A 106,031-nucleotide genomic window follows, 5' to 3' on the forward strand; every position below is an offset into this window, starting at 1 on the left:
TCCAAAACCCGCATGCAGGAGATAACAGACTCAGAAAATTGGCCTTACCTCCATACATGTACATGTGCACGTAATAAAGATGAACACAATAAATAAACACGTAAGTGTAGTAAGTGATTTTTTGTTCCTAGCTTCCAGTTCTCTGTGAACCCCATGCATACAGACAGTCTAGTATAACCATCCTGGGCTGGTCAGAGACATATGACAGTTACTTAAAAAGATGTCTGCCTCTCCAGACTCCCAAGGGCTCAGGGTTGTCAACTCCTGAGGATGGCATGTATACCATGTCTGCCTAGCAACTCCCACCCTCCTGGTTCCTTTGTCCCCACTCACCCAAGGAGTTCAGGGCCTCCAGGGTCTCTCTCATGGCCACCAGGAGTGGCTCTCCTAGGTGATCAGGCCACAGACCCTAAAAAGACAGCTCTGCTCAGAATCGTCCTGTCAGCCTCCACCTAGGACTCAGCTGTCCCCAAGAGCACCAGAGTGATGTCTTAGGCACAGGTGAGGGAACTCGGGAAACCGCATTTGGAGCAGAGACTTCTGAGATTGGACCCAGGGACATGGAGCCTTCTGCAAACTCTGGCTGGCTATAGACATCAGCCCCTGTCCCACCTGTCAAGTCTCTAGAACCAGCCCCAAGGCCATCAGCAGGGACTCACTTTGCCTGGGGAAGTAGAGACCACTTAATTCTCTGGATAGAGGGTGGGAGACCAAGATGGAGAGTGGGAAACTTCTCGTTGGAACCTCCAGCCATCATGGCAGGAGCTAGAGAAACAGAAGCCAGCCTTGGGGGAGTAGAGTCCCTTTAGGGATACTGGGGGGGGGGAGTGTTGAACAGGGTCCTTGCAGAGGTAGTAAATGACTAACTTCTCCCTCAACCCCTACCTCAAAGCCACACAGCCCCCATAGGACTAACCAGGCTAGGACACCCCCACACCAGGCCAGGACACTCCCCGATTTTTGTACTTCCCTGCTCCTCCAACCAGTTCTCTGCCCCTCCTTTAGCAGACTCCCCTCCCCCCTCCCTGGCAGCCTTCCCTCTGCCCCTCCCCTCACCCTCAGTCTTCCGCCCTCTCTCCCCACCAAATCTGGCAGCCTTTTGGGGCTCCTCCTACTGCCCCGCCCCCTTGGCTCCTCCCCTGCGCGCACCCGCCGGGTCAACCCCTTGGGGCCCCCTTGGAATCGGCCCTCGGCAGCTACCGCCTTCCCTGACCCTCGGCTCCCAGCAGTCTTGGGCAGCGCTCCCCTCCCCCTTCCTCCCGTGCCCGCCCGCCTAGTTCTCCGCGCGCCACCCCCTTCCCTTCCCGGGCTGCATACTCTCTCCCTTCCTTCCCCCTCCTCTTTTCCTTCCTCCCCCCAACTCCCGCCCTCCCCGTCTCAGCTGCTCTCCCCCACCCGCTTGCCCCTCCCCTCTCCTCCCCCACTCGGGTTTCTTTTCCTTCTTTCCTCTCCTCGGTTCCCTCCCCCTCCCCCACACCATCCTCCCCTCTGCTTCCCTCCCTCCTGCAGCTCTCCTTCCCCCTCAGCGGCCCCCGCCTCCCTTCCCCCTCTGCCTACCCTGCAAGCTCCGGCTCCGCTTCCCTCCCCTCCCCGTCCCCAGCCTTGTTCTTCCCCTCCCCCTCCCGGTCTGCTCCCTAGCTTCTAGGGCTCACGCCCCCCACTCCAGGGGAATCCAAGCCAACCTCTCGGTCCCTGAACCTACTCCCTGGCTCTGCCCCTCCCCATCCCCCTTTCTTCCCAACACACCTCCCTCTCACTGGCCCGGGTGCCCATTTCTGCTCCCCATTGACTTCTCACCCTCTCTGGAGTTTTCCTCCTGACCAGACTCCCCCCTAATCCCCGCCCCCGTTAGACCTCCGGGAGTCACTCCGGGTCCCGGGCCCCTGCCCTGCTCTAGGCTCACCTGTCAGCGTCCTTCGCTCCCGAGCGGTCCCATCCCCTGGTTTCCTGCCCCTGCGCGCTGGACCCCTCCTACACTATCCCAAGGAACCCAACTCCTTCTTCTCGGGATCCTCCTCGCAGGCCCCTCCCTCCCCCTTCCCACCTGCTCCCACCGGGCCTCTCCCCGAGTCCTTGCCCTCCCCTCCAGTTCTCTAGTCTCTCCCTCTGCTCCTGGACCCTCCCTCCTCCCTCCCTTCCCTCCCTCCCTCCCTCCCTCCTCTGACCCCTGCCCCTCCCCCACACGCTCGCCTGCGCGCCCCTTCCCTCGGGGCTGTCACCTGCCGCGAGCCGGCAGCGTCGGCCAAGCTCCTTTCGGGTGGCAGGCGGAGACGCCTGCCCAGGAACCTCCCCTGTCCTTACCTGGCGGTCTCCTGCGGCTATGTGCCCCGGCCCGCTTCGGGGACCCAGGCGCTCGGGCCTCCGGTCCCGGGCGGCGCTGTGCACAATGGCGCCCGCTGCCTGCAGCTTGGGTGCGGGCTGCCCGAAAGACTCCGGGACTGACAGCCCTGAAACTTCGCGGGGAGGGGAAGGAAAGACGCGGAGGGAGAGGGTGTGGGGCAGCGTTGCGGGTGATGGGGGAGGAACCGGGGGGGGGGAGCTGGAGTACTGCCCCGGGGCACCAGGCAAAGGAGGCAGGGGCCAGGGGTCTTCGAGAGACCCGTCACGGAAGGGTGCACTAATAGGCTCGAGTGCAGGTGACGGTCTGAAGGCAAGATGCCCGGAGGGGTGAGATGGAAGGTGGGAGCTTAGGACTGGGGAAGGGAAGAGGGGAGAGAAGGGGAAGAGGAGGCTAGGGAGGAAGGGCACTCGGGCTAGGAGGGAGGGTGCTCTCAGCTTAGGAGGGAGGAGCTGGGGAAAGGTGGAGCGCGGAACCGGGTGGTGGTGGTGGTGGTGAAGAGTTGGGGGGAGCAGGGAGAGGAGGGGGCGTGTTTGGGGAGGAGAGCAGTGTGTGCACTGCTGTCTTCAAAATCGCCAGTGCCAGCCGAGTATGTAGTGTCGCCGCGGTCCCACGGGAGACTGTCTAGCCAGTGGAGAGTGGGAGAATCGGTTAGGGAAACTCTCCACCAGGATCCACCTAGACTCGAAGGACGAGATCCGACACCCGCTGCGGGGGTTGAGGACTAGGGACCAAGCTGAGAGAGCGAGGGATCACAGTGTTGAAAATGGGGAGAAGTTGAGCCAAGTTCCCTACAGCAAGGACTGGGCAGGCCTGGAGGCTGCAGGGGGTGAGGCTGGGCGGGGCTCGGCGGGGGCTCGGGAGGGGGTTCGGTCCGTGGGCAAGAAAACCTCATGGCCTTATGTATGGACCTCTCTCTCCCAGACTTCTCCCACCGTCTGTCTTTGCACGTACTCCTGGGCCTTACCCACCCACTCTGCTTCTGAGACCCCGTCCCCCTTCAGTCCTAAAGCTAAAATCCAGGAGGTTGGTTATTCCATGCCCGTGGGATCTTTCTGCAAACTCCCATGGGCTCCCACTTCCGCCTGCTTGTCCCTGTAGGGGAAAGGGCAGATCCAAGTTATATTTCTCTCCAGTCCAAGTTTCCCTTGTCAGCCAAGTTGCAGAACAGAGTTGGGAGAGAGTCTGAGAAGAGGGGGGGCAATAAATGGCCCTTGTGGACAGGACAAGGTCCCTGGCTATGGCACCTTGTCACAAGGATGGTGACACCTGTTGAATCAGGACACAGTGACCCAAGACTGATCTTAACAGGATGCAGCAAGGGTGTCCTCGACTTTTGCAGATGGTTGGAGTGAGGTCTGGAGCAATGGAGACAGGAAGGACCAGGAGGTCCTGTGACTCAGGATGCAAAAGGTTTTTCTAATACCTGCATGCTCACTGACTGCAGGTGGCTTAGGAGCAGAGTGAGTGTCCCTCTTGTGTGTTCAAGACTGGGCTTGGAGAACTGCAATCCACATGTATAGAAGTTAGAGGAACATTTTGCCATGACCGACCCTGACCCTTTCCCAGGACTCACCTCAACTCCCAGGCACCAACACTAGCTATCTGGAAGCAACTGGAGGGACTGAACTGGGCCCTCTTCTGGTTCCAGGCCCAATAGAAGAAGGAATACCCAGGCCAGCTGTGAAGTACCAGGCGGGGTGACCATGCAGGATGCCCAGTGGGACCTCATTTCATTATGAAATGAAAGGGTTCAGAGTTTCAGGTCCCGCTGCATTCCAGTCCCAGTGGCCTTGGAGGTCTACTGGTAACCAGGATGTAACCAGGATTTGCCTGTGGAGCCTGCAGGCGCCTCCTCTGAACCGGACACTGGGATTATTCCATCCGGCTCAGTTCAGCTCCAGCCTGGGACAGGGGAAGCAGGCTCTCAGACCTATCCCACCCCTCTCCCCTTCCCATCTTCCTAGATCCTTTCAGTCTTTTGGATGCCTTGGGACCCTCGGAAACCCCACAGGTGACCAAATGGCCCCAAATACCTTGTAGAAATACCCAAAAAACAAACAACAAAAAAACCAAACAAATAAAAACCAGAAACCTGACCCCACTGAGGAAAGGCTTTGCTTTGTCAGGTTGTCACCACACACTTGGGTGCTCCAGCCATTCAGCTCTTCTTCCTGTGCAGCTGGCCTGAGAGGGAACAGGGAAAGGAACAAGCATTGAGAAGGACACCATAATAAAGGCAGTGGTTTATGTATGTTTGCTACATGTGTGCCTGCTAATGCTGAGATCAGGAAGAGGCTTTGGATCCCCCTGGAACTGGAGCTGTGCATGGTTGTGAGCCACTGCGTGGGTGTTGGGAACCAAACCTGGGTCCTCTGAAAGAATAGCAAGTGTTCTAAACCACTGAGCCATCCCTCCAGCCCTGCCTGTAGTTTTTGAAGGCTGGGAAGACTATCCCTCAGAAAAATCTTCACACCTGTAAGTTCAAAGAGCTTATCAAGCCCCATCTCTGCATCCCTGGGAAGTCCCTAAAGTTTTCACTGGTAAGGACACAGACGCCCAGAAAGGGAACATGTCTTGACTACACTCACACATTCATCTGTGGTAGTGCTTGAAAGTGTAGGAAACCAGGGCTCAAAATGCCTGGCTGGAGTCCCACCACACACACACACACACACACACACACACACACACACACACACACACACACTGGGAGGGCTGTGATGGGGCCCGTTTCCAGGGAGAGTTGGCATTCGAAGGGATGCTGTAGGTAGGTCCAATCTGGTTCTGGGCAGCTGCTACCCAGGGGCAAGAAGCTGGGATAAAATCTCCCCTTGTGAAGAGCCCTGGACAGACCGACCTCCAGGTTGCATCAAACCTCAGTGTGGGCCAGGGGACCAGCGCTGCCCAAATCCAAGCCTCAGGTCCTCCCCAAAGTGGCCTGGGGTGGCGCAGCATGCTGCTCCCTGCCCTTCTCTTCGGGATGCTATGGGCTCTGACTAACGGGTAAGCAGCTCATGGGGCTCTCCCAATAAGATTCTCCTTCGTGCCTATGCCTAGGCACCCTCTGGGATGGCAGACTCTTCTTTCAGCACTTCAATCCACCCTTAACTTCCTCCTTGCTTCAAGAACCTCTCCCAGCTGGTAGTTGTACTCCCCTCTCCCTGGACAGGCGGTGGTGTGAGCAGACAGAGACCATCCATGTGGAAGAGGAAGTAACTCCCCGTCAGGAGGACCTGGTACCCTGCACCAGTCTGTACCATTATATCCGCCTAGGCTGGCAGCTGGACCTGCCCTGGAGTGGCCGTGTGGGGCTCACCAGGCCCCCAGCACTCGGGCTCTGTGCCATCTACAAGTGAGTGAGGGTCAGAACCTGGGCTGTCTGCCGGGCAGGAAAGGAAAAAGTGACGGACGGCAGCGGGATATCCTGAGAGTGGGGGAGGACCTGGGAGGACCTGGTGCGGCAGCCATTTGGGAAACGGGTTTTAGCTGGGTTCCAGAAAGGGTGGAGAGAGATGGTGTGGGTGGAGGAGAGGGCACCACGGTGGGCACCGTATGGCAGGGAGAGGTAGGACACGATTCCTTCTGCCCCAGGCTGCTTCCCAGCATTCATTCTTGCTTTACACTTGAAGAAATTAAGGTCAGGAGGGGAGAATTACTGGATAGTAAGGACCCCTTGGAGTAGTTGACCAGACCTAAGGTCTTAGGTCTTGCCTTGTGGCGGGACTTGGCTAAATATTAACCTCTCTCCCCGCTTCCCCCTGTATGGTGGGGTGCAGACCCCCAGAAACCCGGCCTGCTACTTGGAACCGCACAGTGAGGGCTTGCTGTCCAGGATGGGGGGGTCCTCACTGTACTGACGGTAAGTACCCAAGTAGGGTGGGTGAATGGTACCTTCTGGGGTAGTGACTGTGAAGGGGAGCCCATCTGTGACGCCGCAGAGCTGACAGACTGCCTGAGGACACAGCAGGTCTGGCTGGGCTCTCAGGGCCATCCATATAATGACAGGCTGGATGTGCCCCATTCTCCTCTACCACAGCCCTCGCTGAAGCCAACCCTGCAGGCCACTGCTTTGCCACATGGCAGTGCCAACCTCTAGCAGGCTCAGCTAATTCTTCGGCAGGGAGCCTGGAAGAATGCTGCGCCCAGCCCTGGGGACGCAGCTGGTGGGCCAGCAGCGCTGAGACGTGCCTCAGCTGTCTGGGTCAGCACCGCCCAGGTGGGTCTGCAGCTTCCGGTCCTGGAGACAGGCACATCCCGACCCTCACCCTCACCCTCACCCTTAGGAGTTCTGGGCCTTTCCGCCAGGCCCTGGCTACTCCTACGGTCCCTCCAGAGGGACCACACCCTGCCGTCATACCTCCCGCTGTGCCAGGAACTGTCCCTTCACCTCTGTCCCTGCATTTAGAGGCTCACACCTCTATCTTGTTCAGGCAATGCTTCCTCTGAAGCCCTCCTGCAGCCTCTGGCAGGGGCTGTGGGCCAGCTCTGGAGCCAGCGCCAGCGTCTCTCGGCTACCTGTTCCACCTGGTCCGGCTTCCACTACCAAACCTTTGACGGGCGTCACTACCACTTCCTGGGCCGGTGTACCTACTTGCTAGCTGGTGCTGTGGATTCCACCTGGGCTGTCCACCTCAGGCCTAGGGTCCACTGTCCCCAGCCTGGGCACTGTTGGCTGGTGAGGAAGGGAGAGAGATGACCCCAGGGAAGGTCTGGACATGGTGGAGTGAAGAGTTACACTCCTGATGCACTGCTTGCTCTCAGGTTCGAGTGATGATGGGCCCCGAGGAGGTGTTGATCCAAGATGGAGAGGTCTCCGTGAAGGGCCAGCCAGTGCCTGTTGGGGAGCCTCGGCTGCTCCACGGTGAGGGCTCCTTCCCTCCTCTGGGGTGGTCTGCCCTCTCCTAAGGGCAGGGTGGCGGGCTGGGGCAGAGCTGCTGCGTCCCCCTGAGTACTGTTGGGGAGCTTTTAAAAATTAAGGATCAGGAAGGCATAAGCCTGGCTCGCCCGCTCCCTGCTGCCTTCAACTATGACTTGGGCAAGTCACTCTGTTTAACTGTCTTGAGCCTCAGTTTCCCCACCTGCCTCATGAGAATGTCATCATGGCTGAGATAGGAGGTTGGGGTTAAGTGTGCATGTATCTGTGTGGTATGGGTGAGTGGGTGGAGTGTATGTGTAATGTCCATTGTCTGTATAGAGGTGTGGTATGTGTGTGTGTATGCTGTGAGGTATGTGATATATCTTGTGTGTTGTGGTGCATGTATGTGTACTGTATGTGTATATGTGCTGTGAGTGGAATGTGGATATAGTATATGTGTGGTGTGGATATAGTGTGTGTGTGTGTGTGTGTTGTAGTTTACTCTCTCAAGATAGCAGCCACAGCAGGAAAACCACAGCAGACAGAGCTTGTACATTTGTGTGAATTCTTTCCCTGGGTAGTTTAGGGTGTGCGTGCTGTGATGAGATGGGAGTGTGACCCTTAAGACTGGATGACCCTGTCCTCTTCCCAGGAATGAGCCTGCAGTGGCAGGGGGACTGGCTGGTGCTCTCTGGGGGCCTGGGGGTTGTTGTGAGACTGGACAGGTCCAGTTCCATCTCCATTTCCGTGGACCATGAGTTTTGGGGACGGACACAGGGCCTCTGTGGACTTTACAGTGGCCGACCAGAGGGTAGGTGAGATGTGACTTGGTGTGGCTGGTGGACGGGCAGAGGGAGAGAGGGGGGAGGGAGAGAGAGAGGGAGGGGGGAGGGAGGGAGGGAGGGAAAAGACATAGGACTCCAGGTCTAGCACTGGCCTCAAATGTCCTCAGATGACTTTGTGGAGCCAGAAGGGGGACTGGCCATGCTAGCAGCCACCTTTGGGAATTCGTGGAGGCTCCCTGACTATGAGGTGAGACTGCCTCCTGCCTGCCCACCGTTTTCCTGGGATCCTCAGAAAGAGCACACAGGTTCCAGGTCCCACAGGGAGGCTGGCGACTGCTGTGTAATGACTACCCCAGGGTCCTCCCTGATGTGGCTACTGACCAGCTCTGTCTGGGCTGACTGACCCTGGCCCCTCTTTCTCTGGGCTGGGCTGGTCACTTTACCTCCATCTGCAGCCCAGAATGAGGTCTGGTGGGCATGATAGTTGAGGCAACTATGAGGGCAGGAGTCACTTTCTTGTCTTCCTGGCTAATGCCCCTTGTCACTGCTTCCTGGCCTGGTTCTGTCCTCAGCCTGGGTGTCTGGATGCCGTGGAGGTGGCCCAGGGCTGTGACGGTGTCCTGCAAGGTCCACAAACAGGCTTGGAAGCTGGCAAGCTCCAAGCTCAAGCCCAGGATATATGCCACAAGCTGCTGGAGGATCCATTCTGGCAATGTCATGCCCAGGTATGGGTGGGATGGAGGGCAGGGTTCTGCAGGGGATAGTGGATGCTCGAGAGGTACTAGTTGGGTGATCTGATCCTGCCTTTAGGTTCATTGGGTCACCAGTTGAGACACCCCTTCCTTGTCTTTGGTTTTACCTCTGAGAACAAGATGGCTATTCTTGTGACTGTGGAGGCCTCTTCCAGCACTTATTATTCGTTTCAAGCTGGGATGCAAAGGAAGAGGAGGCCGATGTTGGTGAGGAGGGACGTTTGCTGGCTGAAGATCTCCCTTCCCTGCAGGTGCCCCCAGATGAGTACCACGAGACCTGCCTCTTTGCCTACTGTGTTGGAGCCAGAGCAGGCAGTGGCTCAGAGGGGCCGCGGGAAGCTGTGTGTGCCACCTTGGCCAACTATGCCCGGGCCTGTGCTAGACAGAACATCCACGTGCACTGGAGGAAGCCTGGCTTCTGTGGTATGCTGGGTCTGCCCACCTCAAACTGACCAAGATCTCTGAGTGGCCCATTTCCCGAGGGCCCCTTGGCTGTCTCCCAGGGCCTGCCGGACTTCCAAGGCCAGCCGCCCATCACAGAACATTTTTGTTCCCACAGAACGCCTGTGTCCAGGGGGGCAACTCTACTCCGATTGTGTCTCACCCTGCCCACCCAGCTGCTCAGCAGTAGCCCAGGGAGAGGAGGGGTCTTGTGGGAAAGAGTGTCTGAGTGGCTGTGAGTGCCCGGCTGGCCTCTTTTGGGACGGTGCCCGCTGTGTGCCTGCTGCCCGTTGCCCCTGCTACCACCGGCGCCAGCGCTATGCCCCTGGGGACACTGTGCACCAGCGGTGCAACCCTTGGTGGGTCTTTGGGCTCTCGTAGGCCACGTAGTTCTCCCGATACTTTCCGTTATGCTGTCTCTGAGATTCGATCCCCCAAATAACTAGTGCATTCTGGGGCTTCCCACCCAGTGACCTGTGGCATTCTCTGGCATGATTAATGACTATGGTGGTGGGTGTGCCAGGGGAGAGAAAGAACCAATGGGCTGGGCGTGGGTCGTGTCCAGCTCCTTGCTCTGGGAGGGTTCTGGTGTCACAGCACACTGTCCCACCCCCTCTGCCCTTAGTGTATGCCAGGATGGCCGCTGGCACTGTGCCCAGGCCCTGTGCCCTGCTGAATGTGCAGTGGGCGGTGACGGGCATTACTCCACGTTTGATGGGCGGAGCTTCTCCTTCCGGGGCAATCCAGGCTGCCACTACAGCTTGGTGCAGGTGAGCAGAGAGCCTATTTCAGAAAGAGGATTTTGTCAGAGCGGGGACCTCCCAGGGGAGCTCTGAGGGGACCTAACTGTAAACAAGCCACTAAAGCAAGAGGTGGAACATGGAACATACAGCCTCTTTCGAGGAGAGATGGACAGCAGTGGCGGCAGGAGAGTGTCTGCCTGCATACCCACACATACACTTGAGATGCATGTGCACAAACATGCATGCACACACACACACACACACACACACATGCATGCACAAACACGCATACACACACATGCATGCACAAACACGCATACACACACACGCATGCACAAACACGCATACACATACACACACGCATGCACAAACACGCATACACACACACATGCATGCACAAACACGCATACACACACACACACACACACACACACGCATGCACAAACACGCATACACACACACACACACACACACACTCCTTTCTAGTCCCCATCTCTCCTAACTGGCCACTCCAATCTAGGGCCACAGAACCAAACCCATCTTCATAGTTCCTTTTACAGATGTAAAACCCTGGGCTTGTCACAGGCAGGAGAGAGGAGACCCTCCCCAAGAAAGCTGGGGCTTCTCCAGTTCATCACACACCATGCTGTGTTTCAGTCCTTCCAAGGGCTGATCAGGGATCTCTCAACTTCAGTGTTGGACTACTGCAACCCCCTGACTTGTCCCTCCTTGCCTGGGTGACAGTGGGGTGAGGACATGGGGGAGGGCAGGGTCAACAAGCAGATCCAGGGAGCTGTTTCCCAATCACCTGGCCAAACATGTATGATGTATACACACAGAGATGGAGGCTGCATGCCAGCACACGGACCACACACATACACACAGTCATGTATGTGTATGTAGATTCAACAGATGGCTACACATATATGTATCCAAATAGGGAACACCTATGTGGAGGAAAGATGGGGATCTTCCCGTTCCAAAGTGTACACACACACACACACACACAAACACACATGCGGTCACACAAAATCTCCTCCCCACATGCACTCACATCTATTCACCCATGTCAGTCCCTGGTGAGGTTAAGTCCCTTGCCTCACAGAATCTGTCTGGCGAGAAGTTGGTTCGCACCTGTGTGGGGTGGTGGGAACTGAAGTCATCACACTACTGAGGCTTCCTCATGGCTTCTCTACACATCCCTGCCACCTTGTCTCTGCCAGGACTCTGTGAAAGGCCAGCTGCGGGTTGCATTGGAGCATGGGGCCTGTGACACGGGCAGCTGCCTCCATGCCCTCTCTGTCTTCCTGGGGAACACCCACCTTCAGCTCAGATACTCAGGTACTGTCAGCCCTGCCTCCTTGTCTAGTGTGGGGCCTTTGTTCTCAGGGGAGTCAACGGCTCTGCTGTCTACTTCTTCGGGGTGCCGACTGGGCCTGTTGTCCACTGCTCTGACTCTGCCAACTCAGGCCTGCCCCGTGCCTGCCCTCCACACGCCCTCCTTGGATTTCAATAACCATCCCTTCTAGATTCCTGCAGATGAACTTAATGCCTACATTGCCTCACGCTCCCCTTCCAGGGGCAGACACACTATCCCAAGGATATTTCCCAAGACATCGTCTGCTGGTTTTCAGTGGTAAACACAAGGCACACAGTTATATGAGTTGGAAAGGCCTTTGCGCATGAGCAGCTGAGGCTGGCCCGTCTCAGCCACTGTCCCTCCAGCTCTGCCATGCCTGGGCCTGCGGCTGGCTCTCCCACATACTGACCACACAAACAAAGGGATATGCAAAAAATACATGATGATATGGGTTCTTGAGCTACAGAAGGGTGGTCTCTGGTAGGACAGGTGGCCTCCAGGGGTCACTCTAGCTGCTCCCACATCCCACCCTGACACATACTCTCCCATCTTGCCAAGTCTTTCCCGTCTTGCAGCCCCATCCTCCCACAGGTTCCCTATCACATGGTCAGGCCTCTCTTCCAGGAGCTGTGCTGGTAGATGGGCAGGATGTAGGCTTGCCCTGGATTGGTGCTGAGGACGTCAATGTTTCCCGTGCCTCCTCCACTTTCTTGCTGCTGCGCTGGCCTGGGGCCTGGGTTCTCTGGGGAGTGGCTGACCCTGCAGTCTACATCACCCTGGACCCCCGTCACGCCTATCAGGTATGCTAGGAGGCTAGGGAGTGTCTGGGCTAGGCTAAGTTAAGACTGGATTTCACTTTTATGTCTTCCATGGCGCAGGTGCAGGGTCTATGTGGCACCTTTACCTGGAAACAGCAGGATGACTTCCTGACACCAGCTGGGGACATAGAGACCAGCGTCACTGCCTTTGCTAGCAAGTTCCAAGTGTCAGGTGATGGAAGGTGCCCTGTGATGGATAACACCCCACTGTCCTCCTGCAGCACTTACTCCCAGCGCCTCCCTTTCGCAGAGGCAGCCTGCACCATCCTGCATGGCCCCACCTTTCAGGTACTAGGGTGTCCCCATCCTCTGCCCATGAGATCAAGGATCCAAAATGCAAGAAAGAGTCGAGGGCACAGGGAGACGTCAGTGGGCTCCCAAGGAAAGGGACTCCATGAAGAAAGAACCGTCCCTTTTCTTTTTGCCCAAAGGAGTGTCATGGGCTAGTAGACAGAGAACCATTCCGATTGCGCTGCTTGGAGGCTGTGTGTGGCTGTGCCCCTGGCAGGAACTGTCTGTGCTCCGTGCTCTCTGCCTATGCACGCCGCTGTGCCCAGGAGGGTATCCTAATGCAATGGAGAAATGAGACGCTGTGCCGTGAGTCTCCCCACCAAGCCGACCCTACCCTGGGCTCCTCACCTCCCTTTCCTCGTGCCCTCCATTTGGGGGAGTCGGAGGGGCAGGAACTCGTTCCTTACCAGACTATTCCTAGGCACTTTCTCCTGTAGAGGCACAGGAACTTGAGGTCTAGACAGGGTGGCTAGGCTTCTGATTTGCATGTATCCCTGTGTCCAGCTGTCCTGTGTCCTGGTGGCCAGGAATACCAGGAGTGTGCCCCAGTGTGTGGTCATCACTGTGGGGAGCCTGAAGAGTGTAAAGAGCTTGGCAGCTGTGTGGCCGGTTGTAACTGTCCCCCCGGACTGCTGTGGGGCCTGGAGGGCCAATGTGTGCCTTCCAGCATGTGCCCCTGTCAGCTTGAAGGCCGCCACTACACCTTTGGCATGGCCACCACCACGAAAGACTGCAGCCACTGGTGAGAACTGCCACCCTTGGACAAAAAGAAGAAGGGCTTTCGAGAGAATGGCTGGTGCTGCTGCTGCACGGTCACCATGGATTGCCAGGGAGGGATGGCAGGGTGCTGGTACTTCCTCAGTGCCGGGGTGCTGTCAGCTTCAAGAGCTTCAGGTCCAGTACCTAGTGTATTGATTTGACTTCCTAACTATAGTCTAAGAAAGTGTTGAGAGGGGTATGAAAAAACGGTTCCTAATGGTCCATGAGGAAAGTGAGGCTCAGATACGTAGAGGTTGTTCCAGAAAAGGAAAGATGACGTCTATACCATAGAGGAAAGATGAGGTCTATACCACAGAGGAAAGATGAGGTCTATACCATAGAGGAAAGATGAGGTCTATACCATAGAGGAAAGATGAGGTCTATACCATAGAGGAAAGATGAGGTCTATACCATAGAGGAAAGATGAGGTCTATACCATAGAGGAAAGATGAGGTCTATACCATAGAGGAAAGATGAGGTCTATACCATAGAGGAAAGATGAGGTCTATACCATAGAGGAAAGATGAGGTCTATACCATAGAGGAAAGATGAGCTCTATACCTGAGGATGCAGAGGTAGGCTCCAGGGCACTTCCATGGATCCCCTCTGCTGCTTGGACAAATGGTAAATGTCTTAATTACTTTCCTTGTTTCTGTGGCCAAACACCAGACAAAAGGCAGCTTAAGGGGGCACGTGATTATCTCGGCTCACTGTGCAAAGAAATACAGTCCCCCATGGTGGGGAAGTCATGGCGGCAGGGGGTAACTGGTCACATTGCATCCTTAGTCAGGAAGCAGGGAGAGAGATGGGTGCTGGCGCTTGGCTCGCTTTCTCCTTTTTATTTAGCCCAGAACCTCAGCCTGTGGAATGGTGCTGCCCAGTCAGGGTGGGTCTTCACTCTTCAATGAACCCCATCTAGAAAATCCTTCATGGACAGGCCCAGGGGTTGTCTCCGGGTGATTCTCAATCTCATCAAATTGACAGTCAGGATTAGTCATCACATTAGACGAGTCAGTATCTCCGCCCCATTCAGGAGTTCCAAGACCAGCCCCATGGGAGCCAGACAGAAGCAGACTGGATCCCAGGCATGTGGGCTTCCTGAACAGTCTGTCTTCCTGTGCTGGAGGCTAGGGTGTTGGAAGTTGATCTGGTCTCTAGAATTTGGGGTTGGGTTCCAGGGGATCCAGATGCCTGCAGGGGTCTAGGTTCCTGAGATTCACTGTGGCAGCCTAGAGCCTAGGATAGCCAGATGAGCGCATGCTGGGCCTGGCCCTTCCACCTTTCCTCCTCTGCAGCGTCTGCCAGGAGAGGGGCCTCTGGAACTGCACAGCCCCCCACTGCCCCCCACAGCGGGCACTCTGCCCTCAGGAGCTCATCTATGCCCCTGGTGCCTGCCTTCTCACCTGTGACAGCCCCAGCGCCAACCATTCCTGCCTGGCTGGAAGCACTGATGGCTGTGTCTGTCCCCCTGGTACCGTGCTGCTGGTGAGACTGGGAAGGAGACCCATGGGGCACCAAGGTGTTCTCCCTATACAAGGATCCTGCCCTGCTCCCTAGCTGTCCGAAACCGTGTTTTTACCCTCCACCCAGGACAAGCGCTGCGTGACTCCTGATCTTTGTCCCTGTCGTCACAATGGGCAATGGTACCCACCCAATGCCACCATCCAGGAAGATTGCAACATTTGGTATGCACAGTCCCTGTCACCTGTTGCCATATGACCTTGTGACCCTTGACTCCCCAGCCATCGTGCCTCTTTTCACTAAAACAGTTTGGAGTAGTAGGTGGGACGGGATATTTAGAGTGGTCTGAACACTGGGAACCTTCTAGAATTCGTCACACTCGGGGTCTGTCTGGGCTGTCGCTGTTGTTAATGGCCCTGTCCTGTCTCTTGCCCACAGCGTGTGCCAGGGCCAGCGGTGGCACTGCACAGGTCAGCGGTGCAGTGGATGGTGCCAGGCGTCTGGTGCTCCCCACTACGTGACTTTCGATGGGCTGGTCCTTACCTTTCCTGGGGCCTGCGAGTACCTGCTCGTGAGAGAGGCTAGTGGCCGCTTCAGTGTCTCCATCCAGAACCTGCCTTGTGGGACCAGTGGCCTCACTTGTACCAAGGCACTGGCCGTGCGTCTGGACAGCACTGTTGTGCACATGCTTAGAGGTGGCTGTGGTTCTATCAGGGATGGATGGCCTATTGCCGGACGGTAGGGGGTATCACACTGTAGCATCGCAGCTCCTCAGCATGGCCAGGGCCCAGGTTCCCTCTCTACGCCTCCTTGGGTTTGGTTGTCCTTAGGATGGGGTTTGTTGGAGCCAGAACTCGGGAAAATCAAGGCCCAAAGAAGTCTTAGGACCCACCCAAGGTCACCTAGAGAAATAAGCAAAAGAAAGTTTGGAAGAGTGGCTGGGAGGACCTCTTGGTGTCCAGGCTACATTTAACACCCTTTCTTCTCCAGGCCGGGCAGTAACAGTGAATGGAGTGAGCATAAAGCTCCCCAAGGTCTATGCAGGCCCTGGACTGAGCCTGCACCGTGCCGGCCTCTTCCTGCTGTTGTCAACGCGTCTGGGCCTCACTCTGCTCTGGGATGGAGGTCAGGCTCGCCCTCTTGGCCTTAACCACACCAGGCCTCCACAGTGGGGGCTGGTTTCCCCAAACCCTTCTTCCCAGTGCCTGCCAAGCTCTGAGGTTGAGACTGACCCCTGACTGCCCACTTGGGGCAGATTTCCAGTATGGCAGCCAGGCCAAGATCTTTGCTGTGTCCCACCCTCTGCCCAGTGGCCACCCCTGACTCACAGCCCTTGGAAGTGGTTGGAGTTTCCATATTATATTTTCTTTAAAAAAAAAAACACTATTTTTATTTTATGTGCATTCATGTTTTGCCTGTGTGAATGTCTGTGTGAGGGCACTGGATCCCCTGGAACTGGAGTTACAGACAGCTGTGAATTGCCGTGTGGGTGCTTGGAATTGAACCCCGGTCCTCTGGAAGAGCAGCCAGTGCTCTTAACTACTGACCCATCTCTCCAGTTCCCATATTATATTTTCATAACTGTGTTTTTCTTCATTTTACGAACATGACAGCCCCACCGAAGAAACATTTATAAAACACCGAGTTTTAGGAAGAAATGAAAATAGACTGGCTGACATCTTACTACCCAAACATAAGCAGTTGGTGTTTTAGAAATATAACTGTTAGTGAGGCATTGAAGGAAACCAAAAGAATCCTGTGTGGACTTGGTCCTCTCAGCTGGGCTAGCCTGGAGCTTCTGGGCTAGCCTGGAGCTTCTCAGCCCATCCCGAAGCCCCCCGAATCTGGCCTGGTTGGGGAGTTTTGCTGTCTCTCACCTAGTATTAGTTAGGAAGCTAGGTTCCTAGTTGACTCCCAGGTGTTGATCTTTTCAGTTATCCGCAGGAGAGGGAAGCAGCACCCCCTGTCGGGTGGGGGCACCTGTGCAAGGAGGCTGTTATACCCATGTGTCTTTCTGCCCCAGCCCCGCTGAGGGTCACTTTTTATAATGCCACCAGGCACCCGGGTGCTGGTACAGCTGTCCCCCCACTTCCAAGGTCGTGTGGCTGGGCTGTGTGGAGACTTTGATGGTGATGCCAGTAATGACCTGCGGAGCCGCCAAGGAGTCCTGGAGCCCACCGCAGAGCTTGCCGCCCATTCCTGGCGTCTCAATCCCCTGTGCCCGGAGCCGGGAGACCTGCCACACCCCTGTGCTGTGAGCAGGGCAGGGCAGCCAGAGGGAGGTAGGGGTGTCATAGCTGGGAGAGAGGGGGAGGGGAGCTCACAGACGCACCCTGTGTTGCAGGTGAACACCCACCGGGTGAACTGGGCCCAGGCCCGCTGTGGGGTGATACTGCAGTCCATCTTTGCCCCGTGCCACCCAGAGGTGCCCCCGCAGCAGCACTATGAGTGGTGTGTGTATGATGCCTGCGGGTAAGGAGGGCTGAGGGCTGGGTGCAGTGGGCATGCGGAGGTGTGTGTAGGGAGTGGGGCGTATGACAGGATGATGGCTCCACCCCACAGCTGCGACACCGGGGGAGACTGTGAGTGCCTCTGCTCAGCCATTGCCGCTTACGCTGACGAGTGTGCCCGGCACGGACGCCATGTGCGTTGGCGCAGCCAGGAGCTCTGCCGTGAGTGTGCCCCTACTCTCTCAGTCCTGAGGGGCTTCTCCTGTCCCACCACCAGCTAGCCACTTAATCACGTAGGTTCAAAGGTGAGCTGGATGCTCACTCTGTTGCTAGATACTTTTCTTAATGGACCAAACATGAGAACGACTGATGCGCAGGGCGCATCCTTCATCTTGGTTTTTTTTTTTTTTTTTTTTTTTGGGGGGGGGGTACGTCTTGGTAAAGGTCTACGGTGTGCATCCCGTGCTTTCCTTGGGTGTCAGCTGAAGCTGGCTTGTCTGTGCCATTGCTTCCCGGTGCCCCTGGACCTCAGTGAGCAGGGCCTCTCTTCTCCCCACCCAGCCCTACAGTGTGAAGGAGGTCAGGTATATGAAGCCTGCGGCTCCGCCTGTCCCCCCACCTGCCACGATCGTCACCCCGAGACCGGATGGCACTGCCAGACCATCAGCTGTGTGGAGGGCTGCTTCTGCCCCGAGGGGACACTGCTGCATGGTGTGTTCCTGGGGAGAGGACACTAAGGCTGGGCAGTGGCCACAAGTGTGGGCTGGGCATCCTTGGTTCTGAATCCCATGCTCTGTGCTCTCAGGAGGAGCCTGTGTGCAGCCGGCTGCCTGTCCCTGTGAGTGGGGTGGCAGTTTCTTCCCACCAGGGACTGTTTTGCAAAAAGACTGCGGAAACTGGTGAGTGGGGAACCCACCTGTGCCCTTGGGCCGAACAAGCTGCCGTGTGGCTCATGCCAGGCCTCCATTGTGCTCAGCACCTGTCAGGAAAGTCAGTGGCATTGTGGAGGTGATGGTGTCCCCTGTGAGGAGATGGAACCTGGCTGTGCAGAAGGAGAGGCTCCGTGCAGAGAGAGTGGGCACTGTGTGCCACTTGAGTGGCTCTGTGACAACCAGGATGACTGTGGCGATGGCTCGGATGAGGAGGGTGAGTGTTTTGACCTGTGGGCCCTCACTGGGACAGATAACTGGGTTTTACTGAAGCTGCAGCATCTGCCCCCAGGGTGGTTCCCTCAGCTGCTGCTTCCCCTGCCAGGAGCTATGACTTAGGTGATAGGTGAGGACTGAGGGACGGGGTATGTGTGTGTGTGTGTGTTCTGATCCTCCTTAGGTCAGGAACTTTGGCAACACTGTACCCTGAACCTGCCTGCTTTCCCCGTGCTAGGCTGTGCCACCTCAGGCTGTGGGGAGGGGCAGATGTCTTGCCAATCTGGCCACTGCCTGCCCCTGGCTCTGCTCTGTGATGGGCAGGATGACTGTGGAGATGGCACCGACGAGCAGGGGTGCCCGTGTCCCCACGGCTCGCTGGCCTGTGCTGACGGTCGCTGCCTGCCCCCCGCCCTGCTGTGTAATGGTCATCCTGATTGTCTGGATGCTGCGGACGAAGAGTCCTGTCTGGGTGAGGAGTCTTTGCCCACTAGGCACCCCCGCCTCAGGGTCCAGATCCTGGAAGGCCCCTGTGTATTCATCCCCTTCTATGCCAAGTCTCCGCTCGTGAAGGTGGTACCTGTCGGTGACCAAATGGAGATACCCCAAAGAGACTGAAGAAGTGTCAGTCCTAGAGGCTGGGTCGCTCAGTGGTTAAGGTTATTTGTTGCTCTCCCAGAAGATCTGAAATCAGTTTCCAGCACCCACATGGCCACTCACAACCACCTGTAACTCCAGCTCCAGGGGTTCTGACATCCTCTTCTGGGCCCCACAGGCACCTGCACACATGTGGCTTACATTTACAGACACATAGACACGTACATTTTTACAAGTCTTAGAAGAGGCTAAGTCCCAGGATCACCTCCTCTCCTCTGGCTTCAGGACAGGTGAGCTGCACATCTGGAGAGGTATCTTGTGATGATGGCACTTGCATTGGGACCACGTGGCTGTGTGATGGAGTTTGGGACTGCCCAGATGGAGCTGACGAGGGGCCTGGCCACTGCCCTCTGCCTTCTCTGCCTACACCCCCTGCTGGCACCTGGCAGAGCCCTTCTACCAGCTCTCCGGTTACAGCATCAAGCCCTATGGGCAGTGCCAGCCCTGGTGAGTCTCTGGGAATAGATAGGGTGAGAAAGCTTGAAGCCTGAGCTGCCCAGGAAGGGCATGGGTGAGTATCCCAGAGGGAAGCATTGGGGCCAAACTCTAGGGCTGGAGGCTCTGGAATGATGTGTTCAGTGTTTGGGAGGGATGGGAGGTCCAAATTTATCTCCTGGTATTCAGAGCCTCCCTCTGAACAGTGAAGGAGAGCCAAGTGGGCATTTAGGGACTAGGGGAGGCCTGCAGAAAACAAAACAGCAGTCAAACGCGAGCGAGCCGGGGGGGGGGGGGGGGGACTAGACTGGGAAAGGGTATGCTCAGGTAAGAGTCAGGGATGCTGACATTCAAGGGCATCCCCAGAGGAGACGTGAGGGTGAGCTGGACCTGGAGAGCCCAGAGTCCACTCCTGCTGGTTTAACCCACACACACCCCTGCAGTGCCCCCCTGCGGCCTCCTCGAGTTCCAGTGCAGCAGTGGAGAATGCACTCCTCAGGGCTGGCGCTGTGACCAGGAGGACGACTGCACAGATGGAAGTGACGAGCTTGGCTGTGGTGGGCCCTGCATGCTGCACCAGGTGCCCTGTGCCCACAGCCCGCACTGTGTGTTCCTGGGACAGCTATGCGATGGTGTGCCCCAGTGCCCGGATGGTTCAGATGAGGATCCCGATGCCTGCGGTGAGAGTCACACTCCTCGCTCTCTACATCTCCCTTCTGTGGGTGGCCTCGTAGACCGGGGCCTGGAGCTTCCCAGTGCCACCCTTGCCCCTGGCTGTGGCAGATTGGTGCACAGCTGGAGAGAGGCTGCCTGATCGTCTCTGTTTCTTTGATCTTTACCTTGAAACCTTCCATAGAGGGGTTTTTGCTTTTCCCTGTAGGCCCGAGGGAGAGGAGAAAGGGGTCTTTTGTCTGCTCACATTTGGGGAAGAAGAAACAAGAGTGGGTGATGGCCGAGGGCATGGGGGGGGTAGGTCTGTTTGGAGGCTCCCTATCCATAGCTCCTCCCCACCTCACCTGAGTGGAACTCTTTGTGTCCTTACAAATCAGCCCTCCACGCCCTGGATACCTCACCAGAGAGGGTGTCAGGCTGTCCACAGGCCCTTACTTTTCTCCAGGACCATTCTTCAGCCCCTTCTAAAGGTTCCTCTGACCCAGGACAGGACTCTGCCTCCCACCATGTCCTCTTCTAATGCCCTGGCTTTCCCTGCTGGTCTCTGTGCAGGGATAGGATGGGGATGGGGGACAGCAGTATGGTAGACCACTTCTTATCCACAGGTTCCACCCAGCTGCCCCCATACCACGGCCTCTTATCCTCTGGTTTAGCTCTGTGGCTCTGCCTGGACCCCACGCAGCTCTGTGATGGCATCCCTAACTGTCTACAGGGCGGGGATGAGATGGATTGTGGTGTGGATACTGTTTTCTTGCTGGGGACCGTCCTGTAGTCTAGGAGATGATTTTTATTCCTAGCTAACTGCTCTTTCTTCCCCCAGAGGGGCTGTCAGTCCCAGGAGGCCTCAACAGGACAGGGGGTCCCTGCCCAGAATTCTCCTGCCCGAATGGCACCTGCATTGATTTCCTGCTGGTGAGTTGATTTCCCTCAAGCAGGGATAGGCAAGCTCAGATTTTATACACCTAGCCAGAAGCCTGAGCCTGTTGCTTCCCCAGGTCTGTGATGGGAACCCAGACTGTGAGTTGGCAAATGAAGCAGAGCCCTCCCTGGAAGAGCAGGGGTGTGGGGCCTGGAGCTCCTGGGGCCCATGGGAGCCATGCAGTCAGACCTGCGGGCCTGGCATACAGGCTCGGAGTCGACACTGCTTCCCATCCAGTCTCCCGGTGCTACAGAACTGCCCAGGCCCGCAGCACCAGTCACAGGCCTGCTTCACAGAGGCCTGCCCGGGTGAGGGAAGGGACATCCGGGAGGGGGAGCGGGAGGGGAGGGGGCAGCAGGTCCTGGAGACCGAGGGGAAAATAGAGGCTGTTGGTCCCTAGCTCTGCCCCAAAACCCTCTCCTCCCCAACACACACACACACACCGTCCTGGCCCTCCCTTGCAGTGGATGGCGAGTGGAGTTCTTGGTCTCCCTGGTCTCCGTGTTCTGAACCCTGTGGGGGCACCATGACACGCCATCGGCAGTGCCATCCACCCCGGAACGGGGGCCGGGACTGCGCCCTGCTGCCTGGGAGCCCCCATAGTGCCCACCAGGCCCGTGAGTAAAGGGGAAGAGGGTACAAGTAAGGGCGTGAGGAGGCTGGTGATGGGGTACTGAGGGGGCCCTCGGGGAGGAGGTCCTCTGTTTGGGTACTGGGGGATTGGGAGAACACAGCAGGAGTAGAGGGTTGCTGGGGGGTACCGTGGGCATTGGAGTCACCAGTTGAGACACTGAGGACTGTGACGGACGGTGGTAGACACTGGTCTCTGCTGCAGATGCCCCTCTATAAGCTCTGACCCTGTCCTTGCCTGCTTTCAGATCCCTGCCCTCAGGAGGGCTGCCCCAATGCCACTTGCTTCGGGGAGTTGGTGTTCCAGCCCTGTGCCCCCTGCCCTCTGACATGTGATGATGTTTCTGGTCAGACCACGTGCTCGCCTGATAGGCCCTGCAGCAGCCCAGGTGAGGGGTTACTGGACCGGGTCTGTGGAGGCCTTGCTTTGCATGATACCTAATGTTGGGCTTTACCTAGGTTGCTGGTGCCCAGAAGGGCAGGTGCTGGGCACCGAGGGGCAATGTGTGAAGCCCAGGCAGTGCCCCTGCCTGGTGGATGGTATCCGTTACTGGCCTGGGCAACGCATCAAAATGGACTGCCAGCTCTGCTTCTGCCAGGATGGGCGACCACATCACTGCCAGCCCAATCCAGAATGTTCTGGTAAGCCTCTGCCCAGGCCCATCCCTGGGGGGCCTTGTCCCTCCCCAGACCACCCAGCCTTGACTCCTGTCTTCTCTCAGTGGATTGTGGCTGGTCCTCCTGGTCCCCCTGGGCGGAGTGCCTGGGGCCCTGCAGCAGCCAGAGCCTCCAGTGGTCTTTCCGGAGCCCCAACAACCCGCGCCTCTCGGGTCGGGGTCGCCAGTGCCGTGGCATTCACCGCAAGGCCCGCAGGTACAGGATAGGGACCGGGTCTACCCTCTACCTCTGCTTAGGAGGTCAACTCTGAGACAGGCATTTCACATCTGACAGAGGCCCCACTAGCAAGCTGTTCTGTGACGCCCAATTGACACCTCAGCTGTCTTTTCCTACTTCTGTTTTGTACCTGCTAGATCCAAGAGCCAGCAGACAGGACCTACAGATAGAGCTTGACCATTCCAGTGGCAAGAACGGGTCTCTGTCTCTGCCGGGGTGGAGGGGGTTTGCCTCTGGTGAGGCTTGTAAAGGGACACAGTTATTCCAGCCCTTCTGGGGCCGGCTGTGTTAACCTGCAGTGTTGGCACTGATCGCTTCCTTTCCCCTTCCTGTGTGCCTGTGGTGGCTGTTCTCACAGGAGCCAGTGTAGAGTGGGATTACGGCGTGACCAGACATTTCCACAGGACTTTCCCGGTTTTCTTATCGGCAGTCTCAAGTCTAAGAATGCCCTTAGCCCGGCACGTTGGGGATGGCTTTGAGTGGGCCCCCTCCTCCAGGAGGCTGTAACCATGTCATCCTTTCCAGGTGCCAGACAGAGCCTTGTGAGGGCTGTGAGCAGTGGGGCCTCATGCACCACGTTGGGGAACGCTGGCGTGGAGGCCCCTGCACGGTGTGCGAGTGTCTGCACAGGGGTATCACACGCTGCTCCCCCTACTGCCCGCTGGACAGCTGCCCCCAGGTGAGGGGTCTGGGAATGTGGAGAGGGCTGAGCCTGGAAAGGTGATCTAGACCAGCCGGGCCTGGGGGAAACTGATGGGTTAGAGATGGGCAAGTGGCTTGACCTCTGTGTTCCCACAGGGCTGGGTCCTGGTGGAGGGGACGGGAGAATCGTGTTGCCACTGTACACTGCCTGGTGAGTGGGTCTGAGGGGCGGCGGCAGAACCTCAAGAGGAGGAGAACCCAGTGCAGACTATGGCAGGAAGCAATGGTTCAGCTTCCTCATCCTAAAAGTGTACCTATGAATTGGTGAAGTTAGAGCTCACCCAGCATGTGAACATTTAGGCTGTTCTAATTTAGGCTGCTTCTGATGCCTACAGAGGTTAGAGACTGTGCCTGTTATATGCTCATCTGTTTGGGCCTGGGGGTTTTATTCTCTTTTCTTTTCTTTTTCTTTTCCTTTTTTTTTTTTTTTTAGATGTATTTATTATGTATACAGTGTTCTGCCTGCTTATATCCCTGCAGGCCAGAAGAGGGCACCAGATCTCATTACAGATGGTTGTGAGCCACCATGTGGTTGCTGGGAATTGAACTCAGAACCTCTGTAAGAGCAGTCAGTGCTCTTAACCTCTGAGCCATTTCTCCAGCCCCTTATTCTCTTTTCTAAATAGTCAGTGGAGGTGAAAAGCCCCAGTTCACTCAAAGGGAAAGAGGGACCTTCCCAGCTGGAGTTTATTCTTGAGAAGTCATGGGAAGGAACGTGTTCCAGGAAGTGTGGAGGGGGCTGCGTGCTGGGTTGGTGGCTGGTGGCGGCCTCTCCCACTCTCTCTGCTGACCACTGGGTCTCTGCACAGGAAAGAACCAGACAGTGGTCCCCATGACCACTCCTGCCCCTACCTCCAGCCCTCCCATGGGAGCGCCCCTGCTCACCTATGTTCTGCCTCCTCTGGGGGGTAAGTCGTGTGGGGTTTGGATGCCAAAAGGGACTGCCCTAGCACTTCCCAGACCGCCGGGGAAACAAGACCTGGGGTGCAGTTCCCAGCCCTACACACTGCAGGTGGTGAAGTCACCCATCCCAAGTTGCTGCATTTTCCTGTCTTCCATACCCCAGCTCCCCTTGTTGCCCCCTAACTGCCCCTGCCACCCTCTGTTCTGCCCTGTGCCATCCACCTCTCTCTCTCCTGAACCCAGATGCCTGCTATTCTCCCCTGGGCCTGGCCCAACTGCCCATGTGGGCATCATCCCAGCACATGGAACACCCTACCTGGGCTGCCGCGGAGGCTCCCACCATAGGGCCTGGCCCTGGAGAGGGTGCTCATGCTGAGTGGCACGCCCAGCCACTCTACCTGCAGCTGGACCTGCTGCAGCCTCGGAACCTAACTGGTCAGTGAGGAGGAGGGCACGGGACAAGGGATGGGAGATGAGGTGGCTGCCGCAGCGCTGACCTTTGCCTTGCCCTGCTCCCTCCTCAGGGATCATGGTGCAGGGGGTTGGCTCTTCCGCTGCTTATGTCACCCGCTTGTCGCTCCAGTTCAGCAGCGATGGTCTACAGTGGCGTGACTCTGTCAACTCCCTGCCCCTGCCCACGGTACTGAGCACTCCAGTCCCCTGGGGCAGGTGGCCCAAGAAACCCATTTGTAGATACCACAGCCATTGTCCCCAAGGGACTTTCATCCCCCTGAGGGACAGTCCTTGCATTAGACATCTGTGGGACACCTGCTAACTAGCAGGGACTGTGCTCCGTGGAGCTGCGAGTCCAGGGACACTTGAAACCATGGAGGTGGCTTAGGAATCTGCACATATGACCTCCTAACAGCTTGTGAAGGAGCAGGATGGTAACACACCCAGTTCACAGAGGCCCTCGGAAGTGCAGGTCTCTACGGAGCACCCTGGGCACAGCACATTCCTTTAGGGGTTGGCATCCTGTCCAAGGGGACAGACCCTTGCAGCCATAGGACTCAGTTCACATAGGCGTTCACGCTTACCTTCTCAAAGAGCACCATAACATGTTATGGGGGGGGGGTTGGGGAAGCAGGAGGAGCACCAAAACAGGGGTACAGTGGCAGCTTGAAGCAAGAGGTGGGACTTGGGCACCAGATAATGTCTCCCACAGCTTTCCTCCGGGAGCCCGAGCCATACGGCCCCTGAGGTATGGACCTTCGACCAGATGGTACAGGCGCGATATGTCAGGGTGTGGCCACACGATGGCCACAGCAACAACATTCAGCGCGGTATCTTCCTGTGGGTGGAGCTGCTGGGCTGTAAGCCAGGTACAGGCCAGCTTGGGAGCCGGAGGGACAAGAGTGGGCAGTGTGACGTCAGGAGTCCTTAGTAACATGTCCTCCACAGTGTCCCCACTGGCACCCCCATGTCCAGGGACCAGGCACCGCTGTGCCAGTGGTGAATGTGTCCCCAAAGGAGGGTCGTGTGACGGTGCTGTGGACTGCAAGGAGAGCTCTGATGAGGAGGTCTGTGGGCCCCTTCCTGCAGGCACCACCAGCAGGTATGGCCTGGCTCTGGGTGGAACCTGGATGGGCGGAGTCCTGCCTTGCCTTCATAAACCTTGCATGCTGAGGAGTCACAGCTGGGTGCTCCAGAGCCCTTACCGCCCTGGGAGTCTTGGGTTCTGTGATTCTCCTGATACCTGGAGGTTAGTGACTCTCAAAAGGTGGCCCCTGAACTAAGAGGACCACCACCACCCCGCATGATAGTTGGGAGACTCTCAGTTTCTACCTGGTCCTGTAGGGTGGGCAACGGGAGAGCTTTACCTGCCCTCCAGGATCATGATGTGATCAAGCTGAGATCAAGCTATTAGAGCTCACCTTTGTCCAGCCTTAGCGGGCAGTGCCCCTCCTGAATGCCCTGACCTGATCTCTTCAGGGTGGTTGGGCTCCAGGGCTGGGAGATTCCCTGGAGCCCTCCTGGTGTTTTTTCTTCTCAGGGTCCATTCCACAGTCAGGACCCCAGTCCCCTCCTCCACCCAGCCTGGAAAGTTTCCAGCCCAGCCCAGGGAGGTGAGTGAGAATCTGGGCTTCACTGCCTCCCCGATGCATGGTCTGCATCTCTATTGTCCTCCTTCACACATTCAGTGGCTTTTCCCCCAACTCTGTTTCCTGATGCTACTCTGCCTTCATTTCTGAGTGATGTGAGATCTTGGTGCTAGGTGGGTGCCCAGTGCTAGAGAGACCGAGTGGTGCAGAGATGGACAGGGTAGGACACTGACATTGTACAGTCTGGGTGGCAAGAGCTCTGTGCCATGGGTGAAGAGGCACCAGAGCACCTGCTTTGGGAATCTATGCCTGGGGTCCCCAAAGGCATCTGGGACAGAGCTTGAAGGATGGGGGATATCTGTGATGTAAGAAGGGACAGGACACTTCCCATTGACAAGCAACCTGCTCAGGGTATTGAGGAGGCCTTGGACTTTGGGGAAAAGAGCTTAAGTGGTTGCCCAGGTGGGCCAGTGAGGGTATGGGCTAGTGCCCGAGTATGCCCAGCTCATCCACTTGGCAGGGGAGGGTAGCTTGGTCATGAGTTCTGTGGGCCAGTTCCTTGAGGTATCCAGCCTACTTACCTTTCGGAGAGACACCTCTGTCCTCAGCTCTAAGTTTATGTAAACATACAGAGGTGGGAAGGGGGCAGCTGTGGCTTGCTGGAAAAGGGATGGACCATGTGTAGCTGCCCTGGAGGCCTGAGCAGGGTCACTGAGCGCTCTCCTTCTATAGGGTCTGGCAGACACGGAGAACCAGCAGCCCAAGCAGGAATCATCCATGCCTACTGGAGGTGTGTGCACAGACTCCAATCCCCTCCCCCAAATCCCTGCCCTTGCCATTACCTGCCCTTCTAGAGCAAAGGGCAGTGGCATCCCAGAGGCTGAAACCCCCTGTCCTCTGACTTTCTATGGGGTCAAGAGATGCTGGTCACCAGGTGCATGGCCAGGTCCCAACCTTCTCAGCCCACTAGACTCAGGATATGAGGTCCAAGGGGACAAAGACAGCTCCTAGGGCCATGCAGTTGTCCTGCAAGGTGGCTGCAGCCCCCAGATCCTGGACAAGTCCTCTTGAGGGAGTTGAGAAACCACCTGGTCCTATCTTTGTCTCTCTGCTCACCTAGATATGAGGCTAGGCATTTTTCTAAAGTGTTGTTGGCAGCAGGTTCCCTAAGTGGACATGAAAGTGGGCAGGGTGCCCAGCTTAGGGTGCTCCTAAGCAGGAAAAGGGACTCCCCAACAGGCATGTACCAGCTTCCCCAAGATCAACCACCTATGCCATGGTCCCCAAGAGAGCTGTCTCAGTGTAGGGTGGGATGGGTGTGGTGCATTGGAGCAGCAGACCTGTACTGACTCTAACCTGGGAGATATTAGACACACCACAGCGGCCTGCCTCCGGTTCCTCACCTATGAACATAGGAAGGAGGCTGTTCTCTGTGAACTCCAGTGGAAGCCGTTCAGCAGTCTGGCTGAACCATGTCTTTGTGTCTTTTGTAAAAAAAAAAAAAAGCACATCTGCAACACGTGGGCTCATGGGATGAATCCTAGTCCTATTCTAAATCTGGTTCCAAAAACAGCTGTCTTTGAAGATGACTGTTTTGGCAGAAAGTGCGTGTCTGGTTCTCCTTTTCACAACAGCTGTCAAGAAGCTCAGAAATCAGTGTTCTGTCACATCGGTAGCAATGTCCTCATCCCGAGTCTCAGCCACGCTTGCTCCTTCTGCTGTTACGTTTAAACGACTCCAGTTCTCGCCTCTAAACACCTTGTTTTACAGTGACCTTGTGTGATAAAGTTGCTATGTCTTCTTGCAACTAGAGAACAGTATTAGATCAAACCAGATTTTGTCCTCCTTTCTCTTAACCCTCTTCTTGTGCTCCTTGGGGGTTAGAGACCAATCGTTTTTTCTTTAAATCTGAGGGTCCTTCCGAGGTGGGATGTTGTCTATGATGGCTGTCTACGGATATCCTGTACCACATGGGACCCGGGGATGCCCTCTTCAGGGTCTGTCTCACCACCTCTCACAGGCCAGTGAGCTTAGCCAGTGTCCTCTCACTCCCTCTTCCGTCCTCAGGGAAGACAGCAGGTCCCATTCGCACTCCCGAGACTCCTCTGCCTGCTTCAGAGCAGCCCATGCAGCCGCTGACCACCATCTCCACATTCCCTCCTGGCGCCAAGAGCCTGCACCCAGGAATGGCAGCTGTGACGGTGCTTCCCCCCGACTCCGTCACTCCTGTGGCTCCTACTGGTAAGACTCTTCTGCCTGAAAGGCCTGTGTGAGCCCAGCTTCTCCGTGAGGAGCAGCAGCCACAGGAGGCTCATCGCTTGGACACATGTGATATCTAGGTCACATGGTTCCATGTCATTTTTGGTAGAGTTGGCCTAGGCACCCAGCTTCCTCACCCAACTCACTCCTTTTTCATTACCTCAAGAGAGGCAGAAAGTGGGGTATCCTAGCTGCTAAGTAGAGGGAAGCTGGGGTCTAAGTGACCAAGGAAGAAGGGTAAGGGTGACTGGTTCCCAAGTCAGCTGGCTGTGGTGGTGTCCTGCCTGCAGGCCAAAGTGTCGCCCCCAGGCCCTTCCCACCCACATGGTGTGGCCCTGGGCAGATGCCCTGTGATGTGCTGGGCTGTGTGGAGCAGAAGCAGCTGTGTGACGGAAGGGAGGACTGTCTCGATGGCTCCGATGAGCAGCACTGCGGTGAGCGGGGGATTGCAGCATCTGGAGATGGCAAGATGGTTGCAGGGCTGGATAGCTCATATGGTAGGGACATGGGAGGGGCTGGGACAGCAGGGAACAGAGAGGAATTGTTAAAGCCACTGGAAGCTCCAGTGTCTTTGAAGGAGATGGAGAGAATGGGATAGACATTGGGTCCCAGCCTGCTTTATTAAACCTATCTGGCTGTTGAGGTTACTCATCTATCCACCAATCCATCTGCCCACTTATCTATTGATACATCCACTCATCCATCCAACCACATATCCAATGATCCATTCACCTCTTTATGTATCTGTCATCTACCTGCTCTTTTTAAGAATATTTATTTTTATTGTTTTTATTTACATATGTGTGCATGAATGTATGCCACATGAGTGTGCTCACAGAGATCATTGAGGACATTGGATCTCTTCAAATTGGAATTAGAGACAGTTGTAAACTACCATGTGGGTGCTGGGAATCAAACCTGGGTCCTCTGGTGCTCCAACCAGTGCTCTTAACCACTAAGGCATCTCTCTGTCCCCCACCCACCTACTCTTAAATCTACCCATCCATACGTACACCATCTTTTCATCCATCTTTCCATCCACATACCCATGCATCTGATAATTTACTCAATCTGTCCATCACTCTCTCAATTTGTATATCCATTAGTCTATTGACCCATCTATCAATCCATATACCTGCATATCCATTTACTATCTATCTATCTATCTATCTATCTATCTATCTATCTATCTATCCATCCATCCATCCATCCATCCATCCATTTATTTATCTTTCCACTTACCTACCCACCTACCTGTCTGCCTATTTACTCATCTATTTACCTATCCCATTCACACACTCATCTTTCTCTCTGTCCATCTATCCATGTAGCCCCCTACCCATCCATCTATCCATATAGTCTCTACCCATCTGTCCATCCACCCATCCGTGGTAGATCATTTTGATCAAAGCTTGGTTTGCCAATCAGAAGAGAAAGTGTTAGCCAGTTACAGAAACTGGGACCCCAGGGAGAACCCATTCAGAAAGAGGGTAACCAAGGGGAAGGACTGTTCTGCATGCACTGACTCTCTCTGGACACTCACAAGTAGAGAACTATGGGAACTGTGTAGAACAAAGGCTCTGTGCGGGCCTCATCCTGGGTGAAGGCTGCCAGGGGCACTGGGAGGGCGGAAAGGCCAGAGCTTCTGCTCAGCAAACTGTCCTGATCTTGGCCTAAAGTTCAAGGGACTCAGTTTCTCATCCAGCCAGAAATCATTTATGTGGCTGCCTCCTCTCTCCTCAAATTATGGATTGGCAGCCAGTGCTGGTCCCTTCACTGTGCCTACCACTGCCCTCCCTGGGATGCCAGCCTCAGTGGCCCTCTGCTCCCCAAGTCAGCTGACCTGTGGCAGTGGAGAGTGTCTCCCTCGTGAGCAGCGCTGTGACCTTCAGCTGAACTGCCAGGACGGCTCTGATGAGGACGGCTGTGGTAAGTGCTGGCCGGAAGCACAGTCCTGAGGGGCCTGTTCCTGCATGGGCCCCCTTCCAAGCTCTGATGTACTTCCCCTGCAGTGGACTGTGTGTTGGCACCGTGGTCTGGCTGGAGCCACTGCAGCCACAGCTGTGGCCTGGGCCTCATCTTCCAGCGCCGGGAGCTGCTGAGACCTCCCCTGCCTGGGGGCAGCTGTCTGTTGGACCAGCTCCGTAGCCAGCCCTGCTTCGTGCAAGCCTGCCCAGGTAGCCTAGCACCCCAGAAAGAAGTAGAGCTCAACCACTTGCTGTGGGAGACCTGGGTTGGCTCCCATCAGAGACCCTCGCCAAATGCCCTGCTCTCCTTGGAAACTCTTGTGTCCAGTCTTGTTGGGACTCCAGCACAATGATATCCATGCCATCAGAGCCTTCAAAGAGTAGACAGGATACTCACCTTCCTGGCCCTGGCCCTCCTTGCCTACCTAGGTAGCTCGGGGGTCCCTTTACGCAGGGTTCTCATACTGTAAACTGGCAGCAGTCATTCCTACCTCTTCCCACCCATGTCTCTGTGGGTGAGGATGAAGGAGACGACAGAAGAGGGTATTTTAAGGGGCAGCTGGCTCTACCATTTACTTGTCCCTGGCTCCATACCTGAAGGCCTTGTAGACCTTTTGTTCAGTGACTCCAATACAGTGGCTTTCCAGACTGCGCTGCGTGCTGCTGAGAGGGTACCCTCCCCCCACACACATGCACACGCACGTGCACGCGCACTTGCACACGCACACCCGCACACCCACGCACACCCGCACTTGCACACGCACACCCGCACACCCACGCACACATGCACACTCACACATGCACATGCGTGAGCGCATGCGCGCACACACACACGCACACGCACACACACATGCACGCACCAGCCTCCCCAACAGCTCCTACAGGTTCCCAGCCCTGGCTTTGGCATGTTCTTGTCTCACTGCTGTCCGTTGGGCCCCACTTCAGGGTTCTGCCATTGTAACCCTGCCAGGGGCTGGAACTCCGTCCTTGGAGTCCCCGGGTGTCTTTCCCTGGTTCACTCACCTATGGGCAGTTAGTTTTCCAGAATAAAGGGAGTTGTAGAACCACTAGGGTGCTGCTCCTGCCTGCCAGACCGCTGGCTCCCAAGGAGCTGGGAGAGGCTCCCTGGCTTGGCCTTCCCCCTTTCTACACAGCCTGTCTCCTGGAGTCTTTCTGGTGGACCCCCTTCTTCCTCCACAGTGGCTGGCGCGTGGTCAGAGTGGGGGCTCTGGGAGCCCTGCAGTGTCTCCTGTGGAGGCGGCCACCAGAGTCGCCAGAGGAGCTGTGTGGACCCCCCACCCAAGAATGGTGGTGCCCCCTGCCCCGGGCCTTCCCATGAGAGGGCACCCTGCGGCTTGCAGCTCTGCCCGGGTGACGCAGGTAAAGGGGAGCTGGCTGGGGGGGACCTCCAACAGTGGAGCCCCAGAGTTTGTCTCTGGGCCTCTGGCGCCCACCCTACTTGTGTTCTTCTCTCCCGAGACTGTGAGCCAGGCCGTGTTCACGTGAATGCTGAGCTGTGCCGGAAGGGGCTGGTACCCCCATGTCCACCCTCCTGCCTGGACCCCGAAGCCAACAGAAGCTGCAGCGGGCGTTGTATGGAAGGTGGGGCCGAGCCAGAAAGTGCAAGTGAGAGTTGCCCACCCAAGCCCAGCACTGCCCCTAAGTGACTTCCTCTCCTCGCACCCAGGATGCCGCTGCCCTCCTGGGCTTTTCCTCCAGGACTCTCACTGCCTGCCCCTCTCTGAATGCCCCTGCCTGGCGGGCCAAGACCTGAGACAGCCCGGGGTGGCCTTCTTGCTGGACAACTGCAGCCAATGGTGAACACGCTGGGCCGAGGGGTGGTGAGAGTCCAGAGGCCAGAACTGGCGTGAGAGAAGGAGCTGGGTCACAGGAGGGTCTGGATGAAGAAGGGCGGCATCGCGTGGAGGGCGGATACTGGCCAGAGCCTGCTGGTGCTGACGGGTCCTCTGCCCCTTCTGTCCTCTGCAGCACCTGTGAGAAGGGGTTACTGCTGTGTGAGCCAGGAGGCTGCTCCCAGTCCTGTGGCTGGTCTGCCTGGTCCCCCTGGACACCTTGTGATCGCTCCTGTGGCTCTGGAGTGAGGGCCAGGTTCAGGTGTGGAGCTGGGGCAAAAATGGAGGAGATGCGGAGAAGGGATGAGAACGGGTCACCCTGGCGGGGGGTGGGGGGGAGGAGGGCAGTGGACAGGTGACAGAAGGACAAGGAATGCGAGTCTCTCTTCAGGTCCCCCTCCAACCCTCCCGCGGCATTTGGAGGTGCCCCGTGTGAAGGTGACGGGCAGGAACGGCAGGCCTGCTACACAGAATGTGGGACAGGTACGGTATGGCGGGAGACTGCCTTCCTCTTCCCAATTCCCTGTCCCGGCTGGTACCTGGGATGGGTAGGGAATGAGGCTGTGCCAGAGGACGCTGGGTGTCCCCATGTCCCCTTTCCTGCCTGGACCCCAATGCCAACAGAAACTGCAGTGGGCCCCGTGGGGAGGCGAGGCAGAGCCAGAAAGTGGAAGTGAGAGGGTGAGAGTGACGCCCACCCATCCAATCATGGTCCTGGAACCAGATTAGGTCAGTGGGCTTCGGGCCGGGAGAGACAGGCTCTCTTGCAGACATCCTGGGTCCCTGGGCAGGCTGGCTAGGGTGGGACAGGTGTCTGCAGAGGCCAGAAGGAAGAGGCTGCTGCCCTGGCTGTGTGCTTCAGGTGACCAGGGTGGACAGAAACACCCAGAGACAAGATAAAGGCTCCAATTTGTCCCTTTGCCTCAGGCTATGCGGTGTCAAGGGAGGAGGTCACAGCAGGGCAGGCTAATCCCTGTTGGTGTGTGAGGCCGGAGGAGGGATGGGTGACAGGCAATGAGAGGAGGGGGTTGAGGAGGGGGTCCTGGAGGCAGGGGAGCGTGAATGGTGATCTCAGGCAGGTGGTCGCAGGTCACAGGAAACTCTGAGGCTGAGGGACTGTGAGGACAGGGAATATCTTGTGGGCTGTCGGCTGAACCGCGGGGATGCAGGGCATGGGCTTGGCCAGGTTCCATGGAGGGCTCTGCCTTAGGTAAGGGTGAGAAACAGCCGCAGAAGAGGGTCCTAACAACAGAGTGAGTCAGAGGAGCAACCCTTACCCTTCATGGCCTCTCGGCTTTTCAGACCTGCCCCGCCCCGCCCCGCCCCTCCTCCCCCGACCTTTGCCAGCCTGGCCAGACCCTCTATACAACAGGCTTTTCCTTCCAGAGGTGCCAGGTTGGACACCCTGGACGTCGTGGTCTTCCTGCTCCCAGAGCTGCCTTGTCCCTGGGGGGGACCCTGGCTGGCGGCAGCGTTCTCGGCTCTGCCCCAGCTCCAGGGACACATTCTGCCCCGGAGAGGCCACCCAGGAGGAGCCCTGCAGCCCCCCTGTGTGCCCAGGTATAGCCCCGCCTTCCTGGTGTGCCTGAGAACCTGAGTGGGAAAAGGAATAGGAGACAATGACCCCTTGACCTGAGCCGACCCCCAGGAAGGAGAGAAAGAGCCAACCTGACGGCGTCCTTAAGCCACCCCCAGTCTCCCTAAAAGTCTCCCTTAAAAAAAACCCAGCACATGGTTGACATTATTTGGGATCGTCCTAAATCCCTCCCTCCCTCTGCCCATGTCTTGCCACCAATGACCACAGCCTCTGTTCTTCCTGCCAGTGCCAAGTGCCTGGGGCCTGTGGGCTTCCTGGACCACCTGCTCAGCCTCCTGCAATGGTGGCATCCAGACTCGCGGGCGCAGCTGCTCCAGCTTGGCTCCTGGGAATCCTGTGTGCCCAGGACCCCACACTCAGACCCGAGACTGTAACATGCATCCCTGCACAGGTGCCAGAGCCCTCCCGCACTCTCCAGGTGGCCTTGTCCACCCCGGTTTTTTGCCTTCCCAGCCTTCTCTTCTCGCTTGGCTGACCTCTGACTTCAGAACAGGCCACACTTAGAGCTAGGGAACCTTCAGGATTTTCAGCGTCTCTCCAAGTCCCCTCCTCCTCCTCCTCCTCCTCCTCCTCCTCCTCCTCCTCCTCCTCCCACTTGCTGGGAACCAGATGCCGGGCCAGGCACTTTACTTGCCCTAGAAGGGTCATGTGACTTTGGAGGCAGAGCCCACTCACAGGCAAAATCAGGGGAGCAGGGCCAGCCGAGGGGAGTCTATTTCCTTAGCTCCTTGATCTGTTGGACATTCCTCCTGACCCAGACACTGGTGTCCTGTTCTCAAGAGCGTTCACATCCAGGGAGCCAAGCTAGGGGGCGAGGGGAGGGAACGGGAAAGGACTGGAGGGGAGGGGCTTCCTCGTCTCTGCCTTGTCAGTCACTCCATCCAGGCTTTCCTCCTTGTCAGCATCCCTTCTCTCCTTTCCTGACTCAGACCTTTCTGTCTTCCCATCTAGACCAGTGCCCAGGGAACATGGTGTTCCGCTCAGCAGAGCAGTGTCAGGAGGAGGGGGGTCCGTGCCCTCAGCTGTGCCTGGCACAGGACCCTGGGGTAGAGTGCACTGGCTCCTGTGCCCCTAGCTGCACCTGCCCCCCTGGCCTCTTCCTGCATAATGCCAGCTGTCTGCCCCGCAGCCAGTGCCCCTGTCAGCTGCACGGGCAGCTCTATGCACCGGGAGCAGCAGCTCGCCTGGACTGCAACAACTGGTAGGCTGCCAGTGAGGGTGGGGACAGAGGGAGGGACCATGCTCCGAGTCGGACACGAGTGGACTCACACATATTCAGTCATCGGTGTGTGTGGGGGGGGGGCGCAGAGGGTAGGGGGCCGAATATGCTGACACGCACCGGGCATGGCTCCTGAGAAGACTGCAGTGAGTGAATCACTGCCTGGCTACAACACAGGTGTCTACAAGAAATATTCACCCCATCTGACTGTGGGAAGCCTGAGTTTCAGATAGGTGGGGGTGCTATGCAGAATGGAACTATAGGCTGGAGAGAGGCTTCTTTTTAAAAATATTTTTCATCCTTTGACCAGTTCCTGCATGCACATAATATGTTTTGATGCTCTTCATCCTCACTCCTCCCTCTAACTCCTTCCGGATCCACCCCAGCCCCTTCCAACTTGATGTTGTTCTTGTTGTCTGGATGCTCATGGGTATGGGACCGTCCGCCGGAGAATGGTCCAGCCAGCAGGGGCTGTGTCCTTAAAGAAAATGGACTTTCCTTCTCCCAGAACCCATCAGTTATCATAGGTCCTCAACTCTGGAAGGAGTTTTCTCCTTCCTGAATGTAATTCTCTACACACGGGATCCCTTGGGTTCTGCTCTTTTGAAGTATCCAGTTCTCAAAGCTAACACGAGGTTTTGTCAGCAGAGGGCGCTCTAACATATTCCTCTCCGCCCCTCCACCCACCCACCCCCTTCCCTTTCCTCGGATTTCTTCATTCTTCATTCTCCTCTTCCTTTTTATCTCCTGGTACCTCCCCCAGTTCCCTTCTTTACTGTCTCCTCCCTTTCTCTGCTAGATTATTTTGTGTTTTGACCAATGAGCACGTACTGGAGAAAAATGGAAGGGCGCAAAATATAACCACTTCCTCTAGAATTCTAGCTTTTTCTAAATTGCCCCTGCCTAGCCCTGTCACTTAAAGTCATGCACAGATGTTGTTTAATAAGTGCACATGAAATAAAAAGTATAAAAAGGCACTCTTGATGAAATTGTGTGTCAAGGGATCAAGGGTGATCCGATGAAGGTGGATTTGGGAAGGAGGTACGAGGGTGAAAGTCCAAGTCACATCCCACACGTCACATTGTGTGTTTGGTGTCTTGGCTCCCTGCCCTTTGAGGCAGGTGTCCAGTGCTTCAGTGGCTAGGGCTGGGTGACTGGACTGGGGCTCACTGCACCCTCTCTTGGCAGCACCTGCATCTCTGGAGAAATGGTGTGCACCTCAGAACTCTGCCCAGGTACTCCCTCCATGTGGTGGTTGGTGCTCAGAGACTTGGGAGACCTCGGACCCTCCTGAGATAGCCTCCTGGGAGTGTTGGTGGTATCCCAAGAGAGTCAGGGTCCAGGACAACTTGGCCTGGTTTCAGACATCTGCCCTCCCTCACCCTGGCAGTTGCCTGTGGCTGGAGCCCCTGGACTCCATGGAGTCCCTGCAGCCAAAGCTGTAATGTGGGTATTCGACGGCGCTTCAGAGCAGGCACGGCACCACCAGCTGCCTTTGGGGGTGCCGAGTGCCAAGGTCCCAACATAGATGCTGAATTCTGCAGTCTGAGGCCATGCCGGGGTAAGAGTGGGAACCTAGGACCAGAGAGCTCCTTAAAGAACCTTCTAGAGAGAATCCAAGATACTGCCCCCAGGACCCCGTGAGAGACATAAGGGACTTCCCTAAGGGATGCCACTAAGAGATGGTCCCCAGAGGCCTTACTAGTCCGTTCCCCAAGAGAGACCCTCCCTAAAGGCCAGCCCACTTCCTTCTCTGAAAGCACCACATCTCCTAAGCTGGAGATAATTCTGCAGGCGAAGAGAGATAGCATGAGAAGGAAGGGGTGGTTTTGGATACCTGGATTGGGGAAAGAGGTGCTGGGTATGGAATGTGAGCTCTTTAGTGGCCTGGATGCTACCCACAGGTCCTGGTGCAGAGTGGGGTGCCTGGACTCCATGCTCGGTGCCGTGTGGTGGTGGCTACAGAAACCGCACTCAAGGCAGTGGCCCACACGGCCCCATTGAGTTCTCTGCCTGCAGCCTGCAGCCTTGTGCAGGTGAGGGATGCCTTGGGGGCACTGTAGTTCTATTTCCACCATGCCAGGACACCTGCAACACCCCACCCCCGCAGCCCTGTCCTTTAAAACGGTATAGCCTCCATGGCAGCCTCAGCCTCTCCCGTGTTGGGGAGAGTTGAGTAGGTAGGCACTGTGCTACCCCTTTGTCACGTGTGTCTACAGGACCAGTGCCAGGTGTGTGTCCCAAGGGCCAGCAATGGCTAGACTGTGCCCAGGGCCCGGCCTCCTGTGCCCATCTCAGCACCCCTAGAGAGGCCAATCAGACTTGCCAACCCGGCTGCTACTGCCTTTCTGGAATGCTCCTGCTGGTAAGATCCACTGCCTGGCCACAGCTGGGACTGCCTCATGGCTTGGGACCCTGGTTTGGCAGGGAAGAGACAGCCAGGGGCCTGGCCAAGGGCAACGCCAAAGGTTTGGGGCTGGAGACAAAAACTGCTGAGTGAAAGACACCTTAGATAGCTGTTCTCTTGCTTATGGAAGTGGTGGTGAGTCAAAGAGGTTTCACACATGGCACTCCTTCAAATGCATGTCCTCTAGTCTATCCATCACCAGCTATGTGCTGAGTACTACTGTGTGCTCAGTCTTAGACTGGGTCGTCAGGTGAGTGAGATGAATAAGGAAAACACACTCAGGTTGCCTACTGGTTCTGGCTAGAGACACAGCTTCATTCCTTAATGACAATGGTTGCCAGGCGAGGGGTCAGGGCTGGAGGGTGTTATGCTGTGGTTCATATGAAAGAGACGTATCGCACACAGTTGATTTCATCAAACAATTCAGCCTTGCAACGGAAGCAGGTCTTTTTCTTCCTGAAGGAGAGCGCCCATGTTCCCAGGTGACCCTCGGCTAAGGGTCTGCTCTTGCCACTGAGAGAGGGTCCAGAGTTAAGCCCTGTGGAAGGCTTCTGGGTGGCCCTTGAGATGGACTAGGAAATTGAGTGCTGGCTGTGACTGGAGCAGGCTGGAGCCAGGATGACAATGGGTTTTCTATTTCAGAACAATGTGTGTGTGCCTGCCCAGGACTGCCCCTGTACCCACAGGGGGCGCCTTCATCCCCCAGGCAGTGCAGTGGTTCATCCCTGTGAGAACTGGTGAGCTCCTCCCACCCCCGGTTCTAAGGACCCAGCTGTACCTCAGCGGAAGGAGAGATTGGCTCCAGTTAGTCAGAGAGATGCCTACCCGCTCCCCATCCTCAGCCACAACCAGCCAGCCCTGCCATCTAAACCTGTCTGCACCACCACCACCACCCCCAAGCCACCCATCCTTGTCTGTCTTCTCTCAGAGGCTGGGGTCATACTCAGTGGTAGAGGGTTTGCCTGGCAAGACCCTGAATTAAGTTTCCAGTGATGGAGAAAAAAGAATCACCTGCCTTTTTCTTCCTAACTTGAGTTCATTTTTATGATTGTTGTAATAAAGTATATAGTACCTGTACTCACACATACACACATCACACAAATACATGCACACACATATACATATGCATTCATACACGTGCACACAAACACACACATGTTCTGGAGGTAGGGGCCTTGAATAACAGCCGTCGGTGGCCACACATGTCCTAGATCAAGGTTGGCAAACCTGGTGCGCTGAGGCACTGAGGGGGCATTTCTCCCAACTCCCCCTTTTGGCACTAGTCTGACACTTTCTAGCTTGCCAATGGCTGTCTTCTCCCTCTGTCCATCATCCTCCCCCTGTGTATGTCAGCATCCAAATACCCCTTTCCTACAAGAACACACGTCAGTCACACCAGACTGGCCCCGCCCCCCTCCAACAGCCTTATTGACTTGGTTACCTCTGGAAGGATCCCATCTCCAAATAAGGTCACATTTGCAGGTCCTGGGGGCTAGAGTTTGAGCAAAGGCTCTGTGGGTACCTTGTAGCCTGGGGAGTACCCAAGCCCCTGTTTCCCCTCCAGCTCCTGTATCTCCGGGCTCATCACCAACTGCAGCTCCTGGCCTTGTGAGGAAGGTAAGAAAGGCTTCTCACTCCTCTGTCCTTGCTTCTCATCCCAGCAGCCACGGGCCTGCACTGGGGTAGGAAACAGGCTCCAGGAGAGCCGAGGCGTAAGGTGTTATGGTGCCTCATTGGCTCATTCTCTTCTCCCGTTCTCGCTCCCCCATGCACCCCAAGGTCAGCCTGCATGGTCACCCTGGACCCCATGGAGTATGTGTTCAGCCTCCTGCAGTCCTGCCCGACGTCACCGGCACCGCTTCTGTACCAGGCCCTCCAGTATGGCACCCTTCAGCCTAGCTCCCCTGCCCACAGTGGCCCCCACAACCCTCTGCCCAGGCTCTGAGGCTGAGGAAGAACCATGCCTCCTGCCAGGATGTGACCGTAAGTGACTCTTTAGGCTGATGCCTGCCCTGAAGCCTTGGGTGGAGCCATCTTTGGAGTACCTCATCCTTGTACCAGCTGGCTCCAGCACCCCCAAACCCTTTCACACTCCTTCCTCTGCTGTTCTCTCAGAAGCGGGGAGCTGGAGTCCTTGGGGACCCTGGTCTGGCTGTAGTCGGAGCTGTGGAGGAGGCCTGCGGAGCCGAACCCGAGCCTGTGACCAGCCACCACCCCAGGGCCTAGGGGATTTCTGTGAAGGACCTCAGGCCCAGGGGGAGGCCTGCCAGGCTCAACCATGCCCAGGTACCTGCTGAGGGTGGGGTGGGCCCAGGAGCAAAGAGTAAGAAGCTAGGAAGCAGCCTTGGGAGGCAGGCCAAGGGCTCCAACCAACCTCAGCCCATCCTGTCCTCCAGTGAGCAACTGTAGTACCACTGAAGGGGCCGAGTACAGCCCCTGTGGCCCTCCCTGCCCCCGCTCCTGTGATGACCTTGTGGTGAGTCTGGGCCCCCTTGACACCCCCTCTGTGACCTTTGGCTCTGACCAGAGAATCCTCTTGTGGGAAGCATGGGTATGGTTTGGGGCCCATGGCCTCTTGCCTGGTGCTGGGCAGAAAGCCTGGTAGGGATGGGCGAGGCCCTGGATTTTAGTTTACCACAATGCAGGCTTGTTCCCACTTGGTGATGAGAGAGGCGGCCTTATCTGGCAGCACTTGGCATCAGCACAGCCAATGTTTCTAAATTAGAGTGTGCCACCGCAAACACAGCGCAAACACGTGGGAGGGAAGTCAGCCCACCGAATTGTTGTAAGTGTCATAAACATTTTGGTGTACAGAGCGTGTGTGCGTGTGTGTGTGTGCGTGTGTGTGTGTGTGTGTGTGTGTGTGTGTGTGTGTGTGTGTGTGTTCCAAACACCTACGCAGACACTGTAGACACAGATGGAGGCAGACACAGACAAGATCTCTGGATCCATGATCCCACATTCTGGGAAGACAGACAGAGTTAAAGACGGACATGCTAAGAGCTCTGAAGACGGACATGGTGCTTTGAGGCCCGAGTGAGGAGAGCCATGTATGGACGGGAGGCCAGGGATGGCTCCAGACAGCTGAGGGAGGAGGACGAAGGAGCGCTAGAACGGGACGGCCACTGCAGTCATCACGGACGAGGCCTGTCCCCAGCTCTTGCCCACACAGCCTCTCTTCCCAGGCAGCTCTCCGAGGCACCTGCTCCCCGAGTACTAGGGAGGTCTGGGCATGCCTCAGTTCCCAGACCATCAGTGCAAGCCCACACTGAGTCTGCAATCCCCAAGACCCGGGGCTTCACGTTCGCAGGACCCCAGCTTCCAGATGCACGCCTTGGGAGCTGAGGGGTTCATCTGTAAGCCTGTTCCCTCCCTTCTCAGTGGCAGGGAACTCAGTGGCCTGCGGGTTCTCTTCCTGCCCTTCATCAGTTCTTTGAAGAGAAAGTAATTGTAAGGTCACACTTTTCTCTCTCTGGGCACCCTTCCTTCTCACTGTGATCCTTACTCATTGCAGGGACAAAATTCCCGACAAACGTCACTTAAGAAAGGAAGGGCTTTTTCAGGCTCACGGTTAGAGGTCCATGGCTTTGGGGGGAGGCAGACAAGCGAGGGCCCGAGGCATCTGGTCACATCACATCCACAGTCAGAAAGCAGAGTAAGGAGGCTGCTCCTCCCTTACTCAGCCCAGGACCCCCAGCCATGGACTGCTACCACTCACATTTAGGGTGTGTCTTCTTGTTTTCATGGTGATTCTAAATCCCATCAAGTTAGCCATCAAGATTAACCCCCACACCTACCCACTGGGTACTTCCAACTTGGTCTGGGATTCTTCCTAACTCCCCACCTCAGGCCGTTTCCTAACGACTAAAACCCCTGCTTGCTCCGTGCCTCTCCCCCAGCACTGTGTGTGGCGCTGCCAGCCGGGCTGTTACTGCCCCCTGGGCAAGGTACTGAGTGCTGATGGGGCCATCTGCGTGCAGCCCAGTCACTGCAGCTGCCTGGACCTGCTGACAGGGAAGCGCCACCACCCGGGCACTCAGCTGCCGAGGCCCGATGGCTGTAACCACTGGTGAGAGCTTATGCTGTATTGCTGGAGCACGAGGCAGCAGGTTGGCCAGAGCGGCTGGTGTCTGTGCATCTGAGCTCTGGGGGCTCAGATCGTGTACACTAGATACCCCCTGTCCTGGAGAAGATGCGGAGCAGGCCCCATGACACCTGTCTAGCAGGAGGGGAAACTGAGGCAGCTGACTCGATGTGTCTGCTGAGAGCTGAGTGTGTGTTGCTGGGAAGAGAGAAGCTGGGCTGGACAAGGGACAGATAGGGTGTTTGTTCCTGCTGCCTGCCCTCACTTACCTGCAGGTTACCTGCAGTCATTCCCCAGTGCAGCACACCAGTTGTGCCGTCCCAGAAGGGCAGCTGATGGGGCAGGCGGGCTCCTGAAGCTTATGAGGGTAGGAAGAAGGGCTTAGACTACACCATGAAAGTGCGAAGCAGAAGAGGAAGAGGAAGGAAGAGGCAGGCAGATGAGTTTGGGGGGCACCTAGGCCATTCTGAACTGCCATCTTTCCCCTGGCTCTGCTCTTGCCCAGCACCTGCATGGAGGGGAGACTTAACTGCACCGACCTGCCCTGCCAAGGTACGTGCTAGCTTACAGGGCGGGGAGGGGAGTAGGGGTGCAAGGAGAGCGGTCTCAGGATTGCATCAACTACATCCAGTGCCTACCTACCCTACTCTTCACAGTGCCTGGAGCCTGGTGCCCATGGTCAGAGTGGACAGCGTGCTCCCAGCCCTGCAGGGGCCAAACAAGGACCCGCTCCAGGGCCTGTGTCTGCCCTGCTCCCCAGCATGGGGGTGCCCCATGCCCTGAGGAGACAGGGGAGGCAGGGGTGCAGCATCAAAGGGAGGCCTGCCCTAACCCCAGTGCATGCCCAGGTGTGGTGTTCCTATGAGGCCTGTGCCCCTGTTCCAGATCCCAAATGTATATGTTCTGACCCTGATGACCTAAGGCCTCCTGGGTCTCCCGAGACAGATAATTCTGTCTCCTTGGTGCAGTGGATGGAGCATGGGGCCCTTGGGGGCCGTGGTCTCCCTGTGATTCGTGCCTGGGGCGGTCCCTTCGGAGCCGAGTGTGCGGTCATCCTCCCACCTCTGACGGAGGCAGGCCTTGTCCTGGGGGCCACCAGCAGAGTCGCCCTTGTGGAGACACTTCCGCCCTGTGCACAGGTGAAGACTTTGGGGCAGGGGGGGAGGCAGGGGAGAGTCCCACGGTTCTGGGTGAGGTGTCAGGTCACAGCCAACGTCAGCATCACAAGAGGCTCTTACCTTTTGGGATAACGCCTGAACGCTAACTCTCACTTCCTTCCTAGACTGTGGAGGGGGCCAGGATCTCTTGCCCTGTGGGCAGCCCTGTCCTCACTCCTGCCAGGACCTGTCCTTTGGCAGTACATGCCTGCCAGGCACGGCCGACGGCTGCCAGTCTGGCTGCGGGTGTCCCCCAGGCCGGCTCTCCCAGGATGGGCTCTGTGTGCTCCCAGCTGACTGTCCCTGCCACTTCCAGCCCAGAGCCATGGGTCAGTGGTACCTCCCCTGCACCGGCCCTTGCCCTCCCCTTTTCCCCCAGCAGCCCCTGGGGGAGCTGCAGTACCACCCATGGGGCCCAGGCCCAGGCTGCAGGTTGGGAACCGGAAGCCCTGCATTTCCCACATCCTGGGCTAGTGCAGATTTAGAGAGAGCTTCCAGCGCCTCCCTCCAGGACATGGGTGCTGTGGGGCGGGGTGCTAGAAGTCAGGAGTGTAGGGTGTGGGGTGAGGTGAAGGCTGCTGGGCCGTCTAGAGCCCCCACCCTTACTCCTGTGGCCTTCAGGGATCCCTGAGAACCGGAGCCGGTCAGTAGGGTCCACACTCAGCTCCTGGGAGAGCCTGGAACCTGGAGAGGTGGTGGCTGGACCCTGTGACAACTGGTAAGCAGATTGGGGGTGAGCTGTGGACCTGGGCCATGGTGCCTTCGGAGAGTGGACCAGGCCCTGCCACGGACACCCCTTCCCCTGTACCCAGCACCTGTGTGGCGGGCATCCTGCAGTGCCATGAGGTGCCCAGCTGCCCTGGACCTGGCATGTGGAGCTCCTGGGGCCCCTGGGAGAGATGCAGTGCCTCCTGCGGGGGAGGGGAGCAGCTACGCTCCAGACACTGTGCCCGACCCCCCTGCCCTGGGCTGGCTCGACAGAGCCGAACTTGTCACGTCCAGGTCTGCAGAGGTGAGCCCGGCCAGCGTCTCCCCAATGACCCCTTAGCCTCGAGTCCCGTCAGGTCCCTTGACCCTGACTCTGAGTACCCGTAGACTCCCCCCTTTCTGTCCCCATCATGCTCTGCCCTTGCTAGTGATGAGCCAGTAAAGGAGGAAACAGCCAGACTATGGGGGAGCCTTTGGGGAAGGGACACTGCCGAGGGGTTGGACACTGTGACTTTCAGGCCACAGACGAGGTGGGCACAGAGGTAGGCAGTGAGGGCGGTGACGGGCCACTGACTCCAGTGCTGTCTCAGAGACAGGCTGCCCAGTGGGCCGACTATACCGTGAATGCCAGCCCGGCGAGGGGTGCCCCTTCTCATGTGCTCACATCATGGGACAGGCGGCCTGCTTCTCTGAGAGCTGTGAGGAGGGGTGCCACTGTCCTGAGGGCACCTTTCAGCATCGCTTGGCCTGTGTCCAGGTAAGAAGGAGCCTGAGGCTGTGCTCTCTGTCTCTGGCATCTGGCAGCTCATTGCCCCCAAGGAGTCGGTGGCCTCTTAGACAGTCCCCATTGTCGTGTGACTTTAAGTAGCACTCACACCTGAGAGGCCTTTGCTGCTGATATCCAGGGTGGCAGATTAGGGGCCCAGAAAGGGAGGTGGAGGCGAGGCAGCTTCCCAAGGTGTCCCTAGTTTCCGAGAGGCCATCTGCTTCCTGGGGACAGCACCTGGGTTTGTGTCCATTACCAGCCGATCTCCCAGCTCAAGGACACCTACAAGACTTTTGAGGCCACTGTAATGGCACGCTGCTCTGTGTCCCTCTGGCTGTGGCATTCGGTCTTCCTGGCAGGGAAGGGCAGTTTCCTGTTGAGTCCCTGTAGCTGCCCATGGCATGTGGCCCTGCAGCCCCTTCCTCCATCTCAGGGGCTGTGAATCTTCATCACCCCTCTCTTCCCTGCCTTGTCCTTGTGGGGAAAGGACCCCCACACCTTCACCCTACCTGGCCCCACATCCCTGTCTCCAGCTGTGGGGACAGATGGCAGGCAGTTAATCCATGTGCTCTGTTGAGCCCAACAAATGCTCAGGATTCCATTCCTAAGCCTGGTGGCTTCCTCCAGCCAGAACCTGAGATGGTTCCTAGCCCCATTTTCTCGACTAAGAGGTGGTGACACCAAGCCTGAGGGAGGAGGGGCTCCTCCAAGGTCAGGAGGACATTGATCATCAGCCTGGACTGACACCGGGGCACCCAGACTCCTCCGATTCCTGGCAGGACTCTCTCTGCCTCCCCAAGTCCTGTCCTCTTGCAGTCTCTGCCAATGCCTGCTTGTGTCCCTCCAGCTCTTCTCTACAGAAATCTGGCTGACTCTCTGCCCAGGTTCACAGCCTACAGGCTTTCAGTCCCATGTGTGCCGGGAAATGCCTCCTGAGGCCCAGGTCTTCCCTCCTGCCCCCATTCCCTCTGTTCCCCCAAGTCTCACCAGAGGCTCCACACAGGTGCCCAGTAGGCACTTCCTGGGAGAGTTCACTGTCTCCTTCTGTCCACCCACCCAGGAATGCCCCTGTGTGCTGACAGCCTCGCTGCTGCAGGAGCTGGGGGCCAGCACTGCCCCCGGAACCTACCTAGCCCTTCTGGGAGATGAGAGCCAGCCCCTTGGACCTGGAGATGAGCTGCACTCAGGCCAGATGCTTCAAACAGCCTGTGGAAATTGGTAAGGGGCCCTCCAAGGTGGGGAGTGGGCTAGAAGGTGGGGGAGAGGCCAAAGGAGGGACTGTGAGGTGGGGACGGGGACCCTGGGCTCTGTCCTCTCCCTTGGCCTGCCTGGGCCTCCTTGGCCTCCTTGCCCCACCCCTCATGCTGTGCTTTCTCCAGCTCCTGTCTTCATGGGAAGCTGTCTTGCTCAATAGAGGAATGCTCCAGGGCCCATGGCAGCTTTGGTCCCTGGAGCGTGTGGAGTCCGTGCTCCCGCTCCTGTGGTGGGCTGGGTACCCGCACCCGCACCCGCCAATGTGTGCACCCCACACTTGTTCCTGGTGGACTGAGATGCCACGGGCCCCTTCAGGACCTAGAGTACTGCTTCAGCCCGGAATGCCCTGGTAAGGGAAACGGAAGGAAGCCAGGCAGACACCTGCCCGGCCAAGCACGGCTCAGCCTGCCTTTGCCCTCCTCTGTACCTGTTTATCCCTGCTGGAATCTCTGGGTTTTCCTTCTTCTTACCCAATAGCTCGAGACTCTTGTTTAGGTCTCCAACCCGCACTTCTGGAGATCTTGCAAGATGCTCTGCACTGTGTGTGTGTGTGTGGTACTGGCAGGGCACATTGCAGGCACCCAAACACTCCTGAACAGGGTCTCCTTTCACAGGGACGGCAGGGTCCACGCGGGAGCCAGTGACAAGCCTCGCAGGTACCCCGAGTCTCTCAGCACCCCTCCAGTATGGCCTTTCTTTGGGGAGAGCAAGCCCTGTGCCTGTTTCCTCCCCATGCCTACTTCCTGGAGGGGCTGGGACCCTGGCTGACTCCTTGGGAAGTACACCCACTCTCTCCTCTACCCCTCCTTCCCACAGGTGGCTGGGGCCCATGGTCGTTGTGGTCTCCATGTTCCCGCAACTGCACGGACCCTGTTCACCCGACATGGCGCAGCCGTACACGCCTGTGCATGGGCAACTGTACGATGGGCGACTCCTTACAAGAGCGTCCATGCAACCTACCCTCGTGTACAAGTATGATTCTGAGGCCCAACCAGCTCATCCAAACCCAGACCTGGACCTCAGTATCCAATTTCCCTAGGCCAATCGAATAATCTAATCTAATCTCAGACCAGTGTCTGACTCTAGGCCTTCTGTTCACTTTACTGAGCTCCGCCAAGTTCTATCAGGCCCCATGGTTCTCATGCATGCGTGGGGCAAATCACTCTCTGTGGGGTTGTTCCCGATCCCTCAACAGCCCCACGCGTCAGGGATTTCTGTCCCCTATGGGAACAAGGCACATAGACTCAGTTGTCAAAACCACCCACCCAGCAGTATCAGATCTAGAACAGGAGCCCTGGGGTGTGGATGAGGTCACAGAGGCCCAGGTGAGGAAGTCTGAACTTGAGCTGGGTCAGGAAGGAGAGCCTGGGGCAGGTTCTGCTGGTTCCAGATCTTTTTCATCCTACAGCTCTGCCCCTGTGCCCTGGCCCTGGGTGTGGGTCAGAGAACTGTTCCTGGACATCTTGGGCCCCCTGGGAGCCATGCTCCCGCAGCTGTGGGGTGGGCCAGCAGCGCCGCCTACGAGCATACCACCCCCCTGGGCCCGGTGGACACTGGTGCTCTGACATCCTGACCGCATACCAGGAACGCCGCTTCTGCAACCTTCGTGCCTGTCCAGGTGAGGGCAGCTGGAGACAAAGAGTCGCTTCAGGCTCCTCCCGGACCCTAGCCCAGAGAAGCTCTGCTGCCTTGCATTTCCTGATCATGCCACAGTCCCGCCGCTGGAGCCAAACCCTGATGGAGCTTTTCTCTTAACAGTGCCTGGGGGCTGGTCCCGCTGGAGTCCCTGGTCCTGGTGTGATCGCAGCTGTGGAGGGGGCCGATCCCTGAGGAGCAGAAGCTGCTCGAGCCCACCACCCAAGAATGGGGGAGCATCCTGTGTCGGGGAGAGGCACCACATCCGGTCCTGCAATCCCATGGCGTGTGGTACTGCAGTCACTTCCTGCCTACTGAGCTTAATTCTGCAAAGCTCTCTCCACCCCTGTCTCTAACTTCATTCCCACCATGCCCAGGGGATGTAGGAGACTGGCTGCTACTTTGCCGGCTAGTTAGGAAAACCAAGATGTTCAGGGAAGGGATGGCTGCAGCTGGGTACTGGGCAGGGACATCCTATGTGGACCTGGGTCCTTTGTGGCTGAAGCTGAACTCAAAGATCTGCCACCTACCTGGCTCATCCCTGGGACATCTTCCCAGCCTGTCTGTCCTCTTAACTTCTGGAGAACCATCTAGCCCAGGCAAAGTTTCTGGAGAGCTTGCAGCGCGATGTCAAGGGTGTAGGTGATCCTCCCAGACGTAAACGGAACCAGAGACTGTAATTGAGCCCTTCCCCCACCCCCTTCCTCTCTTAGCTTCAGCTCTCCCTCCAAATGCTCCCAGCCCTAAGGGTCTTGGCTACTCCAGGACTCCTCTATCAGGAAATTCCCATTCACCTGCACACTGCCCCACACTTCAGACCAGGGCTGTAAGCCACTAAGTGAGAGTGTTAGCTTCTGAGATGGACAGATTAATCTAGCTTCATGAACACTTATTGGATGACCAGCCAGGTTCTGAGAACTTACTGGAGGGGAGAGGAGCTCTCTGTGCACTTAGACTAAGCTAACCCCAGGGCTCTGCCAAGCAAGCCCCTGATGTTTCAATTCACACCAATATGGGGGAAAGGATGGACCCTGGAGCCTCCAGGAGTCACTGATAGGAAAGAGAAGGATCTTGGGGTACCCAGCTGTTCTTAACATTGTGCTTCCCCCACTTTAGAGGAAGGTTGCCCAGCAGGCATGGAGATAGTGAGCTGTGCCAACCGCTGCCCCCACCGCTGCTCAGACCTGCAGGAGGGAGTCGTGTGTCAGGAGGACCAGGCCTGCCAGCTGGGCTGTGGCTGCTCCGAAGGTACATGCTAGAGATCCTTCTGGCTCCTCGGGTAGCTCAGAGGTAAAGCAGATGTGGTCTAGACACCAGCACCAACCTGCTGACTTCCCACAGGGTTTCTGGAGCAGGATGGTGGCTGTGTGCCAGTTGGGCACTGTGAATGCACAGATGCCCAGGGCCGCAGCTGGGCCCCAGGGAGCCGGCATCAGGATGCCTGCAACAACTGCTCCTGTCAGGCTGGGCAACTCTCGTGCACTGCTCAGCCATGCCCACCTCCTGCCCACTGTGCCTGGAGCCACTGGTCGGCCTGGAGTCCCTGCAGTCACTCATGTGGACCTCAAGGGCGGCAGAGTCGCTTTAGGTAGGGGGCCGGGTGACTGGGGTCTCCTGCCTGGCCTGTCCCTCTCTCTGACAGAATTCCTGGGTACCTGCCGCTTTCATCAGTGACTGCTCCATCCTGTGTCCTGGCCCAGTGTGTGCTGGTCGCCTGGGCCTTTCCTTCGCCACCTTCATGCTCTCTCTGGACTTTCCCCTTGAAGCCTGAAGGATTATATAGGGCATGAACTGTCTGTCCCTCCTCTGCCCCGACCCTGCCCAGGTCCTCCACGTCAGGCTCGTGGGCCCTGGAGTGTCAGAAGGAGCAGTCACAGAGCCGGCCTTGCCCCGAGGCCCCCTGCCCACCCCTGTGCCTACATGAAGCCCATCCTCGTGCCCTGGGGGACAGCTGGCTGCAGGGAGAGTGCCAGCAGTGGTGAGTGCAGGCCAGGAAGGGTGCCCCACCGCCCTGCTGCACAGCAGGGTCCTGAATCCAGGCTCTTTTCCAGTTCCTGCACCCCAGAGGGAGTGATCTGCAAAGACACTGAGTGTGCAGGTTTGGGCTCCACCCTCCCCTCAGCACCCCCTTTACTGGCTCCACCCTCCCCTCAGCACCCCTTTACTGGCTCCACCCTCCCCTCAGCACCCCCTTTACTGGCTCCACCCTCCCCTCAGCACCCCCTTACTGGCTCCACCCTCCCCTCAGCACCCCCTTACTGGCTCCACCCTCCCCTCAGCACCCCCTTACTGGCTTATGTCTTGCAGGCCATCTCTTCTGTATCCTGTGTTCCCCATCACACACATGCACACAATGCCACCCTCGGTGCCACGAGGATCCCAGCCTCACCTCTGGGTCTTCGCCACCCCCCGCTTGCTACTCTAACCTCACCTGTACCCTCCGACAGTGCCTGGGGGCTGGACGTTGTGGTCCTCCTGGTCCCACTGCTCTGTCTCCTGTGGAGGTGGAAGCCGGGCTCGCACTCGATCCTGCATGGTGTCAGCTCTTCAGCCTGGGAGCCAACTTTGCCAGGGCCCAGATACCCAGACCCAGCCTTGTGGGCAGCCACAGTGCCTGCAGCTGCCAGAGACCTGCTCCTGGGGACCGTGGGGACCCTGTTCCCGCAGCTGTGGCACAGGCCTAGCCTCCCGCTCTGGATCCTGCCCCTGCCTACTGACCAAAGAGGACTCCATGTGTAATGACACATTCTCACACCTGGACACTCAGGCCTGCTACCCAGGGCCCTGCCAGGGTGAGTTGCTCGCCTGCTTTCCTTCCTTGCAAATACAGGGAATAAGTGTTTGCCTGTGCAAGGCTCTCTCTATGAAATGTCCCTACATCTACCCCACCACACCTTGCTTTGTGCCTGTTCAGAGCCTTTGCCATATGCTCTCTTTGCCTACTTTGAGGGAATCCACCCAGTGGGGCCTTTCGGAACCCATGGCTCCCTCTTGCCCTTTTCCGGCTAGGGCAGGGATGGGTGTGGGCACAGGGGATGCTAGGGGAGCCGCCAGCCTACATCCCTGCCCGTCTCTAGAGGACTGCATATGGAGTGACTGGAGCAGCTGGACACGCTGCTCCTGTAAGGTCCTGGTGCAGCAGCGTTACCGACACCAGGGGCCAGCACCTGGCCGGGCTGAGGGGGGCGCTCCTTGCACACGTCTGGATGGCCACTTCCGGCCATGCACCATTGGCAACTGCTCAGGTAAGGCCCAGGGATGAAAAGGTCAAGGAGCAGAGTGGGGGTAGTATTGGGCACCCTCATGTATACCCACTGCCCACAGGACCATAGTGCAAGTGCCCAGGGTTTGCACTGACCCTTGCCCATTTTTATCCTCTGGTAGCTGCCTCAGAGGCGGGGTATCTTGCCTAGCTTCTATTGAAGCTGCCCCTCATCTTGTCCCTTTGTGCCCCACCTGCCAATCCCTAGAGCACCCACCATAATTCTGACTCCCACAGTCCGTCCTCCATCCAGCTTCTTGGATCTTGAGGCCCAGCCATCCTAGTCCTTCCTGGGGGCACCCGAGCTGAGCAGGAGCCAGGTGGAAGGTTTGGGGGAGCTAGTCTTCCTTGGCAGGCAGCAGAAGGGCAGTCTTGTACTATCCCCAAGTGACCTCTTAAAGGTGTCACTGGCACTGTGGACCGTGCACTTCGTTTTGTGGTGAGATGGTGTCTGCGGGCTGTTCCTCAACCGGCATTCTTCCTTCTCCCCTCAGAGGACAGCTGCCCACCTCCCTTCGAGTTCCGGTCTTGTGGCTCCCCCTGTGCGGGGCTCTGTGCCACACATCTGAGCCATCGGCTCTGCCAGGACTTGCCGCCTTGCCAGCCTGGCTGCTACTGTCCCAAGGTGAGCTCGGGAAGTTGGGGAGACGCTCAAGAAGGGGATGCTCTGCCCAACTCCCCTGGATCCCCTCTCCAGCACGCCCAGAGGGACCACATCACTGCCGTGCTGGGAACCCTACTTTGTCACCACCCCGCACGCGGGCTCAGCAACACACACGTGTACTGTTGGAAACCACCATGGTGCGAGGCCCATCGGCGACATGGTCCCTCCACAGTCCCAGACTCTCCTCACTTTTCTTCTGTACAGGGCCTGCTGGAGCAGGCTGGCAACTGCATTCTCCCAGAACAGTGTAACTGCTGGTATACCTCCGGAGAGGGAGCTAGGGTGACCCTGGCCCCTGGGGACCGCCTGCAGCTAGGCTGTAAGGAATGGTGAGTATTAGGAGAAGGGGGCCCAGAAGTCAGAAGTGGAATGGGCAAAGGCATCCTGACTCAGCAGAGGCCATGCTGAGCCTGTTTGGACCATTCCAACCTGAGGTCAAGTGACCCCAAGGTGCCTAACTTTACAGCTCGCTCATCTTGCCCCAGAGCACTTAGCTCTCGGGCTGATGAGCCATACGTGGCTCAGCAGATTCCTACCCCCCAACACCCACCCTGATGTGCTTCTCCCACAGTGAATGCCAGAGTGGAGAGCTGCAGTGTTCCAGCCAAGGGTGTGAAGGTAATCATGGCCTTGGGAGAACTGTCCTGTTAGCCCTGGAGTGCTTCAGGACATGGAGCTTGCATTGCTAAAGCCAGGACAGTCCTAGACAAATAGTACCCTGCCCTGCGGACACCTTTCTCGGTCTTTTCCTATTTACTGTCCCTCTGGTCATGACCCCGAGCTCTTCCTGCCTGCCCATTGGGTTCTCGGGTTTGAAAAGTCCCCGAGACCAGCACAAACCCTCTGTCTTTCTAGGTCTTCTGCCTCTGACTGGATGGTCAGAGTGGTCACCTTGTGGGCCCTGCCTGCCCCCAAGTGCCCTGGCCGCTGCCTCCAAGACTGCCCTGGAGGGGCACTGGCCTCTGACCACATCAGGCCTGCCTGTGACCTCAGTCGCTCTGTTAGCTTCAGAGCAGTACCGGTACCGTCTCTGCTTGGACCCTGAGACGGGGAGGCCCTGGGCAGGAGACCCTGCACTCTGTACTGTGCCCCTCAGTCAGCAACGCCTCTGCCCTGACCCTGGAGCCTGCAACGGTAAAGAGGGACACTGGCCAGCAGGCAGGATGTGTCTGGCATGCTAGCAGCAGGCCGCTGTCCAGATGGGGCTAACCATAGGTTCATTTCTGTCGTCAGGAGTGAGGCAACCTGCTAAGCCTTCTGCTTGCCTCCGGATTAGAGATGTGGTAGAATCCCAGTAGCAGTTAGGAAAGAAAAAAGGAACCCGAAGGGCCTCAGGGCATGTTTCCAGGTGGGGAGGAGATGAGGCCTGGGGTGGATGCCTGAGGCAGGTGGCCTAAGTCACTGAGTTCTGTTTTTATTTTTCCTTCCTGAGACACATGCCAATGGGGTCCTTGGGGACCTTGGAGCCCCTGCCAATTGCCCTGCAGTGGAGGATTCAAGCTGCGCTGGAGAAAGGCAAGACATACCTCTGGAGGAGACTGCCGTGGACCATGGGCTCAGACACAAAGCTGCAATATGGGATCTTGCCCAGGTAACCAGTATCCCAGCATCCCAAGGGGGCAGACTGGGACACTGGAAATGGCCCCTGAAGGGGATTAGTGCCTCTGCCCTGGTGGTCAGTAGTGGAAAAGAGCGTCTGCTGCGGGGTGGGGTGGGCAAGAATGACTCCAATACAGACGTTTACTTCTGGACCCCAGGGGAGAGCTGTGAGACCCGGGACACCGTGTTTACCCTTGACTGTGCCAACCAATGCCCTCGAAGCTGTGCTGACCTCTGGGATGGTGTTCAGTGTCTGCAGGGACCCTGCAGCCCAGGTATCTGGCCACACCACAGCCTGGCCTGGGGAATCTGGGTTGCCCAGGCCCTCTTCACTACAGGGGTAGAGTAGGGGAAGGGTCAGACTATTGATCATGACAGGGCAAGAAAGTACATTGTTGGAGTCACTTTCAGCAACCACTTTGAGTCCCTCCTAGTGGCTCTATCAAAACCTGCTGGGTTGCCAGCTGTGGTGGCATCCATCGGTAAACCCCAGCATTTGAGAGCCTGAGGCATGAGATTGCCATGAGTTCAGGGCTAGCCTGGGACACATTGCAAGTTCAAGGACAGCCTAGATTACACAGCAAGACCCTATCTCAAAACAAACTACTGTGTAGAGGAGCCTAGGGATGTCTCCCATGCATGGCTAGAGGGTGAGACTGGGCTTTGAACACAGTCTGGCTGCTGGAGGGACCCATTATGTAAACCTTGTCCCAAGCACTGAATTTTATAACCCTTTTATCAGCAAGTATCAGCTGTACAGACAATGGGTCACATGTTCGTACGTGTATATTATACTTTCACCATTTCTCCCTCTTCCCATCCTTCCTCCTCCCTAACAGTAAGTCACCCTTCTGCTTCAAGTCTTTTAAAAGCACTGACTCTTGCTTGCCCCTCTCAGGCTGCCGATGTCCCCCTGGTCAGCTGGTGCAGGATGGACACTGTGTGCCCATCTCCTCTTGCCACTGTGGCCTGCCCAGTGCCAATGGTTCATGGGAGCTGGCCCCCACACAGGTGGTCCAGCTGGACTGCCATAACTGGTATGCTGCCCTTCTGCCAAACCAGGCCAGGGGCTTTGGGTGGGTGACATGAGGCAGGTCCAGGCTCTGGGCACTGCTGGGGGATGAAAGCTGTTTGTCATGACTTGGGGCCTGAGTTCTTGATGTGCACCTTGTCCACAGCACATGCCTCAATGGGTCCCTGGTGTGTCCACCCCTCGAGTGTCCAGTCCTAGGACCTTGGTCATCCTGGAGCGAGTGCTCAGCTGTCTGTGGTGGGGGCACCATGGTGCGCCACAGGAGTTGTGAGGAGCGTCCTGAGGGTGCACCGTGCCGGGCCCTGGACACGCAGCAGTGGCAAGAGTGTAACCTGCAGAGCTGCCCTGGTGAGTAGCCTGGACCTGGAGCTGCACAGCCCTCCATCTCCGCTGGCCCATGCAGTGGGTAGCAGAGGCTGTCTATAACACGAGTGCCGCCTCGCTGTGTGTGTTTCCCAGAGTGTCCACCTGGGCAGGTGCTCAGTACGTGTGCCACTTCGTGCCCCAGACTCTGCTCCCACTTGCAGCCTGGCACCATCTGTGTGCAGGAAGCCTGCCAGCTTGGCTGTAGCTGCCCTGAGGGGCAGGTGAGTCAAGCCACTGGATTCTGGCTTCGAGGCAGGGGTGGGGGCGGGCAGGGAGAGGAGAGGCAGCTGGGGCGTCATGGGGTTGGATCCAAGTGTAACTGCGCCTGTCCACCTCAGCTGCTGCACAATGGCACGTGCATTTCCCCGGCTGCCTGCCCCTGCTCCCAGCGTTCCTTGCCCTGGGGCCTCGCCCTACCCCTGGAAGAACAGGCCCGGGAGCTGCCCCCGGGGACTGTGCTCACCTGGAACTGCACGCACTGGTGAGGGCCCAGAGCCTGACTGGAGGGCAGGGTCGTTGAGACTGGGGTGGAGAGGAGGGCTGGGGGCCTCTGAGCAGTTGCTTCTGTCTTCCTAGCGCCTGTCAAGGTGGAGCCTTCACCTGCTCCCTCACTGACTGTCAGGGTGAGATATGGCCGTCCTTGTCCCTCCAAAGCCAAGACTCGGCTCAGGGAAAGAGGGCCCTGCCTACCACCCAGGCTAAGCTACTTGCTTCCGGAAATGCCTGCTTCTTGTCCCCCTGGACCACTTCCCTGCCCTGAGGCCCAGCACTCCCCACTCCGCACCCCAAGCACCCCGTGGGTCTTTTCCACTCATAGTGGTATTCGCCAATATAGTATGCATGCCCTGAGCCAGGCTACATGAGTGAGGCCAGGGAGTGAGAGGGTGCTTCCTTCCTGCTGATGAAGAAGCTGAGGTCCAGAGGGGTGAGTGGAAAACTGGAGTCTGGCTTGGGAAACCCCAGACCCTTAAGTTGCCCACCTTTGACACACTGGGATCTGTGGATTCAGATGCAGGCCTGGCAAGTTCCAAAACACCCCAGCCTAGGTGCTGGACGAAGGTGGGCCAGCCCTCAGACCAAATAAAAGCAGGAGACTGTCTCTGAGTTTCCGGCAAGCAGGCAACGCCTTAGGATGTGATGGGGTACTGGAAATGCAGAGGTAAGGTAGACAGGATTGGTTATAGGGTGAGAGCTGTCTGGGCCAGTGTTGGAGGAATGGATCAGAGGGAGAGGCATAGCTGACGGATGGCCGCCGGAGCCAGGAGGCAGCGCAGGAAGGGGACGGGTAAAGTGCCTGAGGGGTCTGGCGGGGTGGGCAATCTGCTGGATCCAGAGTGGACAAAGACAGCGGGCCGACGGTCTTCCTGCAGGGTGCCCTCCCGGGGAAATATGGCAGCATGTGGCCCCAGGGGAGCCGGGGCCTTGCGAAAAGACATGCCCAGAAATGAACACGACGCTGGCTTGGAACAGCTGCCCCGAGGCACGGGCTCCAGGCTGTGTGTGTCGGCCGGGGCACTTCCGCAGCCAGACCGGTGGCTGTGTTCCGGAAGAGCACTGTGAATGCTGGCACCATGGGCGTCTCCACTTGGTGAGACTCCAGCTGCTTTTCCTGTCCGCGGATTCCCACCCACTGACCTGTCGCTGTTCTGGCTGCCTACCCTCAGCCCCGCAGTAGCACCCAGGCTCTGAACTCTCAGGACCCAGCTGGCCCTGGGTTCAACACCCCCTGGCTCTAGTGTATTGAGTTTTCCCAACCAGACTCCGGTCCTGGGCCAGTGCACTGGCTGGAACTCCCAGGCTGGGTTTAGAACTGAGGTGTTACCATGGAAGTCCAGTGGGCTGGAGAGACAGCTCAAAGAGAAAGGGCGTGTGGTGCTCCTTCAGAGGACCCGAGTCTAGTTCCAGCACCCACGTCGGATGGCTCACCATCACCTGTAACTCCGGCTCCAGGGGATCCAATGCCCTCTTCTGGTCTCCACAAGCACTTACGTGCGCGCACTAGACACACACACACACACACACACACACACACACACACACACACACAGAGAGAGAGAGAGAGAGAGAGAGAGAGAGAGAGAGAGAGAGAGAGAGAGAGATTAACAATAAAATCCAGGAGAGACCAACCAGAGCTCCCCCCACCCCCACCCCGCCTGCAGCCTGGATCTGAATGGCAGGAGCCCTGTGAGAGCTGCCTCTGCCTCCGTGGGAAGAGTTTCTGCACCCGACACTGCCCAGACCTCACCTGTGCTCAGGTACCCGGTGGCCCCCCAGTGCCTTCCCTCCACGGCTGGTCTTGGGTTTCTGGGCAGGCGGTGTGGGGTGATGGGATGTCCCCCTGAGTGGACCGTGCATGGCTCTCTGTAGGGTGAAGTGATGGTGCAGGAGCCAGGCAGCTGCTGTCCCCTTTGTCGACGGGACACTCTGGGTACGCAGGGGACGGGTAGCTGTAAACGCCCTCCTCTGGCCTAGACCTTCCTGCCCCACGATTTCACACCCAGCCTGCTGTTCCCTCCTTCCCCAGGCTCGCCTGCATGGGGATCAGAGTGGCTCCCTCATCCCAGGCTCTGCCCTACATGTCTTTGCCTAAAGTTCCCCAGTCACAGCTTCTTCCTCTGTCTTGATGTTACCCCCCTCACCCCCAGAGGAACCAGCCTCCTGCCGGCACCTCACAGAACTCAGAAACCTCACCAAGGGTCCCTGCCGCCTGGATCTCGTAGAAGTGAGCTACTGCAGTGGGCATTGCAGGTCCAGCACCAACGTCATGACGGAGGTGAGCTGGGGGCTGCCCTACAGATCCATCGGGCAGGTCAGCCGGTGCCCTTGAGGGTTTGACACTAGCTGAGGACCTTGGAAGAACCCAGAGCACATGAGGAACACAGTCCATTTTCACAGAGCAGACAGAACTGGGACTGTGGGGCGTCAGAGCCCTTCTCCAGGGTGGTGGTATGCACACATGCCCAGAGCATGCCTCTCAGACAACTGTGTCCCTCTGAGCCAGTAAGCCGGGATGCCCACAGAGAAAGGCTTGGGGAGGGAAAGTGGCTGAGGCCAGGCCCGTCATTCTCACATCAGAAGGGGTCCAGAGTTGGCTTTTTACAGATAAGCCCTGCCAGGCTTTCCCTGTAAAGTCTACACCCGAACAAGTCCAGAATCAAGTTCTCTCTGCTTGCTCTCCTTGGACCCTGCTTCACCCCCTGACTCTCTTAGCTTCCAACCTGGAGAGTTGTAACTCAGACCACTGACATTCCCTTTGAATGGAGACCTGGGCCCCGGCACCTCACATCTAATCTTGAGGCCATTCCCTTCCGCTTCCACTCAACTGGGTTAGCTAATGCTGGGAGCCAACGGTGCTTTCTCTCTGGTTCCCCAAATGCGTTGTCTCAATCCCGTGCCGTGGTACTGCTGTCCCGAGTGCTCCTAACCCTCCTGGGAATGTTTTCCCCAAACACATTTGGAACTTATAAAACACAGAGCAAAGAAAGAAAACAGGAACAGAGTTCGGAGATAATAATCTTTGCCGTTTTTGAACTTGATACTGTATGAATTTCTACAAGAGTTATAAACTATTCAAAGGTTATAGGTAAAATTAAGTCACTGTTCTGTGTGGCAGGAGTGTCTGGAAGGGCAGCCCACAGCGCTTAGGATCCCAGCCGTTCCCTTAGAGTTTGTTAGCTGTTTCCTGTATGACTAGCCCATTTCCATCTAGGCTTGAAGCCGCTTAGGGTGGAAGCCACATTCTTACCCTGATGCATTCATTCACTGGATGTTCAGATATGCTGGGGGTGGGGTGAAGAAAGTGGGCTTCTTGAGGAAGGGGGCTTGGTGGTGATGCTCCCCACTGCCCAGGCTACCTTGGGAGTCCGGAACAACTGGCATTTGGCCCTTCCCCGTTTGGCTCCCTACCCACTCAACCAGCCTCTCTCGCCCAGGAACCCTACCTGCAGAGCCTGTGTGACTGCTGTAGCTACCATCTAGATCCTGACAGCCCCGTGCGGCTCCTGAACCTCCACTGCCCCGACGGCCACACAGAGCCAGTGGTGTTGCCAGTGATTCACAGCTGCCAGTGCAGTGCCTGCCAGGGTGGGTCTGGCTGAGGAGGGACAGGGGCTCTGTAGGACCATCCTGGGCAAGGTCAGAATTCCCCTTCAGGAGGCCTTAGGAGCATGCATGCATGCACGGCACATGGTCCCCTTCTTCCTTGGCTTTACCAGTCTATTCTGATCCTTTCCCCTCCCCAGCATTCTGTTTATTTCCTTTCCAATTACACACGGACTTGGGTGTTTGCAGTAATTGTACCTGGGTCAAATCTCAGTCTTCTGCTGAGGCCCGTACTCAGGACCCCATCCCTTGAACAGGCCTGACATGTACGCAGGCTTGCCGGGAGGACTCTGAAGGGCGTGCATGACAAGTAGCTGGCGGGTTAAGTTACATACCCGATGTGTATAACTGAGGTCGTATGCCCAGTGTGGGGGAGACACAGGAGAGACAGCACAACCTAGGTAGAGGGCATGGAGGAACCGGCTACACCCTGCACACCGTCAGGCATCTTCGTCCTCTAGCTCACCCCGCACGTCCCCTAGCTCTTCGTCCTCTGCCCTGCTCCATTTTGTCTCACTAGTGCATCTTCTCACGAGCCCATCTCGAAATTCTGTCTGCAGATGGTGATTTCTCAAAGCACTGACAGGCTCCGCTGGACGCATCTGGGCTGTCTCTCGTGACCGTGGGGCTCTGCGGCACACCCCACTTCCTTCAGTGCCCACTTGCCTGCCTCTGGCTCTAGACCTGTGGTATTAGCATATTCCCAATAAAGTAATGCTGGCAACTGATGCTGACACTCTACTGTGTGGTCTCTGTTCCTGGGCCCAGCAGGGGACTGGAGGGAGAGCTCAGCCTGCACCTGAGCAGCAGCTCTGGTGGGTCCACCATGTGTCATCATGGCACTCTTGAATAAGTCACTCCCCATCACTGCCCGAGTTTCCTCAGTTGTTGTAGGACAGGGTTGAATCTGAAGTCTGAAGAGCTCCTGTATTAGACATGAGTGTTATATCCTTCAACCCAGTGTGATTCCATCACAACACAGAGAATTCTGGAATTCTGGAGTATTCAGGCTGCCGTATTCCAGAAGAGGGTATCAGATCCCACTATATATGGTTGCGAGCCACCATGTGGGTGCTGGGAATTGAACCCGGGTCCTCTGGAGGAGCAGCCAGTGCTCTTGACTGCTTGAGCCGTCTCTCTAGCTTGTGTGTGTGGTTTTCAAGACATGGTCTCACTGTGTGAGACCTGGCTGGCCTGGAACTCACCATAGACCAGGATGGCCTTAAACCCAACAACAATCCACCTCCTCTGCCTCCTGTGTACTGAGATTACCCGTGTGAGGTACCACACTCAACCTGAAATTCATTCTTTTTTACATTTAAACTATGATGACTTGACTAGAAAATAAATAAAGTTGCACAAACATCACTGTCGTCCAGTTTTAGAACATTCCATTGCTCCCTGCCCCCTGACAACCAGCCTCTCCCGATTCCCCAGGCAAGCACTAAACTGCTTTTCATCTCAATAGAATTGCCCTTTCTGGACATTTCATGCACAGGTCGGGCTTCTTTCAGTTAACGATTCTGAGCCTCACTGACATCATAACATGCAACAGCAGTTCATTCCCTTTTAATGATAAATAGTAGCTATTGCATGGGTCTTCTACAGAATGCCCATCATCTGCCAGTTGATGGACATTCCTTGTGGCTTGCCTATCTATCTACCAGTTGATAGAGATTCCTGTTGCTGCTGGGTTTTCTATTATGTGAACATTTTTGTACAAGTCTTTGTGGGGGGGATAATTTTATATCCCAGCTCCCACATGGGAGGTAGGTTGGGCAGCGCTCACCTATAACTCTAGCACTGGGGGTGTGGAAACAGTAGGATCCTGCGAGCTTGCTGGCCAGTCTTACACACACACACACACACACACACACACACACACACACACACACACACACACACACACACACACACACGCACACACACACCATAAATCCACCATGATGGCCTGGCCTATAATCACGCTAAGGCAGGAGAATCAGGCATTGTAGCCACCTTGGGCTACAAGGTGACACGCTCTTTTGTTTTTGTTTTTATTTTTTAAGAAACAAAAATAGAAATGTAAGGAAAAAGTATTACTTTCTTGATTAACCTTGTTGACCTGTGTGTGCTAGTGGGAGTTACTCACACCAAAAGGAGCCGGTCCAGTCTGCACTCTCCAGGCTGGACTACACCTCCCGTGAGCCTCTCCGCCTCAGGGAGGTGGCAGCCGTAAAGCGCTGCGCTAGTACCGCACTGGTCCCAGCTCATCACTGCCTCTGCCAGCGCGAGCCCTACCGCCTCCCGCTGTGGGAGAGCGAAGTTTGCTGCCTCGTGTCTCCCCTGCCCCTGTGACTCGGGCTCCGGGATCCCAAGTCCCGAGTGGGCCGCGGCGGCCTCGGAACAGGCCTGGAGGGAGGCGGTCTGCACGGCCGCTAGAACCTGGCCATGGAGCCCGGGGAGACGGGGAAGGTAGGGCTGGAAGGGCACGGGGCTGCTCTCTGTCGCTCATCCCCGTCTGGGCTAGCGGATGAGCTAGCCTTGCGGGAAAGTGTTCGCCCGCCTGCCTTATCTTCCTCGGCTGGGAGATACTTACTCATCCTGGCCCCCGCATCCCTACTCCCTGACCCCACTTCGGGTCAGCCATTCGTCTGCTTGTGACCACTCTGCCTGTGGTCTCGGGGTGGGGGACTAGCCAAGCATAGTGATGCCGAAGTGCTTCTGGTCCCCTTTCCTCCCTTTGGCATTTGGTGGAGGCCTTGCTTTTAAGACCTAGAGGCTGGGTAGGACGCCAGGGGAGTCAAAGGATGGGGAACTGAGAAGTGGAGAGAGACCCTGGTTTTTCCTTGTTCCTCCTTCCCAAGAAAGGGAAAAAAGGCTCCTGGCATTTTCTTGCATACTTCTACTTCTAGTTTATCTACTTCATGAAGAATGTGGGCATGGCTTAGAAACACACTCCACAATCTTACTTCAAGGCTTTGGGCAAGAAGAGGCTTTGGAGATGGGAGGTGAGGTAGGGTAGAAAGTGGAGCAGCGGAGCGTTGACAGGATTGCTGGGTTGTGGGCACACTGCCTGAGAGACAGGCAGCCTAAGAGTCAGGTCTTTTCTGGTGTTCTTTGCAGCCAGTTCTTTTGTGCAGGCTTGCAGTGCTGGGGATCGGACTCTGGGCCTTGAACCGAGGAGACAAGGGTTCTACCCACTGAGCTACATCCTCAGCTCTTGCAGCCCTTCTTGAGGATTTGCGGGTGGGGCACGGAAGGAATTTTCTCAACAAACGTTTTCAAACGCTTATATGACTTCTCTCCCCTCTGTCTCTCGCCGTCTCCTTCATATCCATTTAATAAACATGTGTTCTCTGAGGTTTGCATTGGATAAGATGTTGGAAGTACAAGAATAATAGAAAGGAACCTTATTCCACAGAGACCTCTTCTGTGGTTTCCACTTGAGTAACTTGGATGCACCTGGGAAAGTTGGCCCACGGGAGAGAAAAGATGAGGAGGATATTTTGGTGCCATAATTTTATCTGGAAAGGCTCCTGTCTCAGAAAAGCAGTTGTTCTTTGTTTAAGCATCTCTTCCATCCTCCCCTCACCCAATTCACTAGCTACAGAGATTTTCCAGATCTAGCAGTCTCTAGAATATCTGGGTGAGGGCAAGGTCAACTGGAAAGCTGTTAGGCCAGCGTGTGTTAGAAACTATGGGAAACACACAGGCACACACACTAAAAGGAAGGGCCCTTTCTCTTGAGTAGTATCTTCAGATTGGTTTAGATTGAACTTGAATTCAGATGAGGAAATGAGGCTGTGAGTATTAAAAATGGCATCAAGACTAGAATTAGTGGTTTAAGGTTAATTTCCAAGCTCTTCTCTCAGTAGTAGCCTGCCTTAACCTTTAACAAAAGAAGAGAGGAATATAGATCTTTTGGAGGAAACAAAGGAATTTGATATTTTTTTTTTTCAGATCCAACCACTAATTGAAAATCTCAAGGCTCAGAAATCTCCCCTTGATTCCAGTCTGGATTGCAGGGTGTCTCCAAAAGGCTTAGCCCTCCCCGAGTGTATATGTTTTCTACCCTGAGAGATGAGGACATTATCCAAAAATGGGAGAAACCTTGTAAAAGCAACTCACAGTAAAGACATTGCAAACCAGTGAAAAGACAAAGGCCTGGGTAGAATATGAACTCAGATTCTGAGCAGAAAGCTGTGAAATCGGGGGTCCTTTTGCAATAGCTCCATCTCTTTGCCAGAATACCACTTAGTTGATACTTTGTGACAGTTATTGACTAAAAGCAATCTTGGGCTGTTGGATTGTAGGTAGGATATGTTGCCTGTCATTGATAGAATATGGAAAGAGGTCAAAGACTTGTCATCTTGCATCCAATCATCCTGCTTTGTTTTGTCTCAGCCCTGGTGTCTACAAATTTCTCTTACTTGTTTATATATTTTTTGGCTTTACTTGTAGTATCTCCAGTTAGAACTGTAGAACAACCCGTGGTATTTAAGAGACTCTGAGCAAGCATTTTCTAAAAGGAAGACTCATAAAGGAGGTTGGTGGACACAAGTCTAGCCCACCATGCTGTCCCGGGGGTTGTGTTGGTGGAGGTGCTGGGCATGTGTAGGAGTCTGCAACATGTACTTCATGGATGTGTCTGTTGCTTCCTGGCCATCTTTGTCTTTTCTTATGGAAATGATCAATCCTTTATCATTTTTGTCCCAATCCAGCTCTGTTATTGCACTTTGAGTCTCTTTCCACATCTACAGATCACTGTTTGGCAGCATATAAGAACACTTAATAAGTGTATGTTGAGTGAAAAAAATGAAGTAATTGACTATGAAGTTCTTTTTGTGTGATGTTGTGGAGGAGAGCGAGTGGTGCCTGTGAGGCGTCTTATAAAATAAACAGCCAAGCACAGGTTTCCTGCCCCAAGGTAGGGGAGAATTGAGGCATTCCTAGGTTGGGGCAGGAACCACACTGGGACTAGTAAGGAAGCCCCTCCTGAGAGACAGAATGTGGATAAGACCTTGATGGCTAGGCAGACCATAAGTAGTGGGAGAAAAGGGTAGTTAGGGGATCTAGGTTTGGGGGTGTAGAGAGAGGAAAGATCAAGGTAGGTTGAGTGATGGGAGGAGGAGAGACTCCTGTGGGGTAAGCTAGAGTGAGGACTGAGCTTTGTGTTGAGGGGGTTTGGGTGCCTAATAGAGGAACCGGCTAAAATAGAATATTGAGATACACTTTGCATCCTACATAGGTAAGAAATTTCTCTTATTCAAGCAGACTTGAGACTTTATACTATAGTCACCCAGAAGCAGAAAGGTGTTTGCCACAGTGTAGCTTAAAAGAGGGGTGCCGGGTATTTGTGTATCACCCTGGGTAAAAAGACATGTCTTCATTCCATATTCAGTTCCTGCCTCATTGTGCTGCTCAAGATATGGGACTATTAGTCTTCACTATGGTGTCTTCTCAACCTGGGGAAGCAGCATGAATAGGAAGCCTTGTGTCCCTGCTCACAAGAGTTTGAGTTTTTCATTTGCTTAGTTGGTTTGTTTTTAGGGTCCCATTATATATACCAGGCTAACCTTCAACTCATGGTTGCTCTTTGGCAGCCTCTAACTGATGGGCAGATGTGCTCTATCATATCCTGTGGGTGACAGATTTTTTTTTTTTTTTAAACCTGCATCTCTAGGGATAGACTGCCCTCTGGTCCTGATGTTCAGCATTCCTCCTGGGATCAGATCCCCCCACACACACACACACTTCTCCACACTAATCCCCTTAGACTGTCTTTGCATGCACCTCCTTCCTGTCTGGCTGCTTCCTTTTAGTGGAGTCCACTTTGCAGTAGCATTTGGAAGACTCTGTAAGCACAAATGCTTGTTATAAGTGAATGTTTTGCAATATCGTTTCACTACTGTTGTTTTTTTCTTTATCGTGGTGTATGTGTGTATGTGTGTAAGTCAGGGGTCAGCGCTTGCAGGAGTCAGGACTCTCCTTCTACCATGTGGGGCCGGAGACTTAACTCAGGTCATTAGGCTTGGCTGCAAGTGCCTTTACCAGCTAAGCCATTTGGCTGGCCTCTACTACTACTACTTTAAAAAATGTTCCATTTTTATATATTCATAGATAAAACATTTGGAGGTCATATACCAATTAATAGTAATTCTGTTTCAATGATGGGAATGAATCTAAAACTTTTTTTTTTTTAATTTCTGGGGCCTGGAGAGATGTCCTTCTGCTGTTAAGGACACTTGTTGCTCTTGAAGAGGATTCAAGTTCAGTTCCCAGCACTTATATGGTGGATCACAACCATCCGTAACTTGAGTTCCAGGGGATCTGACACCCTCTTTGGACTTTTCCCAGGACCAGGCATGAGTGTGGGACATGTACATACATGCAAGCAAAACACTCATACACATAAATATTAAAATTTTTTAAATTTTTTAAATGAGGAGAAGCAATTGAGAAAGATACCCAACACCAATCTCTACACATTCACACACACGCACACGCACACGCACACGCACACGCACACGCACACACACAATGTAAAAACAGAGACTTCTTAGGTCAGTCTCATAAAGAAGGCTCTGATTGAGTTCAGTGGCTGCAACTTCCACTGTGAAGTTCACTCACATAGCAAGAGAGATTGGTTGCAGGTTGTGTGTGTGTGTGTGTGTGTGTGTGTGTGTGTGTGTGTGTGTGCGCGCGCGTGCATCAGTAACGCTTTCCACACTGCCCTCCCCCCCACTGGTAACTTCGTAGAGTAGGAGCTCTGACTGCCAGTGTGGAAGATGTGTCTCAGGAACTTGATACTTACGCAGGGATCATTTTTCCTCTCAGGTTCCTGTGACCTTTGATGACATCACACTGTACTTGCTACAGGAGGAATGGATGACGATGACGCTGAATCAGCCCCAGAAGGACTTTTTTGCCTCCAACAAGCTGACAGCACCTCTAGGTAAGGATTCCTGCATCTACCACGGCCAGTCTAGATCCGAGTCCCCAGCCTCACGTGGGTCAGGACATACTGAGGAATTTTCTGCAATTCTTTGGTTTCTCTGGGTATCTTTACCCATCTGCTAAGCCCCAGTCCTTTTCTCCTCTTTGTAAGTTGGCCAGGACAAATAGAGAATGCCAGGCGGTCTGATGCTTTGGGCTGTTTCCACAGTGCAGAGTGGGGAAACAGTCTGTGGGTCTGTGAGCCCCCGGGATTCTGGAGGGTGTCTGTAGTGGTGGCCAGAGCTTTACGAATCTCTTCTCTCCCCAGCTCCACACACTGATGCTCGGGTGTGCTTTTGACCTTGTAGGCCTTGATTTTCTTCTTAAGGCAGTTTAATGAGATGAAATGAACCGAGAAACTTTGTACAAATGTTGGTGTTTTTCATTGCTTCTGTTTTAGTTTTTAAACAAAGTTTTCTCTGCTCTTGTCTTACCTTCTGTACTGAGTACAGAAGTGATTGTGTTCCAAATGTTTGTGCACACATATGTTCTATTCTAGATTGAGCATCCATAATCCAAAAGTCTGCTATCTGAAATCCTGCAAACTCTGAAACTTTTAGAGAGTCACCTACACTCATAGGTTCTTGATTTTTGGAGTATTTTAGATTAGGAGTGCTCTACTAGTAAAGTGCAAATACTTAAAAATCTGAAAAACTCCAAAATCTGATAGTCTCATGTAGCTCAGGCTGGCCCTCAAATTCCCTAAAAAGCCATGAATGACCTGAATTTCTGATCTTCCTGCCTCCCCAAATGCTGGGATTAAACTCAGAGCCTTGATCTTTCTAGGCGAGCACTGTGCCAACTGAATTACATCCCTAGTCCCCATCCCCTGAGCCTTTTGGATGAGGGTAATTAACTTGTGTTTGTTGGATGAGGGTATGGGAGCTATGACCTCAGTGTTCTGTGGGTGGTGGGGTTATAGCAAGGCTGGGTCCTATCGCTGTGCCTGCTTATAAAGTTGAAAACCACCAAGACTCTGAAGCTTCAAGTTGCAAAGCAGTAGCTCACAGCCAGCTTTGACTCACAGTGGGAGTTCTGTTCCATTTTGCTTTGCTCTTTCAGCTTTTGCTATTTTAGTTTGGGGCATCTACAGAGTGTTTAAATTGCCAACATTGAGCTACAGGGAGTTTTCATGTGCAAATATAGCTCTCTGGCATCTCTTGGCAAGTGGGACTGTATGCCAGGGCTGGATCTGTGTCCAACATGGTTGCCTTCTATTTACTTTTATTATTATGGGTATGAGTGTTTTGCCTGCATTTATGTCTGTATATCCTATGTATGCCAGGTGCCCAGGGAGGCCAGAAGAGGGTGTTAGATCCTCTGGAACTGGAGTTATGGATGTTTGTGAACTGCCATGTGGGTACTAGGAACTGAACCAGGGTCCTCTGGCTCAGCCAGTGATCTTAAGCACTGATCCTTCTCTCCAGCCCTGTAACCTGACAATTTAATGCCATTTTAGCTTTGCCTATGCCCGCCCTTGGTTTTTGCCTGCTACCTCATTCTCTTGGAGGTCTCACAGATAGCAGAGTTTCTAAACCACTAAGCCCGACCATCTGATTCCTTTACCACCCACAGTCTCACAACATGGAGGCTGTCCCAGGCAGAGTCTCCCCTTGGTGTTAGGACCTGGAGCCAGGCACTAATGGCTTTTCCGTGTTCCCAACTCAGGACCAACTGCTGCCAATCCTGAGCTGTTCCATGAGTTTGGGCAAGGGACTGAGCCATGGCTAGGCAACATCCAGGGCCAGAGGCGTCTCCTGAACCATCATCCTGGTGAGTGTGGTCTGTTCATAAAGGCGGTACTTACTGACAAGGAGCAGGGTGGGCACTAGGAGCCAACCGCACCCTATCTGCCTGTTCCCACCATGCGCAGGAGGAACACTGTCCTTCCCACAGATGTCACCTTGTCTGAATGTGTACCCCTGCCCCACCCTCTCACCTCCCTCCTTGGATTTCTGCCCTACAGCCAGTGTTTATACAGAAAACTCCAAGGTGGTGTGACTGTCTTACTTCCTGCTGTATTTTCAGTGTCCATGGCGGTGCCTGGCACACAGTAGGTCTAAAATTGTCATCGAGTGAACGGAACAGTGAACGGACAGTTATCTGCTAAGTCCTAAGGGTGGCATCTCTGCTTTAGGAGATGACAGAGTTAACCCAGTTCAGCAGAGCTCTCTCTCCTGTGTGAGTCAGATCCACAGCGTCAGCTCTCTCTTGCGGTTTCCTCAGCTAGACCACAGGCATCTCTGGACTGCTGTGATTGCAAAGAAACCCAGAGGCCCATTTGTTTTCTTTTGTCTCCCCTTGCGGGGCTCTTCATTTGTGGCCTACTGGCTGTTAGTAACTTCGTGCTCAGTTCTTCAGACTGAATTAAAAAGAGCCCTTGGCCACTGAGCACTGAAACTTAGCTTGATGATAAGAAGTGGTTCCAAGGAATTACAGTTTCGTTTCTGTAAAGAAAGAAACTTCGAGTTTAGTTTGAAGAAGAAAAGGCTTCATGAGGCCACGAGCATTTTGAACTCTGAAAGGTTAGGGTGTAATAGAGGGACACTGAGTCCTGAGTACCTCATCTGCATCACCAGCTAGAACTGCAGTCGCCCCATTTGTGCAGTGTGCACTCCCTTTATCCATGGACTCCCCGTGGTGTTAGGTAACCGACTGTCAGCCACAGTTAATGTAAGGCAGTAAGGTATTTTAAAGAAGAGAGACCACATTTCCACAACTTTAACTACAATATTATTATGTTCCATTTTGTTATTGCTACTTGCTTATTATGCCTAATTTATAAATGAAATGTTATCACTTTTATGTATAGATGGGAAAAAATACAGCACATCGTCTAGGACCCTCCGTGGCCCAGGCATCTGCCAGGGGCCTGGAGCACAGTCCCTGCAGAAGATGAAGAGGACTGTTTGTATGCAGAGGTGGATTGCAGCTTACCAGCTGCTGTCTGGGGACTGCAGCTGTGCCCAGTGCGTAGGTGGCTGCCTTGCCTTAGGTTCTTAAGCAGAATGCAGGGGCCTCTCTGCTAGGCCCACCCCAGAAAGAAGTTCCTACGAGTGAGAGTTGGAGTCTGGCTCCTCCATCTCTTTAAACCCTGTGTTGCCACGCCCTCGGTGTTTTATCCTAAGTAAGCTCTGAACCTAGAGAGGGCCACTGTCTGAGGTGGCCTTGGTCAAAGTGCAGCCATGTCCATTTGATCCAATGTATCCATCTCCCCTTTAATTTATTTGAAAGGAAACATTTGCTTAAAGCATACCTGCTTGATTTCCTGCTGGGGAAGCAAGATGGGTATGAGGAGTCAGGCAAGTGAGAGTCGAGAATTCAGTTATGATATTCTTTAGAGCAAGTAGAGAGGAGTAGGTGTCATTTTGGACTGAGTGTGCCCTACCATTTGTATATTGATGGCTCTCAGACCATAGGATTTCAAATTTCAATGATCTCTTTCTTTGAAAGGAAAAACCCACGTGAACTACATGGAAGAAATAGATATGCAGGGTTCCGCCAGAGAGCAAGGGCCATACCTACCACCTCAAAAGAAAGCCTGCCTTGCCCACTTCAGCACAGAGAACAGCGCCATCGAGGGAGACTGGACAGGAAGAAACAGCCCCCAAGACAAGAACTCCCGTTCTATCCAGAAGTCGTGGTTCACACAGTTTCCATGGTTGATCATGAACGAGGAACAGACGGCTCTGTTTTGTGCCGTCTGCCGAGAATACCCATCTGGCAGGGACAGACGGTCAAGATTAGTAGAAGGCTACACTGGACCATTCAAGGTGGAAACTCTCAAATACCACGCCAAGAGCAAGGCCCACATGCTCTGTGTCAACGCCCTGGCCGCCAAGAACCCCGTCTGGGCAGCCCACCTCCAGAGTCTCAGGGAGAGTTCTGCAGATATCCTGGCCAGCCCTGACTGCCTCTTCACTGCAGACTATCCCACGTTCTACCCTCCGGGGCCCCTGGGAGACTTTGATGGCATAGCTGAGTTCCTGTCAAGCCCGAGAGCTGAACTAGAGGGCCCTCCAGGGAGTGGGGCCATCCCTGCTTTGCATCTAGACTGCATGTCAGATTTGAGGCAAAAAGAAACTGGCAGTGGCATCCTCAATCCCTCAAGTAGCAATACTTTGTATAAGGACACTACTGAATTCTGCAGCCAGGTAATGTGTTTATTGATTGCTGTGCCTTAGAGGGGACTCATATTGAAAGTGACAGTAAAAAAAAGAACAGTAGTGATGTTCATCACTGACATCATAGGGTCACCAGAGCACACATGCTTTTCTCTTTTTTTTATTATTATTTTATTTTATTTTACAGTACTATTCAGTTCTACATAACAGCCACAGAGCTTTTCTCTTTTTTGATACTTTTATTTTTTTATCTGTGTAAGTGTCTGTCTGCACAGGTGTTTGTGCATCACATGTGTGCAGTACTTGTGGAAGCCAGAAGAGGGCATTAGATCTCCTGAAACTGGAGTCATAAATGTTGGGAGCTGCCATGTGGGTGCTAAGAATTGAACCCAGGTCCTCTGGAAGAGCAGCAAATGCTCTTAACCAATGAGCCATCTCTCCAGGCCCAGCTCACGTTATTTTAATGCACTAGATGTTGCTTTAAATGCTTTATAGGTATTAATTCATTTAACTGGGACAACTGCTGTACTATCCTCTGTTTTATAGACAGCAAAGCCTAATTCATGGTACAGAGCATCCTGACTTTCCATAGAAGGAATGGCGATCTTTATCCAGCATTCATAACAGCCACAGAAGTCAAGAATTAGTCCATCACAAACTGAGCATAGACCGTGTTGTGATATTTAGTACCTTTAACGTTTTAACATCAGAGTTTTCACAGGTGCTATGTGATGAGCTATGTCTAGGTTACCCTGAGGTGGTAGAGCAAGAGTTGCTAAATTCACCATATTGGGAGAAAACTGAGACTCAGGAAGAAGTGACCTCACGGAGTCCAGAATCCACAAGCTGTTGTGGCCAGTGCTGGCCTTTGCCCAGAGCTCTGGCCACCAGCCTGGTACTTTTCTTCCATTTGGTACAGCTCTGCTGGACCACACTAGATGATAATGTTCAACTTGTATTTATTTCATGATTGCCTAATTTCCTGGAGAGTTGGTAGCTAAGGAAACTGTTCCCTGAGATCTTTGAGTGACTTGAATTTGCCCCAGCTCTCAACTCTCACAAGCAAGTAGAATTTAACAGTAAACTATCGGTCGGGGTTAGTGGGTAGCTCAGGTGTTCCTCACAGACAACATCGTAGGAGCCCTCTACTGGGTGGTCAAGTTTCTCTGGAATCCAGAGAAAGGGCAAAGCTTCTCTTCATGTTTTTGTTATTTTTTAGTGTGAGGAGGTAATAACAGGTCTGACTTCCGAGCCTCAGGATTCTAGCAGTGTGGTGTGCATAAAGCCCTCCCTAGTTCTAAGCCCCTTCAGTTCTTTTTAACCGCTGCTTCCTTCGCATCCTGTGGGTAGACCCTGGAGGCAGACAGTCCTCTCTACAGCCACAGTGAGTGTAGGGTGACCATGGGACTCGAGGTGACAGCCAACAGTCAGAGATTCTGTTCTGTGAGTTTTTCTCTTTCCTAAAGACGCTTGGATCCGACTGAGCCACTTTGGTTTCTGTATTACCTGGGGCTCATGGATTTGATGACTTTCAGCAGGGAATCCATTCCTGGGCTACTTGGTGGGCATCCAGGGAGAAAGGTGTCTTCAGAAGGCTGCAGTCATGCCTCGTGCCTCACTCCAACAGTGGGCTGAGCAGCGCTGCTCTGTGTTGCAGGGGCCTCCTGACAGCGCGCAGCTGAAGGATCCCCGGGCGTTCGGGGAGCCCCCTGCAACGTTTGAGGATGTGGCGGTGTACTTCTCTCGGGAGGAGTGGGGCCTGCTGGGCAAGCGGCAGAAGGAGCTCTACAGAGATGTGATGCGGATGAACTACGAGCTGCTGGCTTCCCTGGGTAAAGCTTTCCATGAGCTTTTACACACCACCGTCGTTGGCTCAGGGACCTCAGAGCAGCTGTGGCCTTCTCCCAGCTTCGCCCTTTCCTTTTGAGCAGAGAGTGAGCCTGTCTTCTGTCCCTCCGAACACTGCCTGCTTTGGGTCACTGTACTGGGTCGCCTCTTCAATCGTCTTCCATCATCTTTCTGTCCATCCATCCGCCCCTCCCCCACTCACATCCACTGATAACCTGATACTTGCTGGGTGCTGCGGGGCGTTTAGGGACTGGTGGACCTGTGGCAGCAGCAGGCCTTTGAAGGAAACTGTGAGACATCTGAGTTCATAAGAAGGTTCTGGAAGAGTGCCCTGGGGCTACGGAAGTGGGGTAGGGAAGTCTGGGTGTGGGATGGAGAAGTCAAGAAGTCTTCGGAGAAGTATTGTGGGGGACACAAAACCAGGTCCCCCGGATGGAGGAAGGGTACCTTGGCAAGACAGGGCATGGGAGCAGGATGAGCAGAGGCTGAAGACGAATGGGTCTCTCAGGGTTCCCACTCCATCTGAACAGCCTGAGGCTCTGTCATCTTTTCCGGGTGCCAGCACAAAGCCCTGGGCATTAATGTCACCAGGCCTGGGCCTTGGAGAGTTAGGGTAGCCGAGGCTGACCTCTCCTGCATTTGTTTCCCCAGGGTGCCATGCCGCCTCAGACGGGGAGACAGCTGTTGTGTTTAGAGCTGGTGTTTCCTGGTGTCACTAGTGTGCACCGTAGCAGGAGTCGGCAGAGCAGGCCGCTGTGTGCACACACGGGAACGGCAGCAGCACCTCTCATAACGTCTGCCTGGGGAATGACTTCTCTAGAATGAAAAACACAGCCTCACGGCTCTGTCGATGGGCATGTGCCTTTGTTTACACTACAGCCACAGTCTGGGTTACTTTCTAACATACCTTCTTATTTGTTTGTCTTTTAGTGTGTATGAGTGTTTGTCTGTGTGTGTGTGTGTGTGTGCACCATGTGTGTGCAGTGCTTGTGGAGACCAGGGGAGGGCATCAGATCCCGTGGAACTGGATTAGCAGATGATTGTGAGCTGCCATGTGAATGCTGGGAACGAACCTGGGTTCTCGGAAGAGTAGACAGTGCTCTTAACCACTGAGCCATCTCTCCAGCTCCACTTTCCAACATTCTCCTTCTGTATACTTGTTTTTATTATTATTCATGATTCCATAGTTACTCTTGCCTGTGTGTGGTGCAGAAGTTTAGATCCGGGCCTTCTATGTGCCGGGTGAATGCTCCGCCACTGCAATCGCTGTTTGCAGTCTTACATGGCTCCCCAGACATTTCAGAAGTTTCTTGAGTAATCATTATCTTACGGTGACGGAGGACTTGTCTCTGTCCCTTTGATCTGGTGCCTGTGATGGTGATGTGCTTCCAGAACATCAGTGCCGCTACTGTACAGCTAAGAAGCAAGATCCAGGGGAAATTCATTTGCAAAAATTGCACACCAGCTGGGCAGGGAACTGAGGCAGGAGGCTCACTGTGAGTTTGAGGCCATGCTGGATACAGAGAGTTCCAGATCAGCCAGGGTTACAGAGTAAGACCTTATAACAGACAAACAAAGTAATTACACACTAACTTTAAAAAGTTGGGTTTTCTTTTTTCAAAGTAGCCTTCAATAGCAAGGCAGTTTGCTTCCAGATAATTTTGCATTATCTTTTAATTTTTAAAACTTGTTCCTTGTATCTTAGCTCAAAATACTATGATCTGCGTACATAGGAATGCTTCATGGTTTTCTTTTGGTAAGGTTTTTTTTTTTTTTTTTTTTTTTTTTTAAATGTCTGGCAATGGCAGCAGTGGCTTTGCTGTGGCCTGAATGTCTGCCAAGGGCTGGTCTTGTGTTAAAAGCCTTCTGTATGTTTGATGTGATATTTAAACCAATTCTGAAAGTAGGCAGTAATACTTTCCATATAGAGGACAGTGCCCAGACCACAGTCATTCATCTGGTAAATGTCCGAAGGGAGTCCTGCTGCCCTGTCTCTTAGTGTACAGCGGACTCGGATACAACCCCTGTCGTGCATGTCTGTTACTAGCTGGACTCCCTTTCTTTGAGTTGAGACATTGGTGTTCATCGTGCTGGCATTAAAGATGGCACCATGCATAAGATACGGTCATTGAAAAGTTCATGCAGCCGCAGAAGATGCCAGTCTTTTTGTTTGTTGTACCCCGACCCCTTTGCGGGTAGCTAGCAGTTGGTCTTTCACACTGTCCCTGTGGATCACTGCTGGTTCTGTCACCTTAGTGAGAAGTGGGTGACATCCCGTTGCGGCACACTTGGCCACACACTCCCTTTTGTTCTTACTTTAGTCTGTCTCCTCACTGCTGCTTCTCAGAGTTTATAGTGGGAAAGGCAATTACAGAGTTCCAATGCTCTTTCAGAGTTTTGTTTGTTTGTTTGTTTTTGGTTATTTGGTTTTTGGGTTTTTCGAGACAGGGTTTCTCTGTGTAGTTTTGGTGCCTGTCCTGGATCTCATTCTGTAGACCAGGCTGGCCTCGAACTCACAGAGATCCGCCTGGCTCTGCCTCCTGAGTGCTGGGATTAAAGGTGTGTGCTACTGCTGCCCAGCAAGTTTGTTATTCTTGAGTCTGGCTTTTATTTTGGTTTGTAGCTAATGATGGAATAGAGGACCTTGCTCATTCTAGGCAGATGCTTTGCCACTGTGGTGGTTTGAATGAAAATGGCCCCCATGGCTCATAGGGAGTGGCACTGTTAGGAGGTGTGGCCTTGTTGGAAGAAGTGTGTCACTGGGGGGGGGGGGCTTTGAGGTTTCAAATGCTCAAGCCAGGGCCATTGTCACTCTCTCTGCCTGTTCCCTGCCTATCTGGATGTAGAACTCTCAGCTCCTCTCCAGCACCATGTCTGCCTGCATGCCACCACGCTTCCAGTCATGATGATAATGGACTAAGCCTGTGAACTGTAGGCCAGCCCTTTATAACAGCTGCTGTGATCATGGTTTCTCATCACAGCAATAGAAACCCAAACTAAGACAACCACTGTCTTAGGGTTACTACTGCTATGATGAAACACCATGACCAAAGCAACTTGGGGAGGAAGAGGTTTGTTCAGTGTATGCTTCCACATCACAGTTCATCTTCAAAGGAAATGGAGACGGAAACTCAAGCAGGGCAGGAACCTGGAGGCAGGAGCTGATGCAGAGGCCACGGAGGGTGCTACTTACTGGCTTGCTCCTCATAGCTTATTCTGCCTGAGTTCTTATAGAACCCCGGGTCCACCAGCCCAGGGATGGCACCACCCACAATCACTAATTAAGAAAATGCCCTACAGGCTTGCCTACAGCCCTATCTTATGGAGTCATTTTCTCAAATGAAGCTCCCTCCTCTGATGGCTCTAGCCTGTGTCAAGTTGACATAAAACTAGCCAGTACAACCACTGAGTTACATCCCCAGCCCTTGACCTGTTCTCAAACAGAAATTTTAGTTTGGTGCAGTGAAATTTAACATTAATTTCCATTCATTTAGCAGTTGGATGGCTCAAAGCTTCTCAGCTCTGTAGACTTGTAATTCACCTGTCACAGGTACCTGGCTGTCCCAACAGTGCTGAACATGCAGAGAACAGCATCTTCTCATAGAGAGGAGGGCTTGGTTCTGTTTGATTTTTCATGGCTTTCGGGGCAGAACGCAGGGCCCCTACACGCTAGGCCAGTGCTCTGCTCCGAGTTCTGTCTACAGCCTTTCTCACTCAGTGTTTCCTGTTAGTCTCTCTTTGGGGTTCACTCACTTAGAACTATTTTGTCTGTCATCTGCAGATTGCCCAGCTGTTCTTTTATTTCTGTGTTTTACATTCTGTTTTCACATTCTGATCATGTTTGATGAGGTCTCTTCCTTCCTGCCAAAAAGCATCTAGAAATCTAGTTTACATTTAACTGTTAAGAAACTAAAACTTGTCATTGGACATGGTGGTACATGCCTGAAATCCCAGGACTCAGGAGGCTGAGGCAGAAGGATCAAGGGTTTGGAAGGCCAGCCTGAGACTCTGTGAAAGAAAAGGAAAGAGACAGAAAGAAGAAAGAGGGATGGACATTTGTCAGTAATAGAAACACTCAGGCTGACCTGAGTCTTTAGTTTCATTTGTTTTGGCTTGGTTATTTTGGTTGTTTGGTTATTTTGGTTTGGTCTGGTTAGTTTGGTTGTTTGAGACCTCAGGGGTCTGGTGTATTTCAGGCTGGCCTCAAACTCACTGTATAGTTGAAGATGACATTGAACATCTAATCCTCCTGCCTCACCTTCCAGGTGCTAAGACTATAGGCATGCACCCCACCAGGTTTATATTGTGCTAGGGATTGAGTCCAGTGCGTTGTGCATACAGGGCAAGCCCTCTACCAGCATCCAGAGCCCCTTAACCTAGGATTTTTATTAGTCAAGAAGGCATCTTGTGCTAAGCAAATGGGTCATTCACTTCAGAAGAGCAGTGCCTGCCTGTGAAAGAGATTCTTAGCTACAGCCTGGCCCCATGTAGGTGGGGAGAAGTTGTATCACCTAATGGAAACCAAATCTGAGAGGGAAGATCTGCCCAGGAGACAAGTAGGAATGTTAGAATGACCAAGGGGAAGCCAGAGGGCCAACTTCTCCAGAGCTGGACACAGGACTGTGCCTCCAGGTTAGGGCAGCCTAGAGCGAGGGGGTGAAGAACAAGCCAGGACCACAATAATCCTTTTAGATCTGATTTTTGGGGTGGCCCCTGTCATGCTGGGAATGAGAGTGGCCAAGAAGGATCAGAAATATTTATTGTCTTGAAGTTCTCCAGGTCAGAAGACCCGGTAAGCTCAGCTGGGCTCCCTGCTTTGGTTCTCATTAACCCAGAATCAAGATCCTGGCCCAGAGACTCTGCCCGGGAGGACCGGGGAGGAAGGCTGCAAGCTCTCCCTGCTAGTGCCACATCCTTCATTTGGGTGTGGAACTTGGGGCTTGGCTTTCTTGCAGTTCATTAACAAAGGAGCACCCTCAGCTGTTCCTATGACAACCCCCACAGCTACAGGGAGAGGGGTGGTGCATCCCCACCTTCCCTATGGTAGCAGGAGGGGGTTCACGATCCATTTGACAGCTTTCCCCCAGACATCTCCAACATCTGCTTCCTGACCTCCTCAGGGTCCGCTCTGCCTGCCTCCTCACAGGTCAGGGGCAGCACCGTCTTTTTCTGTGTTTGTGCCATGACCCCACTTGAATGATAGGTGGCAGGTGCCTCATTTTTAAAAATTCGTTATTTGATGACTTTGTCTTTATTGTATTCACCCCTCTCCAACTCCTCCCAGATCCACACCCTCTTTCTTACTCACCCAAATTTGTATCATTTAAAAGAAAAACTCATTGAGTCCAATTTGTGCTTTTGAGCATGGTCAACCTACCAGGGACCACACCCTCACAAAGCTGATTCTCCCTTTCCCAGCAGCCATCAGTTGCCAAAAGGGGGAGAATTTCGTGCCCACCTCCCCTGCCAGTGCTTGGACTCAAGTTTGACTTGAGCTTGCAGAGGTCTTGTGCATGATGTCTCAACTGCTCTTAGTCCATGTATGCAGCTGCCCTGTCCAGAGAACACTGGCTCCTACACTCTTTTTTTTTTTTTTAATTTTTTTAAAGGTTTATTTTATTTATTTTTAAGATTTATTTATTACATCTACAGTCTGCATATATTCCTGAATGACAGAAGGCACCAGATCTCATTACAGATGGTTGTGAGCTACCATGTGGGTGCTGGGAACTGAACTCAGGACCTCTGGATGAGCTGTCAGTGCTCTTAACCTCTGAGCCATCTCTCCAGCCCGAATTTTTAAATTTTTATTTATTTGTTTGTGAGTGTTTTTTCATGTACATGCCTTTTGTCCATTGGGGTCAGAAGAGGGCATCAGATTCTCTGAACTGGAGTTATAGACAGCTTTGAGCTTCCATTGAGGTGCTGGGAATTGAACCTAGGTCTTCTGGAAGAACAGCCAATACTGTAATTGCTAAGCCACTGCTCCAGTCTCATGTTAGAATTCTTTTTTTGTTTGTTTGTTTGTTTGTTTGTTTTATTTTTCTGAGACAGGTCTCTCTATGCACTCTTGGCTGTCCAGGATCTTGCTCTGTAGACCAGGTTGGCATCACACTCACAGAGCTTCTGCTGTCTCTACCTCCTGGGTTTGGGATTAAAGGCGTGTCCCACCACAGGAGGCTTCTGTAATAGAAATCTTTTTTTTTTTTTTTTCCCATCACAGGCAATTTATTTTGTTCTATTCATTCACAGTTAATACAGAAAATACTTGGAAACATTTCCATATAATGTTTGACACAGAAATCATCAAATAGAAGTATACAATGTTGACAGGAGGCAGTACATTTATAATTTATAACCCCAAATGTATTTATAAATTAGAAATGGAAAGATCTACAAATGAAATTATGAAGGTTCACCAAAGTCATTTAATCTGTCAGTTTCTCGTTCATTTTTATGTCTTAATAATATTCTATTGTATGAATAAGCCACATTTTATTTCTCTCCAGTATTTGGCTCTTACACTCTTTCCGCCCCCCTTCCGCAATGACCCCTGGGCTTGGAGAGGGGGAATATGATATAGAGGTCCCACTTAAGGCTGAGCATTCCACCGTCTCTTATTCTCTGCACCTTCACCAGTTGTGGGTCTCTGGTAATTGCCATCTACTTGAGGAAGAAGCTTCCCTGGGGAGGGTCAAGAGGAGCTCTGATCTACGGGTGTGAAGATAAGTCACTATCAGTTTGTTAAATACTGTGTGCATTTAGAATGACGGTACGTTCTCCCCTCTGACCTGTCTAGCCACAGGTTCTTGGCCTCGGTAATGGTGTCAGGTACAACTCCTATCTTACGGAACTGGTGTTACACCTAGTCAGAAGGTGGTTGGTTACTCCCACGACATTTATCTTACTATTGTACCAGTGGGCGTGTCTGCAGGGTTCACAGTGGGTAAGATTTGTGATTGCTTACTCCTCCAGCAGCATGCATAACACCTTCCAGCTCTATGAGTGCTGACCAATGGGGCCAGAGCTTCTAGGTCAGTACCAGTTTGATGTCTCCATGTCCTATCTATGGCTCATTTCAAGTTGTGTCATCAGCTGTGGGGTCTCACCACCGAGTTCTGGAGGGTAACCATTACTGTTGGCAGTGGCCTGTAATGTTGGGGGTTCTATGGGACCTCACTGGCCAACTCCAAAAGAAGTAACCCATTTCTAGCCCTCCCTGGGTTTCTTATTAGCCTGTGGTGTCTTGTAGGGGCCTTGTTGCCCTGTTAAAGGCAACAAAACTCCACTTAAACTCTTCTAGAATTATATTTATGTATTGCAGATGTGTGCATGTCTGTGGTGCGTGCCTGCCAGTCAGAGGACAACTTGTGGGAGGAGTTTGTTTCTCTCCTTCCACTACATAGGTCCTAGGACTTGAACCCAGGTTGTCACGCCTGGTGGCAGGTACTCTTACCTGCCGAGCCATCTACCTGGCCCTGGTGCCTCATATTTGATGCCCTCAGCCCAAACAGGCAGGCAGAGTCATACTTAAGTACCCTGTTGCATGTGTTCATTGCTCTTCCTGGTTTAATTTTAGATGTTACCTAGTGGTTCCTACTGTGGAGGATGAAGACATGGCCTCTTACGCCACGCAGGTCCACTTCTCTTCCCTCCATCCTCTCAGAACAGGTATAGCACACTTTTATGGTTACATCAATGTCAGTTATTTGCCTGATTGTGTTTGTGTGTTGTTTACTGTGCTGTATTGTGCTGTTTCCTTCATTATAGAGTTTTTTCACCCTGGAAGTGGATTTTTTTCATGTTTTTTATTTGGTTAATTTTTTTTTTTTTTGTACTCCCTCTGATTCTGTCTGAACTCTCCAGTGGAGTTAAGAAACACATCTGATGTCTTTGCCTGTGGTCAAACATCCTGAGATCTGTTGCCGTCATCCTTTTTCTGGGAGCTCTCCTCTTGGGCCTTCCTCTCCCCTGCTCAGATTAGTTCCTAGGCCTGCCACACACTGTGGCTTGGAGTCTCTTTTGTCACGTTCCCACTTCCTGGGTCTTTCCTTTTTGTGGACGTTTTAGAAGACACATCTTCTGGTAGCTTCCTAGCAAATGGTAGATCCAAGAGCTTCTTTTTAAGACACTGCAGGTGTCTTTAGGATTTGCAGGGGCCTTCATGGTACCCAGCATGATTGAGTGATGACTTGATGGGCATGGAGTCCAGATGGAAACCATTTCCTCAGCATGGGTTGAGAGCATTGTTGTGTTGGGTTTTTACTGGTGCTGCTGAGAAATTGAATACCCTTCTTATTCCTAAGTCTTTGAACACAACATAGTATTTCTCCTCTGAGAGCTTTTAAAATCTATCCCAGTGGGGGCTGGAAAGATGGCTCAGCAGTTACCATGAGCTGCTCTTGCAGAGAACTCATGTTTAGTTTCCGGCACCCACATCTGGCAGCTCACAATTGCCTGTAACTCCAGCCTCGGGGCATCTAACACTCATGTACACACACCTACACACACATGTGCATAAATAAAAGTACTAATGACCTTTTGAAAATCTCTTCTAGTGTACTAGTGTACTTCATGATATATATGCTCCAGTGGGTGTTACAGTAGCTCTGGGGCCCCTCCCCTCCCCTCCCCTCCCCTCCCCTCTCCTCCCCTCCCTTCCCTTCCCCTCCCCTCCCCTCCCCTCCCCTCTCCTCCCCTCCCCTCCCTTCCCCTCCTCTCCCCTCCCCTCCCCTCTCCTCCCCTCCCCTCCCCTCCCCTCTCCTCCCCTCCCCTCCCCTCCCCAACTTTGTACCTGGGAAAATGGCCTCCTGTGATGTCCTCAATCTCGTCTTTTTCTTTTTTCTCAGAACACTTGTGTTAGCAGATGCTTGCTAGACTTAGACTCTGTTTTATTTCTTTTTCTCTATTTTCTGCCTTTTATTTTTGCTGTTGTTTCCGAGCTCCCTTTCTTCTTTCCTGCAGCACCATCATGACTTTTCTTACTGTCGACATTAACTCTTTTTCTTGAAGCCCCGCCTCCCCCCCCCCTTTTTTTTCGAGATAGGGTTTCTCTGTGTAGTTTTAGTGCCTGTCCTAGAGCTCACTCTGTAAACCAGGCTGGCCTCGAACTCACAGAGATCTGCCTGGCTCTGCCTCCTGAGTGCTGGGATTAAAGGCGTGAGCCACCACCACCACCACCACCACCACCACCACCACCACCACCACGCAAAGTCCTTTATTTTTAAAAATATTAATTTGGGGGCTGAAGAGAGGGCTCAGGGTTGAGAACACTGGCTGCTCTTCCAGAGGACATGGGTTTGATTCCCAGCATCCACATGGTGGCTCACACTTCTCTAACTCCAGTCCTACGGCCTCTGAGGACACCAGATACACACACAGTGCATGGACATACATGCAGACCAAACAACCGTACATAAAAATGAATACACTTTCTAAAAGATTGTTTTTATTGATGTGTGTGTTTGTGAGTGTCTGCCATGTGTGTGGCGGTGCCCACAGAGATCAGAAGAGAGTCAAGTGTCCTGGAGCTGGACTTAGGGGCAGTTGTGAGCCACCAGTGTGGGTGCTGGAAAATGAACTTGGTCCTCTGGAAGATCAGGGAGCTGAGCCCTGTCATAACCCCTCAGTGTTAATTCTTGGTTCCTGTCTTAAGGTCCCATGCTGCTCCCTGCAGTCTCCTGGGTCTAGTACTTCCCCTGCTTGTTGTTAATCTCTCGTTTTCACATAGGAAGCTTTTCTTAAACTATTATTTTCTAACTTCATTCCTATTTAAAAACAAAACCTTGCTAGGTGTGGTGGCGCACGCCTTTAATCTGAGTACTTGAGAGGCAGAGGCAGGTGGGTCTCTGTGAGTTTGGGGCCAGCCTGGTCTACAGAGTGAATTCTAGGACAACCAGGGCTACATGGAGAGACCCTGCCTCAAAAAAAACCCTAATAATAATAATAGTTAGTAATAATAAATAAATAAAGCTTTAAAAGCCAACAGGAAGCTCTGTGCAGTCATTTAAGGGTAGGTGACACTGTGAGGATCAGCTATAATTTGAGTGTGTCCTAGAAGAGACTACAAAAGCTATTATTTGTTGGCATTTGGAAGGCAAGGGAGGACACTTCCAGTTCTCTCTCACACAGACACACACACGCACATGCACACGCACACACACACGCACACACAGCACACATGCACGCACACACGCACATGCACACGCACACGCACATGCACACACAGCACACATGCACGCACACACACATGCACACATCCACCCTTTCTGTCGCTGATATAGAAGGCACAGGCAGCAGCCGGGTGCTTAGCATCCAGCAGTGTACCCCTGAGCCTGTGAACTGAAACCCGTTTGTTTTAAACACCACTCTCCTTCCCTTTTCCGTGTCCTGGGTCTGGAGTGTCTTGGAAGAGTTTCTCATGTGCTCACCTCTGTTCTCCTTCTCCTGCCTTGGTGCTGTTTCCTAGTTTCCCTGGAGAGCTGCAAGGGCCTCCTAGGTCTCTGAACAACAGGTTGTTCCTGTCTTGGCTCTGTTCATTCCGTACCCACTGATGACTCCCGACACCCCACCCCTGTCCTGCCACCAGAGCCTACATCTGAATCTGTCTGTGCTGCAGACCACCAGCCTCCCCTGTGGTATAGGCTGCGCATCTTCTGTGTCCTGTGTGCAGCACAGTGTTTCTCTGGCCTGCACATCTTCTGTCTCCTGTGTGTGTGCAGCACAGTGTTTCTCTGGGCTGGTGCTTCTGGTTATTCCTTCACTCTTCTTCTTCTTCTTCTTCTTCTTCTTCTTCTTCTTCTTCTTCTTCTTCTTCTCCTCCTCCTCCTCCTCCTCCTCCTCCTCCTTCACTCTTCTTCTTCTCCTCCTTCACTCTTCTTCTTCTTCTTCTTCTTCTTCTTCTTCTTCTTCTTCTTCTTCTTCTTCTTCTTCTTCTTCTTCTTCTTCTTCTTCTTTTTGGTTTTTCGAGACAGGGTTTCTCTATGTAGCTTTGCACCTTTCCTGGGACTCACTTGGTAGCCCAGGCTGGCCTCGAACTCACAGAGATCCGCCTGCCTCTGCCTCCCGAGTGCTGGAATTAAAGGCGTGCGCCACCACCGCCCGGCTCCTTCACTCTTCTTTTAAAGCCATTTCAAGAAGGACAGCTGTTCAGTCTACCATACTGTAGTCATTTACATCTCCTTCGTTTTTATTAAGAGTAGACATGTGGATACACGGATATCCATGTCATACATGTGAATATCCAAGTGGTCCAGAGGATAAACATCCTTCAGTTCCTCCCAGAAGCACTCAAGCTTCTAGCTACTTCTATGTGTTTTAAACATTGTGTGTGTGTGTGTGTGTGTGTGTGTGTGTGTGTGTGTGAGAGAGAGAGAGAGAGAGAGAGAGAGAGAGAGAGAGAGAGAGAGAGAGAGAGAGAAAGAGAGAATATATAAATGCCATGGCATAGATGTACAGGTCAGCAGACAACTTGTGGGAGTAATTTCTTTCCTATCATCAGGCTTAGTGGCAAGCATCGTTACCCACTGAGCCACCTTTCTGACCCTTTATTGCACACCTTTACTGACATACAAAAGCACGAAGGGAGATAGTAGAGGAGTTTACATTAAATAAGGAAGCAGTTTTTTGCATACCCTGAGCTAAGAGTAGTGTGTAACTCTCCTGATCCTCTTCCAGGGCCCATTGCAGATGGTAGATGTCTTTAAAGTTCTTCACTCAGATATGTGCAGCTAACTAGTCACCTGCACAAAGGCCCGCTGAGGTTAGTGGGGTGGGGCTCAAGCACAGGCTGCTGATGGCAACTTCAGCCTCTTGCATGGGCGTTGCACTGCATGCTGCGTCTTTCTCCTTCTGTTTTATTCTGTCTCTTTTCCCCGCTTCCCTTCTGGACGCATCTTGCTGGCTCTTGGTTCTCATGGCTGGCCGTGGAAGTCATCCATCCTGGCTAAGAATTAAGTCTTTCCCGGCCGCTACTTAGGCATTCAAGTGAGTATGTTCTAGGTCTGTCCCACGACCTGGTCCTTACCCAGGACAGAACTCAGTCATCTCTGCATATTGCAGGGCCAGGTCTAGCTTGTGGTGGCCTATGTGCTCTGCCAGCCCAGTGATATTATGAATCTTCAATTCTGCATCAGAGCCACCTGCTGCCAAGCCAGACTTGATCACAAGACTGAAACGGAGAGCCGCACCCTGGATCAAGGACCCTAATGGGCTAAAGCCAGGGAGAAGTCGATTCCTAGGTGAGTCTAGCCCCATCAAGTTCTAAAAGGCACAAGTCTGGACACATGTAGCGGTGGGAAGCCACACAACATGAGTTTAGCCGTGCTTATCCTGCACTGATTATGTTACTAGGCCACAGGTAGGCAGAGATGAATAAGGAACTAGACCTACCTGAGACTGTAGAACAGTCTCAGCCGCCGGGGCCGCATAGAAGAAATAAGGTCCTCTGACAAGCAGAAGTGCTGATAGCTGTGGCCGAGCTGGGGGGAGGTAAATGAGAGACACTGGGCAGAGCAGTGGGCGGGGCCTGATTCTGAGGGTTTCCTCTCCTCTCCTCCTGGGGAGCAGTGGTGGCTCTATGGCCTGTGAGAACTATGTGTTTTACACTCCCCATCCATAACTCACGGGCCAGTAGCCACTCTGTGGATCTTAACCTCCTTCTGAGACTCATGAGGAGATGAAGGCGCTTGGATTTAACCTCACTTGTTTAATCTTCATGAGAAGATTAAAGTTGCCTGTTTATCTAATAATGTCTGTGGCCAAGGGTGGCTGATTAAGCTCATCAGCATCGCCTGTCTCATAGTCCTGGGGTATTGGGTGAGTAGATGTGGAGCCAACAGAAGAACAAACAACCTGTCAGAGAACCAGGGCGGCCTTCACTAGTAACGCTGGGAAGGGCACGTAGTGGCTGGCATTGGCTGGGAAGGGGCATGTGCGGCTTCTCTGCTTCAGGGTCTTACTCGGTGCAGGTGTCTTAGCTGGTAGACTGCAGAGCTCGGAACAGCAAAACCAAGCATAATTTCATCATGTCTTTGAAGGGAAGGAGAAGACGGTGGCAGTGAGAGAAGCCAGCATCCAAACCCAGGCCTCAGCTGCAGCGTCCTTCTCACTGCCAGCCTCCGTGGAGACGTGTGCCTCTCACTGTCCTCCCAGCATGTGTGAAGGAGAAGTGGATGGACCTCAGAAGGTCAAGAGGACATACAGGCCCCGTTCCATTCAGAGGTCCTGGTTTGGGCAGTTCCCCTGGTTAGTAATGGACTCCAAGGAGACCAAGCTGTTCTGCTCTGTTTGCAGAGAAAGACCAACTCTCCACGACAAGTCATCCCGCTTAGTCCAGGGTTACACTGGGCCTTTTAAGGTGGAGACTTTAAAATACCATGAAGTCAGTAAGGCACACAAACTGTGTGTCAACACCGTGGAGATCAGAGGTGACAGCCCTCAGCCCACCCTCACTCCAGAGATCTCCAGCGACCTCATGGCCAACATGGAGCACTTCTTCAATGCAGCCTACTCCATTGCCTACCACTCTAGGCCTCTGAATGACTTCGAGAAGGTCTTGCAGCAACTCCAGAACACTGGCACCACGCTATTAGGCAAGTACCGGAATCGCACTGCGTGCACCCAGTTCATCAAGTATATCTCCGAGACGCTGAAGAAGGAGATCCTAAGAGACATTCAGAACTCCCCGTGTGTGAGCCTGCTGCTGGACAGCTGCACAGACTCCTCCAACCAGGCCTGCGTGGGGATATACATGCGCTACTTGAAGCAGATGGAGGTGAAGGAATCGTACATCACCCTGGCCCCTCTCTCCAGTGAGACGGTAGATGGGTACTTTGAGACCATCGTTGCTGCCCTGGATGAGCTGGATATCCCTTTCCGGAAGCCTGGCTGGGTGGTGGGTCTGGGGACTGACGGGTCTGCCATGCTGAGCTGCAAGGGAGGCCTCGTGGAAAAGTTCCGGGAGATCATCCCTCAGCTCCTGCCTGTGCACAGTGTGGCCCACCAGCTGCATGTGGCTGTGATGGACGCGTGTGGGAGCATTGAGCTGGTGAGGAAGTGCGATCGGCACATCCGGACCGTCTTCAAGTTTTATCAGTCCTCGAATAAGAGGCTCAGTGAGCTGCAGGGCGGTGCAGCTCTCCTGGAGCAAGAGATCATCCGTCTGAAGGACTTGAACGCCGTCAGGTGGGTGGCCAGCAAAAGGCGCACTCTGAACGCGCTCATCGTGAGCTGGCCTGCCCTGGCTAGGCACCTTCAGAGTGTGGTGGAGGCTGGGGGCCAGATTGGTCAGAGAGCCAGGGGCATGCTGAAGCTGATGAAGGGCTTCCATTTCATCAAGTTCTGTCACTTCCTTTTGGATTTCCTGAGCATCTACAGGCCTCTGTCGGAGGTGTGCCAGAAGGAGCTTGTGCTGGTCACGGAAGTGAATTCTACCCTGGGGCACGCCTACGTGGCACTGGAGAGTCTCCGCCAGCAGGCGGGGCCTAAGGAAGAGGAGTTCAATGCCAGTTTCCAGGACGGGCAGCTCCATGGCATCTTCCTGGACAGAGTGGAGAATGCGGAGCAGTGGTTCCAGGCAGACAGGGAGAGAACGATCCTGACTGGGGCCGAGTACCTCCGGCAGAGGTTCGATGCAGACCGCCCCACTCAGCTCAAGAGCATGGAGGTGTTAGACACCATGGCCTGGCCTAGCGGGGTTGAACTGGCCCGCTTTGGGAACAGGGACATGCTCAGCCTGGCCAGGTCCTTTGAGCTTTCCCTCCCCGTGGGGTACAGCGAGGAAGCGCTGCTGGAGGAGTGGCTGAGCTTGAAAGCAGCGAACCAGAACCTTCCATTCTCGATGCTGTGCAAGAACGCCCTGACTCAGCACTGCCGACTCCCTCTGCTGAGCAAGCTCCTGGCCGCGGTGGTCAGTGTGCCCCTCTCCACTTCCTGCTGTGGACGGGGATTCAAGGCCATGCACAGGATCAGGACTGATGAGAGGACCAAGCTCTCCAATGAGGTGCTCAACACACTCATGATAACAGCCCTGAATGGCGTGGCCGTCACGGAGTATGACCCCCAGCCAGCCATCCAGCACTGGTACCTGACCTCTTCAGGACGGCGCTTCAGCCACATCGATGCCTGTGCCCAGGTGCCTGCCCGCTCCCACACCAGTAAGTACCCAAAACCGTTAGAATGGGAGCCAAAGAGGAGCCCCTAATGTTCCCAGTCCCACACTGAGCCAGAGTCTGAGCAAGTCAGCCCACAAAGGAGGGACCTATGGAGCGCTGCAGGGAGGAGCTGGAGACAGGAGAGCTATCCTGGAGGAGCAGTGACCCGGCTAGAGAGCCCTGGTGCTCCAGATCCTGACGGCAGGCGTACTGCCGCGTGCAGTCTGTGGGGTCACCTGCCCCGGCTGTAGGTCTCGCCCCTCTGTGAGCCAGGGTCCTGGTGCTGGGGTGAGTGAGCAGACAGCAGTCTGGCCACTCGAGCATCGTGGCGCTGAGATGAAGCCCACTGCTGGAAATTAAAGACATCCGGCAGCGGCGGTATCATGTTCTAAGCTATGTTGGTTTGACTTGGGTCTGGCAGTGGGGTTCAGGAGAGAAGACAGCAGGGGGGGTCAGGGTGGCTGTGGAGGAAGTGGGGAGGTATCCCATCTGGGCTGTGGGAATCCCTGGAGCAGGGGAGCCTGAAAACAGATGGGGAGCCTCGGTTAGCCACCAGCCAGAGGGTGGGGTTGTAGTCTATCATAAAGCAAAGTACTGGGAGCCGAATGGGAACACCCCTGTCCTCCAGTCCTGGAGACCCTCCACCAGTGAGGGTCCTCCACACTGATGCTCAGCAGGGGCAGAGAGCGCGTGTCTCTCGCCGCTTTTCCAGCCGCTCACCTTCTACTGTTCCCACAGCTATTTTTTACTGCTGAGCCTGTGGTCATTGGCAGTGGACTTGAATATCAGGGGTGACAGAGACTTGGTGGGAAGACTGATGGCCCGGGCACCCCAAATGGACAGGAAGTAGGAGGTGTGTCTCCTTCCACGTGATAGCAAAGAGTGATCTCATTGAGTCTGTCCCCTGCACCAGTGTAAGGAAGAAAAGCTGTCCTCTCGATGGGATTAGTGAAACTGGTACCCACAAGGAAGCAAATGGGGACACTAGCAAGCTGTGTGTGATGTTGTCACCCCCCAGCAGGCCTTGTGAACATTCAGGGCCCGGTAACTCCTTGCAGTGGGTCCCAATGCACTGGGTGGGACCATTAGTTCCCCTTTGGAACACCAGTATCTGCATCTCAGTTGTGACAACCAAAAGGACCTCTAGACATTTGTAGATGTCCCCTGAGGACAAAGCCCCAACCCAATCCTTTGCCCTGAGAGGAAAAAGAACAAGCAGAACAGGCAGGTGAGTGGTGTGGGGTGCAGTGCTGGCCTGTCCGGTCTGTACTGGATGTCGCCGTTACCACACTTAGACATAGGGGAGGGAAGGCACCCCCCCATTGCTCGGTGTCATTATCATTGTCTCCTCCACAGATACAGGACTCAGGAAGGAGGGGATGGAAGCTCTCTGTAAGGAGGAATCCATGGTCCAGAAGACATCCATCACATCTTCTGGGGAGCCATGAGGTTCAGAAAGATCACATGGTGAAGGTTCCTGGGCCCTATACCTTCTCAAAGGCCCTATGGTTCTGAAGAGTGGCTTAGACCGGGCTCTGGGGCACCCTGGATCGTGGAGAGAGGCTCTCTGAAGATTCTAGGCTGTCCTGGTAGGATACCCCATGGGCCCAGGATGTGGGCATGACAAAGGGTTGAAGCAAGCATCCCCAAGGGACAAGGTCCTCAAGGCACAGCAGTGCCTCCCAGTGCCAAAGCATACCAGAGAGGCACTTCCCTCAGGCCTGTTCTTCCCAAAGAGAGAATCCTGCCATGAGAGTTCATCCCACACAGGATGGTGGCAAAGGACTTTCCTGAAGCAGGTGAATACCCCAGCCCTCTGCATCCATGGCACAAATAGGAGGTGGCCTCTGAGGAAGACCACTTCGGTGGTGGAAATGACCATGGTCAGAGACCTTGGCCTGCTGCAGAAGCCCCCAGGATTGGCCGCTCTGGACCACTGCAGAAGCTCATGCAGCAGAATCAAGGAGAAGCTTCCCCTCAAGGCCCGCCTTTAACACAAAACAGACCAGCATCCTTTGCACAGCGCTCCTGAGGATGGTGCTGTCACCTCAGCTCCTACACAGTGAGACATGCTTCCTCTGAAGGGAGCCTGGTGTTCCCTCCCCACCCCTGAACCCCGGGCTTGGCTGCTGTGGAAGTTTCCTGAGGAGTGCAGGAGAGGTGGGACCTGGGAGGTGTGGGATCCTGGCTGGCTCTTGGGCAGACAGTGTGCCTAGGGTCGGTCCCTTCTTCTTCTGTGCCTCAGTTTCACTCCTCATGTGGTGTTTGCCACAGAGAACCCAAGTGCCTGTTGGCTCCCTGTAGCTATGGCAGGAATGGGAGCCTCAAACCCTGGCGAGAGGGGCCTGTCTAGAGCACCCAGCTGCTCCTACCCTGCCGTGTCCTTAGCGGTAACGGCATCAGCTTTGCCCCTAGGGTCCTAATGGAGGCGGAAGTGCTGTCCACAGGACAGGTGCACCCGTCCCTCTGCAGAACGCACCGGGGCTTGTCAAACGTGCCCCATCCTGGACGAGAAGAACCTTGCTCCCCAACCCAGCTCAGTAGCTGCAGTTTCTCACAAGCTTGCTTCCCCAGGACCTTCGTGGGTGTTCTCTGGCTTAAAAGCCACTTCCCCTCTCATAGAAGGGCCGCCAGTAAAACTGCCTTGGGGCCCTCTCACATTCCGCTTCTACTGTGAAGCCCAGGGCAGACTGGCCTTGCAGGCTCAGTGGTTGTCTGTTTGGTTAGGATGATCTGTCTAGGTTCTGCCTTTAGCTCCAGGTTGGAGAAGTGTCCAGTGGAAGAGCTCCTGCTCCTTTGGAGTGGGCAGGAGCCTTGCTTGCTGTCCGTCTGCTCCCGGCTCTGTGTCATGAGCACAGAGCCCCTGACCATGCCACCGCCCACCCCTTCCAGCAGGAGCTGAACACCCCAGCAATGCTGCACCCAGGTGCCTCAGCACTGTGCAGACCCCGTGGCTCTCAGCCTCAGCACTTAGCTGGGTGTGCAGTGTACGGTTTTCCCACTCAAGAAGATCTCCATCCAGCCTGGGGGCCTGGGGAAAGGGGCGGACAGGCCTTTGGCTCCAGGTCTAGGAGATGGCCCAGGCCAAGTCTTTTGAGAGTCCAGGATTTGCCAGGTCAGGGTTGAGGTATAGGTCTCCATCCACATGGCTCACCTTTTCCCTCATCTTTCCTTTAAAAGTCCCCTCAGCACAGGGCAGTGGTGGCACACACCTTTAATTCCAGCACTTGGGAGGCAGAGGTAGGCAGATCTCAGTGGTTTCGAGGCCAGCTTGGTCTACAAAGCAAGTTCCAGGAATAGCCAGAACTGTTACACAGAGAAACCCTATCTCAAACAAACAAACAAACAAACCCCTCATCAAGACACCAGTCCTGCGAGTCATGTCGGCATGGTTTCTGGAATGAGGTTTGGGGAGCTGAGGTGGCCACCGGGTGGAGCGGCCCCCTGTCCTCTTCACACCAGCACCCTGAGGTCACCTCCTGGTGTTTTCTTCAGATAGAAAAGGGGGCTCCTTGGAGCAGATTGTTTCTAGGCTAAGTCTCCCCAGAAGCACTGGGTGGCCGTCACGCATAGAGCAGGCTATTACCCTAAGTGTTTGCCTTACTCAAGGTTTTGACCAGACAAGGTAACCCCAGTGCCCCTTTGCCAGCTCAAGGCAAAGAAGCGATATCCTCGCATAGTCCTCAAGGTGGACGTGCTCACCTGCAGCCTTGGTGCTCAGGCTGGTCCTGTGTTGCTCTTAGGGATGAGCTGCCTTTCCCTGGGAGCATCCTGGTTTTGCCTCAGGGGAAAACAAGTCAAAGGGCATGGTGAGGAAGAGGAGGCACTGCCCCTTCGGCCTGAGCCCTGGCCTCCACCTCCTCTCTTGCCTTTTCACATGCTTGGCCCCCCAGCCCACCCCAGCTGTCTGTCTGTCTCTATGTAGATGAGGCTGGCCTTGAACTCATAGAGATCTGTGCCTCTGGCCCCTGCCTGTTCTCTGGACAGCATCTCCTGTTTCCTGGCACTCCCCTCCCCTCCCCTGATAGCTGGTGCCCACTGGGACTGCTCTTCCAAGTAGCCAGCATTGTACTCAGCACTCCCATAGAGACTCGGGAGTAAGGAAACTCAGCCCCTGGCCGGCTGAACACAGTAGAGTGCAGCCACCTCCAGACCTTGGACCACAAAGGGCAAGTCCCTAGAGTGCTGAGTGTGGTCAGGACTGCGGCGGTCACAGGTTCCCTCAGACTGGCATCTGTGTAGCCAGGAACAAGGATGACCGGTCTGGGATGCTCTGGGCTCCTGCTTTCAAGGATGTGCAAATTAGGTTTAAAAACCGTGTTCAAGTCTTAACTTTTGTTATCTGAATAAAGCAGACTTTGACTTTTTTGCTGTCTTTGTATTTCCTTCCTCTGGATCCTGAGTGAGCTGAGAGGTTCCACCCGTGAGTATGAGAAGACGGAGCTGAGAGTGCGGTGCACCCTGGGTTAGGATCAAGTGTTCCGCGCTCACTGTTGCTCAGTACATCAGAGCTATCGGGGCTTTCATCCAAAAGCCTGGCTTTCACGGGAAAATCACAGCAGTGCCAAAGCCGTGACACCACCCAACAGAGTTCCCAAAAAACCATTTCAGGATGCCCTCTGCAGCTCTGCCGGTGGTCAGGGGTCCTCTGCTAGCCCTCCGGGCAGGATGGAGCATAGAGGCACAGAGCCTGGATACTAGCAAATCCCTGGCCAGGAGACTCAGTCATATCGTGTCTGCCTGTGTGTGGTTTTCAGTGGGCTCTAGAGAGCCACGGGAAGCAACAGCTGGCTGGCTGTTTCTGGTCTAGAGCTCTGCAGCTGCAAGTTAGGAGAGGTAGCCCACAGCGGCGCTGGAGACTCCTCCCTGGCCTTCCCTGGAGGTGGGAGGGTGTAGCCTAGAAACAGGCTGCCATGGGCAGTCTCCGCTGGCATGAGCCTCACATTGTCTTAGCAGGAAAGCTCCCAGGGAAGGCAGCACCTGCCAGCTAGCAGGGTGGCCCCTTAAGGAACATGCTGGAAGGTGAGGGGATGAGCTGAGACCTGGGGGCCTTCTCCAAGTGTGAGGGGAACCCAAGGTGCAGCTACCTGCTACATCGTGCTTTCCAAGTGTCGTAGCCCCTGTTGCTGGGGACTTCAGGGCAGAACCTCTTCAGTGTGAGTCTTCCCATGGGTCAACACAATCCTCAGACCCAGAAGGCTTTCCCGTGACAGTACCATGGCTGGGCCATCCACTCGGCACTTTGAATGCTGCCTCTGTCCTCAGCACCCAAAGGTACGTTCACCTCTGCGCCAAGAATGGATGCCTGACGTGACTCATGTTTTAGCCTTTTTCCACAGACAAGACAGTTCCCAGAGGCCCCTGTGCAGATGTGCATCTGACTGGAGCCCTTCATCTGCCCCTAGCATGGCAGAAAGAGCCAGGCATCGTGACACAGACCTGTAATCACAGACATGGAAGGCTGAGTGAGTCAAGAGAGAACTCAAGGCCAGCTTGGGCCGTGTAGACTCTCGAAAAACACGAGAAATACTACAGCAGAAGTGTTCTGTGGTTCATAGCTCTGCGTGGGGACTAGGCATCTGCCATAGGTAGAATGCGGGCCACATTTGGGGGCACAAAGACCTCCCGGTAGTAGTTTGCTAGTGTTTCTTGTGGTCCTGGTCCACACCCAGGCTCCATGGGGCCAGCTGGAGAGGAGCTACTGCCTGTGTTTTAGGGATGCACACACTGCATTTGTAGGGTCCTCCTGCGCTTTCAGAGGTCCCCTTGGATTCGATGGAAGGCCTCTGCCACACAGAAGAAACACATAAGATCCTCTCTCCTGGGGTGTGTCACAGTGGCCATGTCTGTGTAGCTCTTGAAGTTCTTATCACAGTGGCTCAGGCTGGCCAGCTTTTCTCAGGACCTAAAGAACCCAGGGTCAAGTTTGGCCTTGGGATTTTTCAACCCACAGAGTCATTAGGGATATCAGTTGGCTCTCTGATTATCTAGGCTCTTCTCTGGTGTGGCTGTCAAGCTCTGTGAGAGGACATGCAGCTCTAATCTAATAACCATGGCAAAACAGAAACTTTCTCTCAGCATCTTCTTCATCCTAGAGTCACAGCAAGACCTCTGGGCAGCGGTGGCATCCTGAAGATGGCACACAGCTGGGGCTAAGTGTGACTCAGCATCCTGACCAACAGACCCATGGGGCTCAGAACACCAAAGTTAGGGCTGGAGAGATGGCCTAGATATGACAAGCACTGCCTGTTCTCTGAGGTCCTGAGTTCAATCCCAGCAACCACCTGGTGGCTCACAACCATCTATAATGAGATCTGGTGCCCTCTTCTGGCATGCAGGCAGACTACTGTATGTGTGGTTAATACAAGTTTTTAAAAATTAAAATTGAAAAAACAAAACAAACCACCGAAGTCCTGGGGGCAGTGGGCTAATGCTTCCTGCTGTCTTGCGGAATGTGATACATAATTCTGTCCACTTGGTCTACAGTCACCTAGGAAACAAAGCTCTATATCTGGGCATGTCTATATTGGGTTAATTGAGGTGGAAGACCCAACTTTAATATGGGTAGCACCATTCCGTGGGCTGGGATCCCAAACTGAATTAAACAAAAAGCAAGCTGAGCACCAGCGTTCATCTCTCTGCTTCCTGCCTATGGGTATAGTGACCGGCTGCCAGTGGATGCAGTGACCAGCTGCCAGTGGGTGCAGTGACCGGCTGCCAGTGGATGCAGTGACCAGCTGCTTATGGGTGCAGTGACCAGCTGCCTATGGGTGCAGTGACCGGCTGCCAGTGGGTGCAGTGACCGGCTGCCAGTGGGTGCAGTGACCGGCTGCCAGTGGGTGCAGTGACCGGCTGCCAGTGGGTGCAGTGACCGGCTGCCTATGGGTGCAGTGACCGGCTGCCAGTGGGTGCAGTGACCGGCTGCCAGTGGGTGCAGTGACCGGCTGCCAGTGGGTACAGTGACCGGCTGCCAGTGGATGCAGTGACCAGCTGCCTATGGGTGCAGTGACCAGCTGCCTACGGGTGCAGTGACCGACTGCCAGTGGGTGCAGTGACCGGCTGCCCATGCTCCTGCCGCTGTCTTCCCCACCATGGTGAGATGTGAGCCAAAATGAACCCTTCCTTCCTCAAGCTTCTTTTGTCACAGTGATGAGAAAATTAACTGCTCTGTAGGAGGTGACCTTGCTCAGGGAGTCTGTCTTCCTGCCACCACTTTAATCTCTCCCTGCAGCAACCACGACTAGACCACAGCTTGGGGACTTGCTACAGAAAATTCAGGAAGCATATCTGTGAAAAAATGTCACAGAGTCCCTTGTGAAGATGGATGGACAGAGTGGCACCAGAGTGTTGGCTCTTGGCTGTCTAGTTCTGTGAGCAAGACTAAACACCTGCCTGGGCCAGCCTGTCCCGGAATATTCCAGAAAGGCCTTCCACAATCTATTTCCTACCTGAACTTACAGTAAGATAAGCTTCCTCTTCCTTCTTCATACAGATAACCAGAAAGGCAGCAGTGAACTTTGCAGAAGACAGGCTGCGTGTTCAGGGGCTTGGCTATGGCTCCCACGGAAATGGGAGCTCTGCCCCCAGCTGCAGCGTACCTGCTCCACAGAATGATTGCTGTGATGACTTGACTCCACCTCCAGCCCCCACCTGGACGGTGGCCCTTCAGGAGTGGCTGGCCTTGAGAGTCCGGAGTCTGGCTGTGCTCCACAGATCCCCTGAACTCCCACATAGAGGGAGAAGAGTCTGTCAGTGGCCTGACCAGAGGCTGGGCATCCACAGGCTTCCGTGGAGCAGGGCGCTCTGCAGAGGAGGTCTGGGGTGCATCGTTCCCGTCACTGAGGGCAGGCTCCAGCTCAGGCTGAGTCCTTCACTCAGACCTTATCTTCTCTATCAAATCTGTAGAGCACCTCTGCTTTGCAGTAGCATGCACCACTCAGGAAACAGCCAAGCTTGACTTAACTGTGTGCACACGATCTGCATCAATCCTGAAGCCTGACTCATGGCCCCAATTGGAAGGTTCGAGGCTCACATCAATCGTAGTGAAAGTTAAGAGGGCTCCAGGGATGCCCAAGGCCTCTGCAACAAGGGATGGAGTTTATTTTAGGGCAACAACAGGCATGCCACAAGCTGAATAAAACAGTGTCACACTTCTCCATTTCCAGAGACTTCTGCGCATTAGGGGTTTGGTAGGTGGGCGGGGGTGGGGGGTAGGCTCAGGTTGTGAAAAAGACACTTGCTCTGGTCCAGGCCTTCATATCCCTGCTGGGGAGCAAGAAAGAGAACAAGAAAGCAGCAGACCACTGCCCTCACCCTCTTCCTCCCACTCACTAAGTTTCCCAGCTCCCAAGCCTTGCCTGAGGAGCACATGGCCATATGTTTGAGTATCACCAGGCCTTGCTAAAAAGACAGACACCCAAAATTGTTGTCCACCCCCACTACCACCACCTATATCCACAAAGAGGTGTCGTGACAAGTCTGTGGCACTGAGGCTTGGTTTCCTGTCGCTTCCCAGGGAGGATTTGGAAACATTAAAAAATCGGTTTTTTTGTGTGTATGATGTCTGTGTTTGTATGAGGCACACATTCCATGGTGCATGTGGGGAGGTCAGAGGACAACTCGACGGGAATCACAGCAAGGTACCCAGTAAAGCCAGTGTCAACCAAAACCCTCCAGGGGAGATGGTAGAAGTGGTTACAGGCATGTACCATCACCCCGGGGCAGTAAGGCTTTTAAACAAGTCTGAGCTGTAGTATTTTATCATGTGACACCTCAACTAGCTTATTTGCGCCTGAGATCTTTGAATACCACCCTCTCTTTACCTCCAACTTGCATGAAGTTTGACAAGATGAATAAAACAGTCTTAATTAGGGGGAAGCGGATATGACCTGTCCCTGCTCTAGACAGCTAGGGGCACATCACCGGCAGAGGCAAGTTCGAGGACAGGCACTTCCCGTCTGCATCCAATGTGCGAGTGCGTGTGTGGGTACCTCATTTCCCACGCTGTGCAACCACTAGCTTCCGGGGATGTATGCAGCCCTAGTCAGCTGCAAGGGGCAGGATCTGCTGCCGAGGATGTCTCCTGGAGTCACTGTTCTCTATAGAAAGGATCTCTACAGAAGGTGGAGATCGACAGATCCCATGGCTCTCCACAAAAGAGGGAGATATGGGACCAAAAAGTCCAAGGAAGACCCTTCCTGTCCTGATGGAGAAACTGTTGAGTTTTAAGCTGCTAGATGCTTCCCGCGAGCTTGCGACCGAGGCGACCGAGGGCAACGTGGTGGTACTGGGTGAAAGATGGGAGGCCACGTCTGTGGACTCCCAGCTACATGAACTTCCACAATCGAAGTCCCTGTGGTCCCCGCGCAGTCCCCCGCTCCGGCTCGGGTCTCCTCCTGCCCTGTCTCCTTGTCCTGGGCAGCCCAGACACCTGGGCAGCCAGAGCACAACTTGTGACCCACCATGCCTTGGCGGGAATAAGAAAGGAAAGTAAGTGCAAACCCGAGCCTGGAATCATCTGCGACGGAGCAAACCCTACTCAGCCAATCAAGGAAAAGACTCCTAAGAAGCCCCGCCCTTGGCCCTGAGTGACAGCTGGTGTTCAGGCTGCGTTCCCAGCGGGCGGGGTTCAGAGATGCGCGAGCGCAGAATCGCTTGGTCCAGGGCCTGAGCTACTTGGATCCCGTTGCGCATGCTCACCGCCCTCTTCCAGGACGTGCACCTGCTTAGAGAGTCCGCCGTTCGACCTAGCATCCCACCTGAGCATCGCGCACCCAGCCATGACAGCACACTCCTTTGCCCTCCCAGTCATCATCTTTACCACGTTCTGGGGCCTCATCGGCATCGCTGGGCCCTGGTTCGTGCCCAAAGGACCCAATCGCGGGTAAGAAAGCCAAGCAGGCCTCGATTCCCTGCGGACCCTCCCCCATCCCCTGGCTAGGCTCACCTCTTCACCTTGGGGCTCCCGCTTGCTACCTACCCTTCAGCTCATGACCACACCGGAACGCCTCTCTGTGACTTCTTCCAGATCTGCACCTGGGCCACGGCTGCCAGGAAACAGGCAGAGGGGCCTGGTGAAAGGGTAGATTCAGAAGCCAGGGACGTTTGAATGTGGTTAAATGCAACACCAACACCAACACCACCCCCATACACACACCCGTGCAGTCGGTAAAGGCCACCCATGGACACTGATGCGCCATCGTTGCCAGCTGCGTGACTTTGGGCAAATGCCAGGCCTCAGTTTCCTCACCTAGCAAAAGAGGGGCGATGGCAATACCTGCTGTGTAAGGCTGTTGTGAGAGTTGCCCTAAGCATCGTCCTGGGCACGTTGTGTGTACGGGATGATTTTAGCTCCCTTCATTTTTGGAAGGTTCCTAGCAGATTTCTGCACCGTTTTCCAGTCCCTCCCCCTGTTGGCCTCTCAGTTATGAAGCCCTCACGCTTTGCCGTCTGTGCATTGTCTCAGCACTGACTGTCCCGTGCACAGCCGAGAGTGGTCACTAATGTTAAAGGAAGATGGAGTACTAATCTCTTCAGCACCACCCTGAAGTGCTTGGGCTCTCTGCCTTGGATTAATTAGGTTTAGCCTAAGGTTTAGCTGGAGCTGTAGATGGGCTGTAGCAGGGCTTTATTCCTGCACATCTGAAGGCAGCTGGAGAGACCCTCCTCTTCCAGAGGACCAAAGTTTGGCGCTCACATTGGGCGACTCACAACTGTCTTACCTACAGTTCCAGGAGATCTGAGGTCCTCTCTGGCCTTTGGGCACACAAGTTCTCTCTCTCTCTCTCTCACACACACACACACACACACACACACACACACGTAAAAATAAAAATAAGTCTTTTAAAAAAGATTTTAACTGGGCTCTTTCCTCTGTAGCCACTCCAGGGTCGTCTCTCCTGAAAGTCTGGGTGAGCTCCTTCTCATCTAACGCATCTCCAGCTCTGTTGGAAGCCTCTATCTTTGGTCTCCTCTGAGTGGGCACAAAGCCCCTGTTTTCTTTACAACAGCCCGGCCCCTGTTAACATTGGCTCTGCCTCCTTGCTTCCTACCCCATCGTGTGTGTGTGTGTGTGTGTGTGTGTGTGTGTGTGTGTGTGTGTGTGTGTGATGAATTTTGAAGCCATCCTATAGTGGGCTGCCACAAATGGAGCTTGGGCAAAGCCTTCTCCATCGTGAAGACGGAGAAGTGTTTGCTTATGGAGACGAGAAAAGGAGAGATTTACGGCATACCTTGGATGCGGATGCCCTTTGATGTTCTTAAGCTTTGTCTTGTAATTCTTACCCAGAAGGGACCTCAGCCTCCTGTCCAGGTGGCACCAGCGGACATGGGGAGCTCTTTCTCTGGCCCTGTGTGCCAAAGCTGCCTTTCCCCTTCTGTTGTTGCAGGGTGATCATCACCATGCTGGTGGCCACTGCTGTCTGCTGTTACCTCTTGTGAGTACCGCCTTCCCCCGGAGCTGGGGCTGTGGCCGTCACCAGTGCTGGGTCTGGTTCTGCCTCCCAGGTGGCGGTTGCATGAGCTTTGTGTTGCCCCCAGCTGAGCTGTGAGATACATGAGTTGGGTCAGCTCAGTAGTGTCCGCTCCTCTCTGGGCATCAGAATCCTCCAGATTGGACTGGTTGTTTAAACACAACTTTCGTGCTCCACTCGAGACTCAGCAAGTCACAGAAATCAGGGCATCATCATACTGCTAAGGAACGCCCTGGTGATTGGACTTAAGTCGGTGTAGAACCACTAGGGGGCAGCAGAAGTGTGTGTGGCAATGCAGGGTGGCTCCCTAAGGCCCCTAAGGAGCCCTCACCCTGGGTCCAGCCCGAGCTCAGGGACCTTACATACTTACAGAAAATCAAATCAACTCACATCAAAATCCACAAATCCTAAGCCCAATCCCTGTGCCAGCCAGGACACAGAGTCTAGATTAGCTGCATGTTCTTTGGAAGAGAGAGTAACCGAGTTCTCCCTTGGTGTGTGGGATGGGTCCCCTCTGTGCCCAGTCCCCTCACTCTGCTGTCCTTCGCAGCTGGCTCATCGCCATCTTGGCTCAGCTGAACCCCCTCTTTGGCCCACAAATGAAGAATGAGACCATCTGGTATGTGCGCTTCCTGTGGGAGTGACCACTGAGAGTCATCAGCTGGCTTCTGGCCCCAGGTACTGAGGGGAGACTCACTTGAGGATGAACTGAGGGGCCTGTGGTGGGGAGGGAGGGGATCAGGACCATCACAGGGGGTTCCTCTGGACTCAGGAATTAGTTTGTTTAGCAAGGGACGTAAAGGCCATGCTCGCTGCTAAGATGGATGGAGACTAGGGTCCCAAGTCCCTGTCTTCAGTAAGCTTCTTCCTGAGGCTCAAACACATAGCCTCAGCTGTAGCCTGCCAGACCACAGGGGGGGGGACAGGGTGTGGGTGAGACCCATCTGTCAGCTGGTCATGGTAAGGTAAGGCTGGCCATGGGTAGTAAGAGACCAGCTTGGACAGAGCGGGGTGAGGGTCAGCTGGTCCAGGCAGGGAAAGGAGCTGGCTGAGAGGGAGCTTACAAGCAGAGGGAGGGTGAAGGGGTGTCTAGGTGGTGACCCTTAATGTGATGTGCTTTTCAGGTACCCTGCTGTGGATGGCCCAGCCTTGACATCCCTGGAGACCCTGCATTCCCACTGGCCCCGCCCATCAGTCCACCCTCCTGTGTTCTCCATGCCAGCGCTGTGGGATCCACACCCTCAGAGCCATCCTGGTTTCAGCTTCCCAGCCATTAGGGGGACTCCATGTGGGAAAGCCCTGTGCTCAGTCTGGCCACAGCTGGAGCCAACCTATGCTTAAATCTCCTTTAAGGCAGTTTTCTCTCTCTTCCAAGTAGATCCTGGGTAAGGTTCTGAACTTGCTGGGGGGCAGGGGTCTGTTTTCATCCTGAGAGCAGATGCCAGGACTCAACCCAGTCCCAGAAAGGACATGGGCCTTTGTGGAGAAGGGACATATGGCCCAGGATACTCCAAGCTTTTCAGCTCTGCCTCCACCTTGTGAAATATTGGGTCAGGGTCACAGGCCTTCTCCAGCTTGGTGTGGATTATTTTTTTAAGTTTCAAACACTTATAGATGTGACAACACTTGAGATGTTGATGTCCTAAAGAAACAGTCACACCAAAACACCACCCCCACCCCCACCCCCACCCCCACCCCCACCACCACCACCACCACCACCACCCCACCCTTCGTTGGGTTTTGTGGTGGGATGGATCCCACAGCTGGCCCCAACAGCACTGAAGAGATCTGGAGTTGGGGCTGGGGACAGACAAAGGTAATGATTACGAGGTACTCCTGGCACTATGCCTCCCTGGCCTCTGAGACCCTCTGTCCTCAAGCTCATGTGGCCCTGTGCCAGGCACAATGGAAGACAGAGAATGCAGACCACAGGGGGATCAGCCCAGGGGACCCCTCCAGCCCATGCCCTCCCCCCTCTGAGAGGGCGAGTATGGACTTCACACTCCTGTCTGAGTTGCCAGAGCCAGCTAGGACAGAGCCCTGCACAACCCCTGGTTCCCAGCCAGTGGCTGAGTTCCCAGGGGAAGACAAACCGGCCTTGATTATTTATTGACTATTTATTTGGTCTGGTCTTCCTCCCCTTTCCGGGGTCATTTAGGGAGTGGCGGGGGAATACATTGCAGCTCAGATTGCTGAGCCCTGGGGCTGCTGGTTGCTCAGAGCTTAGATGGGGGCCTCCATGGGCAGCCTCTCCCTCCCTGCCCTAACCTCTGAAGCCTGCCTGTGGGGTGGGGCCTGGTGAGCATGACCTGTGTTGAAAAGCTGATTCCTGTCTAATAAATACTGGTGATGCAAGGTTGTGACTTAGGAGCCAGAGTCTGGCCTCTGCTCGGTTTGCCAGCGGCCACGTCTTCTGTTTGTCTCTCTCCGTCCCCTCTACTCAGATGTCTTCTGTTTGTTTACTGGTGGCTCTGGGGACAGGAAAAGGGACTTGGATGCAGGGGACCCCCGCACGTTTTTGAGGTCTGGAGGAGAGGCTGGCTCTACTGACTGCCCTACACTTGGCCCAGTACCTGCCCAGCAGGAGAAAGGCCAAGGCCCATTCAAGCGGCACTTCAGCCTCTGGCTTTTACCCCCGAAGACAGAGGACACGGTGCCTGTGTATACAGCGGGCTCCATTTCCGAGCATGGCCTTCGCTGTTGCTGGACGTCTGAGCTTGGGGTCTGTTTGTTGGGTTGAGGAGGGCAGCAGAGGGATCAGGTATTCCAGGGCCAGGGTCTGGAGCTTAGGGAAGGCTAAAATCTCAATTCTGTGGGGGTCGGGGGAGGCAAAGAACCGGGGCGTATTCACCTTTGAGATCCTGGAACCAGTGGAGGGGTTTGGATTGATCCTCAGGGCAACAAGGAGCGAGCTTGGCAGGGTTTTCTGGAAGTACAGAACCAACAGAAGTGTGTGTGTGTGTGTGTGTGTGTGTGTGTGTGAGAGAGAGAGAGAGAGAGAGAGAGAGAGAGAGAGAGAGAGAGAGAGAGAGAGAGAGAGAGGGAAGGCGGTTTATTAGACTGCCTTACACAGAGCAGAGGGCTGGGTAGTCACAATGACTGTCTACATGTTGGAGTGACAGAGAGGCCATAGCTGCTCAATCCACAAAGCTGGATGGGTGGGTGAGCGCTTGGAGGGTCCAGAGGCAAGAGGGGAACCAAATAACCCAGAGGAAGAGGGCTAAAGGGGCGAGAATGGCCCAGGGTATCACATGCCCCCAGTGCCCTCCACCCCAAGAAATCAAAGCCAGCTGGGAGCTTTGCTGGCCGGCAACATCAGGCTGCTGGGGGCTGAGAGTGGGTGAGTAGGTGAGAAACTCGAGACAGCTGTCAGGGAAGGGCCTGTGGGCCTTCTGGAGCTGGGAATAGAGTGATAAAAGGGAGCTGCAGATGGAAGGCACCTCTGGGTAACATGCCAGGCCCTTGTGTGTGAGCCCTGGCTGTAGGGGACCATTCCTTCACCTCCCACTGATCCCACCAGTCTCAGCCTGCTGCATTCTGCTGTCAGGGCTTCCGGTCTGGGGTACCTGGAGTCCTCTTTGGCCCCGGGGTTGGGGAAAGGGGGGCTTCTCTGCAAATAGCTGCTCCCTTCTCCAAGCTGTTTGTTGTCTGGACTCTGGGCTTCTTGGTGCTGGTTTGATGGTATTCCTTTGGATGCTGCCAGATGTGTGTGTCTGTGACTGGAAGCCACTGAGCTCCCTGGCTGCAGCCTCTCTGTTCCCGGAGGATGGAGACATGGAGAGATGCTCCCTAGGCATCCTTTGGCCTGCCTGGGCCTGGCAGCTCCTCCGGCTGTGGCTTTATCCTGTCTAGTTTCCTTTTTTTGTGCAGCCATTGGCTTCATCAGAGCTGTGGAGACAGAGAATGCCCTCTGTGGTTAGAGGACAGCCATGGAAAAAAGGATGTCGCTACTATGGGTCCCCACGGTATACAACACACCCAAACCATGCGCACGGAGGTCAGTGAGCTGTGGAGATGGAGGTCTGGACCCAGGCACTTACTTTTACAGGGGTCCAGGGTGGAGAACATAGTGTCAGGCACAGGACAACTCGTTTAAAGCAAGTAGTTATGGAAAGACCTTCTCAAAGCTATCTCAGAGCCTTCGGGATCATGGGCTCCCTCTGGCCTCTAGCTGTGTGTGAGCTTAGAGAGAGCCATGAAACTTCAAGCAGAGAATTTATCGAAGCTAGATAGCCACACACTAAAGGGAATCCAGGCCCCATATTAGCCAGAGACCCTAACACAGTAGGGCAAGGAGAGGGGAGGGCTGAGAGTACTTGCCTCCTCACCCTCTGGTAAGACTAGGTCTCCCACCCCTTTGCCAAGAATTATGTGCTATCAAGGGGCTTTCCCTCCATGCTCAAGGTGGGAATATTCAGGGGCAGTGAGGCTTTATCAAAACCACACAGAACTCGGCCTGTGAGGTGAGTTAGCGAGTAAGGTGCTCGTTATCAAGTCTGACGACCGGAATTTGATCCCCAGAGCTACACAATGGAAGGAGAACCAAGTCCTGTGAATGTCCTCTGATCCTCACACGTTCACTATGGCATGCATGTGTGCACGTGCGTGCACACATACACATACAATTAAAGGAGATACACAAAACTGGGCATTAAAGCTACAAAATGTGTTTCACTTAACAACTTCTCAAGAGAAGGCTCTGGACTCCAATCAGATCTTGCAGTGGGGACAGAACATGAGAGAGAGAGAGAGAGAGAGAGAGAGAGAGAGAGAGAGAGAGAGAGAGAGAGAGAGAGAATAAGGGAGTCAAGAGGGGTGTGGGGTGTGATCAGGGGCTCAAGTTAAATTAGGGAAAGGGAAGTTCAGAACTATAAGATAGAATTGGTTAAGCCACATGTGGTACATGCCTATAATCTCAGCACTCAGGAGACAGAGTCAGAAGGATAGAGACTGCATGACCAGCCTGGACTACACACTGAGGCCCTGTCTCACTAAACAAGATCTGGGGATGCCGTCAGTGGCAGGTGATTGCCAAGTGTGCACAAGCCTGGATTTTATGCCCAGCACCACACACACAAATGGTCAGTGTGGATGAAATGAGGCTGACTGTGTTGTTGGTGGTCCATGATGAGAGTTAGGTCTTCGCTCTCCCAGAGGTTGAGAGAGGTCATGTTCTCCCTGATGAGGGCATTTCAGATGAAGGGTATTCAGGCCCTTGTAAGTGACACTTCTGGGTTGCTGGAGAAGCACACGTGGACATCTTGCAAACAGAGGAGGGATTTGATGCTGTGAGCTGTTTTTAGTAAGTGCTGGGGATGATGGGTGTGTCGGGAACGCCGACCCAGAAGCCCAGCAGAATAAAGATTACAGTTGTTCACATGGTCTTTGACCACCTTACTTCTGCCCTAAAATACAAAGCACACATCTCCTGGTTTGTGAAGGAAAGCAGGCTCCATGTCTGGAATATAACCCTCCTCATAGCTGAAGCCCCGAGGCTGAGATCTGCCTGTCCAGCACCCTGCCTGAGGGTGGAGGGGATCAGAGAGAGAGCCAGGTCCTCCCAGGCCTGAGGACAGGACATTTCAAAGGAGTGGTCTGCGGGACTTGGCCTTGGTCTTTGAGGTAGGGTTGCTCCTGTTTCTGGGTGCAGGTTTACCATTCTGTGCCAAAGAAACTTTTATAGTTCTGTTTCAAACAGGACTTTCCCCCCATGAGAGGCAAATCAGTATCAGCCAGCACAGAGGCTCACAGAATGTTCCTGGGGCAGAGATATTTACAAAGGGGCAGTGGTGTAGGATACGGTACTCCTGAGCAAGGGCCAAAATGGGAAGTTGGAGCAGACACCATCCCACCCAGTAACAAGTCCGTTGAGAAAAGAAGAAACGGCCACAGCAAATCTAAGCTGCATGGGGCCCGCACAGGACCAGCAGAAGGCAGAGTGTGCAGGGTGCAAGTCCCCAGAAAGACAGTCCAATTTATGAAATACTTGGTGGGGCTGCTGATATCAAGACCATGGCCTTAGCAATGGCTTTGAGCAGGAGCAGTGAGGGTTCCTCAGCCTATGCCACACCAGCATGAAACATCCTTCAAGAATGTTTCTTGAGCAATCCCTACAGGTCACTACTGCTTGAAAGACCAAAAGACAGAAAGCTAAGAGGCTGCAGCATTATTGCCCTGGTTCCAGGCCTCCTTACACCTGTGACATTGTCATACCTCAGCATCACAGAGAGACCTGGTACAGTCCGACTGATGTCAGGGACACTCATGGGCCCAGGTTCTCACTAGAGATAGGTAGGGGCTATTCTTGTCCCCACAGAAACTGTAACATGTGACCTGCAGGAAATTTTGTTTTCTACACCCAAAAAGAATTGCTGGTAACTTGGAATTGTGAAGGGATGAATGTAAGCCCATGTGGAGTTGGCTGCCTCTGAAAGCCCCATGCCTGAGTGATTTAACTGGATAAAATTCTGGGTTTCTGGGAACGTAGTCAGTTGGCCGCCACTCCAGCTCTGTTCATCTTGTAACATCTTGTAAGTGAGAGCAGATGACCCTAGTCCTGTGTGAATCCAGGCCACACTCCTGTTAACAAGTCTCTCTCTGGGGAGATGTTGGGCACCAGATGCAGCATTCCAGCAAGACAAAAGAAACGCCATCAAGAGGTCTTGTGTACAACATGGCAACTGTAGTCATTAACCATCTGGATTACTAGAAAATTGGTGGTTGTAGATCTGAAGCATTCTCACGTCAAGAAAATGTTTGTGTGATTGAACCAGACTTTTTCTTTTAGGCCATCAGTCAGCTCCCAAATCATGACACAGAGACTTATTATTAGTTATAAATGCTCAGCCTAGCTTAGGCACGTTTCTGGCTAGTTCTTTTAACTTAAATTAGCCTATTTCTCTTGACCTTTTGCCCTGGAGCTTATTACTTCTCTCACTTCTGTATATCTTACTTCCACTGCTTTTCTATGTCTGGCTGGGTGGTGTTTGCCTGGTTTCTTGCCCCAGGCATGTCCCCCATTCTCTCCTCCTTCTTCTCTCTCATTCTTCCTTCCTCTTTTCTCTAGCCTAGATTTCTCCTCCTATTTCTTCTCTCTGCCTGCCAGCCTCTCCTATCCCTCCCTGCCTAGCTATTGACCGTTCAGCTTTTTATTAGATCAATCAGGTGCCTTAGGCAGACAAGGTGAAACAACTACAACTATCTTTACATAATTAAATGCACATCATTGGCCGGGCGGTGGTGGCACACTCTAATCCCATCACTCGGGAGGCAGAGCCAGGTGGATCTCTGTGAGGACAAGGCTAGCCTGGTCTACAGAGCAAGATCCAGGACAGGCACCAAAACTATACAGAGAAACCCTGTCTTGAAAAAAAAAATGCACATCCTTACATCATTAAACAAATGCAGCATAAACAAAAGTAATACCCTTTTACATATATCACATTTTAGTGTATGTGTGTGCATGCACATGCATGCATGTTTGCCCTTGCATGCAATGGTGTTCATGAGGGGCTCAGCAGATAAGTTTCAGGAGTCCTTTCTCTTTATATCATGCAGGTTCTGAGACTCATGCTCAGGTCATAAGGCTTGGCAGCAAGTGCCTTTACCCACTAAGTCGTCTTGCTATCCCAGATTCTGCATTTTAAACTACATCAGATCCTAAGAGTTCTGGTGCCAAATGAGGCCCTCAAGGACCTCAGCTGGGTTTCCCAGCCTCAAAGAAATGGCAGTTTATACTAGGTAATTAAATGGACATTAAGGGCTTAGGGGTGAGTAGCCCGTGAATTCCTAGATATTTAACAGCACCCCTGACTCTACCCATCAGATGCCATCAGACTACTTTCCCATGCTTCCAATTAGGACAGCCATAAATGTCTCTAGTCATTCTGAAATATTCCTGAGGAAGTCTTCTCCTGTCCCACCTCTGCTTCTCACACACACAGTGGGGCGCAAAACTCTAGAATGTTGGTTCATCAGCAGTCTCTAAATTGGGCCATTTCTCTAGAGCTCTGTGAAAGGAGGCTGTGAAGCCTGAGGGAAGCAGACACCCTGGGGTGCCCATCACCCTTCATCTGGACATTCTGGGGGAAAGGAAACAACCAAGCTTTGGGGGACTACAGGCCAGTGGGCCCCAATGCCGCCACAACGTACCTCCACATTGACCCCTGAATTCAAAATAAAAGGCCACAGCATCAACACTGGTCTTCTTATCTGGAAAGTGCTGTGAGACAATGCTCTTGTACACTGGTTTAATAAAACGCTGATTGGCTAGTAGCCAGGTGGGAAGTATAGGCAGAGTGAGCAGACTAAAAGAATTCTGGGACGAGGAAGGGCAGAGTCAGGAGTCACCAGCCATACGCAGAGGAAGCAAGCTGACAAGGCAGAACTGAGAAAAGGTACCAACCCACATGGCTAAATATAGATAAGAATTATGGGTTAATTCAAGTGTAAGAGCTAGTCAGTAATAAGCAT

The 106,031-nt window shown here is 54.2% G+C and overlaps 4 protein-coding genes across 5 annotated transcripts in view; 3 read left to right on the plus strand and 1 right to left on the minus strand.

Moving 5' to 3' along the window:
- The window catches only part of Znf467 (zinc finger protein 467), a 7,623-nt gene extending 5,241 nt beyond the window's left edge, over positions 1-2,382 (minus strand). The window contains 2 exon segments of the mRNA XM_028879624.2: positions 334-409; positions 2,302-2,382. Of these exon segments, the coding sequence (XP_028735457.1) occupies positions 334-367 (34 nt within the window). The 5' untranslated portion in view covers positions 368-409; positions 2,302-2,382.
- Positions 2,383-3,197: 815 nt separating this feature from the next.
- LOC114700116 (SCO-spondin) lies at positions 3,198-58,720 on the plus strand. 2 transcript variants are annotated; one of them, XM_028879626.2, is made up of 103 exons: positions 3,198-5,344; positions 5,511-5,693; positions 6,118-6,200; positions 6,378-6,557; positions 6,772-7,016; positions 7,103-7,202; positions 7,849-8,007; positions 8,149-8,228; positions 8,554-8,706; positions 8,985-9,156; positions 9,293-9,533; positions 9,800-9,944; positions 11,141-11,258; positions 11,902-12,077; positions 12,156-12,383; positions 12,527-12,692; positions 12,891-13,128; positions 14,441-14,630; positions 14,736-14,830; positions 15,045-15,301; positions 15,597-15,731; positions 16,664-16,860; positions 16,951-17,078; positions 17,169-17,278; positions 17,618-17,767; positions 17,862-17,955; positions 18,033-18,202; positions 18,440-18,673; positions 19,084-19,305; positions 19,737-19,973; positions 20,786-20,877; positions 20,961-21,192; positions 21,349-21,501; positions 21,763-21,903; positions 21,974-22,156; positions 22,237-22,387; positions 22,934-23,087; positions 23,207-23,261; positions 23,920-24,018; positions 24,257-24,448; positions 24,538-24,653; positions 25,179-25,335; positions 25,415-25,568; positions 26,007-26,079; positions 26,788-26,845; positions 28,123-28,296; positions 28,605-28,748; positions 30,073-30,243; positions 30,327-30,491; positions 31,482-31,661; positions 31,761-31,883; positions 31,969-32,098; positions 32,271-32,396; positions 32,526-32,617; positions 33,521-33,694; positions 33,958-34,122; positions 34,683-34,932; positions 36,139-36,185; positions 36,341-36,511; positions 36,855-36,986; positions 37,170-37,315; positions 38,000-38,094; positions 38,922-38,974; positions 39,137-39,340; positions 39,473-39,643; positions 39,754-39,833; positions 41,257-41,426; positions 41,947-41,993; positions 42,098-42,289; positions 42,410-42,580; positions 42,724-42,927; positions 43,220-43,316; positions 43,411-43,610; positions 43,897-44,063; positions 45,133-45,290; positions 45,452-45,675; positions 45,941-45,982; positions 46,143-46,298; positions 46,735-46,944; positions 47,085-47,252; positions 48,078-48,209; positions 48,303-48,549; positions 48,787-48,939; positions 49,013-49,059; positions 49,409-49,753; positions 50,039-50,206; positions 50,718-50,848; positions 51,092-51,216; positions 51,459-51,505; positions 51,743-52,021; positions 52,320-52,478; positions 52,645-52,761; positions 53,385-53,523; positions 53,665-53,867; positions 53,979-54,106; positions 54,224-54,366; positions 54,462-54,508; positions 55,256-55,473; positions 56,045-56,140; positions 56,253-56,313; positions 56,531-56,658; positions 57,818-57,968; positions 58,547-58,720. In XM_028879626.2, the coding sequence occupies exons 1-103, from the start codon at positions 5,295-5,297 to the stop codon at positions 58,567-58,569; spliced, it is 15,432 nt and encodes a 5,143-aa protein (XP_028735459.1). In that variant the 5' UTR covers positions 3,198-5,294; the 3' UTR covers positions 58,570-58,720. The 2 variants fall into 2 exon arrangements, with proteins under 2 accessions (XP_028735459.1, XP_037059596.1); XM_037203701.1 differs by lacking the exons at positions 50,039-50,206; positions 50,718-50,848; positions 51,092-51,216; ... (13 more) ...; positions 57,818-57,968; positions 58,547-58,720 and having other exon boundaries at positions 49,269-49,738.
- Positions 58,721-60,219: 1,499 nt separating this feature from the next.
- On the plus strand, positions 60,220-89,350 carry Znf862 (zinc finger protein 862). The gene is made up of 8 exons (XM_028879623.2): positions 60,220-60,440; positions 64,806-64,923; positions 66,633-66,737; positions 68,418-69,118; positions 70,746-70,920; positions 83,071-83,175; positions 83,974-86,091; positions 87,445-89,350. The coding sequence occupies exons 1-8, from the start codon at positions 60,417-60,419 to the stop codon at positions 87,534-87,536; spliced, it is 3,438 nt and encodes a 1,145-aa protein (XP_028735456.2). The 5' UTR covers positions 60,220-60,416; the 3' UTR covers positions 87,537-89,350.
- A 6,385-nt stretch (positions 89,351-95,735) lies between these two features.
- Positions 95,736-98,841, plus strand: Atp6v0e2 (ATPase H+ transporting V0 subunit e2). Its single transcript, XM_028879620.2, has 4 exons — positions 95,736-95,971; positions 97,476-97,523; positions 98,110-98,237; positions 98,684-98,841. Exons 1-3 carry the CDS (start codon positions 95,868-95,870, stop codon positions 98,201-98,203), a joined length of 246 nt encoding a protein of 81 aa, XP_028735453.1. The 5' UTR covers positions 95,736-95,867; the 3' UTR covers positions 98,204-98,237; positions 98,684-98,841.
- The last annotated feature ends 7,190 nt before the right edge of the window (positions 98,842-106,031 follow it).

Source organism: Peromyscus leucopus, chromosome 3 (genome assembly GCF_004664715.2).
Source record: "Peromyscus leucopus breed LL Stock chromosome 3, UCI_PerLeu_2.1, whole genome shotgun sequence".
Classification (NCBI taxonomy): domain Eukaryota; kingdom Metazoa; phylum Chordata; class Mammalia; order Rodentia; family Cricetidae; genus Peromyscus; species Peromyscus leucopus.

What these genes read in the sequence shown, in the direction of transcription:
- LOC114700116 (XM_028879626.2), top strand. Translation starts at nt 5,295, where the DNA reads ATGCTGCTCCCTGCCCTTCTCTTCGGGATGCTATGGGCTCTGACTAAC. An exon ending in CCTGCAGGCACCACCAGCAG is followed by an intron (nt 25,569 to 26,006) that starts GTATGGCCTGGC and finishes TTTTCTTCTCAG; the next exon opens with GGTCCATTCCACAGTCAGGA. An exon ending in ATCATCCATGCCTACTGGAG is followed by an intron (nt 26,846 to 28,122) that starts GTGTGTGCACAG and finishes TTCCGTCCTCAG; the next exon opens with GGAAGACAGCAGGTCCCATT.
- Znf862 (XM_028879623.2), top strand. Translation starts at nt 60,417, where the DNA reads ATGGAGCCCGGGGAGACGGGGAAG. An exon ending in AGCCCGGGGAGACGGGGAAG is followed by an intron (nt 60,441 to 64,805) that starts GTAGGGCTGGAA and finishes TTTTCCTCTCAG; the next exon opens with GTTCCTGTGACCTTTGATGA. An exon ending in GCCTGCCCGCTCCCACACCA is followed by an intron (nt 86,092 to 87,444) that starts GTAAGTACCCAA and finishes TCTCCTCCACAG; the next exon opens with ATACAGGACTCAGGAAGGAG.
- Atp6v0e2 (XM_028879620.2), top strand. Translation starts at nt 95,868, where the DNA reads ATGACAGCACACTCCTTTGCCCTCCCAGTCATCATCTTTACCACGTTC. An exon ending in CCCAAAGGACCCAATCGCGG is followed by an intron (nt 95,972 to 97,475) that starts GTAAGAAAGCCA and finishes CTGTTGTTGCAG; the next exon opens with GGTGATCATCACCATGCTGG. An exon ending in GCTGTCTGCTGTTACCTCTT is followed by an intron (nt 97,524 to 98,109) that starts GTGAGTACCGCC and finishes TGTCCTTCGCAG; the next exon opens with CTGGCTCATCGCCATCTTGG.